The following is a 144,179-nucleotide window of genomic DNA, read 5'->3' on the forward strand; positions in this document are numbered from 1 at the left end:
AACACAATAGGAACATATCGAGTTAAATTTTTGAAAATTTTTAAGCTCCGTTAAAAAAATGAAGCTTACCAATCACATGACACATTTGAGCTGCCTCGGTATGTAATAATTCAAACAAATAGTAATAGTGGAAAATGAACTCGTCCAACTTGGCTATTATCTGATTCAACAGACACTGTCTATTCTTCTATGTGCAACATGGATCACCCATAGTCCACATCGCTTTGCATCGAAGACGCCATTTTTGCAGCAAATTTAATTTAACACTGAGAAAAATAATGCTGACTGACCTGTCATCAATTATAAAAGGCACCCAGCTTTATCATGAAATGAAAAAGTGGTATGATGTCATATTAAATAAGTTGTTCAAAATATGTTTATTTTTCTTCATCTCCTTGAAAATGACCATGGTGTAAACCACCAGACTGTCACATGAACTATGTGTATCAAAAGGTCTTCTCAAACTGAGTCTCATCTCCTCTCTGACTCACGACACCCACACTTGTTCTTCTTCAGTAATCTTGATGATATTTTCAAATTGTAAATGTGATTATGGTTCAATTAATTCTTTAACTGCTCATTTCTCTTAAGATAAATCTTTAAAGGCAGAATTATTTTATCTTTGGTACGGGGATTTGAACCCAAGGACACTTAACCTCTGAGCTACATCCTCAGCCTTTAAAAAAAATTATTTATTATTTTGAAACTGAGTCTCCTTAAGTTATGTAGGGCCTCACTCAAACTTTCGATATTCCTGCCTCATCCTCCTGAGCAGCTGGGATTACAGGAGTGTGCCATGACAACCAGCTAAATGCAAAATTTTAGAAACCAGATTCTCTTAGAGTACTAACTTTCCTAGGCTTCCTGTAGTACAAGATTTCATATCATAAAATAAAATACAAAATAAAATAAACTCTGCATTATTAATTTCATTTTTCCTCACTATCTCTTAAAATTTATTTGAGGAGATCTTTAAGAAAAGTCTGGGTGGTAGGTTTGGCTTCTGAACATGGCCACAGCAGAATTTTTCATCGCTGAGGTCCATTATTTGTGGTTACCTTGAAACTCTGTCAAGAGGTGGAGTCTTTTTCATCTCTTTTTAATCTTACCTGAATTCTTCCTTAATTTGCACAATAATTTGTGGCCAATGAAAGGTTATATCACCTCCAAGGCTGGCTTTAGAAGATGAGCAGCTTCTACTTTCAATAATTAGAATAAACTTAATTCTCAATCATTTTTACTGGGTGAAATTAAAGAATTTTGGGATGTGCCTAAACTGTGATATTTTGATACAAAATTGTTTGTAGAAAATACATGGCTGAAAAAGTTTTCCAAGAATTGTATTTTGCTGTTGCCAAAAAAATTAGCGTGACTATTACATGTGCTTCTGTGCTAGACATATGGGCATGTGGAGAATATTTTTTTTTTACTTGATAGTTATTTTCTGTTTTATTTAATTTGGCAGTAAGGTGAATTGATAGTGGATCAAACTACATTCCTGTTTTATTCTCTTCCTTGCTTGCTTACATAAAGCTTATAGATTTTGATTATTGAAATATTTTTGGAACAGAGATGTAACAAATGTACTCTGATATTGCCATTGATAGTGGGGCAAATACAGTAAATGGCAGAAGTAACTTAAGGATTGAGAGCTAAAGGGACTGTGCATACACCTCACTTTTACTGTTTATTTTCAAGGAAATTACAATTATAATACTGTGATGGGCCTTTCTTATGTCTCTTAGTTATGATGACTCAATGGGTTGCCCATTAAGAATGCATAGAAACTGGTCCTTGTGAGTAAGAGAAGAAGAATTGGAACATCTAGAACAGGGGAGAGAATGAGAGAGAAGGGAAGGCAAGCTTTGGCAAATATGTCCATCTGCTTGGAGTCCCAGAGGCCACAGAAAAGAGAAAAGGCTGAGGAGCAACACATAGTTATTCTTACAAAGTTAAATACACCTGACTTATGAAGCTCATCTCAAAGTATGAAGTATGGGGGGAAAATAAGGGTGTGGTGTACCGAGTAGAAAGCAGTTGTCAGCAGCAGCCTGGGATCTGTTCAGATGTCCTCTGATGCCAGTCTGTGTCCTCTAATGCCCTCCTCATCTATGGACCCAGGTCAAGCTATTGGAAGGATTAAACTGACTTCACAGGTATCTGTGTGCATCTTCTCTTACATTGTCTGCCAACATCTAAAGGGTAGCATGGTCATACTGTCGGTACCCAGTGAGATCTCCTTAGGTAACTAGTCAACGCCTGCCCAGAGCTCAGGGAAATCCTTGCCTTTTTAATGCTTCAGTCTCCTTAGCATTTCCCATCTGTCTGTCCTCACTCATAACCTTTTTTGGTCTGTCCTGTGGTTCTGAGCTCATGAGCTAGGATTTTGCAAAGAATCAGTAACCAAACATCCGTCTACATGTTCCCTCAGCACCTGGCCCCCTTGGAGGACTTCTCCCTGATCCAACTCTGGAGGGCATTTCCTGGTTCACTGCACAGTGTGATGAGAAGGGAATCATATTGAATAGCTTTTAAATTTGCTTCAAGTGTAATAAGGAAATGTGATTTTTCAGGAAATATAAATTTAGTATATTATGGAAAGGAAAATTTAAAAGTTAGATTAAAAATGTTTATTTTTAGGAATTATACTCCCAGGTCTTAATCTTGATCAAAAGAACCAGGTCAGCAATGTAATAATACATTTTTAAAATATTGATGTTAACTAATCTCATTCTAGATGCCAGTGGGAACATATTAAAGATGGAGTTACCAATTATATAACACATCAGTGCTCTTGGAAGGTTAGAATGTCCTTGGTACCTACTGAGATTAATCCTGATTGGTAACTGGAGAGAAATTCCACATAGATTAATAGTTCACATTACACCTGTCATGACTATCACCACAAGTATTACAGTTCAGAAACTCATCCAGTATAATTCTTATGCCATTTATCTCAAGAAAAACACAGTAATGGAGAATGACAGTTTCCCCCACTAAAGGTTGCTTAAATTGCTACCACATTCATCCATATTTTAGGTTTTTAAACATTATGAGCGGAAGGAAACTTAGAAGTCTTCAGTATTCTCATGTGTCCCCTGAATCATAACTATTTTGTGCATAGCATAAATAGACCATCTTCTCTTTAATTGTTTCAGCTCAAATAGACTTGAAAGTTTATCTTCAGCTTCTTTACTTTGTGGACCCCTAGAATTCTTAAGTGTATTTGCATGTACAACTTTTGTTACAAAACAATGTTTGCTTTATTCTTTTTGCTTTGTTCTTTTCCAAGGCAACGTGTTTCACATGTGGAAATGGCTGCGTTCACTTTGGCATTTGCTGATTAATCTGTATCTCATGAGTTTTTCACCAACCCAAGACGTACTTGGAGTTAGCATCCTGTTCAGGAGTGTGGCTTCCTCAATGTGGAAGCCATGTACGTCATTCACATAAGAGAGCAGTGCTTGCCAAGAGAAACAGCATCTTGCTAAGCAGATGGGATGGTAGGGCCTAGACTGGGCTGGCCATTAGTGACGTCAGCAATCATGTCATTTGGCCAATGGTCCATTCACCATTACTGCATAGACCAATATGGTTTTGCCTGTTTTGAATTCTTGGGGAATCTGATAATATTTCTCATCCTAAAATACCCATCTTAGATACTCAGATTGATGGGCGTTAAGCTTCTCTGTCTGGATGACTTATTAAATTTCTCAATATTTTTAGTTGCTCTATTGATATGTTCTGTCGACTTTTGATTAAAGAATGATCCCATATGTAGCTCGAAGATGGCGGCCAAGGGAGTCCAGCACACCAGTACGCTGCGCCACTGTGTGGGAGAAACACGAGGTGAAATGGCTGAAGGCTACCTTGGTGGGAATCCCCAGTGAAATTGAAGTGCTCCAGAATCTAGAGGTCAAAATTCCAGCGCGCGGGATTCGGCTGCAGGGGCTTGGTAGCGGGCGATTTCTCCTCACGGAGCGAAGCAGTACTTGGTCGGCGGACCGCCCCGTGGATGGAGTCTGGGACGCGCCCGAGTTAATTAGCCGCGAGGTAGCAGAGAGGGATTACAGCGAAGCGGATTCTGCAGGCTCCTGCCAGTGGCACACTAGCCGCGCTGAGTGCTGAATTCCAGCTTTGAAATACAGGAGAGAATCGGTCCAGTTCGTTTCCCGACACCGGTCGGAACACGCAGGAGAACTGCAGCCGCCATCATGGAGAGCTGACGCAATCATCCCTGTTTTCTACGATCTCAGCTCATTCAACTACAGAACAGGTGATTCCAGGCTGGTATTTGCCTGAGTCGCGCAGACAGATCGCTCAGGCTCGGGATTGGAAACTCTGAGGAGAATACTCTTCAGGCCTCACCCCTGGCAAGGCGGGCGCCGGGCTTTGAGAGGCCAGATTCTAGTTCCCCGGGTTGCTTTGGCCCAGGGCGGGAGATCCTTCTTGGCCCGGGGCTACGGAACCCGCGGCGACTGTGTCTTTGGCCCTGCCCCTGTCTGAGCGTACACTGAGCTGGGAGAGGTTGGAGCTGCCAGGCCCGGGCGGGGGCCGCCTGGGCCTGAGGCTGGGGTACCTCTGTGGAGCCTGCTCCGAGCAGAGTGTGGCAGGGATCGGAGAGGCTGGGTTCGTGGCTGCTTGAGCCCAGGGCCGCGGAGCCTGCGGGGACCGCGAGCTGAGGCCAGCCACAAGTGAAACTTGCGACGAGGGGCAGCGGGACTCTGTCTCCTGGAACAGTTTTGACCCGGAGCTGGAGAGCCCGCGGGAAGTGTGTCTTAGACTCTGCTCCCAGCGGAGTGTGCACCGAGCAGGGAGAGTCTGGTGCAGCCAGGCTTGGGCTCCCGGGACGGCACTGGCCTGGGATTGGGGAACCCGCGGCGGTTGCCCTGAGGAGCCTGCTCCTAGCAGAAAGTGGCGGGGATCTGAGAGACCGGCTCCTGGCTCCCGGTTGGGGATCCTACAGGGACTGCTTCTTGTTCCGGGTCCTGCTGGGTGCTGCGGGGGCCTGGAGGGCAGAGTGGAGCTGCCTCCTGTGCCCAGAGCAGGCTAAGGGTCCCGCCGGTGTGGTATCGCGACACCCCAACTGCAGCTGGGGCCAAGGAGAGTAGCCGCCCACGTCTGGAACAGGACCAGCGACCCGACGGCAGGGTAGCCAAGTCAACCCACTTGGAGTAGAGGCCGTGAAGAGCTGCCGTCTGACCCTGCAAGGTAGGCAGTCCTGCGTCCCACTGGCAGGACAGGCTCGGCAGCCGGCCAGTGTAGTGGACGAGTAGCATCGAGGCAGTCACGTCACACTGGTTGGAGTGGGGGTTGAACAGAGCCGCCGCCAGCATCCGGAAGGAGCCAGAGACCCGTTGGAGAGGCAGTTAGGTACCCCCACTGGGAGTGGGGGTTGAGCAGAACTGCAGCCCAGGCCCGCAGGGTGGGCAGATCTGAGACCCACCGGCGAATCAGGCTTGGAGGCCGACCAGCGTGGTAGACACGTCACATCAATTGGAGTAGGGGTGGAGAAGAGCTGCTGCCCACGTCCGGATCAGGACCAACGATCCGAAGGCGTGGTAGGAACGCCACCGCAATTGGAGTGGGGGCAGAGTAGAGCAGCCACCCGTGCCCACAGGGCGGGCAGACCTACGACCAACCAGCGTAGTATATAGATCACCCTGATTAGAGGAGGTTCACAGCCACTACCCGCCCTACAAGAGAGATATCCCAAATATACAAGAGCAACAAAAATAAACAGGGGGAAAAATTTCAAAAACACAACAGTTTCACGAAGCAGAAAGAAACGCAAGCAACATGAAAAGACAAGGAAAGAAAGGACCACAAGCAATGCAGGTCAACTCAACCCTAGAAGAGGTAATAGCTGCAACAGATGGAATGTCAGATAAAGAGTTCAGGATATACATGCTCCAGATGATCTGGACTCTCAAGGAAGACATGAGACAGCAAAATCAGACAATGAAAGATCACATTGACAAGGAACTACAGAAACAAATCCAGGAAGTAAAAGATCAATTTCACAGGGAGTTAGAAGTAATAAAGAACAAACAAATAGAAATCCTAGAAATGCAGGAAGCAATAAACCAACTTAAAACCTCAATTGACAATACTACCAGCAGAATAGATCACTTAGAAGATAGAACATCAGACAATGAAGACAAAGTATTTCAACTTGAGAAGAACATAGACAGTTCAGCAAGACTGCTAAGAAACCATGAGCAGAACATCCAAGAGATATGGGATAACATTAAAAGGCCAAACTTAAGAGTCATTGGGATACAGGAGTGCACAGAGCTCCAAACCAGAGGAATGAACAACCTATTCAATGAAATAATACGAGAAAACTTCCCAGACTTGAAGAATGAAACAGAATCCCATATCCTAGAAGCCTACAGGACGCCAAAAGTGCAAAATCATAAGAGATCCACACCTAGACACATTATAATGAAGATGCCCAACATACAGAATAAGGAGAGAATTTTAAAAGCTACAAGAGAAAGAAAGCAGATTACATTTAGGGGCAAACCAATCAGGATAACAGCTGATCTCTCAACACAGACTCTGAAAGCTAGAAGATCCTGGAATAACATATTTCAAACACTGAAAGAAAATGGGCTCCAACCAAGAATCGTGTATCCGGCGAAATTAAGCTTCAGGATGGAAGATGAAATTAAAACCTTTCACGATAAACAAAAGTTAAAAGAATTCGCAGCTAGAAAACCATCTCTTCAAAAAATCCTTGGCAAAACATTACAGGAAGAGGAAACTGAAAATAACATTGAAAACCATCAGTGGGAGGTAGGACAGTAAAGGGGGGAAAGTAACCAAAGAGGAAAACTAATCAGGTTTAGGAACATAAATAAACAAATATGACTGGAGGAACAAACCTAATCTCAATAATAACCCTAAATGTTAATGGCTTAAACTCACCAATTAAGAGACACAGGCTAGTCGAATGGATCACAAAACAAGATCCAACAATATGTTGCCTACAGGAGACGCATTTGATAGGAAAAGATATACATAGACTGAAGGTGAAAGGCTGGGAAAAATCATTCCACTCATATGGACTGCGGAAACAAGCAGGAGTGTCCATACTCATATCAAACAAAATAGATTTCAAGCCAAAATTAATCAAAAAGGATAAAGAGGGACACTGCATACTGCTCAAGGGAACCATACACCAACAAGACATAACAATCATAAATATATATGCCCCAAACAATGGTGCACCTACGTTCATCAAGCAAACTCTTCTCAAGTACAAGAGTCTAATAGACCACCATACAATAATCATGGGAGACTTCAACACACCTCTCTCACCACTGGACAGATCTTCCAAACAAAAGTTAAATAAGGAAACTATAGATCTCAATAAAACAATTAACAACCTAGACTTAATTGACATATATAGAATATACCACCCAACATCAAGTAGTTACACATTTTTCTCAGCAGCACATGGATCCTTCACAAAAATAGATCATATATTATGTCACAGGGCAACTCTTAGACAATATAAAGGAGTAGAAATAATACCATGCATCCTATCTGATCATAATGGAATGAAACTGAAAATCAACGATAAAAGAAGGAAGGAAAAATCATGCACCACGTGGAGAATGAACAATAGGTTACTGAATGACCAATGGGTCATAGAAGACATCAAGGAGGAAATTAAAAAATTCTTAGAGATAAATGAAAACACTGACACAACATATCGGAATCTATGGGACACATTGAAAGCAGTTTTAAGAGGAAAATTCATTGCTTGGAGTTCATTCCTTAAAAAAAGAAAAAACCAACAAATAAATGATCTCATACTTCATCTCAAAATCCTAGAAAAAGAAGAGCAAAATAACAGCAAAAGAAGTAGAAGGCAAGAAATAATTAAAATCAGAGCTGAAATTAATGAAATTGAAACAAAAGAAACAATTGAAAAAATTGACAAAACCAAAAGTTGGTTCTTTGAAAAAATAAATAAAATTGACAGACCCTTAGCCATGCTAACGAAGAGAAGAAGAGAGAGAACCCAAATTACTAGCATACGGGATGAAAAAGGCAATATCACAACAGACACTTCAGAAATACAGAAGATAATCAGAAATTACTTTGAATCCTTATACTCCAATAAAATAGAAGATAGTGAAGGCATCGATAAATTTCTTAAGTCATATGATCTGCCCAGATTGAGTCAGGAAGATATAGACAACCTAAACAGACCAATAACAATAGAGGAAATAGAAGAAACCATCAAAAGACTACCAACTAAGAAAAGCCCAGGACCGGATGGGTATACAGCAGAATTTTACAAAACCTTTAAAGAGGAACTAACACCAATACTTTTCAAGTTATTTCAGGAAATAGAAAAAGAGGGAGAACTTCCAAATACATTCTACGAGGCCAACATCACCCTGATTCCTAAACCAGACAAAGACACTTCAAAGAAAGAAAACTACAGACCAATATCTCTAATGAACCTAGATGCAAAAATCCTCAATAAAATTCTGGCGAATCGGATTCAAAAACATATCAAAAAAATTATACACCATGATCAAGTAGGATTCATCCCTGGGATGCAAGGCTGGTTCAATATACGGAAATCAATAAATGTTATTCATCACATCAATAGACTTAAAAATAAGAACCATATGATCATCTCGATAGATGCAGAAAAGGCATTCGACAAAGTACAGCATCCCTTTATGTTCAAAACTCTAGAAAAATTAGGGATAACAGGATCATTCCTCAACATTGTTAAAGCAATCTATGATAAGCCACAGGCCAGCATCATCCTGAATGGAGAAAAATTGAAGGCATTCCCTCTAAGATCTGGTACAAGACAGGGATGCCCTCTCTCACCACTTCTGTTCAACATAGTCCTCGAAACACTGGCCAGAGCAATTAGACAGACGAAAGAAATTAAAGGCATAAAAATAGGAAAAGAAGAACTTAAAGTATCACTATTTGCAGACGATATGATTCTATACCTAACAGACCCAAAAGGGTCTACAAAGAAACTATTAGAGTTAATAAATGAATTCAGCAAAGTGGCGGGATATAAAATCAACACGCATAAATCAAATGCATTCCTAAATATCAGCGACAAATCCTCTGAAACAGAAATGAGGACAACTACTCCATTCACAATATCCCCCCCAAAAATAAAATACCTGGGAATCAATCTAACAAAAGAGGTGAAAGACCTATACAATGAAAACTACAGAACCCTAAAAAGAGACATAGAAGAAGACCTCAGAAGATGGAAAAATATACCCTGCTCATGGATAGGCAGAACTAACATCATCAAAATGGCGATATTACCAAAAGTTCTCTATAAGTTCAATGCTATCCCAATCAAAATCCCAACAGCATTTCTTGTAGAAATAGATAAAACAATCAGGAAATTCATATGGAATAATAAAAGACCCAGAATAGCAAAAACAATGCTAAGCAGGAAGTGTGAATCAGGCGGTATAGCGATACCAGACTTCAAACTATACTACAGAGCAATAGTAACAAAAACAGCATGGTACTGGTACCAAAACAGGCGAGTGGACCAATGGTACAGAATAGAAGACACAGTAACCAATCCGCAAAACTACAACTATCTTATATTTGATAAAGGGGCTAAAAGCATGCAATGGAGGAAGGATAGCATCTTCAACAAATGGTGCTGGGAAAACTGGAAATCCATTTGCATCAAAATGAAACTGAATCCCTTTCTCTCGCCATGCACAAAAGTTAACTCAAAATGGATCAAGGAGCTCGATATTAAATCAGAGACAGGGCGTCTGATAGAAGAAAAAGTGGGCTATGATCTACATACTGTGGGGTCAGGCCCTAAATTCCTCAATAGGACACCCATAGCGCAAGAGTTAACAACCAGAATCAACAAATGGGACTTACTCAAACTAAGAAGTTTTCTCTCAACAAAAGAAACAATAAGAGAGATAAACAGGGAGCCTACATCCTGGGAACAAATCTTTACCCCACACACTTCAGATAGAGCCCTAATATCCAGAGTATACAAAGAACTCAAAAAATTAGATAACAAGATAACAAATAACCCAATCAACAAATGGGCCAAGGACCTGAACAGACACTTCTCAGAGGAGGACATACAATCAATCAACAAGTACATGAAAAAATGCTCAACATCGCTAGCAGTCAGAGAAATGCAAATCAAAACCACCCTAAGATACCATCTCACTCCAGTAAGATTGGCAGCCATTAAGAAATCCAACAACAACAAGTGCTGGCGAGGATGCGGGGAAATGGGTACACTTGTTCATTGTTGGTGGGACTGCAAAATGGTGCAGCCAATTTGGAAAGCAGTATGGAGATTTCTTGGAAAGTTGGGAATGGAACCACCATTTGACCCAGCTATTCCCCTCCTCGGTCTATTCCCTAAAGACCTAACAAGAGCATGCTACAGGGACACTGCTACATCGATGTTCATAGCAGCACAATTCACGATAGCAAGATTGTGGAACCAACCTAGAAGCCCTTCAATAGATGAATGGATTAAAAAAATGTGGCATTTATACACAATGGAGTATTACTCTGCAATAAGAAATGACAAAATCATAGAATTTGGAGGGAAATGGATGGCATTAGAGCAGATTATGCTAAGTGAAGCTAGCCAATCCTTAAAAAACAAATGTCAAATGTCTTCTTTGATATAAGGGGAGTAACCAAGGACAGGGTAGAGACGAAGAGCTGGAGAAGAAGAATAACATTAAACAGGGATGATAGGCGGGAGGGAAAGTGAGAGTTAAGGGAAATTGCATGGAACTGGAAGGTGAGCCTCAGGGTTATACACAATTACATATAAGAGGAAAGGAGGAGTAGGAGAAAAATTATATAAGTGGAAGAAACGATTTATAGTAGAGGGGATGGAGAGAGAGTAGGGGAGGGGAGGGGAGGGGAGGGGTGAGGGGACAGTGGAGAATGGGATAGACAGCAGAATACATCAGTCACTAGAAAAGCAATTTGTAAATCAATGGAAATGTAACTGATGTGACACAGCAATCTGTATACGGGGTAAAAATGGGAGTTCATAACCCACTTGAATCAATCTGTGAAATATGGTATAATAAGAACTATGTAATGTTTTGAACAACCAACAATAAAATAATTAAAAAAAAAAAAAAAAAAAGAATGATCCCATTTTACAATGTTACAATTCATTTTAAAAAATAATCTTCTGTTTCTGTTCCACATCATGATTCTTACTGTTTTGTTATGGTAGAATATCAAGTTTGAGCAAAGTAACTATCATCATCTTTGTTGGATGGCTCTATTACTAATTTAGTTTGATTTTGTGATTTTGTTTTATACATCTTTTAACACAGAAATAGAAATATCCTAACTTGCGATTTGGTATTTCTTGAACTTCTCACCAAGCCAGAAAAGGAACAGGAAAAAAAAAAAAAAATATATATATATATATATAATATTTTTGTCAACAGTAAGGTCAAATTTTTTATGGAGACTTGCATATTTTTTTATATAAACCAAAAGTAGATTTAAAATTTGACTTTCAAAGTTATCACTTTTGGGTAAAAAACAAAATATTAGATATTTACCTATTAGATTTTTTTCTTTACCACAAAGTAAATAAAAGTTATCAGGGGAGGATGAATGAGTTTGCAGGCTGAGGTTTAAGGAGATGAAGACGGTAAAGAACTGATTTAGGTCAATTTAAATGCTGTGTCCATGGTATGTGGTTATGAAAACAAACACACACAAAAAACAAAAATCACAAATATGAAGCCACACAACAAAGCCATTTCTGAAAGGCAGTAGTATTAAAATAAAAAATAAAATGAGTGAGTTACACGAGGAATCAGGGTGAGGATGTAATTCCCTCAACGAGGCCTGGAGGCACCAGTCCGTTCTGCTCTCCTGCTGCTCCTCACCAGGTGCCTGGAAACCATCCACAGATGCATGTCTCAGAGGAGGGGATATTGAGGACTTTCTTATCGAGAATGCTATGTCAAATCAATTTATTCTGTTTCAATATTCACTTATTTAAGTCTTGAATTACTAAGATAGATTCTGCTTTTGTGTTCTCATTAATATTTTGTTGTTTTGTTTGTTTGTTACTACAACAAATCTTGAGCATGTCAGTGAAGGGGGAAAAGACATTTTCAGGCCAGATCCAGACTGAACAGTTCACGGGACATGTGGAAGCAAATCTCACATAAATATTGAAAATAATCATATCACAACAAATGTGTATTCTCCAGGTGAGTTAATCTCTGTCCCTCTTACTAACCTGCACTCTAGTCTGACATGTTGATGACACATAGATAGAGAATGTGATGGACACATACAGAATGCCAATCCATTGTGCTTCCAAGCTACACATTTTATTATACTATGTAAATAACAGAACATCAATCTATGGATCTATCTAGAGAGAAAGTTAACCATAAGTTGGCTTTGGTTTCTAATCCACCTCAATATTCAGTTCATTTTGGACAATATAGTTAGTATTTATTTAGTGGTTAAGACATGCTAGACATCTTTGTAATAATGTAATTGCAAATAGTGTGTTCTTTCCTACAGGTGGAGGCTGATCCAGTTAGAGTTCTAAGGGCACTGGGAAGAACTAGGACCTGTTCCTTCTTTGCCTGGAAAACTCATTTCTCTATCTAGAATGGTCTAGAATGCACGACTCTTGTGGTGACTCAGAACATGTTATTCATGTTGTAAAACTCATTAGTAACTTCAGTTTCTCAGAAGAGAGAACTGGATGTATTCTACATGGCTAAGAAAATTCTTCCTGACATTGCCCCTGCCTAGCTCCCTCCTGTGCCAGTTCTATGTCAGTCTTCATTCCATTTCCCCTAGATCCTTGTGATTCCAGGGTTTGTCCTGCTTCCTTGTCTGTGTTCTTTGGGAAGAGCTCCCCCTTCTGTCTAGGAAGACCTCCCCCTGTCACCTTCTCCAGCCACTTGGCCAAATCATCTCCTACAGTATCATCAGCTATCAGATCATTGCAGGGGACTGCTTTGCCACCCTGCTGCCACCCAAGGTGGTCTTCTTCCATATTTTCCTGACACCTTGTTATTGTCTTTCACATGGTTTTGTAATCATTTTTCTATTCATTTACCTTTTAGTCTCTTAAATTTGGGGTGACAGGAGGATCATTTCTGCTTACTTCTCATCTTTGGCAGAGGTTGACACACTTAGTAGGTGCTTGATAGATGATTGTGTGGTTGACTCAGACAGAATTCCATAAATAAAAATAATACAGCTCAATTCCTTCTCAAAATTAGAATGGAAATGGGGAAAAAAGATAATAAGTCGATGTCAGAAGCCAAATAAGTCTTGCCTACTCGATTTTGTTCAGTTTGGTGACTTATATTTAGCTCTGTGTTACTGTGATGGGGCATTTCAGTTTGTTCTAACCATCCTGTTTCACTCTACTGATCTCTGTAGGGATATGTACTTAGTATTTGGGATGTCCAGCAAATGCAATGATTTAAATTTCAGTCATTCACAGGCTGCTCAGACTTCTGATTCGAAGTGGGAAAGCCCCTTCCAATTGAGCAGGATGGCAGAATTGAACTGATGCTCTCAATTCTGATTTGATTTGATTTCCTAGAGCAGAGAAGGAAAGATAATTATAGGAGCCAGAAAAGTATATCATGACAATAACACTTAATAACTGGCCCAAAGATACTGTTTTCTTTGGATGATTTCCACATGAGCAGGGGACAAAGGTCCTCCAGAGTACAGTTACCTTAGGCAGATGTAATATTTTTTCTCTTTGTTCATTCGAATACATCTGACACTTTTATGTTTCCTTGTAGTTACATATTCTAGTTTAATTTATAATGTACTATCTCTGTGAACAAAAGACCCATATACTATTATTTTCTTTTTTTCTCATTTGCCTATAACTAACTATTTCCTTCCAAAAGAAATTTCATCAAACTAATAATACATAGTAAGCATGGATTCTTCATATATGTTTCATGTTGTCCATGAAGTTACAATAATCAAGTGGTAAAACTACACAGGGGCAATGTTTCTTAAATGCCTTAAAGGGATTTAAACACTTAAAATAATAATCAGAATTATTAAATTTATCCTTAGCCTTTTGTACTTCACATTGTCTCCGTATCTCCAACATCTCAAAGACTTCAAAGATTTAGTTTTGAAAATTCTGCCTCCCCTTATGTTAAGTTCATAGGAATAGGATTTCTTTAGTCTGGAATGTATTTCTAATCTGCTTGATATCTTTAACAATGCTCTAGTCAAAGTAAGTCTACCTGATAATCTCAAGAGAAGAAAACAGAACAACTCATGTAAGCAAAAGCCGAGCAGAATGACTTTCTTTCTAAAAAACATAACAAATGTTCTAGAACATAGCTAATGTGTAATAAGAGATTTACTGAAATATGATACTGATATGGTCTATTCAATCTTTTAACATAGAAACAGAAATAACCTGGTACCTCCAGGCCTCATTGAGTGCAACTACATCCTCACCCCGATTCCTGGTGGGACATATTCATTTTATTTTCTATTTTAATATTGGGAAATGGCTTTGTTTGTGGCTTTCCTTTTGTGTTTTTGTTTTGCACATTTTTTTTTTCATAACCACACCATGGATACAGTATTTAATTTGAGCTAAATCAGGTTTTCAGCTTCATGTTACAGGTCCTTATACCTCAGATTGAAAACTCATTCATCTTCTCTGATAATTTACTTTGTGGTAAAAAGAATCTATTCAATATTCTCACATATTTGAACTAAAATTTTATGCATAATTTACAATAAAAATTATTGATGTCTCCATAGAATTGTTATTGTAATTACTTTCTTATTCTGCTGTGAATACAAGAATTTGAGCACTAATAACATCAATCTGAAGATGATACAGATGGTTTTAAAATTTTTGTATACATCATCTCATTATAAATAACATAAAAAGATTAAAAATTAAAAATAAATACTGTGTACTGATGCTTTCATCTCAGTTTCCTTATAATTTTTTAGTGATCAATCTATGTGACATAATGTCAAGTATGTTTTAAACATTTGCTAGTGTACACCTTAAAGTTTAAAATACAGAACAAAGAATCAAAAATAAATACTAAATAGTGTTAAATTATCCCACTCCCAATAATTATGTCAAAGTTACTCAATTCATTTAATCTTACCCTAGTCATAAAATCTTTGTGCTTTAACTTATTGGGTTAGGCCATTTATATTTAATGTGATTATTGATACTGCTAGATTAAGTTGTACCTTCTCCCTTCATGCTACAGTTTTCTGTTTGTATCATTTGTTTATTTTTTTTTGTCTTTATTCTGAATTTCCTGATCTTTAATGAAATTTTTTATTTCTCTTTTATTTTTGGCTTATTTTTAATATTTCCTAATAATAACATTTTATACTTCTTTTAAAAATGTATTTTAGATTTTTCTAGGGTTTATGGAATCCATTTTTATTTGTATTTATGCATATAATTTTATATAGCTTCTCCTGTGTAGAAGAAATATATAGCATTGTACACATTCCTTTCTCCATCATTTTTGCCTTCTACTTGTCTTATATTTGAGATTTATATATTCTATAATATAACATATAGTCTATGAAAGAAATAATACTTGGTACAAAATTTGCTTTAAAGAGCAGTTATTTTAGGAAAAAAAAACACTTTTTACCTTTATTTATCCCATTGTGAAGTTCTGTTTCTTTGAGGGAGGATGATTTCCTGATGCTTCAGCTCCTGGAAGGATTTCATGGAGGTTGTCTGGCAATGAATTCCCTCAGTTAAGTTTGTTCTACAAAAATTGACATTTTTCCTTTACTTTTGAAGCTTTAAATATTCAATTTAGTTTATTTTCAATGTTTATACAGAATTCTAGATAAGGAGTCTTATTTTTCTTGTAACACTTTAAATATTTTTGTTCTTTGACTTTGCTTCTGTGACTGCTAACACAGAGTTTGCTTTATTCTCAACCTTGGTTATAATAGACAATATGACTTTTTTATCTGACCACCTCAGTATTTCCTCTTGTCTTTGTTCATCAGCAGTTTGAATATCTCTTCTATTTGTAATTTTTATGTTGTTTTTATCTGTCTGATATTAACTTGTTGTTCCTTGTGATCCATGGGTTTGGGGTATGATATATGCCAATAATTTGTAAAGTTTTCAGTCATTACATTGCTTAATATTTTTCCATGATGTGCTCACATTTTTTCATTTACATATATATTGACAAATATATTAGAATGTTTGATATTGTACGACAACTCCGGAATTCTCTGTGATCCTTATTTAATGGTTTTTCTCCTTAAATTTCCATTTAGGTAATTTGTGCTTACTATCTTCTGGCTCATTGACTGTCTTCTAGACTGTTTTAGGTCTAACCATGAGCCAGCCAAAATGATTCTTTCCCTTTTAATGTTTTTTTATTTAACATTTCTACCTGATTATCCCTTACTTTCCATTTCTTAGTTGAAATCACCTTGTCACACTTGCATATTTTTGCCTTTTCCATTAGAGCCTATAACATTATTGGAGTAATTTGAAATTATGTTTTGACTGTGCCAATATCTATCATATGTAAATCTGGTATGAGTGATCATTTTATATTTACAGACTGTTTTTTTTCTTACACTATTTTTGTTATGTCTCAGATACTTTTGTTGATAGATTGACATGTTAAATAGAATTATAGATAGTGATACATGTTTAATCTTATTTTGTTTGTATTTTCCATGGGTAGCACTAAATATGCATTTATTTCTCCTGGTCCTTTGGTGTTGATCCATTCAGAATCTTGACTGGCTTTAAAGTAAGCCTGTTTGGATGTCCCTGTGTGTCAGTCATCTTTCAGTCACTATAGTACCTGAGATAATGAACTTACAAAGATAAGTTTCCTTTTGAGTCACGGTGTAGGTTCCGATTTATGATTTGTTGGCTATCCTGTTTATGAGCCTCTGGGGAGGTGTCATATCATGGTGATAGTGCATGGTACAGCAAAGCTGTTCACTTCATGACTGAGAAGCAAAAGAGAGAGTCAGAGGAAGAGGCTATATTCTACTATCTATCCCCTTCAAGGATATACCTGCAATGGCCTTAATGCTCCTCACCAAGCTCCTCTTGGTGGAGGTAGTACCACCTCCCAATATGGCTTCCTTAAACCAATTTAGAGAACACTTAGGTTAGAAACCATAGCACCCATCTTGGCCCTAAAATTTCCCCTTACTTGTCTCTTCAGCTCTTCCAGCTATTTCCAGTGACATTTTCTCCAGTGCATGTTAGTATTGGGATGGAGGGGAGACACAGTGTGCATGTCCTGATATTCTGAATAAGCTTCAGCTCCATCAGACATCAATAATGTGGGCTGGGGGTTGTCCTTCCCAGGTACCTTGCCTTCTTCCTCACACAGTGCTATGAATGTTTGTTACATAGGAAAGGAGATTGAGGTTGCAGATAGTCTTAAGGTTGCAATCAATTGACCTTGAGAAGGGAGATTAGCCTAGTGTAATGGAATGGACCAGATCTACTCACAAGGATCTCATAAGTGACTGAGGTTGGGAAGAAAGTCTGATCATTGATACCATATGATATGATACATGATATGTGACCGTGTCAGCTTTGAAAAAAGAGAAAAAGGAACATGGTCCAAGGAACATCATCATTGTAGAAATTGGAAAAATATGAGACAGATTGCTCCCTACAATTGACAGAAGGAATATAGTTCTGCTGTTCTCTTGATACAAGCTTAAAGAAACCAGTTTTAACTTTGAAGATCTAGAAGTATAATATGATGCATTACTGTTGTTTTTAATTTGAGAAATTTGTGGTGATTTGCTATAGCAGCAGTATGGAACTGATACACAATGCTGTTTAAAACAATCTGAATTAATAATTACTGATAATGATATTACCACTTTTGCTATTCATTGTGTGGATACATATATCCATGTGTGTGTGTGTGTGTGTACGTGTATGTGTGTATATATATATATATGTGTGTGTGTGTGTGTGTGTGTGTGTGTGTGTGTGTATTATTGTCCTATTTCCTCCCAGAGTCTAGGAAAGCAAAAATCAATGTTTATAGTCAATCATCATGATTTTCTATAATCTTTACTTATTGCTATTAATTTTCTCTTCCCAGTATTTATTGTAAGGATTAATCTTTTATTCTGCATAATGGTTTATATATTTATTATAACCATAAGAATATTTTAAGCCATCTGTGAAAGAAAAAGGAGAAAAAACTAAAACATAGTCCTATTCTAACTGATTATATATAGATAGTTTCTACACGGGAGGGAAGCAGAATCATCAGCCCTTTTCACATAGATTTAAATTCAAGTCAGTCAGATATTTAAATAAAGATAATTAAAAATGAGAAAATAAATAAAAATAAATGAGTTAATAAATATTTTCCAATTGTATCTTTCTTTGTTTACACTTATAGAAAGGGTCAATATCTTAAATTAGGGGTCAGATAAAATGAGCTCAACCATAAATGTTGGTTAAATTAATCAGTCACAGTTTATTATGTTACCTCTGGTGTTTAATTAGAGTTGTAGTCAGGGTAGAAAGAAAATATAAATAGGTCTTACTCAACAACTTCTTGGATTATCTTCTGTGTAAAGAATACTGAGTATAATATGTAGCCACCTACTAAGGTTTATAATGTTTAGAAAAAAAAATTTCCTTCAACCTACATAGAATTATTTTCAATTACTTAATGCCATATGTATACACACACATATATATATCATATAAATATATGTATAACATAATTTATAGTGAAAAGAATCTCAATCTTCTAAGTGCAGATGGGTGTCTACCTGGAACAGATGGGCCAAGTGTTGTACAGGCTGGTAGAAGATTTTGCTGTAAATCCTCAACCAATTCCTAAAGGCCAGTGTGGGCGAGGATAAGAAGGCCTCAGATCATAATAAGCAGGTGCACACTGCTCTGCAAGCTTTGAATCCAGGATGCCAGCAGGGTTTATAACTGAAAAGACTCTTGAAAAAAGTCCTCTTGTGAGGGAAACTGGAAGGGAAGGTATGTCAGTCATGCTTAATTTATAAGTTAGTTGTGTAATATATAATAGAAGCAAAACTATGCCATTTGTATTTAAAGAGTATCATTACACTGAGTATATATTTTTCAAAATATATATCTTTGCATGCATCTATTACTTTAGTGTGTGCACACACATGTGTGCATGTGTGTGTGTATGTGTTCTTAACTGCTTTTTAATAAACAAAATAAATGAAGGGCTTCACGTTTCTTTGTTTTAATTATGGATATGTCAAAGCAGAATACATCATTCATTTATTTAGATCCAGAACCCAACAAAATAGCTTGGTATACTGTAGGTGCTTAATAAAAGTTTCACAAAAAGACCTGGATACTGTGTCTTATCATCTGCCTGATGATATTGACTTCAATATGTTTAACAGTGAATGTGTCCAAACTCAATCCAAGTGGGTCTCTCTCCAGGACAAGCATCCTAATTCTGTTAATGAATCACCATAGGAAAAAGAATTTGTCACTATCCTCGCTGCCTCATTCTCCTCTTCAAACTCTCAAAACCTTCTAAGAAACCAAGTACCTTTCAGTCTCTTAGAAGGCTTACAGCACTGTATTTCTTACTGTGGGGGGAAATTGGAAAAAAAATAGAAGCTATTCTATGCTATTTCTAACATATGCATAGAACTATAATAATGAAGTCTTGAGACTTTAGCATAATCTGAAAATCATAGGGTCATATTAAACACCATGTCAGATTATTAGACTTTCAAATGTATTTGGGTCCTCATACAAAATATGACCTCACTTTGTCAATCATTCAGACAGATTATCTTTTTCACTGGCTTTTAGCCAAGAACTTCTGTGTATTACAGGGGACATTGAACTATGTCTACAGAAATATTTATTGTCCCAACTGATATTATCTCAACTCGTATTTATTGTCCCAATTAATATTGTTATTCTTTAGTGGGAAGCTACTAAATATCCTACAGTGTATATATTTAGACCTTTTACAACAAAGGCTTACCAGCCTAAAATATAATCCTACCACATTTGACAAGTGTTAAAATATCTGCATTACAATACAGCTTTCAAGCATATGTTTTATAACCATATCAACAAAAGAAAAGATTAAAAGAAAGTCTTCTGATGAACTCTTACGTCACTCAATTCCCATTGTCATACTTAATGCAAAGCCAGGTGCTATGATTTACCTAATAGCATAACTTTGTCAGCTTTTGAACTTCCACAAATTCATTCAAAATTTATAAGTCAGTGAGCCACTTGAATACCAGAGTGGCTGGTTTTCTGTGTTTTCTAAGCAGAAGCTGCTCTCAGCAGCATGTGGGAGGTGGGGTATTGTTCTTTTAAACAGTTGAGGTTCTGATGCATTTCATTTTGATCAGTGGCTCTGAAGCTCAGTGCTCAATCTCGGAGTCCATGCGCTTCCCAGGACATGGAAGGTGGAGTCATTGAGACTGCAGTACAAATGGACTCATTTCTGCTTTCTCATTAATTATTTCTTATGAGTAAGTAAAGTCGAGTTACATAATTCCATAATTAGGTTTGTATTAGTGCTTTGTTGTGAAGTCTTTTGATGTCTGAAGGGACTAACAATAACAACTCTATTAATTAAAAGAATACCGGTAAATTATTCATTCATCAGTCTGTAAGGCAATCTTTGGCAGTCTCTTGTTTTTCTTTGTAATGTGTCATTGTTATTTTCTGATCAGCTCTGCCATCTGAAAGCCTTTCATGGCATTTTCCGTGTGTGTAATATAATACAGTTTGAAGGAGCCTGAAATATTATATGCTTCTCCACTTTGGAAGACAAGAGGCAGAGTGAAGAGATCAGTGTCTTTGTCTGGATCATTTTGTTGTAGGTGTTAATTTGCCAAGGTATTTCTCCATTACTGCTCAGACCCAAGCATTGGGCTCTCTTATTGGATAATTATTTATGAAGAGATTTAAAGAAAATATATCATGGGAAATGTTTACTCAGTGTTCCATGTTTGATCTTTTGGGTACAATCTTTTTGCTAAAGCTGGAATCTATTTCCAATGACTACATATGAATGCAGCACACGTTCTGCGGCCTAACAGATGCCATCTGTAAAAGCATTTACTTTAAATTAGTGGAATAAGTAATCAAAAGGGCTTTGTACTTAATGCAAAACTTTTGGTGACTATTAAATGCTCATTAGAGGGTGTTTTTGCTGTATGACTGTCAAAATCAGCAGGACGCTTATGTTAGATTTCCTGAGTGGGTCAAGATTGAATATGATTTTACAACCTAAATAACATAAATGAATGCAGGTTATTTCAGCATCTCCAGATGTTTTTTAAACTCTTTGCCCCTAAATCCAAAACTTAATGCCATTTCAAATTCTTCAGTGGTATTTTACTGAAGACTTCAAAAATTAAATGTTTTGGCATGTTTCGATAAATAAGGAACATTTTTACACTACCAACATGTATAAATGAATATCATGATACAATCAATAGTGTTAAATATACTCCAACCCATATATTACGGAACTATATCCCCCTGGGGAATCAGATAAAATCAGCTTAACTATGCTAATTATTACAATAGCCAGTTATTTAAAAAATTTTATTATGATGGTTTATTTGGTAGATTGTATATATGTTACAGTTTGAATCTCTGGACACATGTGCTTATTATCACTTAATTTTAATTGAACATTCAATATCTGTCTTGTTAATTCTAGAGAGATGCATCTATTCCTTTCAGCATTGTTGTTTATGTAGAACCATGCCCAGGAATGATATGGTACAACTAAATGCTTAACTTCTGTCATGGTCTTACACTGAGGGAATTAAGTTTTAGATGTACTAACTAAAGTCTATAATTGGTCTTATTTTTAGAAAAAGATAATTTTGAAGGTCCGTCTGCATCAGAGAACTGGCAAAAAGTAACCCAAGAGTCCATAATGTCACACTTACAGGCCAAAATACACTAAAAATAGTTGGGCCAACGTTGAAGGTTAAATACAGAGAACTAAAGCAAATCAGGCTCTAGTTAAAAAAAAAAATATTCAACCAGTTTAGAAAGAAATACTATGAGTTGCATGATGCCATTTTTATTTATTTATTTTTTAATTGAGCATAAGCTGCTGCTCTACTTTCTTAGAAAATCCTTACCATGGCGTTTAATTGTTTTACTCCCTATGATGTGCAGAGTGAGAACTGCTTTTCTGATTCAAAACTCTAGTTTTCCACCAATGTGTCTCTGGTCTGGAGGGGCTGAAGGCTGATATGCTCTCCCCCTGGCAGTCCCCACTCTTCTCCAGGCCAGGATAAGCAGCCATTCCACAACTGGCTGTTGTCCTTATGACAGATCACAGCAGAAACGAAAATAATTTCAATCTTAATCTGACCTAGACTCATTTTTTGAGAGTTTCCCCAAGAGTAAAACATTTGGGGGGATACAGAATCTATAATAAAAAAATATATTGCCATTTTTGAGCTGGTGTGGGCTAGAGGGTAGCTATATCCACACAAGGAACCCAGGACAAAGGGATGAACCGTGTCCTGACTCAGTCAAACCACAATCATGTGTTGAAAGTGGAAGTAGATGTGTCACCATTCAATTATTCTTACTTATTATTTTTTTCAAGTGCCTGTTCAATAAATGCTACATTCTTTGGCTACAACACTTCAGAATGAAAGCAGTCTTCATCCTAAGCCCCTTAGAGTGTGTTGGTAAAGATGGGTTTGAGCATGTGGCATTATATGGCAGAGATATAATGAACTAAGCACTCTGCTGTGGGTGAGAGTAGGGTGCTCCCAAGAAATGGGGGGCTCAGGACCAACAAAAGACAAAGTCCCTTTGGAAAAGGTAACAGATCAACTGGTTCTAGAGGAGCACTGGCAGTAAAGCAATTTGGGAAAGGGGGAAAGAAGAGCTGTTCTCAAAGAAACCTAGAGCTAAAGACATGGAGGTGAGATTTTCACTGACAGCATGTCCCCAATATGCAAATGAAAATCATCTATGTGTTTCTGCGATTATCAAATAAACCATAAATTAGTAAATTGGATAAATTTTAGCCATGTTAATCCTAAGTAAATGGTATGGCAGAATTTCAACCAAATTATCTCAGTCACGTGATGAGTAGATTTTAGAATATCTCAACAAAACATTCTCAGTTTTCGTCTCAGTGAAGAACACATCTGTATTTAATCAGAGGAAATGGAAGGAAAGGCCGTATTAGAGTGACCCTTTGTTCCTGATACTATACAAACACGTAAAATCTTAGGAAATAAACACATGGGAACGAATGAAAACATTTTAAAATGATCATACTGTCTCAAATACTTCATGAGCAAATTGTGTTTTAGGGCCTCCTGATCTACGATGACAGTCATCAAAAGGTAGCAAACATTAACTTCTTGAAACTTTTTATAAAATATTCAATGAAAAACAATATAGTAAGATGAACTTATTCACTGGAGAAAGAACATGGCTTAGGAGTGCTCGTGTTTGTAGGTTTACAGCGTGTGCTTAACCTATTATTATAATGTTCACCCTTTCTTCTTCTTTTCTCCACATAGATAGAATTGACCTCTGCTTCCACAGGAGATTCTGGGGTTTGATGAAGTTTGGATTCTAGGCTCAGTGAACACGACATCACATACATCTCCCTCCCTTTGTCTCGGAGGCCAGTGAACCATCTCATTTCCTCCACTGAATCATTTAAAGGGAATGCAAATATTTTAACATAATCAGATGATGAACTGAAATTGTATTAGTAAATATTCTCCAGGTTTTTCCCATTGGAAGAAATAAGCTGAATTGATTCTTTCAGTTGAACAGCAAAGATATGTAGCTGTAGAATCTCTCATAAGATGAACCCTCATGAAACTCCGTTAGAGTGAGATAACTTCCTCCACTGTGAGCTTGCCTTCCCAGAAGACTCCAGGGGACAGCCCTGTGTCCCTAGGCCTCACATCCTTTCAAGGAAACCTGTTTTATGACCCTGAAGTCAGAGCCAGGCTCACTGCCACATGCGAACCCATTAGCCTTCAGGAAGCTCAGCACGCTTGTCCGGTGGGGAAAAGAGGCAGCAAGTGTTTTCATCCAGTGTCTACTCAGTTCCAATCCATAGCAGTCTGTGCACATCAACCCCTATATATGTTTGTTCGTTTCTTTCTTTCTTGTTCTGTAGGACCTGTCTTTCTTGTGCCAGCCCCATCTTTTGATCTAAAGTAGAGGATGATTTACATCTTATCTTCTTCCTGAGAATTTTGACATTTTGTTGCAACCTCCTGTCACATTCAAATATTGAGTGGATCTCTCTCTTGCGCCCTCTCTCTCATTGGTTTTTATCATCAGTGATACACTCAGGCGTCTGCCATTTCCACACCAGCAGCCCCACACAGATTGAAGATAAATCCAGGTGTGTGTCAGATATATGTCAGATACCGATAAATGTCAGCTTTCTCAGGCCCTCGGCCTCCAGCTTTGTGAAGCCAACAACCCCAGGCCTGGAGCCAGCAGCTCTGTGTCCGAGAAGTAGAGTTAGAAAGGACCACATTGGTTTTCAAATACTTTACAAAACAGATTTTGTGGAATATTTATCAATGGTTGGGAAAGACTTTTATCCAGTTCCTGGGCATCTCCCAAACCAGAAAGCCATGTCATATCATTTATACTTCCACATGCATTGCTTTTTTCCATTTCTCTTCTTGTCATCTTAGAGAAAGTAAAAATATTAATATTATTACATTTGACACTTGAATAAATATTTTAAAAATATTCTCTGGAACAAACTGAGAACTGTACCAAGAGCACTTCTTCATCCCCATTTGCAGTGGCTGTCTTGGGGATCAGCAGGGGCGTGGGTCGCATGCAAACCCAGCAGCATCCCTTATGGACCATGCTCGCTGGGAAGAAGGCTGTACAGACACACTGTGCATCCAGGCCTGTCTGACATATTTTCGGGCTGAATGAGCTGAGCATGCCGCCTCCAGGAGATCTGCTCAGGATATAAACCACCAGTTATAAAAATTGAGTTTCAAAACCAAATTAAAAATTTGGAAGAAATTGTACTGGACACCATGCACTTGACATTTTCCCAAACCTTAAATAGTTGAGAACCTACGTTAACATTTGAGTTTTTAAATTTTATCGAAGGAAATGTGTCAATGTTTCAAAAATTAGCATAACTAAACAAACCAATATTTTCTGAGGGATTAATGCATGATGCTGCAAAATCCTGAATGTATAAAGGATCCATTTGAAGTGCAAGATGGGTTTAATAGACCCATGGATTAAATAGAACAATGGATTTAATAAAAGAGTGGGGAGAGAAGTTTAGTGACAATGTTTCAGATTCTACTTTGCGACTAACCTTAAGACACTTCTCCTTAATGAGTTTGTGTGTAGCATCAAAGAAGAATATCAACAATTATCTGAAAAGACTATTAGGTGAATATTCTTTTTCTCCAACTTTATATCGGTGTGAGGCCATATTTCCTTAATGCACTTCACCCGGAACAACATATTGAAGAAGATTGAAAGCAGAAGCTGATACCAGAATCCAGCTGTCTTCTATTAAGCCAGACATTAAAGAGATTTGCAAAAATGTAAAAGAATGCCACTCTCTTGAATTCTTGTTGTTTTGAAAAAAAATACGTATTTTAAAATACTTAGTTTTGTTAACACGCAGTGAGTAGACTACCACTTTAAATGAATTAATATTTTTAAAATGTAGCAGATTTAATCTATGAAATAACATATACTGATAACTATAAAACATGAAAACAAAAATGCTCTTTGGAGTTTTCAGTCATATTTAAGAGCACAAAGATGTTCAGACATCAAAATTTCAACAACTTCTGTATATTTGTTTCCTGGTACTGCCCAAACCAAGTAGCAGAAACCAAGGTCAATTTTCACAATAGAGTTGGTTTGGGTTGTTGTGGTTGTTTTTTGTTTGTTTCCCATGACTCCAAGTTCAGAGCACTCATCTCAGGTGTTGGGAGGAGCCTGCTCTCATGGCAGACTCTGGGGAGAATCTGTCCCAGGACTTCTCCTGGCTGTTGGTGTTACATCCGTTGTTGCCCCTCTGCCTGGTGCTGCTTAAGCCCGGGCTCAGCCCCGGGTCCTCTCCGTGCGCCTGTCTGCAGGCCGCATTCTTCATGGTGCGTTTCTCCATGGCTGTGTCTCTTCTAGGGCATCTGGCCCCTTGGAGTCATGGCCACCTACTCCAGTGTGACTCCATCTTCGTTTCCATCTTTGTCACCTTTGCAAGGATCTTATAAGGTCACAATCACATGGACCCAGGAATTGGGACTTCTAGGGATCAAAGTATCTGTCAGGGGGTAAGGTTCAACCCAAGATGCCCGACTTCCTAGGGATCCAGCTGCCACTGTCACTTACTGATGATCACCCTTCTTTATCTTTCTTTGTTGTGGTTTGCTTGTGGACACATTGAGGTTATTTTGACTTGTTCATTTTCCCATGGCTTATTTGAAGTACTTCACACAGTTTAGAATCAATAAGTAGTTGTCAACTGAATCAACTAGTGATAAATTAATTATTTAATATATTGTAAGAGACACTGAACATTCCTTGTTTTTTTAAATCTTTTGAGATCCCATTAAAGGATGCTGGTTTTTCATTCATTGTCTAAAATAATTCCTTATCTGTTTTCCTTTGGAGGCAGTTTGGTATACAGAATGAGCTAGCATTTTAGTGATAGACTCACCTGCCTTATAATATGAATGAACCAGTCTCTAAAGTACACATCTTTGAAGAGACTTTTCCTATATATCCGTCATCCTGATTCTTATTCTACAAAAAAGAAAAAAAATAGGAGTACAAAAAATGCTTGCCTAGAGGAATTTGGTAAGTGCTGTTAGATGATATATGGGCTATGTGAGAAAATGAGAGAGTCTAATACAGATTTTCAAGTTTGTTTGCTCAGAAGAATCTATCCTGTATTTGATGAGCCTGGAGGGGAACCTAGGTGTCTGCATTTTAGAAGGTCATCACATGATGACTACATTTAGACACAGGTGAGGCAGCAGGTGCAACATGTTAGCAGTACCAACAATTAAATCTTGGTTACAAAGAGTTCTGGAACAGAACCCCTTTATTAACCTGTTTTGTCTGTCAGAACCTTTAATGCAAATCTCAAATAAAGCAAACACCTTGTTCAGGTCAAATTATATATAGCAATTTTTAACAATGTCTTGATAAGAAACATTTTAATTGCTGTCATTATTTTTGAAAAGGGAGTTTTCTGATAATGACTGAACCTGTGCTCTAATCTTCCCAGAGGAGGGCTGCTTCTTGACCAGAATGGGAACTGAAAACATCCCGTGTCTCTGGGCTGTGACATTAGTCTGCACATACAGCCTCCAAACCCTCCTTGGTAGAGATAGTATTCTCTTTGAATTTGAATTGTGGAATATTCTGCAGGTTATAAAAATATCTGGCATGGTGTTTGGTATATATTAGGTGCTGAACAATTACTAGCTTGTCTTCAATTCAATCCTGTTATAGAGGTAAAACAAAATGTGAAAAAAACTATTCTTTTATTTGTTCTAATTAGTTATACATGATAGTAGGATGCATTTTGACCCATTGTACACAATTTTGCATCCCTCTGGCCTTACTGCAGAGTCCCAACACTAGTGTAATCATACATGTATAGCAAGTAATAATGTAAAGGAAACATTTGTTTTGTATCATGGACTTGCTAAAGCATCCAGTGCAGACCTCTCTTTCATTTTTCATTTTCCTGGTACTCCCGGGTAACATTGGTGACTAGTGTGTCCGTCACATTTTGAGCTTTTTGGAGGTCATCAGAAGGATGCTAAAGCTGGACACTGAGGCCAATTATTTGTGACTTCAATTATTGTTCGGGAGAATCTGAACTCAGGGCTTGTGCAAATTTAAAATGTTGGCACATTTTGCAGTACTTTCTAGTGTCTTTGTCTACACATTTCAGGAACTGTTTCTGGTTTAAAAGTTCAAAACAGCCTAAAACTTCAAACAGCAGCATCGTTCTCTGGCTTTAATGGCAGCAGAATGGCACAGAACATCTGAGCTCATGCTGCATAATGACGTCCTTTGGCCCTTCCGCACAGGCCTGCTTGTCTCGTGCTCTTAAATAAAATGTGAGATCTTGGAATGTTCTTCTATCTGACAGGATAAAATTGAGGCCTTTCTGTAAGACGTAATGGGAGTTTAAAGGCAGACTGGACCCTGAAGCAAAGAACCACTTGCATTTTCGAATCACAACTGGTGAGCAATGGTGGTTTGATCACATGGCCATGCCTGTTACCTATAGTACCTGTGGGAATCCGGCTGTCCTTCGATGGCTCAGCTGCCTGGTCTTTTTAAAGTTGCCTGAGAGAGCGCTGCTATAAACTTACTTATTTATCCTATTTATTGGATGAGCCCATCACATAATGGTCTTTGGGTGCATTTACAAGGGCAATAAAAAAGGCTATACAATTCTCTCTTAGCAATTTCTTAGCGAACCCAGAGCTCAAAGTAGACACAAGTATATGCAATTCAGCTATTTCACTGTTCTTTAACAATCTTTACATTTTTATTTAGCTTTTTTTTTAGGGTTATCACATAATAAAATTGAAAAGGGGGAGTACATAATCCTAACTGAGATACTAAAGAAATAAAATTATGGAAAACAATTCACGCTCTTTTTCAAGGTTCCTGGAGGACAGCTCTGGGTTAGAGGTCCTGTCTTCACAAAGTTGCACATCCTGTGTGGAGAGGCTTTGATTGTGCGTTCTTCTTAGATTTCACTTCAGATTAACAAGCATGGCACACATGGTGCAGACCAGCAATGCTACATTGCACTGCATATGAGACATTCCTACAGAATTCTAGCAAAGTGGGTTAGTGGGGCTCTAAACAAGAAAAAGATGGAGCAATAGATGGGCATGTGCAAGCACATGTGGGGAGCAGGTCACACGCGTGGGCACAGGTGTCTAGCGTGCAAATCCTGACTGACAGCCTAGATAAAGATCTTAGACTTTGCTCAACAAATAGCTATTATTGTCTACATATGTAAAGTGCTGTCAAATATAACTAAGAATAAGGGATGGGTCATTCACTTACTAGTGCTTAGAATTTCTAATTCTCTGCTATGTTACTTTCAGTGAAGTGATCCACCACAGCAGGTGCTGATCTATGTCAAATGCAGATGAAATGGATAATAGTATTTGTTCAATGATGAAGGTAAATATGCTAATTGGATAAATAAGACCAATGCATGGGTCAATATATTCTAAGAAAGTTGCTAAAATAACAATAAACTATACTTAAATTTTCATGTAACTTCCGGTGAAGAATTTATTTCATATGATTCCATCATTTCAACAAATCTTCCTCCACCTGTTAAGATGTAATTTGCTTTGCTTGGTGCTGAGATTAACCCAGCGAACACAGAATGCTCTTTGCCCTCAAGGTGGTTAGTGCATTGTGGAGAAGATAACTGTAGTTCAGGATATAGAAGAAAGAAGGGAGTGCAGAAATGTGAACATGGGAACTCCCTCCTGGCCCTACTTGAGAATATTATAAAAAAGATCACTTGGCACAGTAGTGAGCAGATCAGAGGGGGCCACCTGACCATGCAGAGGAGGCTTGGGAGAGCCAGGAGACTGGAAAGATGGACCACAGTTAGGCTGTGGGCTTCTTCAGGAGTTCCTGTAGTCTGCTGGTATGATTTCTAACTTGAGTCTCCATAAGGAAGCAGTACAATGAGAAGTTATGCTGCAGTTTGGCTCTGGTACAAAGGTGGTTTGGGCTATAGAGAAACAGGGCTGGGGCTTCTGGGTAAGTGATATCACTGGACTGGCAGGAAAGAGAGGAAAGTTAGGAGGGGCACTACTGTGGTGTTGTCAGTGTGATTTTAAAAATACACGTGAAAGACACTATAAAGTTGGATTAACGTTTACCTGTAAATGGATATTGGAGCAAAAAAATAGGATAAGAGTCAGGGTAACGTAGATGACTTCAGCATGGTTGATACAGAAATTGGAGCAATTGGGCTGGGGATGTGGCTCAAGCGGTAGCGCGCTCGCCTGGCATGCGTGCGGCCCGGGTTCGGTCCTCAGCACCACATACCAACAAAGATGTTGTGTCCGCCGAGACCTAAAAAATAAATATTAAAAATTCTCTCTCACTCTCTCTTTAAAAAAAAAAAAAAAAGAAATTGGAGCAATTAATGGAAAAATTTAAAAAATGGAAGAAAGAACGAGCAGGCAGAAGTTCTGTGTTGAAACTGGGGATTGAAGTGATGGGGGTGGGGGGGGGCTTATTAGGGTGCATCCAGAAGGCAAAGGATACCTGGCACGGAAACTCAAAATGGTCTGGAGTAGAGATAAAATGTGTGCCTTACCAGAGGAGAATCATGACGTGAAGTCAGGAGACTGTGTAAGATTATCAGGTGAGAGAGGGTTAAGTGCAGGCATAGAGCACCCATACCTGGAGGTGGGAGATGACCAGGGAAGGACTGCCATAGAGGGTTCAGTGGAGAAGTCAAAGCTGCAAGAGGGAGATATAAAGGCCCCACGAGTTCCAGTTAGACATGGAACACAACACATTCTTCATTAGAAAATAGCCAATATGGGCTTTAATTCTCAATTTTAATAGGCGTGTGATTAGCATTCATTTACCCTCACACTTTGCTATCTTTTAATGTTTTTGTTAGTGCATTAAAGTTATAGATAATATCGGGGTTTATTTTGACATAGTCACTTATGTATGAAATATTATTTGCTCCAAATCAGTCCCCAGTATTTCCTCTTTCGTTCCCCTCCTCCCCCAACACACAACAATTTTTATAATGTGTTTTGTTTTCTTTAACCTAAAAATTGATGTTTAGAACCCTTTTTTACAAATATGCATTGAACAGTTTCATGTTACTGTTGAGGGGTGTTCACATCTCACCAAATTGCTGTCCTAAGTATGACTGCTCCTAAAGGGGATTAATTTCCCACATTGTAAGGATTTTCTTTTAAAGATAGTAGCATGATATATTCATCAACACAGGAGACCTGAAACCAAAATGCTACAGGAACTTGCAGGAGGGACGTTGGTTCTCTGTTCAGAATCACTGACGCCTCATTGAAAGAAGCACCTGAGATACCCGCTAAACGACAGGCCAGTCCGTTTCTCCCTTTTATGCTACTCTGTGTCTTAAGTTAGTCTAAGTTTAGGGCACACGTATACTGAACTAAATAACTTAATTTGAATATATATCACTTAGTTCTCAAAATACATTATTTTTTTACCACTTCAGTATACACACAAATACAGAAATAAATTTAGGGAATTAATTTTATTTACTGTAATTTCTATTTCCATTTCAAATATACTCCATTTGTCTCTCTGTACCTTTTCCCCCCAAGATTTAGATTTAAGACAGTGGTATCATCCCCCTATTTTGTACAAGGGTGTACAACACCAGTGAAGAAACATGGAAAGAAGGTAAAAATATTAAAAAAAGACAACGGTAGCATTTTACTATAATTACTTAACATTTTACTATTTTGCTTAACCTTTAAATATATTTGTAGACTATACTCACATTTGATCAAACCTCATTTTATTTATATATCTAAACATACATTTGTCATATATAACACATTCACTTATTTTATAGAACAAGACATTTTTTATGAACTGTTATAAATAAGTCTATTTATTTCTCTTTCAGAAAAATACAAAGATGTATTTCTTATTTTCTTCGGTTATAATTTTTATTTTTCCTTAGCATTTGAATTGCAATATACCTGAAATTCTTAGACATATTACTGTTTCCTTGAGAAAAAAAAAAAGAAAATCCCAGCACAGTACTTAATGCATCTAACCGCGTGGCCATTGTCTTCGGCATCAGAGGCTGTTCTCCAAGGTCGTTTTGTCATTCTCATGACCTCCCTATGACAATAGGTTACCTTGTTATTCCCAGTATCAATTGCCATGGCTTTGACTCCCTCTTGATAGTATGGAATCCAATTCCTCTTCCATTCAATGTCAGCAATAAAGGATTTATTCAGCAGCTGAAGATGGTGTCATTTGAAATGAGAAAGGAAGCCTTCTTTCATTCCAATTAGCAACGAGGGAGAGAGCTGGTCTCTTCCCCCTACTTCCCAGGCCTGAGCAGGACCAACACTGAAACTGAACCCTGTCACCTGCTTAGACTGTTGCAACTGCACATCATGGAGCAGGTAAAATGCATTTTCTGTGGAGGGGAATCCAGCCATCTCGGGCGAGTTGCTAACCTGCTCCCAGAGAGATGCAGGGTCATTCCTCTTTCCCTAGGAGGGAGGTTTTCCACTGGGCAAGTCACGAGGAGGGTCAGGACACACTGCCTGTCTGTGTAAACCAAAGGCGCCATGTTTCCAGCCACTGACTCCTTTGCTTTCCCTATGAGTATGACAGACACCAAGAAAATAAATTATGTTAGAAAATGAAGCTGTTGCTTGAATTGATATACCATAAATGAATGTGATTCTTCAGTAATCTTCATGATCTTACTTTTATGTACTCCATTCCCTGCCAATAATACATATTTATGTGGTGAAATTTTATACCTTGTCACTAATTTTTTCTTTTATATTTGATTGAGTTGCAAATAGATTAATTATAAGTATTTAATTTTTTCTTTCATATGTATACATACGTGTGTGTGTGTGTGTGTGTGTGACTTGTATTTATTTGTACACAGCTAAGTGGGGAGAAGTTCCCAAGAGCCCTGGACCAGCTGGCACCTGAACACCCCACAGATCATTGTCCATCTCTCAGTGTGTGGGACTGGCCAGTTCAGGTTTGCACCCAACCCTGCAGTCCTCACCGGCCGTTTCTGGCCCTCTCTTTCCCGTCTCTTTGGCAGCTGCTGGTTCCTCCAGAATCAAGTTTTGCTTTTTAAGCTCTTTAAAGACTTACATTTTACCTCTTAAAAAAAAAGTTACCATATGCTCCAAAAGGTAGTTTCTAAGCTCATATTAAGTACTCTAAAAGAGGAAAAGCAAGCTTATGAAATATTTGTGATACAAATAGAACTAATATACATACTCCAAACTTTGCCTACTATTTCTTTCTCTTTTTTTTGTATTTACATTTATTTGAATGAATGAGATTTCATGCTTCATTCACACTCTGGTTTAAAGTTATCTTGGAACAAGAAGATTTTGAGATGTGAGAAAAGAATATGTGGATTTTAGAGCTTACAAAGAGGTGGAAAGGAATGGTCAAGCACAATGGCATTGAGGTCTCAGAGGCATTTTTTCTGATAAATACATACAGAGAGGTGTTTAGTTACACAGCAAGCATAGAATGTGTAGATATTCAGGGAGAGGGCAGAGAATTGTTTGTTTATCTTTTTATTTTGAGGGACAAGAGACAACAGATTCAGATAGAAGTATAAATAAGCATCATGCATCTTCGATGATTAAAAACTTCTGAAACCTAAGAAAAAACTGTAACTTAGAATTTGTTCTTCAAGATACATGACCACTGGTCTTATCTCCAAGAAAACTATAAGAAAGATTTAATAGTAATTTTAATAATGTTACTTCAATTTGAATAGAAATTATGAAACATCGGTTTTAGTTTTCTCTGTAAACATATCATACCTACATTTTAGGCATGAGGAGGTACTACAAACAAGACCCAGTGATGCTCACCTGTAATCCCAGCTACTCAGGAGGAAGAGGTGGGAGGAGCACACGTTTGAGTCCAGTTTCAGCAATTTAGAGAGATCTTGTCTTAAAATAAAAAAATAAAAATAAAAAGGGCTGGGATGTAGGTCAGTGATAAAGCACCTCTGAATTCCATCTGTATTGCTGGGTGTGGAGATAAAGGAGGTCATGCATTCTGATCTCTTCTGCACCCTCCCTCGGCTTGCTAATGTTCTGAACACCAGTGGACTCGGTGAGCAGAGACCAGCCACAGAACATGCACATTGGTAGGTTGGTGAGGACCTGAGAAGCTGAAAATGAACTGAGCTGAACCAAATCAGAATCTGTTGAAGAAACCTGCACGGATTCCTTCTCTGCTTCCCTGACTGGGTGTAATAGTCCCTGCTGCCTGGATAGAATGATGTGGCCCTGGCCATAAGGTGCATGGGACATGCATGGTCCTCTGCAGCTTTTCTCTGGATGAGGCCACTAGGACCACCCGGGTGGGCTAAGGGGCTGTCTGGTGCATGAACAGTGCTGCTTCATTTTCTCTCTATAGTTCCAAGTACACCTGAAATATTCTAAATATTACATGAAGATCCATTAATCCATTTGTTCTTTCTTCACTCATTTCATCCACCATCATTTATTTTGTGCCTACTGTGTTAGGCACTGTGCTAGATGCGGAATGGAAATAAGAAAGGAGGCTTGCATGTTTCTTACCTCTATAAAGCTTTCAGACTTCTAGAAAATAAATAAAGGCAAAGTGAAAATTGTAGCAACTATTGTAATGATAATTACATATTATAACACATCCTGTGAGACAGAGACAGGCAACTTCAGTGTGCCACCTGAGCAGTGATCTTGGTCCCATGCTCAGAAGGGTCTGTGCTCAACTTAAAGTTCCCACTGTACCTTTTGGAAATTCTAAATTATTCTCCAACCATAGGTGCTATGTTTTCATTTTTTCACCAGCCTCTAAAATTACTTTGCATATTCAAAGATGCTACATTAATTATAAACATGGGGATACCTGTTTTAGATATAGTGATAAGGGAGGACAATCCAGAGAAGGTAATTCCAATTAGATTCTTCCTCTAAGTCCTAAATATAGATAAGATAGACTCCAGAGCCATCCCTCTACCTTTTACTGATCTACCTGTTGCTCTAGCTAAATCAATGAGGTTTAAAAGAATTAACAGATTAAGTAGTAGAAGAAGATTCACAATATATTTACAAACCAAATCCCTCCTAAAAGTGGACAAAGGATACAGAACAATAAAAAATAGGCCAATAAAATATGAAAAGATGGGATTCCAATAATCATTAATATAAAATTAATCATATGTGGGATAATTTATTTTACCAATCAAATTGGCAATTAAAATTTTAATTCCCCCATGTGCAGGTATAATTGCACAAATGGTGCTATTATCATGTACAATCAGAGAAATGAAAAGCTGTGCTCTATTTGTGTAAAAAATAAAAATCAGGTAAAAAATGTAATATCTATGGTCAGTATTCTTGTTTCAGGGAACATTAAGTTAATATGATCACATAGAGATGGAATTTACTGGAAAGAAATCAGAAACTTCGAAGTTGAGGAAGGGTGTTGGTCTCAAGTTAAACTTAAAAGAACAGTGCTCGAAACTCTGCTTGAGAACTGCTCTGTGCATCAAAGTATCATACACATTGATGACTCCTGTAGTAAAATAGGTTGTCTCTTCCTTTGCAGGTGCCACCTCAGGATCAGGAAATGCACGAGCATCTCGTCTTTGTCCAGTCATCTGGTGATGGACATCTAGGCTGTACCATAACATGCCTGGAGTGAATCGCATTGCTGTACACATTGGAAGAAGGAAATTCTGTCATTTGCAAGTAAATGGATGGAACTGGAGAATTAGACTCAGAAAGTTAAGGGTTGAATGTTTTCCCTCATATGAGGAAGCTAGAGATAAAAAAAAAGGAATAACATGAAAGGGAATCTTATGAAAATAGAAGGGAAATCAGTAGAGAAGGTAGGGAAGGAGGGAAAGGGGAAGACCTGGGGAATAAAATCTATAAGATTATGCTACACGCATTCTTGAATATACCACAATGCATCCGACCTTATGTATAATTATAATGCATCAATGAAAAACACATGTACATGTAAAGAAAGAGATGGTAGATCAGGAGAGTAGAGGAGGGGGAACAGGAAGGGGAGGGAAAGCAGGGAGGGAAGCAGAAGGACTGGGGAATGTATTGGTGCCAATCATGTTATGTTTATATGTGAATTTATCACAATGAACCCCACTAGTCCATGTAACTATAACACACTAACAAGAAGGAAAATAGAAATTTCTGGGTTGAATCTACATGTACAATGATGGGTGAATTAGCCTCCCTGTTCCTCAAATTTCTTCGTTATAAAATGGCATTAGTAATATCTTTCTTATATGAACATCTTCGTATGAAATGAAACAAGGTATATAAAACATAATGCAGTGTCTCAATCATCAGTTGAAAACTTCAACTACTTTTGGCTATTTTTTTGTGAATTGAAATTTTGTTCAATTCATTTGCCATTCACTTTTGGGCATAACCAAGTTTTTGTTAATAATGTGAAGGGTATACTTATAATAATTTATCTTTTTCCTGGCACTTGTGTTTTAAATGTTTACTCCCAGTTCGTTTTGTTTTCTTTTTCTTAATATTATGGAATTATAAAGTTTAACATATGTTTTCAAATCCACTTATGTTAATTTGATGTCCTTTTACTGTTTTTGAATTTAAAAACAAATTCTCATTGAAGAATCAAATTAATGTTCACACATGTGTGCCTTTTTATTGCTACTTCCCTTCTCTATTTAACCATTTAATCAAGCTAGGAATGTGTTATGATGACAAACATCTATGATGTCTTTAACAACAAAGAATATACAACCAAAAAAATCAGTATCCAGAAAAAAGATAAATGGAATCTTTTCCAAGTTCAAAATATACACTTATAAAAGAGACATAATTGAGCCACAGACTGGAAAAAAAAATGTTTGCAGCTTATTTGAAAAAGGACTTATGCTTTACTCAGCTTTTCCATTGCCCTCACCAAAAAACCTGACAAGAACAATTTTAAGGAGGGAAAGTTTATTTGGGGGCTTACAGTTTCAGAGGTCTCAGTTCATAATGGCCTATTTCATTCCTCAGGGCCCAGGGCAAGACAGAACATCATGATTGATTGATGGGTGTGGCGGAGGGAGGAGGCTCAAGACATCACACCAAGAAGCAGAAAGAGACTAAGCTCAGCTCATGAAATATATATCCCAAAGGCAATCCCTCCAGTGACCCAGGATCCTACCAGCCTACAGTCCTCACCCAGTTCATCCTATCAGGGGATTGAGGCACTGACTGGGGTAAGGCTCTCATAACCAATTCATTACACCTCCAAACCCTGCATTGTCTCACACCTCATATCTAAACTATAGCACCAAAGGAGGGAAAGGGGAAGACCTGGGGAATAAAATCTATAAGATTATGCTACACTCATAATTCCTACAAATCAACAATTAAAAGGAAAGTAACTCACACACACAAAAATAGACATAATATAGCCCAACTTCAGAAGAGTTAAGAGCTACTGGTTCACAGCAGTGTTGACCACAGCTCTGTTGACAATGGCCCGGAGTGAGGAAGGACCCCCGTGTTCAGCAACTCAGCAACAGGGGGATAGAGACAGATGGTGTAGGTGTGAAGCCGAAGGGGATTGGGTGCTGGCACAGGCTGGGTGCCCCTGACCCTTGCAGACAACGTGCCAGGTCACAGGCACTGGAGGGCCCATATTCTACAGATATGTTCATAGTAATCACCCAGGGTGGAAAGATCCATACAGACCCATACAGGGCCAGAGGTTAGGGGACATAGGGAATGCGGAAAGATCACTCAGTGTGTAAGGGTCGTTAATTTGGAGAAATAAAAAAAATGCTTGGAGACTTGAGAGGCACAGTGATTGCATAATACTCTTGAAGCACTGCTGAGAGCCACTGCCAAGTAGGAATGACACATGGCAATTTCTTTGTCAGCCTACCCAATGTTGCTTAGAGGAAGGACTCTCCATATTGGACCCAGGTCATTTGCAGCGACAGTGCACGTAAGGTGACCTTGCTCAAGGACCAGGGCGGATCAGGGTTTACGACTCTCCTGGGGTTTAGGGCGGTTCCAGGTTTAAGGTGTACCCTGCTGGGAATAGGGCGTATCCTGCTGCCTCAGCCTCGCCAGCTTCTTGAGTTCCCGTTGAGTTCTCACGGGATTCAGAGAGTATTTAGGATCCAGAACGTGCAATTTGGCCGAGAACGTGGATTTCCCCCAAATGTGTGTAGAGTGCCGGTGTGAGTTCGGGAATAAAGAATTGCTGTTTGAATCTACAAGGCTGTAAGTGGCTGGTGATTTTGTGCCCAGCCAGACTGCGGCAAAGCACCAAGGACCACTAAGTTGCTCATTTTAAAATGGTTCCTTATATGTTATGTGAATTTTACCTCAAAATTTATTTTAAAGATTGGATGGTCAGAAGACTTGTATACTTCACCAAACAAGATATATGGTATGTCCAATACACACATGAAAATAATCAACGTTATAAGTTATTATATATATACACACACACATAAAACATCACTAGAATACAAAAAGAAAAAACCTGATGCTTTCATTTTGCTAGAGAGTCAAATAGCTCAATCACCTTGAATAGCCAAAGCATGACCAATGTGTTCCATTTATTTATTTATTTTGGGTACATTCATTCCATTCCACTTCTGATCATGCACTAAGATCCCTGAGAACATGTGTTCCTGTGTTCAAAAGAATGACTTGATCAAGAAAGTTCATAGCAGCTGGATGTGCAAGAGCCTACAAAGAGAAATAATCCAACAATCCACCAATAGAAGAATGGGTAAAACCGGGAGGCAAAAGCCCTCTGGCTGATCTATACTCGCCATCAATCATCAATAAGGATGAAGATACTTGAGTACTGAGAGAGGATGGATAAATCCAATGAGATTATTTTAAGTGGGAGGAACAAGACACAGATAATAACACATTGATTTATCCCATTTACTTTAGGTTCATAAGATGATGGGACATGTCAATATCTTTCATTAGATCTTAGTTGCATGTGTATAAATAATTTCCAAAATTCATAAGACTGAACACTAAAATTTGCATATTTACTTTGTATTGATGGACAATGATATATTTTCTTTGTGTGATTTTTCATATTTAAAATAAAAACAACTTATTTTATGACATTTAAATGCTGTGGACAATCGGCCCTCACCCTTTCTCATTCTGGAACAGGTTTTTGTACCTCCAGTTTGAATACATATTTTACTGTTTTGTCTTTTAGAATTAGTATCATGCCTGTGTCCAACCTTATTTGGCATGCTAATAGGAATACACCTGCTGATCTGCCATCATATGACATAATTTCCTAAAGTGCCACCTGTGATACAACATATTGTACAGCTTCGATTTAAAAACTTTATGAATATTAAAAGCAAATGTTCCCGCTTCCTTGAGTGCATTGGCTTCATATTCTGCTCACCAAGCCTATCCCAGGTGTTGATTTAGAATTCAGTGGTACAAAACGATTATCTATCATTCTAAATTATCGCATATTCTTCTAATCCTCCGTGTATCTGAGACAGAAGCCTGGGAAACACGTTCTTTCCCATTGACCATGTAGCACATTTTGTCATTAGTGGCTGAAGCTGCGTCATTTGGAATTTCAATCTAAACAAAGATTCATAAGTGCGTCTCCCAGCAGCTGCCTTGTCAGGTTGTGAAAGGGAAAAATTAAACTCCTATATTTATTCCAAGCTCTTCTGTGATGGATCTCATAGGAGAGCTTCATTTTTATTTCCTGTTTATCAGAAATAAGCCTATGGAAGACACGGTATGTAAGTAATTATGTAAAGCCATCACACAGATGGTGGATCATAATAAGCGATTGTTGATAGGGATTTGGTCCTTTAACAAGCGCAGAGAAATGGCATCTGACTCTCCTTATTATTAATAATAATACCTAGTGCTCGTTAAATTTGGTGGAATTCCACTTTATCAGAAAAAAAGAGATCTGGCACTGATAATAACTGTTATTGAAAGGGGAAGAAACAACACAGGGTTTCATTTATTTTCTGTGCAGACAGAGGATGCTACCAGAGATAGAGAAAGAGACAGACAGTCAGACAGACAGGTAGACCTTATGAAACAACTGAAAAAGAGCAAAACTGCAGTTATAATGCAGCTTTTTCTGGATGCCATAAATCCCTTTTCATTAATCTTTTAGAATAGACCCCGCAGGAAGCAGAAAATGATTTCTCCAAATTGTTTACCTTTCAGCCTCTTTCAAACTGTTACTTGTAAAGTCCTAGAAGTATAAAGCCACTGGTTCAGATATTCATTCATGTATCTGTTCAGAAGTATTTGATGAGACTGGCTTCTTCCAGGCACTGTTGGGAAAGGCAGCTGTGAGTCAGAATAGCTGGTCTCTACCGTCAAACTGATTATTGGCCCTGAAAAGAGCATGATTATCCGGTCTATTAAGAATCTCTGGAATGAGATTAAATTCACCATTTATTCACCCAAAATGTATTCATTAAATGTTTAATTTTTTACAACCTAGAAAGAGGAGCTGGACTAAAATGGGAAAAATGCTACAACAAACTTCAATACAGGGAGATTTACACTGAAATTTTAAATTGCTTAAAATTTGAATGTAATAATGTAAGTAAAGTTCTGGCCAATCTATGGCTAAATGCCTGAAGCAAATGTCCCCAGACATTTCCAAATGTCCCCAGACATTTCCAAATGTCCCCCAAAAGGCCATATTGCCATCTGCTGAGAAGCATTAAGAGAAGAATTGAGGAAGAAGAGATGTAAAGACCTCAGAAACTGATAAAAACAAAAGTCTCATTAGATACAAAATTAATGTTAGTTACCATAAAAAGGATATAAATTACTCTTATTCTCACAACCATTAATACTGCACAATATCTACTAAGTATCTACTAAGTCTTTTCTTCTCCTATACGTCTTTGCTTGAATCATTCAAGAATTTGAAATAAAACCATATTCTTGAAACCATAAAATGAACAAGAATAGCTACTATCATTTCTTGTTACATATTTTGGGATAATGTTATTAACAACCAGATTAAAAAATAACAAAGTGATCAAGAAAGAATTTGCATCAACAGAATTCAAAATGAAAATAAAAATTGCTGGCAATTGAGATTTTAATATAAAATTTGGAAGAGTGTTACAACATGATTTTCTTTCGTTTTTTCTTTTGTCAAGAACCTCACTCTTTGTAGATTACAGATGTTAATCCAATAACTGAGAAAAGAAAAGAGTTTTCAAAGTAGGAATGAGGAAGAATCAATGCAACATCAATATGCTTTTTAATGTAACATCAGAATTATGTGTGACAGATGATATCAATGTTGACATTGCTGGCATTTGGTGTAAATAGGTTGGTATTTTTTGAGGTACTTTGTGCACAATAGGATGCTTAGAAGCTTCCCTGGACCCTGTCTTCTAAATGTCTGGAAAAAATGTCCTCAGGCATTCCCAAAGTCACTGAAAGGCAATATTGCCACCTGTTGTGAATCATTGAATTAAGGAAGTGATTAAGGAGAAGAAGATGTGTAGGCTTCTGAAAGTCTTTGAGAGATAGCTCACACAAAGGGAACTTTGCCCAACTGACTAGAATCTATAGCTAAGCATCACTAGTGACAAATAAAATAATATCTATAGTATTCTGAAGTGTGCAGATTAATACAAATGAAAAAAGACAGAAAAATATCAAGATGTGAAAATAAACAGCAAATATCAAAAAGTCAAGTGAGTAATTCTCTAAGTCAGTGACAATAGAGATCAGTATTCCTAATCTTTGTTTATTTCAACATCTGTTTAAATGTTGTAGTTTTGGATTACAAATATAAGTGAAGTTAGCAGATACTAATTTTGACTAACTATGCAATCATATTTTGACTTTATTTTTAAAAGATCAAAAATATGTATACTAAATAGCTTATCATCACTTTTCTCAATTATCCAAACAGTAATTAGCTTGAAAAACTAACCTTAATGAAACACCTGGTGTCTTTAAAAGATCTAAATAATTTACCTAGGATTTTATCAATAATTTGAACTCATTTCAGTACAGAAATTTGCTAACTTGTTAGGATTAATTTATGTTAAAACTGACTTTCACTGAAAAGTGTTTTTTGAGGTGGGTCAAGGAATAATGTGAAAGTCCTACTAAATTTTTAGTTTTAAAAATTCATTAAAATGGCACCCCCAACATTATTTATAATGTAAAGATTTCAAGACAATTTTCAAGAAAAAATTTCCTGACAGTCATTCCTACACCCATGTTGCCATTTGTCTGTGGTGGACTGGTGGCCAAGGCCAACCATTGGGAAGTTATATCCATGTGGCGGAGTGTGGAGACAGTGTGGACTGGAAGGTCTCCTTGGTTGAGTGCTGCTGAGCCAGGCCCTCCCTGGCCTCTGCTATTCTGCACCTGTGTGCACAATTGGTCTTCCTCTTCTTTCTTCCTCTTCCCTCTTCCTGATTTCTATTAAGCATCTCCAGGGGCCTCCTGGCCAACACTTCAACCATCAAGTCTTAAGTTAGGAAATGAGGGGAAAAAATAGCTTTCCATGGTTGCATTAAATTGAGAAATACAAGGTTTCATATTTAGAAAATGAGTTCCAAGGGGGAAAAAAATTGTGAGCTCTTTTTAGATGAGTACAAAACTAATAATCCATAGCTCAAACACATTAATGATTCAAAATATGTAAAGAACTTAGACAGGACATTTTCAGACATTGTGTAATAAGCATATGGAATGAATTGAGCAAAATGACCATCAAAGAAAATAAATGAATGAGCTTAAGAAGCAGACATTTGTACATGAGGAAAAGGATTAAAGCATACAAGGGCCAGTCAGTGTGTGGAACTGTGATAAAAGTGGACAGCCTCTTTGAACCACATGGTACTTTCAGCTCATCCATCTAAAATACAAAACTACACTTTTAATTAAAATATGCCTTCCAAAGTCCATGAATATTTCTTAAAATACTTAGAATTATGTTGGGTTTGGCCTAGGGCATAATTTACATGGGTAGTTTGAGTTCTTGGTTCATTAATGAAAAACATACTTGCCACTTGGGAAGGAAAATATAAAAAAAATTCTATCATGTCCATTAGATCCAGTAATAACTCCACTGTGAAACTCAGTGCATTCTAGAAAGAAGTTTGTGGGTTGGTTGATCATTACTGAAGAACACAGAAGTTGAACATTAGTGAATGCATGTAACCCCGCCACCCTCCGCTTCCTAAGGGGAGACAGGGTTACTTCTGGAAACTTGATTGGGGCCAGAGCTGTCTAGATTTCTTCCTTTGCTTGAGTTGGGCTTCCCTTAGCTCCATCCCCACAGGGCTGCTATAAGTAGGGATTTTTTTTTAAGTCTTTCTTGTCTTTTAGAATCTATTTCTTCTCCTCATCCCTACTTGTTACTGGCTGATGTATTGATGCTGAAGGAGGGATACTTCCATCGTTTGTTTACACCTAGTGTGTTTATCTTAATGGAGAAACTGTATAGTCTTTTTGTCTTCAACTATTTTAAAGATAAATAATAAAAGAACAGTTGTGTTGATTGATTTGTGACTATGGACAGCTTCAGAGGTTACACCAGGCACACTGTGTATTTTGACTCATTTTACAATACCCTGACAGATTATTTTTAATATTGCTATTAGGAGATGACTTGTTTCCCTGTCTTTAACCTACAGCACCTTAGAATATCATTTTATTTGAAAAAGTGTGTGTTTGCAGATGTAATTAGCTGACAAGGAGTTCATGCTGGAATCGGGTGGACCACTGGTGGTCCAACGTGACTGGTGTCCATATGGAGAGGGGCAATTGAAACACAGGCACACACAGGAAGAACGCCTTGAGAAGATGAGGGTAGAGAGGCAGGAAGTGTCTCTATACCCAAGGGCCACCAAAGGCCCCAGAAAGTCACTAGAAGTCATAGAGATGTATGGGACAGATTCTCCCTCATAGAAGGAACCAGTCCAGCTAATACCTGACTTCTGGTCTCCAAACTGGTGAGAAAACACTTTTTTTTTTAAGTAAGCCACAGAGTACTTGGTTATGGGAACTTGGTTATAGTAGCTTCAAGAAAACTAGTGTTTTAGTCATCTTTAGAGCTGCTATGACTAAAAGACCCAACCAAAACAACCACAAGGGAAGAAAAGTTTGTTTAGGGGCTAATGGTTTTAGAAGGCTCAGGCCATAGAAGACTGGTTTTATTTCCTTGGGCTCAAGGTGAGGCAGAACTCATGGTAGAAGAGTGTGGCAGAGGTAAGTGGCTCACATGATGATCAGAAAGCAGAGAGACACCACTTATCAGATACAAAATATGAACCCCAAAGACATGCCCCATTACCCACCTCCTCCAGCCACACCCTACCTATGGTTCATTCAGTTACTGCTCAGTTAACCTCCATCAGGGATTAATTTACTGATGGGTTTAAAAGCTCTCATAACCCAATCATTTCTCCTCTAAACTGCTTTGCTTTGTCTCACACATGAGCTTTTGGGGGACAACTCACATCTGAGCTGTAACAACTAGCAACAGCATTTTACAGCTGAAGACTGAAAGCTCTGGAAGCAACCACAGCCCAGGAAGGGAAGTGGGACCTTCCAATCCACACAGTCTCCTAAAACCTCATCTGAAAAATACAATTTCAGATCGGAGACTTTTTCTAATCTCTTTTTGTGTTCTGTGAAGAAAGGACACAAACTTATCAAAAAAATTTTTTTTCACAATTTTTAAATCTACCAGAAAAGAACAGAATAAACTTGATATATAGAAAAAAAATAATCTTCCTAAAAGCTGAGAAGTAATACAGAATCACTGTAGATGTTAAATAGTTCCATCTTGAAAAGTTATATTAACAAATTACCTACTAGATAAGGAAAGACCCTTAAGGGACATCTCAGATTGAGTGTCAGTGATAAGGGGGAAAAAAACATGTAGAAGAGGTAAGTGAGCTGAACATTTGAGATAGATAATCAGTCTGCACTTCATTAAGGGAGAGAAGTTACCTGGAAAGGGGTTTCATAAATGCAAACTGTAGGAAATTATCAAATAGATCAATTTTGAATGTTGAGAGTGATCAAATAGGAAGAGCTACGTCTGTAGAAATAATTTTTTAAATTTATACTGTTATTTTTAAATGATTCAATGTAATGTTTTGAAACATGCATACACTGTGTGATGTTTAAATCAGATTAAACATATCTATCTCCTCAAATATCATTTCCTCAAGGTGTAATAATATAAAATCCTTCCTTTTATCTCCCTGAAATGCATAAGATAGCTTATCAGAGTCTGTAGCCCCCTGTTCTCTCATAGCCCCTGAACTTCTCACTCCTCTCCACTATCTTAGCACCCATTGATCAATCTCTCTCCTTCACTCTTCCCCTCACTAGTCTCCCCATTTTCTGGTTGATATGGGCTAAAACTGAGAGAAGCCTTCGTCGCTCTTTCTGTAGCTCAGAAATTCTGCCTGTCTCTCCTCAGGATATTTGCTCAGTCCACAAATCACCATCAGCTCTTCTCTGTTCAAGAACACAAGACATAAACTTCCCTGTGTTATCAACTCCACAACAGTGCTTCTCACAATTTTACATCTCAGATATTTTTAATGCCCCTAAAAAAAGTGTTGAGAAACATTCCCAAAGATATTTATCTTATTTAGAAATCTGAACAAATTTTTTTAATATTTGTTTACAAATTAATTAAAAGTAACAACAATACAAATATAAGGTATTATTATCAATTTAATATCTTATGAAAAAGAACTACAAATTAGTGAGAAAGAAGGAATTGCAGGATGCCTTTGAAAATCCCTTTATTGTCCTGCATAATTGAGGCTAGCCACTTTTTCATGTCCGGTTTGCGTTCAATCTGTTGTAGTTATGTTCTTTCAAATGAAGTGTATAATGAAAATCTAGCTTCAAAAATATATGTAGTTAAAAATGAGATGAGTATTTTATTTGGTGTTCTGTACAGTCATGGCTAATCTTCCTTTAAATTACATAAAACCTAAGAAAAGGTGGATTCTTAAAGATTAGTGATGACTACAACTACATGTGCTGACATTTTATAAAATTTCTTTATGAACCCATTGTCCTAACCTCTTTGTGAATGGATGGATACTTTGCCATACCTGATCTTGTAATTATGCACTGGCTACTTGAAAGTATGAATTGATTCGTGCAGTCACATCTTCCAGAGATTAGCACATTTCATTATATGATGTAAGTCATTAACATTTGCCAATATCACCTCAGACCATAACAGAAGAATCAGTTCATACTGGGATGTTATCAAGCTCATGATGATGAAGACAAATTTTCTAAATCTGATCTTTGTTTCCAAGCTCAAATTCTACCATCAGTCTATCATACTGTAAGTTATTTTCATAAAAGTAACAGCCTAGCTTTGCTCACTGTGGAGAAATCATTGGCCTAGCAGTGAGCATGGTCTATCCGTTATTAATTCAGGAAAACTGAGAACGTGAAGAATTGCATTGAATATGTTAGCTAAGTTTAATAATCTGGAGGGGAAAGATTCACGGTGGGTCCATGGCCTTGAGTGGCCAGGAGTGACCTTTCCTCTTTCCCTGACACTTTTCTATAATTCCTAGCACTAAAGCTTGTTATTTTTATGAACATGCAGAAGCACAGCTCTGTCTCTAGCTGGAGTCCATTGCTTCAGGTACTGGCCATCAGGGGACATCCAGCATGTCCTCTGTGTGCACTCGAGTCCTCATTAGGGGTGGTAGGGCAGACTGTGAGCTGTGGGGAAGAGGAATGGAAGGAGACAGGAGGTAGGAGAGAGGCAGTGTGGAGGGGAGGCAGACGGGGATACAAGTGGATGGCATCTGTGTGGCGAGATGGATGGACTGCGAGGCAGTGGCTCAGATCCTGGGCTCAGATGTCTTCCTGCAGATCCACTGCTCACTGGAGGGCTGTTACAGGAAAGTGTCTCAGACTCTCAAAGTCATCTCGCTTTGGTTGTTTCTCAAATGGGATCAATAATACTAACTACTGCCAAGGATTATTGTCCGAATTAGGTGAAATGCATTAAGAAAACAGGACTCAGCCTTCTGCTTGGTACTATGCCATGTTCAGTAAAATTTAGTCATCACCACGATAAACGCCACCAAACATGTTAGAGACAGAACCTGCAGTGTTATTAAAGAAGACCCAATGCTGCCTTTCACTTATCATTCCCCTTCCAACCGGCACAGTGACCTCACCTCTGCCCACTCTAGGCCTGGGGCTGGACATCCTCTGTGTGTCTGGGCAGTAGCTTTCCTGTGTCCTGTTCGCTGGAGGCTTCCCTTGCCACCTGCATTATTTACTCTGGGGAGAAAACTATGAATTTGATAAATTAGTTTAGACAAAGTCAACATTAAATTGTAATTCTCTGGGATAAAATAGATTTTTCCATGGTCTAGACAACTCAGAAGGGGGGCGACCTGAAGAGGGGAGAGCTGTCAGGGGCATTTCACGAGAAGGCATTTTATTAGGCAGGAGAAGCTGATGAATGCCAAGGCCAGTCAGGAGCAGGGGAGGTGGAGGAGGGGTGCGCTCAGGAGAGGCCAGAGGATTGCTGTAATTTTGTTTATTCTCATATTCCCCAAACATATTTAACCACATTGTCCTCCATGGCTTGAATCAGCGATTGAGTATCATGTGTCAAGTGCTTCCAAGGTGGGCAGCGCTGGCTGAACTCCTTCACAGTAATTAATATGCTGTCACTTCTCATTTCTGCGCCTCCTTTTAAAGTCCCTCTCCAGTGCCCATTTCCGATGCCCGTGTTGTGCTGGTGGAGAGGCCAGCATGTCTCCTAAGCTCTCTCCATGTATGTGTATGAGCTTCCCTGCAGGCTCCACCCATCTTTTGTGCTCCTTCAACAGCCTGCTTCAGGTGCTCAGAACTTTTTTTTTTTTTTTCTATCAGTCCAGTTCAGATTGTCATCCTTTTTTTTTTCTTATCTTATTTTATGTTGTTTTTTTAGGACATCACTTTTGGCAGAATCTGCCATTAATACTTTCTGAATTCTAAAGCCTGTTGAAAGCCATTTTCACTCCTAGAAACCTTTAAATATATAGAAAAGACTTGCCCCAATCCTAGATCTAACCTAACTCGCATGCCCTTTTCCCACTATGAACAACATGATTTTATCTGACATGAAATTATGGGTAACATAAAACAAAAACCCTAAATTTGCATTTTGAAAGATAGCTTGTCAGTTTATTCAAAATCCCCTGAGTGTGTACTTGTGTACTCCTGAACCCTATATCTCCTGTTTCCTATAGACTGGGGGCTAATAAAAGATACATAGCATTGAGAGAATCAGTTGCCAGGATTGCTTCATTGTAACTTTCACATTTATGCTTCAACAGGTTTCAATACTTGCAGTAAGAATAGAGGGCCATGGAAGGTTTTAATTTACTATATATTATATATATAATATGTATCTAATATATATTATACGTTTTTTTGTATTTTAAAGTTGATACAATATCTGATATTTATCGTAAGGATACAGAAAGCACTGTATTCATTTTCAGCCAAATTAAAAATGAAAAAGAACAGTAGTAGTGAGACTCATGCATTCCAGTTCAGAATCTGTGTCCTAATGCATGTCATTGTTGCCTCAGGGTGTGGGCCGGTTTGCACAGCAAGGCTCTCAGTGAAGTGGGTATTTTGTGTTTGTCCATATGAGCCCTGATTAGGAAGATTCTGATCCTCAGCTACACAGCATCTCTCTCACTACCCAGTGGCTAGCTCCTGGCTGCTGTCAACTTCTGGTGAGTCACTATAAAATGTAATACAAATCAATACAATATTTTAGAAAAAATAATTTGAAAGAAACTTACAACTATTAGTTATAGGAAATAAAATTATTTTAGAAGTTATGCAATGACCCTAGTAGTTAATAATGTTCATTTTAAATAAATGAGGATTATATATTATTTTAACTTCCATGCTGATAAAATAATTTAAAAATGTTCCTTACTACATTTGATTGATAACACATTGAAATAATAAGTGTAAAGATGTAACACACTGGAGATATAAATTTATTTGAATCATTTGTACAAAATTATGCCCTGAAAAAATTGTATTATTATTATTATTCAAATAGAAAAATATATATCCATAGCACCTTTTATAAACAGATAATACAACTGAAAAGTTCATCAGCTTATGAAACTTGAATATTACTTTTGAACTGTACAGATGCTGGAGCAATATGACTTTATTTTAAGATAATTCTCTCTTACGTCTAAGGCTGTATCTTACGCCTTCTGTTTCAAGAACTTTTAACATGTAACGTAGATTTGTTTTGTTTTTCTTTGCTGTTGTATTTTCTTTTGATATCTAAAACAAAAATCAGTCATCATGGGCAATAAATTAGGAGATATCTTGTGTAAAAGAGTTATTTTTCCTTCTACATAAGGGTATACTATTCTTTTATAGAGTGTTTTTTTTTTAAATCATTTGCAAAAAAAAATCTAGATGTGATTGCTCATGCTTGTAGTCCCATGTGCTTGGGAGGTTGAGGCAGGGGAATCATTTGGTTACACAGGTTTGATAACAGCCTGGGCTGAATGTGAACACATATTGCTAAGTGTGTGTGTGTGTGTGTGTGTGTGTGTGTGTATGTGTGTAGGGAGAGAGAGAGAAAGGCTGAGAAGGTAAGTGCACTACAAGGGAAAATGATTGTGAAAATCATAATGCAATTATTTTATGCTGCTAGTTTAGAAAACAACACTCAGGGAAATCAGGACTATCAATGGACCCACAAATCTATAGTCTAAGTGGTCAATTATTACTTCTAATAAAACTAAGTTTTTCTATTATCATAAAACTCATTTTATTTCAACATCTTTTCCTCAAATCTAACACCAATAATATTTGATTTTTTGAAGACAAAAATATGTGTCTCTTAAGCTGGTCTACATTAGACACAATCAGGGTTAGATATGTGTCCTGCCATAACAGAATCAAGTGGGTGCCGCAGTCTGGCTGGGCACAAAATCAGGAGCCACTCAAGCAGGAACAAGCTTTATTTCCAAACCTCCCGCCAATGCCACCCATGAGGCCTTCTCCCGGGACACACTACACCAACAGGAAATCCCTCCTCCGGAAATCCCTCCTACCACACTTCCCCAACCAATGGGAACTCTCCCAGAGTCCCACAAGAGTTCCATGGACAACGGGCGTGTGCTTCATGGTTTACAGTCAATCTGTTGTGCAGAGTGCTCAGGGTGCAAGCACTACTTTGTTCAGGAACATATGCACTAAATGTTGACTGATCTTGGGGTCGCTTGTTCCTGTGGCCTCTCCTGGAAAGTCATATTCTGGCTGATGAATAACTGGATACACCACAATTCTGGGCCTCAGGGCACTGCCTACTTTTCCTGCAAGAGAATCTTATGTGGCCACTTGACCTACCTTCTCTTCCATCTCTCTTCTTCCCCTGATAACTCTATCTCTAGTAGTATTCCTTGGGTCTGTGTGCACAGTTATCTGGCCATACAGACTTCCATTCCCTGCCATTGTTCATATTACCTGTAATTTTTATGTCACCAGGATATTTTGACATTACCCCTCTGTGGCTTCAGTAAAGGGTCCTATTTTTCACTTACATTCATCAGGTTTTCAAGATGCCTGAATTTATTCTCAGGATGTCCAAGAATAAAGTAGGTATTATGACAACTCCAGATTAGTGAATTCAGACAATCAAATATGCAATAAGTGTCTTTAATCAAACACTCATCTTGATTTTCCTCAACTACATAGATGTGGTTCCCATCTTCAAATAGATGTGTAACTACAATTTCTAAACCCAGACTCTAGGATCACAACCCAACTGTTCACTGTTGATATCTAATAAGCATCTCATTTTTTTTTTTACTGATTTTGTTTTAAAAAAACAAATGACAGTGGAATGCATTACAATTCTTATTACACATATACAGCACACTTTTTCATATCTCTGGTTGTATATAAAGTATGTTGACACCAATTTGTGTCTTCATACATGTACTTTGGATAATGATATCCATCACACTCCACCATCCTTGCTAATCCCCTGCCCCCTCCCTTTTTCTCCCCCCCCTCTACCCAATCTAGAATCCATCTATTCCTCCCATGCTCCCCCTCCCCACCTCACTATGAGTCAGCCTTCTTCTATCAGAGAAAATATTCGGCATTTGTTTTTTTGGGGGGGATTGGTTAACTTCACTTAGCATTATCTTCTCCAATGCCATCCATTTACCTGCAAATGCCATGATTTTATTTTATATTATTGCTGAGTAAAATTCCATTGTGTATATATACTACATTTTTAAAAATTTATTCATCCACTGAAGGTCATCTAGGTTGGCTCCACAGTTTAGCTATTGTGAGTTGTGCTGCTATAAGCATTGATGTGGCTGTGTCCCTGTAGTATGATGTTTTTAAGTCTTTGGGGTTTAGACCATGGAGAGAGATAGCTGGGTTAAATGGTGGTTCCATTCCCAGTTTTCCAAGGAATCTCCATACTACTTTCCATATTGGCTGCACCAATTTGCAGTCCTACCAGCAACGTATAAGTGAGCCTTTTCCCCCACATTCTCACCAACACTTATTGTTGTTTGTCTTCATAATAGCTGCCATTCTGTATGGAGTGAGATGATAACTTAGGGTAGTTTTGATTTGCATTTCTCTAATTGCTAGACAAAGCATCTTAATTTTAAAACAATAAAAAATAACTCTGTATTTTCTCACACTTCAAAGTTGTGCCCCTCTCAGATCCACACAGTTCTGCAAGAGGAACCATCAGTTGCATAAATTAAAAATCAACATTTTTTTCTTCGCTGTTTTCTCATTTCCTCTCTGATACTCTCCATTTGCAGGTCAGAATTGTCAGACTGAAAGACAAAAATGTCAGCCGTCCCAGTAAAACACATGCCACAAGCATCACCTCCAGCTTCACCATCCCTGCCCCATCCTGGGCACTTCTGGTTGATCTTTCCTGAATTACTAAAGGAAACTCTAATCTGAACTTCAACTCCAGTTCTGACCCTGTTCTTTGGGCTTTCAATTTAGCAGTCAAATAAAACTTGCAAAATATTATGAGATTCTCATGTTGGAAATTTTGGGTGACTTTTCACCAGTCTCAAAAAAATTTAAAATTTCTTCCTCTCACTTGCTGAGCACTGCATGCTCTGAACCTGTATCATCATGACCTTCTGTATGGTATCCTAAATCCTAAATTGCAATGACTCCATCACTCCAAATGGTTGCTTAACTGGATTTTCTAAAGCTAACAAAGTACAATGAACATGGGTCGAATACAGCCTGACTCATGATTCTTCCTAGGAATATCCTAAGCTAGACACAGATCAGTGCCCTCCCATGACTTTCATCTGAGGAGATGGAAGAGGGCTGTGTTCAGTACCACCACCCACCGTCACCCACCATCTGGTGATCAGGTGATGCTGGACACTGGGAGGATTCTTCCTGTTTGATGGCTTCTGCTCAGGCATTGAAGTACATAAACACTCCAGAGCCCCATAACTGCAAAGCTCTCCAGGGAGAAGTCCTTCTGACCTTGTTCTGTGTTCATCCAATTATGGACTCTGTTAGACTGTTCAGGAAGATCATAGAAAACTAAAAACCACACATGGGACCACACACTTCTGGGAAACAGTTAGTCCTTCAGCTCAGACACAGGTTCAGATCATGTTAAAGGAAATACGTATCAGCAGCTCAGTGCTTTTGAATGTCTACTAGGGTGTAAGGGATGATTCCAACTACTCTGTGTACAATTACTGCAGATTCACACACACACACACACACACACACACACACACACAAATACAGCTTGTTGCCTGAATCATCATGTTCTATCAATATTAGCTATTAATGTTACAAAGGAATACGATTCAAAACAATCCAATGAGGTAAACACTTTGTTCCCATATTTTTCAGAGAGGAAATGAAAGCATAAAGGGTAAGATAATTTATTTTGTTTGTTAGGCAATTAGCAGATCCAGCCGAGCACTTAAGCAGAGGTATGGTGACTCCAGAGTCCAAGCCAAGGTCACCTCAAGTTAGCATTAATTTAAAACATGCCACTTTTCTTCACCTTGTAAAGATGCTTCTCTATCATGCTGATTGACTTTTATCTTCCTGTAAAAGTGAGATCACCCACTTCAAGCCACTGCTACTCAATCCAGGAACCTCGGACTTCCTCAGGTTTGGTCACTGAGTACTTGGACCAAACCATAGTGTGCTCAGTATTTGACAGAGGAATAAAAGGACTTGTTGCCAAATGGCATGTGTCTCACCAAAGACCAAAGGGGATGAGCCATGTTGGAGAAGGTGTGCAGTGTTTCCCAGGAAACACGGGTGGTTCAGTTTTAAACAGTTTCTATGATAATGTGAAAGAAAACTCATACAGACTTAATTATGTGTCAGGTATGATCTAGGAGGTCACATATTAACTCCTTAAATGTTCTAAACAACTCTCTGCAGGTAGGGACATATACTGAAGCTGAGACAGAGACACATTAAGAACTTGTCCAAGGTCATGGCTGGTAAATAGGGAGAGGAGACAAACCTGGGAAGCCCAGCTCCAAGTCCTGCTTTCACCATGCTGAGACTATTGCTTCTTTGGAGATTGATATCTCCTGTAGTGTAGGAAAGTCATATCCCCCAAAATAGATGACGAGTAGAAACTGGGCAGTTAGACAACATGGCAGTTAATATCACCAGGAATTTTAAACAGTGATTGACAAAGAGAGAAGGGCTTGCATCTCCCTGGAGTTTGTGGTGAGCACAGGGAATTTCTCACCTGGCAAGAATTAAAAGTCTCTGAATTTATAACAGATTATATTCATCCACACTCATTGATGCTCTCAAGATTTCCAAGGAGACAAACCCAGGCTGATTGTAAAATCTGAAACATACAGCCACATATTACATGTTACTTTCTTATACAGGTATCAAGAGAGACAGATTCTATTTAAAACACATTGGAGGAAGAAATTTTTGCTGGAGATGCATTTTATACACAATGCCTGGCAGGGAAGGAATGTACAGCATATGGTCATTTTCATTAATTCTGCTCTTAAATGATATATAGAGTCTGAAAACAGATATCACAGAACTGAATATATTCTACAGGATTCTTAAATATGAGATGAATGTTTAAAATACAATATTTTATTAAAAATAATTTCTTGGATATAACCCTCAAATTATGTATTTACTGGGATTTTTTTATATTCCCAGTAAAATATATATGAATTTAATAAATTCTTCAGAGGATGTTTCTTTTATTCTTAAAAACTAAACACAAAGATGCCGGAGAAAGGAAAAAAATGTTCCATATAAAAAAAAATTTTCCCACAGGAATTTAGCATATCTAGAGCAGAGGCAATCATAGGTAGAACTCAAATATGCCCACACAGCAGGTGCTACAGAATGTTTTGTTTGTAGTGAATATAACAGACTATATCATAAGAGTATGTCATTAGGAAGAAAGCAGAAAAATGATAATATGTCTCCTGGCTAAAATAATCACACATTTAGCAAATATGAATATTAAATAGATTTAATTATACAATCATATGCATATATATTTTCAATCACATATAGTATTCATATGTACAATGTATACATTTTTCATTTATATATAAAATTTGTAATTGGATAACAAATCACAGTGCATTATTTTAATTATATGGAACATAATTATAAAATTTTATAAGTGTATTTCCTATTTATATAATTAATAATATACCAAATGTTCAGTCACATATTTATATAAAACCACATGTCACATAGTCATCATGTGATAGAGACAGACAATACAGAACTTTAGGATTTTCCTACTATTGTATTGAACGTGAAACTCCCACCCAAATGCTGTGCTCACACTGAGGACCACAGTGAGTTCACCATCAGTTTGAACTTCCTCTCCACTGCCCTCTGCCTCACCTCCATCAAAGTTGTGAGATGTAGGGTACTTTGGGAGACATGGATGATGCTGTTATGGGGAGTTAAATCTCGAGCCACCAATGCCAGTGTTCCTGTGTGACTGCAAGTTGGTGCAGTGGGCAGAGATCTGGTTAGCTCTTCCTGGGAACTGCTCTTGGGAGTTTTCTCACAGTAGCCTTGCAAGGAGAGGAAGCCTCCACTCCCGTTCTCTCCATCCTCTCTATGGATGTAAACCCACATGCTCCATATTGTGAGTAAAATATCCACTGGATTAGTTTCTACCTATGTTACAATATAATGAGTATTTATAGTGACATCTAACACTGCCAATTGTGCGTTATCCAGGGGGAATTGTTCTCCCCAACAATTCTGCAGCCAATTTCCTGGTCTCTTTACCCCTCCAATTGCTTGAGGTAGCTTGTCTCCAAAGGTTCCGAGAGATCATTGATTGAGGTTGTTCTAGGCCATTTGTCTTCCACAAAAACACTACTTTGTGGTTCAAAATAAAATCATTAAGTTGAGCCCTATTGTAGTATGAGATACTTTCTACCTTGAATACAAGGTGACTTTCTCTCTGAGGGATGCTTTTGGGAGAACGCCAGTATATTTAATCATTTATGATGAAGTCTTCTATTAGGTTCTAAATAGGACTCCACAACACAGAGAAGCACTTGCAGTTGCCACCTTGAGCAAGTGGAGTTCTTGCTGTGGGGGCCTGTAGCCCACTCTCTGAGTCATCTGTCACTGTCACCCGCTCTGGGTAGGGCTTTCGAGAGCAGGGTGTGGTGTACATCAGAGGAAGGCCTTCTTTGCCCTCAGGGACCCAGCAGAAGAAACAATGACTCCACACATCATCATTAGCATGACAGTGGAATAGTGGGGTTCATTTTGACGTAATCCTACATGCATGGGATGCCATCTGCTCCATTACAATCCCCAGTTCTTCCTCTTTTCCTCCCCTTCTCCTTTCTGTCTTCCTTCTGCCTCTTCTCCCTTCTCTACCTTATGCCTTCTATTTGTTTACAGTTTTTAAATTGATGCTTTATTGATATATTTAAAATGCACTGTAGTATATTCATATATATGTGAATATATTTTTGCAAGAAGTGGATTTCATTCTGTAGTGGCTTCTTTTCCCATTTCTTCTCTCCCCCCACAACAGTGCCCTTCTTCTACCTCACTGATCTTTCTTCTGTTTTCATGGCATCTCCCTACCTTTCTCCCACCTGTTTGGGTCTAGCTCACCCATATGAGTAAAAACATTCAACCCACTTTCTGTGTCTGGCTCATTTCACTTAGCATTATATTTTCCAGTTCATCCATTTATCAGCAAATGTCATAATTTCATTATTATTCATGGCTGAGTAAAACTTCATTATGTATATATACCATATTTTCTGTATCCATTCATCTGCTGAAGGGCACCTGGGCTGATTCCATAACTTGGCTAGTTTAATTGCACTGTTATAAAGAGTAAAGTGGCTGCATCAACAATAACTTGCTGATTTTAGTTCTGTGGATAATTACTGAGGAGTGGGATAGCTGGATCATGTGGTGATTCCATTTCTAGTGTTTGGAAAAACCTCCATGTTACTTTCCATAGTGAATACACTAATTTGCAGTCACCAAAAATGTATGAGTATACCTCTGCTCCGCACACAATAATTGCCAAATAATGTCAATAATTGCCATTGTGATTGGAGTAAGATGAAATCTGAATGTAGTTTTGATTTCCAGTTTTTGTTTTCTAGGGATATTGAACACTTTTCTTACATAGATTTGTTGACCATTTTTATTTATTCTTTTTGAAGATTTTATATTTGATTCACAATTGGAAAATATAGCAAAAGATGCATTTGGCACTTGCCTAAACACATGCACAGCCTCTCAGTTGTCAGCATCCCTCACTAGAGTGGAACCATCAATGGCCTCTCATTGACACATGACCACCACCCAAATTTCATAATTCACATTAGAATTAACTCTGGGCGAGTATATTTAATGGGTTTTTGACGGGATGTATAATAATGGCATTATGGTTTGGCTAGGCATTGTCCTCCTAAGGCTCTTGTGTTGATGTAGGAATATTCAGAGGTGAAGTGATTGGGTTATGGGAGTTGTAACCTAATGTAATTATTCTAGTTTGAACGGACTGGCTGGATGGTAACTGTAAGCACCCTAGGCATGGAGGAAGGGTCATGCCCTGGAAGGGTGTCTCTCCTGTGGCACCTTCGCCTCCCTCTCAGTTTCCGGACTCCTCCATGAGCTGAGCCGCTTTCCTCCACTGGGCTCTTGCACCATGATGTGCTGCCTCACCTCAGCCCAGAGCAATGGAGTTGGCCACTTATGAAGTGAGACCTCTGAAGCCCTGAGCTCAACTAAAATTGTTCTCCTCTAACTTGTTCTTCACATGCATTTTGGTCACAGCAACACAGAGGTAAATACAGTTGGTCATAGCGTCAGCAATTTCTTACACAAACTGGGGTCAATAACAAAACTGAGAGCTGATTATGAAGAAAAGGAAAATTTATTCTTGGCCAGAGAATAAGGAGAAGGTGAGGGAAACAACCTTCAGATCATGCTCTCACCCAAGTGAAAGACTAGGGTCCTTTCAAGAGTAAAGGAGAAAAATTCAGATATTAGTTAAGGAGTAGGGGAATTATTCACATCTTCTTGGAGAGCAGACTGGGTCTATCCCAGAAAAAAGCAAATGTGAGATCCTTATGTGAAGCTGCTAGAATCAGGGTCAGAAGCACAGCAAACCAAGATGGCACTTGGCGATTTCATCAGGGCCAAGTATATGATGAGACAGTCCAGGTGATTAGCAGGTCCTCAGAGTGTTCTTTATGGCTGAAACCAAATCTTCCTGGTTCCATTCTGCCTTAGTTTCATAGCAGTAGCTGAAGTCCTACAAATCTGCACGGCTGGGTAGGTGTTCCTCTGGTCTAGAACAGAACACTGGTTAGCAAAGGGACTGCTAGTGTCAAACTTGAGGTTTGAGGGTGTGTCTGTTTGCCTGGTGACTCTCTCATGGAATATCTGTACTGCTCTCAATTCCTCCAGCTCCACCTGCTTACACCTATTTATCAGCCTTCCCCCAGGTTTTGGCAGCCACTGCTTTGTTTGTTTGTTTGTTTTTGTTTTGTTTGTATGTTTGTTTCTGTTTTTATCATCTCAATTGCTTTGTCTTTTTCAGAATATCATGTAGTTGGTATCATACAGTCTGTACCTTTTCAGATTGGATTCTTTCAAGTATTAATATGCACTTAAGCCTCATCCATATCTCCCCTCATTTGATAAATCATTTATTTTCAGCACTGAAAAATACTTTATTATCTGGATGTACCACAGTTTATTAGTTTTTTCACCTGCTGAAGGACATCTTGGTTGCTTCCAAGTTTGGGCAATGATGGATAAAGCTATTATAAAAATCAATGTGCAGGTTTTTGTGGATGTAAGTTTTCAAATGTGTTGTGTAGAGACTAAGGAGTTCAGTGCTTGGACCATATGGTAAAAGCATATTTAGTTTCATAAAAAAAACTGCCAAAGTGTCTTCCAAATGGCTATGGCAGAAATGAATGAGGGGGTTCGTGTTGCTCCACATTCTCATCACCATTTGGTGTTATCGGTGTTCTGAATTTTGCCCATTCTAATAGTTATGTGGCAATATATTATTTTTTAATTTGCATTTATCTTACAGAAAGTGATATGATGCATTGTTTCATATGCTTATCCACCAACTGTCTAACTTTGGTAAGGCATAATCACATTTGCCGGCTTATTGGGTTTTAGGATCTCTTTCCACATTGCATACGACATCTTTATCAGACTTTGTTTTCTTCAAATAATTTGTCAAGGTATTGGCTTGTCATCTTACTCCCTTGGCATTGTCCTAATGGAAGTTTTAATTTAACAAAGTCCAGCATTCAAAGTGGTTCCTTAACAATTAGTCTTTTATGAAACATGTTTTGTTTTGTTGTGGGGGGCATGCTGGGGACTGAACCCAGGGCCTTGTGCATGTGAGCAAGCACTCTATCAATTCAGCTACATCCCCAGCTCTGGAACATGCCTTTGTGTTTTATCTGAAAGCTCGTCACCATGCTAATGTTCATCTAGGTTTCTTCTATATTATCCTCCAGGAGTTTTACCACTTTACACTTAGGAATCTAATCATTTGTAGTGAAATTTGTGAAAGGTGAAAAGTCTGTGCATACATTTTTTTTTTTTTTTTTTGCATGTAGATGTCCAGTTGCTCCTATGCCACTTGTTGGAGTCTTTCTGTCCTCCACTGAATTGCCTTTGCTCCTGTGGGATGGTTTGGCTATGCTGATGTGAGGTTATTTCTGGGCTTTCTATTTTTTTCTATTTGTCTACTTTATGACCCATAATGCTCTGTCTTGATTCCTGTAGTTTTGTCACAAGCACTGAGGTTGAACAGTGTCAGAACTCCAACTTCATTCTTCTCACAGTTATGTTTTATGGAGCACTGAAGAAAAACATGTAAGATAAAACTTAATGAAGACTGAAATTTAACCTGGTGGAGAGTGAGGGAAATTGAAAAGATAACTGCAAACCATCTCAGGTAGAGATGGAGGCCCTGAATTAGGAAGCAATTTTGATTTGAGGATCTTAAAAAGGAACTGTGCACAAAAAGAGGAACCAAAGAACCAAAGAAAGAGGGTCATTTGACAGTGTTGGACAGGGCAGATGTGTTTTATTTATTTATTTTGTTTTTCTTCCTTCTTGTTTCTTTCTTTCTTTTTCTGAAAGGGGGTTCAACATGAGGAAAAAGGGAGAGGCAGAGATGAGACCAAAGGAAGGAGAAGGAAGGTGGAAGGTGTGTGCAGGAAGAAAAACCCAGGCACCAAAGGAGAGAGGCCTGAGGAGGGGCCACTGACCTTCTTCCACGAGGCAGAAGTCCCCCGCCCTCCTGCTTCCGTCTTGGCAAATGAATCATATTCATTTGGCTCCATCATGGTTCAGACACTTTGTGCAGTGACAAATCCTCTCCTCTACTTTTACTGACCAAAGCCACCACTGCTGGTGTGTCCTCGTGCCCCTGAGGAGAACTCCACTTCTTGCAAATCCCTCCCCCACCGCATCCCAACCTCCACATATGCAGGGCTCCCCTAAATTCTTCAGTTTGTCTATTTGGTTCATCCTCCACAAGGAAGAAAGACACATCTCTCTGAGTCCTTAGGGTAACTACTTAGTATTTCCAGCAACTTCTAAGATTTTTGGCAAAGAAGCACTTAAAGGAAATGTTTTCAATCCGGAGCTGCTAATAGGTCAGTAAACAGGATTTATTCAGCACAGCTGTATTCAAGGCCCTGAACTGTGGGCTGTAGGGAAATGCGGAATTCACCGATTGATGTGAATTCCTCATGAGAAAGACGATTTAAGAAAGCTTCAATTAAAATAGGATAAATAGGACAACTCAATCAGATGAAAGCAGTTTATCTATATGATTAAATTTCTAGGTGAAATGGGGGAGGAGAATTTGAGGGAGAATTTTGAACAGGGTTCTAAAATATTTCACAGGATCAAGTGGGTATTGCCTATTTTAAATCAGAGAAGAAGCAAATAAGGCACATATGGATGTATCCATAGTCAGGAAAGGAGCCTGAAGGGAGGAGCTAAGAGAAACAGGGAGATAGAGAGGGAGATGTGTATCTGCAATACATTGCAGAGGGAAACTGAGTACTTCCCAGGACACTGACAGACTTGAGTCCCATTCTACTTGCTATTTAATCTTTTGCACATTAGTTATTTATAAGTAAGATGTGCTAGTGATGGCTAACCTATGTTCTGATATTTTTAGAGGAATTGCCTTAGGATATTTGCTCAATAAGTGTCACTACTATTAATCATCTCTGACTTTTGTCTGGGGACTTCTACTTACATTCCCCTCACATCAATTAATATAGTGTTGCATTTGTCCTGATTGTCCCAGAAGTAAACAGCCTCTTGTTACTCCACTATGTAGCTTCTTCAATGGCATTTCATCACCAAGAATCTGAGAATGGTAGGTTATCCATAGCCTGTTGCAATGTTGCCCTTCCTGAACTTTCTATTCTCATTACACACTGCTTCTCCTTTTGTTCCTTGATCCAGATACTTTATGAATTAGGAGCACATGCTCAGTCAAAACGGGATCCTTCTGGAGTCCCAGCCTTTGTAGACTTGGAGACCTGTGTACATAATCCCCATTGTCATTGTGGCAAAATCCTGTTTGAATCTCCCTTCTTTAACCTAGCTTCTTTCACTACCATGTAGAGCAAAACACACACTCACTTTTGTGTGCACCGATTTCACTTTTTAGGTTAAAAATGAAATCTGTACTTAGCGAAATATTTGTTTACTTATTTGTCAATTCCATTATCCATTCTTTTTCATGATGTTGCAAATCTAAAATTCAATAAACAGTATTGTTATTTTTAGTATTTTGAAAGAGAAACTTTGGAATGCAGTTAACATCTAATCTTTATGGTTTAGATATCAGGTGTCCCCCAAAACTCATGTGTGAGAAAATGCAAAAAAAATTTAGAGGTCAAAGATTTAGGTTAGGAGAGCTTTAACCTAATCAGCAAATCAGTGCATTAATCCAATGAAAGGGTCTATAGCTGGGTGGTAACTGTAGGCAGGTATATTGTGGCTGGAGGATGTGGGTCACTGGAGCATTTCCTTGGGTTATATATTTTGTCCTTGGTGAGAGGAGTCTCCCCCTGCTTCCTGGTGCCATATCCTGGGCACTTTCCTCTACCATATCTTTTTGCCATGATGTTCTGTCATACCTCAGGCCCAGAGGAATAGAGTCTGATAACTATGGACTGAGACCTCGGAGACTGTGAGCACCTAATAAACTCTTGCTCTTCTGAAATTGTTCTTTACAGGTCTTTTTATGACAACAGCAAAAAACACTGACTAAGACACTAACAATGGCTGATAAAAGATTGAATCATTAAATAAATATAGGAATAAATGCTTAAAGTCTTCATAAAATAGAATTTCTTCCTATTTCATGCTATACCTCTGTTACCTTCAACGATGACATATACATATTGAGAGGTGCACAGAAATGCAATAGCTTAGTAGTGATATAACTGGGTAGTCAGTGTTCCATTAAATGCATGGCAATGGGTGTATATTTTCATATGAGGAAACTGGGAATAAACTATATTTGGTGAGGTAAGATCTTCATTAAAATACAAAATACGATAAATATGACCTGGGAAATAACAATAATTATTTAAATAACACACTCAAGAAAAGACAAATCCAGATTGGATGATACACACCATTTGGAGATTCCAAGATGGTTTCATTGGGGCACATCAGCAAAGGTACCCAGATTAATTTGGAGACAGTACAAATCGCAAGATTGTGGAAAATTGTTCAATCAAGCTGTATTTTTGTATAAAGCAAATCTTAGAATAATTGATTTGAAAATGAAGTAAAAATAAATAAAATAACTCAGATTGTCATGAGATTTTTTTTTCCTGTGATGAAAGAAGATAGCCGCAATATGAAGAAGTTGGCAAAAGTATTAAAACAGAAGCTCATCTGTAATGGATTTTATTCAGAGCTTCATTTCTTAAAATGTTGCCACAATTCAGGGTATCTTGATGCAGGAGACAGCTGGAATTGATAATAACGTTTCTCAAGGCTGTCATTAGTTCTGCAATATTAGCTTAAAATTAGTATGGAGGAGAATGCAAAGTTCATACAGATTTTTGGTTCAGTTCCTTACAGCATATAAAAGATGAAATGACATATTTTAATAAATGTCTAATTAAATCTCATTTTTGTGAACATTGATAAACTGCTTAAGTGTAATGTTAAAATAGCATTACAGGGCTGGGATTGTGGCTCAGCAGTAGAGCGCTTGCCTAGCACGGGCGGGACCCAGGTTTGATCCTCAGCACCACATAAAAATAAAGGCATTGTGTTGTGTCCATCCTCACCTAAAAAATAAATAAAAATTTTTAAAAATAGCATTACATGAGCAGTTCTACGTAGCTCCCAAAGCAATTCTTTATAGGAAAATGTGAACTAGATCCTTAATGTTTTAATACGCACAAGCTTAGTGACAGAGATTGATGATCAGCAAATATAAAGGAATAATATAAGTAAATAAAAGCTCAATATCCTCAAAGATGGAAAATATTTGAATTTTCAGATGCCAAATATAGAGTAATTATATATGAAAATATATTTAAAAATTACACAATTTTAAAGACTGATCATCTTATAGACATTATCAGGAGTAAAGAGATCAGAAAATACATGGCAGTATGTAATATTTAACATCTATGTGCATTTAAAGTGTATACATTTGAAAGTAAACAAAGTTTACCATTATAATAAACAGTTGAAGTGAAACAGAATTGGAAAATACAGTCAAATAAATAGCAAAATGAAGCCCTGAGAGATAAGGAGATGGGAATAAAAAAGAATCATGGAGATATAGAAAGGATAGAAAAAATAAGGTCTAACCAGTTAATTTACAGGGACAATAGAGAAAGAATAATGAAGAAAAGATAATATTTGAACATATAGTGGCTGAAAATGTTCCAGGCCTCATAAAAATTACAAATTTAAAGAGAGAAGAGGGAGGATGCATCTCAACAGACAAAAATCAATTCTTACCTCTTTTAGTGTGGACACAATGGAATCTACTACATCTAAAACCAAGAGCAGGACAAAGAAACACATTCCCTTAGGTGCTCTTCAGCAATGGCCTCCAACTTTTACACAGTGCAGGGAAAGACAGAAATAAACTAAAAACATAGGGAGTGGGAGGAGTAGACACAGATAATTTAGCGAAGCCCTGTAGAATACTCCTGGAAAATGTCAACAATAATATGACAATAGCCCAGTGCTCACATGGAAGATCAATATGAAGACCTGAATATTTTCAGTATGTCTATATACTACAACCAAGAATATTGAAACCTCATTTTAAAACACATTACATCAATTATACATCAATAAAACTGAAAATAAAAAGAAACAGCAGCAACACATTGTATACACTACCAAAATATAGAAGAAGCAACTTAGGTCTTACAAAGGCTATGCAAATCAGGAGAGAAAATGATAAAACTCTATATTAACATAAATATGTGACATAAATATGTGGAACAAATACTCTATTCTTGGATGGTACTTATCAATTCCCAATGATGTAAATTCTTCAAATTTGACCTAGACAATATAAGAACTTCAAGTATTAGCAGATTGTCAAGATAAATCTAAAATAAAAATACAAGTGAAAATAGTCTAGAAATCAAAAAAAAGAGAAGAGGATATATATAATATAAATAGCCAAAATTTAAAATAAAGCTATAGGAAATAAGAGTAATAAATTAATAAATTTTATACCTTCTGTTCAGTAAAAGACAATTGAAAAAGTGAATCCAAATCTAGGAGAAGATATTAGTAACACATAATTGACAAGTATCAGAATCCAAAATAATACATTAATAACTCAAAGAATCTTACCCAAGATAATTTTTTGTCAGAAGATTATGAACAGTACTCTCAGAAAATAGGAAACATGTAAGTCCTTATTCCTTATTACTTCATTCCTTATAACATTCCTTGTTTTAGAAATGGACATTACAATCACAACAAAACACAATTTTGTTCTTGTAAAATAACTACTACTAATAATAAATCAAATAATACAAAGTATCAGAATACAGTTCAGCAGGAACTCATATTTTTTTTTCTATTGGAACATAAATTTGCACAACCACTTCGGAAAGCAATTTGATATTTGCATGTTATACAGCCCAGAAAAATCTGAGCATAGTATGTTGTGAAGAAATATCTGCATGTGTATTTCAGGATCAGTCTGGGGTAGGGAGTTAAGACAGAGAACATTACTTCATTAGATAATAGATAAGACATTTTTTACTAATAAAATGTAAGATTTTACAATTATAAAAATGAATGGATTAATTTACCCATGAATTTAAAATTAAGTAAAACTTTAAAACATGTTTCTTAACCAGGCATTAACATGCGATAAAATTATTTAACACAACAAGGGAGGATTAGACACAAATGTTAAGATGGTGGACATTTATGAGTGACAGGTAAGAGGTGGGTAGCAGAGAAGGACCGAAAGATGTGCAAGTTATGAGCATATTCTGTTTTGGTGGGTGAAGAGACAGGTTTACAAGCAGCATTTACACATTGCTTTTCTTTATAAATTAAAACAGAATGTATCAGTTATGGTGTATGTTAAACATCACGTATTGACACATAATAAAAATATTAAGACTGTACATACAGGCATTAGGAAAGAATTTACTAAGACACAATCATATTTGCAAATGTTTTAACAACAAAACATTCCCAATTTTCTTCCCTGAAGTTATATAAACCTTACATAACTTACATAAAACTTTAATAAACTTATAAATAAGTCTGTTGCACAATCTGACAAAATTCTGTTAATTCAAATAAACATGCCAAACATCAAGGTAGAAATTAAACATACTGTGGTGCCTTCAGAACTTTGCAGGGAGCCGCAGTGCACTGGAGTCAATAATGTACTCAACTGAATGTTTAAAAGTTAATGTACTGTCCTGATATGGGCAATTCAAAATGGGCATAGGAATTGGATTTAAGCCAATGTCTTTTTCCACTTACAGTAGATCATTATTAACAACTGAAAAATGGATGTTTTTCTACAGTTCAAAAACTTCTTCTGCAGATGTTTTTATATGTAGCTGAACAACAATAACAAAAAGACTTGGATAGAGTATCCTTTAAAGAAATGATGGGCAAAAAAACATCAGATTTTCTAATATTTCTGTCTTCATGTCAGTAAAATATGTGATTCTGCTTGATTCAGTCTTTGAGATTCAATAAGATAATTTATATCCATTAAAATATTAAGAAAGCCTTGAGTATCATCACTTGAAAGATATCTTAGAAATCACTAAGCAATATGCAAAAATGAGATGAATTACCCATTAAATCTAATAATTTCCCAAGAAACAGATTTTGACAGAGTTCTGACTTCCAGAGAACCATATTATTACTTTGCCTAGTGTAACTGTCAAATGTGTGTAAAATCATGAGATAATTCACAATTTTCTTCCATATGCAGCTTTCACATTAGCTTATATTTTTAACTTGTATAATTTCTCATGTATTTTCTGTTTAAAAAAAAGCCAAAAACTTTCTCAGAGGAAAATAGTCTTATTAAAAAAGACATATCTATTACATTACTTTCTGATAGATATCTTTACTGATCCATCAAATATACAGAGAAAAGTGTATAACCATTTTAATAAATGGAATTTTAGTATAATATCAAATACACTAACACACTCACATTGTGACATGCCTAGCATTTAATGATTCTACCACCTATTTTCTACTTCATGGGTTCTTCATTTTGAACTATTGTGTCTTAAATGTTATGTTCATTATCCAGAATAGTCTAGCTAAAGAGAAATAAATATTTAATTGCTTAGCCATAAAAGTGAATCAAAATGTCACTTCATATGCATATATCCAGCCCAGGTTTCTCTAGCTTCATAGTATAAACAACAAATCTTCCATGTTGGCCCACTGAAGACATCTAATACTTCTTGTCCTCAAGTAATAAGGTGTTCCAGTTCATGGAGACCTACATAATCAATTTTTAAAGCAGCTTTTCTGAAAGGTTTCCATTTTTTTTTTCTAATCTGTACAGATATGCTTGTTACAAAAAAGACCACCCCAACAGTTAATTCCTTAAAATAATGATTATTTATTTTACCCTCAACTCTCCACTTGGTGTAGGGCTTGAATAGAATGGCCTATTTCTGGTCCATAAGGCATTAGCTGGGATGGCTTTATAGGGATTGGCGTTTCTTCTTCCAAGGTGGCTCCCTTACATGGCGGATTGGTACCAGCTGTGTGCTGGGGTCTCAGCAGAGGTTATTGCCAGAGGCCATCATTTTCCTCTTTGAAGGCCTCCACCTGGAGATATTTATGTTTCAATAAATTTTTCTTCAACCTCACAGTGGTTTTCTTTTCCAGGGGCATTGGCATGTGAACTGAATTTAATTTGTAGATATTCCTCAATAATTACTAATTATTTCTAAATTTTAAAATTGATTTGTTTCATGTTTAATTTTTCCATTTTTTTTCCTTTGTAAATTACATTGTATCACACTGAAGGGGGCTTTTAATGTAGCTATCATAATCTTGATGATGTTACTTCTTTCTTAGACTTTTATGATCCCTAAAAGTTCAGGTTTCATATCCTTTGGTCATTTTTCAATTTCTTTACTGAATTCATTTTTCCAGCTTTTTTCCCTAAATGAATTACTTTGCCATTCCCAGGAATTATCATTTTAAAAAATGTATTAAATGCAATAAATTTATGATGGTAGCACACACCAATGCATTCCACATGAACGTCTATCCTAATTGCTCAGAAGGTTAAGAGGAACCCTCTTGGAAATTAAATCAGAACTAAATTTACCTCACAATCTAGCAGACATTCATCAAGTTGCTTCTTAGAACATACTTGTATGTACCAATATCTATTTCTCCTTTTCTTTTTCGGACACACAGGTCTGCACTGACCATATTCCTAAGATAAGCAATCATGGCTGTGGTGGTGGGAAACCAAGATGGGCTCTCTGGTTACTTTCTTCATCCTTGCTGCAATTGCAATGGAGTAGTCTTGTGATAACTTTGGAGAAGCAAAATTAGAACAATCTGGATTACTGTGGCCATATGGAGAACAGCTACTTTGCAGTGTGGCCTGGGACTTAGCAAGCCTCTGTCAGTGGGAAGTCAACTGGCACTGTGTCCATGAGAATTTGGGTTTGTTGCTACTTCATTCTGGTTAAATCCCAGGTCAATAATTATATTCCTGTTTATTTTTTGGTGACTATGAGAATTTCAAGTGACTATAGAAATTTGAAACACCCTCTTATTCTCCTTTGTATTCATTGGTCTGGACAAAACATGAAAAGGTATCCATTAACAATAGAGAAAATGTAATAATTATGCACAATAGAGTTCTACTCAGTAAAAGAAGAATGAAGTCATGGCATTATGTAACTGGAGAACACCATGCTAAGTGAAATAAGCCAGACTCAGAAAGTCAAGGGTTGAAACTTTACCCTCATATGTAGTAGCTAGAGAGAAAAGAAGGGGGAATCAGAGGAGCAGAGATAGGATAACAATGATAAGAAAAGAAGGGAGAGAAATGAGAAAAGTTGGGGAATAAGGAGAATAAAATTACCAAATTATGCTATTTGTATGTATGAATATACCAACAATGTACACCATTTTAAATAAAATTATAATGTACCAAGGAAATACATACAGATAAGACACCAGAGTGGTGAAGAAAAGGGAACCCGGTGAGGGAGATGGGGAGGTCCAGGGACTGAATTTTTTTGTGCATATGTGAGCATGTGACAATGAGCCCACCATTATGTAAACCTATAATGCAGCAATAAAAATATAACATAACATGAGAAGGCATAGTCTCTGGAGATACGCTGTACATAACCTCTCCTATCGATGTTCTTGTCTAACTGAATGGTATTCCAAGTTGCCATGAATTCTTGTTATTAATCCTTAAATGTTAATTGTTTGCGTTTCTTCAAATTAGAGATTCTATTAAATATAGAAGGTATGTATGCTTGGGTGATGATGGAGAAGAGCACAATGATTCAAACTCCCTTGAAAGTCCATTCATAGTATTCCTGGCTGAGGTAGCCAAGTCACATATTTAATAATTGCTTTCACTGACATTGAGGGAAAATTGTTTTTTGTTTGTTTGTTTGTTTACCCTCTCCCTGCACAGTGATATATCCCTGCAGTTTGTTAATATACTTTAAATAACTCCTGCCTAACACTTTCTTATCATTTATTGATTTCCTTCATTTTGTTTATTATTATAATTTCGAATATGTGTGTTCTTTGGGAGAGATAGGGACTTTTTTAGTCAAAATGCAAGGATGTTAAATTGAGAATTTTACTACTCTCATTAACTTAAATTCTTACTAGACATTTAAATAGAGGCCAGAAACATCTACTAAAAATGTCTCCTACTTAAGTACATCAGTGCAATAAAAAACAGTGGATATTTAAATCTTCCAGTGAGTTCATTTTAATTTCCCACAAGTCTTCACAGTTGAGCAACTCATTTGAATATTTGGGAGCACCTAAAACGAAAATAAAAGAGTCATATATTTATATTTATATATGTATAGATGGATGGATAGAGATAAAATTATATATGGGCATAGCTATCAGCCCAGTGTATTCCCTAAGCAAGTGCTGAAGTTATATTAAATTTTCAGGGAAAGGCTACTCAATATTTTTTATATTACATTTTTAAATAAAATATGAAATATTTCCTATTGTGTAACACCAAGTGTACACCTTTATTTTGCATTGAAACTCATGCTCTGAAGGCTTTAATTTTCTGTTGATTGCACAGATAAATTTAGTTTTTGACTATTTCAGATATGGTGTTAAGAGACAGTCTTCATTATAAACTTTCAAATAGAGTCAACTTGTTTCCATAACTACTGGGTGACTCGATTTTGAGAAGTGTTCTTTCAGGTGCATGCATTTATATACACAGTTTGGTAGAAGATGAGGAATGAATCAAAGGTAGGGTCAATTTGTGATCATTGATCTGCACTCCTGGAAAATGGCTTTTTAAGACAAACATGTGATTGTTGTCATATGTGCCTGTCTACAATTCTTCCTATTATGCTCTTCAAAGAGTTTCCTAAGCAAGCATCCATGAGCTGCTTCTGAGATGGGATGCTTTGGGAAGAATTGGAGAATGGAGTAAAGAATAGCAGCACATTCCTGCTTCAGCTCCAGGACAGAGCACTTTGACATTTAATTATGTCGCCAATGAATGTGTCCCTGAGGGCAATTGTGAGGACGCACAATGGTCTTACCCTGAGTGGACTGGTCCTCCTTATTGATGTCCCTAAGGTCAGCAGCACTCATCAGTCAGGACTTGTGCTCTGCTTCAGTCTCCCATGCAACAAGCTCCTGTAGAGAGCATCCCTTAGGAATACTGGGATTTCTTTACTATTTGGGCACCAGGGATTCTCATTCAGGTAAAAACGAAAGACAAAGGGAACTGACAAGAAGTTCCCTCATATTAGATTGAGTCAAATTGCATTTCTGTTCACTTCTGACTTCTGGATGCCCGGAAATTTCCATATAACATTACCAATTGAAAACTAAATTACAAAGTGCCTTCATAATGCAACATTCTTTAATCAATAAAACTAAATACTGGTTTCACTTTATCATAGGATACTCGAAACATTGTATCACTAGCACTTTAACAGTGTTTCAAAAAGCAAATCACAGTAAATTTTTCATCTTCTTTGGCAACTTAATTATTTACATATGATAGAAAGATGACATGGTTGATGCCTACGCAAAGATTCAAGTACTGTAAGAATATGTACTGTATTTCATGCAGAGTTGACAGTGCTATTTTTAAAATGCTGTATTGTCCATAGTTGTATATTTGCATGGATCTGGCCTTCAATGTTTTACAAATGATCTTCCTTTTGAAATGTATAACTTTCCTAGACATTTGGGCTGATGGAGTTTTCCTATGAAAATGTCATTGCTGGAGTTAATTGATAGCTGTAACCTGCCATGGAAAAGCACATATGTTTTAATGGGAAAGGCTTATCTAGAGAAGGAGACTCAGTATCACAGTCAGAAAGCTATCAGGGGCCCTCACGTCACTGTCCTTTTTAAAATGAGGTCTTTAATGTTTCACATAGACACATACTCACACACACACACCAAACACTCATTCACATCATTATTCAGAGAGATATATATCATGCAAAATTGTTTGCAAGATCCTGGTCTTTTTACATTTAACATGTGGAAATGATATTATTTTTTCAGATTAATAGATGTTATTAAAAGAGTTATAAGTAAAAGATTTATGAAACTGCATTTCATTTGAACTTTGTACCAAATATACATAAGAAAGATTTCTGCAGAGCCCAATTGGTTGATCATTAAGAAATCTGGAGATTTGGAGAAAATGAGAATAAAAACAGAAACAGATACAAGAAGAAAAGCAAATAAAAAGTCTAAGTTCACCTTTGTCTGCAATTAAGTAATAAGATAGATTCAATGTTTTTTTTTTTTTTTTTTTTTTAGTGGGGATAAGCATGTTAAGAAATGTTTAAAAACGAATTGTGGGTGACATTTAGACTAACAGAAAATTTAAAAGAATCAAATTAATTGTCTTAATATTTCCATAAATTGGTAATGGTTAATTTTTTACAAATAGGCGTCTAATTGACATTTAATCAAGCATACATGAGTGTATGTTAAATATAAATTAATTACTGTAAGTTAAAAATACCATAATTTTATGGTGTGTAAACATGTGAGTACATTTTAGTTACCATTTAATTAAAGATTTCACAGATGGTAAATGTATGATTAACTAACATCTCACTACCTTTCTATGGAAAGCATTTTTGGGGTTAAATATAATGTAAAGTTAATTAGATATTATTTATATAATAATACTTAAAAAGTTGTTGGTGATTTAGCTCATCTATCTCATTTCTGAATTAACTTATCTTTACAGTAATATATGTGGAAATTAGAATGTGCATAAAGACTGCTTATAAATTCACAGTTACATGATTGTGATTTGATTACCCATCAATGCAACATCTTCATGGAAAATACAAAAAAAGGCTTGAGTTTTAAAATAGTATCTATTTATAAAATTATGTTAAATAAATAAATATGATTATACATAATACAGGAAACACTTTGGAAAATGTAAATTTCTATAAATATGTAGTGGGTACTAATTAACATACTGCATTTTGAATTACTACTTTTCCTTGACTTTGCCCTTTTCCACTCAGTGATTTTTGACTGATATTAACTTTGTGCCCCTATTTACCTCTTCCATTTCTCTTACATGTCCGGTAAGTGCCATGCATTCTATGTTAAAAAAAATAGAATATTGTTGTAAACTCACCTCAATTGGTGTGGTCATTGATGGTTATTCTGGTCCTTTAGCAAAGATCAGTAGTGTCCTGTAGGTGAAGTCACGGAGTTTCTACCAACACAAAATCAGTAGCTGGCAATACATTATAATGAAGGCTAAGTCCAGCTAAAATCTGCTACACTTACAAATGTTTATGAGCAAAACAGTAGGAAAACTGTCATTAGCACCTCCATTGTGAGTAGTGGCCCTTCATATGGGAGGAAGGCAAATTGCATGACAGGTTCAAAAGAAGCAGCTGTGTTCTAGTGAACACAGGATGCATCTAACTTCATTGAAGTCACAGTTGCTGTTGTGTTGTTAAATAACAACTGTTCCAGAAACCTCAAGGAATGTTTTCATTCTCAATAGTGTAAGAATTATAAAAGATTTGGGTTGCCCAGATATTTCCAGTCTATGTATATATCTGAAATTTTATGATTCATTTATAATTATATTTATAATTATATAATTATAATTCATTATAATTCATTTATATTTATATTATATCAATTTTCTATTGAAATGTCTATTCCTGATGAAGAAAGTTGAAGAACTTACAATAATACATTAATACATTTCTGGGATATACCTCTCTGATTGTAGTTTATAAATGAGTGCACTTCAAATATTAACACGCATACTTAGGATATATATTACCATAGATAACTGCATGTAAGTTTGAAGAATCATGTATCATGCTGAAGTATTTGAAACAAAGTTATAGAAAATACAGGAGACATAATATTATGTTTATATATGTGTGTGTATATACACACATATATATGTTTATATAAGTGTATATATATGTGCACACATATACATATATTTTGCCAATTAAATTTGCCATATATCTAAAATCACAACCTTAATTATTATGAAGTAATCAGTGTGAAGTTGTATAAGCAGTTTATAAATGTATGGAATAACGCCAGCTGAATTATGAAAAGGGACAAATTTGTAAACAACAGGAATAATTAAAGTACCAAAATTTAATTATATCTATGCTTATAGTCTCTCGATCACTTAAATTTTTCTACTAGTAATTGAAAATCAAATGCTGTTCTGTGCTTCACCTAAACCAAACATTATGGAAGTTACAGAAGGGGCTCAAAAACCTAAATCATACCCATGCTTAGATCAGGAGGCTAAACTTTCCTAAATGAATGTGTTATTGTGTGATTTTTAGAATCAGGATGCATAAATAATAAGATGCAAAAAAGATTAAAGTTAAGGAGTAAGCAATGGAGATCTACATTTAATTGAGTGATAAATTGCTTGATGTAAGGACAGAGTTCACAAAAAGAGAAATTATTAGTTAGAATGTCTTCATGGAGAAATTATTATGGGGATTATGAAGGGCCTCATAGCCAATTGTACATTTTAAGAGATACTGAGGACTTAGCTTCTTCATAGTGGAGATGCACAGAGGAAGCCTAGCTTCTCCTGGGGTTCCTAGAGTTAGGTATTGCTCTACAGTGAAAAGAAGGGAGTGATTTAACTCCTGTTCACTCCTCTCCCATGTGCCTTCCAGATGTCATGCTAAGACAAGACATACTTATATTTTCATTCCACAAATATGAAAGAGCACATGCATGCATCTATGTTATAGGTACCTCTATCGTTACAGATTTCAAACTAACCTTTAGAATTACTAAGAATTACTGAGAATTCCAAAGAGTTTTTGATTTTACAGGATACATCCATAGTATATATGGTATCAAACATTAAATTGACATTAATTGACAAAAATATTTTGAAAATATTTATTATTTATTAAAATAACAGTAAAAATACACTGCATGATAATGTAACATAGATCATTTAAAATAACTATAATTTTCAACACCAAAAAAAAAAAATCCTGTGAGCGGAAAGTGCATTGTTTTATACTTTGCAAGTCTTTTTAATAACTGGCTTGATAAAAGAAATCCTGTTCTCATATCAGCTTTTTCATTGCATACATCACATCTATTATTTTGATGAAAGTATTTGAAAATACCTGGCCTCACACAGCTGTGCAGCTGGAGAAATATTTCCAGATGATTGTGCACATTGTCTTTTATACCATGCTAACGTTTGGCAAATGGGTGTTTTTAGAGTTTGCTGTAATGTGTAATTTGAAACTTCATTAACAATTTTTTACATCTTTTTCATATGAAAAAATGCTGATCTTTCTTGTACTTTGAATAAATTTTTTACCCATCCATGATGTTATAGCCTTGTACATTGGTTATTTGGAAAATAAATGTTTCACAGATATATAATCTCCCAAACATGGATACAATTTACTTTTTTAATATAAAAGAAAATCCCATCCAGCCTCTTGGAAACTGTAAAAAAATTCCTGCAGATTTTAATACCCTGATAAGTCCAATGATGAGAAAGGCTTTATTATAAACTACTTTTAATCGAATGGATGCCTTGATAGTTTGCGGGGACTTTCCCAGTGTTCCCATATCCCACTTGAGAAGCATAGTCTTTGAGCACAAAATGGATACAGAAGAGAAATATGTGCCTGAAAACCCTTCTCACAATTTCTCCTTCTGCTAACACTCTCCCTGTTTTCAACCCATTACCACTACAATAGGATGGATGAGGGAAAAAATTAACATTCTTTTCCTGATGCCTAAAAAACTTGTTTTTTAAACTGTTTTTTTTTTCCTACAGAATAAGCCCCATCAGTCATGCAAATGTGTTGATACACTCGATATTTTTTCAAAGTAAGATTAGACTCTGACCAAAAGAGCATAGTATTCTCCAATTTCCAAAAGCTCAGATTTGCTAAACTCTGTGTGTTGGTATTTTTCAAGGAGTCCCAACAACCTAAAGAAATGATTGATACTACCCTTGGGACCAGAAACTGAAATACTTCCAGCAGATTCTCCTCTTCCTCCTCCTTTTTCTTTCTCCCCTTCTCCAGCAAATCCCACAGGTCAGGGATATAGAAGACAAGAGGGGCGTGATAGATATAAATCTAACAGCTGACCTGTTTCCCATATTTGCTGTTGTATCATTGTCACTATAATTATACACATTCAAGGTGTGCAATATGATGTTTTGATAGCCTTATACACTGCAAAATTATCACCACAATCCAATCAAATAACATATTCCTCCCCTCAATTGATTACCATTTGTGTGTGTTTGTGGAAGGGGTATGTATAGTGAGAGAACCTTGGAGACCTGTTCTCCTTGTGAATTTCAACACAGTGATATTAACATGTTCACCATGCTGTATATTAATCTTCACCAGGTCGGTGGCTTCTGAGTATATTTGAGTTGCCAATTTTCCACATCCTAATTATTCCTACATCCTCTTTGTTGTGCGAGGGCGGGGACTTCTTAAACTTTGGCAATGTGGCTTTTCCCCCCTTATTTTAACTACTGGAATAATGACCCATTCTATTCTAAAGTTCATGACCTAGGTTTTATTTTAGCTGTCAACTATACTTAGACATCACTGGGCACAAATAGAACAAAGAATCATAAATATATTTACAGCAAATAAACTGAAAAAACAAAATTATCATTCCTCTACAGGATGCCACATGGCTGGGTGACTTTGCCAAGCATTTTATTGACCCTTAGCTGTCAGATTTTATATGTGCTTTTTATGACTTTGCTTTTGAAATATTTTATATGAAAGCCATTGTGACACTTTCAATACTTCAGAAGCCAAAATAATTAAGTGTGTGTGCTCTTCACTTAAACAGTGAAGAATTTGCAGTTTTGCTTATGCCTATGAATATACACATTGTTGAATGCATGAGCAAGAGTGAAGCAATTGGAAAAGCAAAATTAGTTTACTGACATGTTGTTAGTGCTGAAATTGATTTACTACCCTCCAGACTTTCATAAATATAATTATCAGTGCATCAGATTCTGAGAACGGGATTATAAGGAAGGAGGCCTGAGAGAACTGTCTTCAACAAGTACTTCTGCAAGAATGAAGGACCTCTAGAGTAAAGAATTCAAATGCAAGACGGGGCATTATAGAGGAGTGCTAGGTGTCTGTTTTCAGAATCAAGGTAATGCCAAGATTCAAATAATAGAAAATCATTAAATAGTGTGTACTATAACCTATATCTGGGGTAACAGTGGTCTTGTGTTTCCATTGACGTGTATATGTCATGAGCTGCTTATAATAAAACATTGATTTCAGTTCATTGTGAGCTATATTTTGGCAGAAAATTTTCTCTTGCCTGTAGATTGGACTCTGAAATAACGAGAGATTCACAGAAGTTGCTTTGGCAGAAAATAGCAGACCTTCTTTCTTGTAGCGTCATCAGCTTCACCTAGAAAGGTCACAGGTCCAAGAGAGAAAAGAGCATCTTGGAGGACTCCATATTGGGGTACATATGAAGAACTCAGACTTTATTTAAAATCTGGTTCTGATGTGTGGTAGCCAGAGTCCCCCGCAGTTTACCCACTCACTGGGTAAAGCGTCTGACGCTGAGTAAATACTCAGTAAGTTTGCTCCTTTTTATTTCCTCCCATCTTGCATATATTTGCAATATTAATCTTTGAGTCACCTATTTTGAGCTCTACTCAGTATGACCTTATTCTTTCAGAAATCGTCATCGTCTTTGACAACCTAAAATCATTTTAATTATTACTGCCTGAATATACCATACTTTATTGAACCAAACCTGTGCTGAAGGATATCCAGGCTCGTCATGATTTCCCAAATTTTGTATATGGCTATAATGGACAAACTTTGGCACATTTTTTCATGCTACTTGTGACATTATTTTGATGGGAAATAGACTTGAACTTGTAACTTTTTGGCCATTGATTTGTTTAATTTTAAGTTTTGATTAATGTGGCAAAAACGCTCTAAATCTTTGAATTGTATATATCTTTCTCAATAGTGTATGATAATTTTTTCAGTACTTCATAAAGCTTCAGGATCATTTCCTCAAACTTTTGCCAATACTAATGTTTTGGGGGTCTTTTTAGTCATACATAACATGAAACATACTCATGAAAGCATGGAATATAACTGGCTCTAGTTCAATCCCCAGGACTTCCCCTTTCCCTCTGCTCTTCCCTCCCCCAATTCCTTTTCTCTACTGATATTTCCTCTATTTTTAATTTGAACTTACTTAATTTGTACTTTTATTATAGTTAGTGTCATGTGACTCTACATGATGACGATATTCACTGTGATGTATTCACATATGGACATGGGAAGGTTAGGTCAGATTATTCTGCTGTTATTCCCTTCTCCCTCCTCTTCATTCCCCTTCTTCAGATCCAATGAGCCTAGTGTATTTCACTTAGCTAGACAGCCTGCACTCCATTCATTTATAGCAAATGCCATAATTTCAGTCTTCTTTGTGGCTAATAATCCAGTGTGTGTGTGTGTGTGTGTGTGTGAGTGTGTGTGTGTGAAATCTTCTTTTCCCATTTATCTGTTGGAGGGCACCTAGGTTGGCTACGTAGCTTGACTATGGTTAATTGTGCTGCTATAAACATTGATATTGATGTGGCTGTGTCACTGTTCTATGCAGATTTTTAATCTTTTGTATATATATGGAGGAGTAAGATAGTTAGATAGGTCATATGGTGGTTCTATTCCTAGTTTTTTGAGAAACCTCCATACTGCTTTTCAGGGTGACTGTCATAATTTGTCGTCCCACTACCAATGTCTGAGTGTACATTTTCCCCCACATCCTCACCAACATTTATTATTATTTGTATTCTTGATTACTGCCATTCTGACTGCAGTTAGATAAAATATTCCTAGGGCTTTGTTTCTGATTTCCCTAATTGCTAAAGACATTAATCATTTTTCATAAGTTTATTTACTGATTGTATTTTTTATTTGAGAAATATCTGTTTAGTTCTTCTTCCTATTTATTAATTGGTCATTTGGTTTTGGGGTTATCAATACCCTGAAGAGCAGGTGGCAAAGGCAAAAACTCCCATTCTATAGGTTCTCTCTTCATGGTCTTAATTCTTTACTTTGCTGTGCAGAGACTTTTTAATCTGATGTAACACCATTTATTATTTTATTGGTTTTATTTCTTGCACTCTAGAAGTTTTGTTCAAGAATTTTTTTCCTGTGTCAACACATAGGAGCCAATACTGAATTTGGGAGGTAGATTACAGTAATATGAGAAGTTAATTCTTTAACTATTGGTTGGCTTAAAATTTTTTATATGATCATAATAATCAAATTTTAGGAAAATTTTTGCCATCATTTTCTGTGTGATACTGGGGATTGAACTCAGTAGTTCTCTCCCAATGAGCTACACCCCAGCCCTTTATTTATTTTGAGAAAGGGTGTTGCAAAGACTCTTCAGCTGGCCTCAACCTTACAACCATTCCACATCAGCCTTCTGCATCAAAGAGATGATAGGCATATCCTACAATGCCCAGTCCACAAAACTTTTCATATAGCGTCTATGTACTTTTTGAAAGTGACTTTGTAAGTATATATTGCATCTAGAAGTGTAAGTATAATGTTTTATTTTTTATTTTAAATAATGCTTGATTCATATATTAAATTTAAGTTTTTGAAAAAACAACCGTGGACATTCAAATTTGATTGTACCTCATTAATAGAAACTATAATTTTATTTTATATGGTTACAATTGTAAAGTACAGTTAAATTGTATTTTTTCTGTCTCTAATGTCTTTATTATGCATTTATTCATTAAATTATCTAGCCATTTGGAATTGTTTTGATATGAGAGATGTGAGAGACGCTTATCATTTTTTCAAATGTTCTATCTTTCTTACAGCATTTTTAATCATTTATGTTTTCTGTTCAAAATATTGTTTCTTCCATAATCTTAAGTCTGTTATAAATTTTGGAGTTTGCATTTAAATTTCTTACAGCAATTCTTAGTATGCTGCCTTATGAAAAAAAATTAAGAGAATTTTCCACATTTGTACTACAGTATTTATTTCTTCTTTCCACACTGTGCATATGGAGGGCATGCTACAATCCTGCTCAGCACTATGACTGGATAAAAGATATGAAAATTAGAAAAATAAGCATAATACACACTTATTCTATAAGAAAAATGCATGTTAGTAGATAACAATATCATAAACAATTCAAGGAAAATACAAATAAATGATGTTGAGTTTAAGAGTCAAAGATTCTATTTTTGGTGACATTAAGAAATGATTCATATGAACACATTTAATGTGCATTCAAAACTGTGGGTAGCAAAATGATAATTCAGAAAGAGGAGAAATTCTAAATGAAGAATATAGTATAAACGACTGAACAGCGAGAAAATGCCAGATATGTTCTTGGTAGCTAGATAAAAATAGATTGGATCTTATATTCAGAGGGATCACTGAGAGAGGAGGCTTGTGGGAAAGTCAGGACAAGGCTTTGAATCTTGCTATGACTGCCAGATTGAGTTCAAGTTTAATTAATTAATGAATGGGAAATCATGAAAAGTTTTTGACAAGAATGTTGATATGATCAGATTATTAATTAAAACCAGTGACAATTATGCAACAATTTGCAAGCTGGTATAGAATCTCAGGAAATCACAAGGAGGCATAAATCCTAGTCATATGATAATTTGAATTCTTGATGTTATCTACCATCTTTTTTTGAAATAGAAAAATAGCCCTGATTCTAAGTCAAATATATGTGTACAAAACAAATTATCAGTAAAAGTTAAAGTAAAAAGATTTGTCAATTTATCTTAAAGTTTGGGCATCCCCTTAGCGAAGCCCACTAGCTAAATGTCAATTTTGGAATGATTAATTCAAAGATAATAAAATTATCTAATGTACATTTTAAAACAAAGATAATATGGATATAACACCAACAGTAAGAATATTATCATTTGTAAAGGGTATCTTTATCAATAGTGCCAGACAATTGGCTAAATTTCGGTTAATATAATGACTTATAGTGAAACAAATACACATAAATTTTTAATACTGAGGGAATTTTAGTGCAAAAATTGTTGAACACTTCCTCCACCATACACATATATCAGGACTTGATAAACATTCTGCATGTGTCCTTTTTTGTGTATCAAAAATAGTATATACACTAGCAGTAAAGCATATAGCAGTTTATTTTCCCATTGTATGCAAATAACTTTATTATTAATTTAACAGAATCTTGTGTTATACCAACCAGTGAGGTGTGACTAAAAGATTTTGCTATATTTCCTTTGTATTTCAGATGGAATATGTTTATCATTAATTTGCCAGAGATATTGTGAGAAGTCTCTGTTTCAGCTATTAGGAGTATGACTATAAATGGTAACATTTAGACGTTCTGCCTTGTCTTCCTTAATGAAAATTAATTTTGGTTGAGGAACAAGCTACTTATAACTTGTTCTTAGAAAGTTTGATGGATTTGATGATTTTTTTTAATAAAAACAAATGCCTCTATGAATTCTTGCTCCTGTTTGACAGTGTTGAAGCAGACATCATACTGGTCATCTCTAGGTCAGTAAAAATCCATTTCACACACAGGAGATATTTGTGTAGAATCATGACATTTAGCCACTCAGATGTATCCCACCTTGTTCAAATGCATATTTCTTACATTGCACTTGCTCTGCTTTTTACTTTATGGTGATATGTAGTATTGATATAGTATTTTATCAATATATTATGTTTTAAAAAATGTATATAGTAAACTTTAAAAGAAGTTTTGAATATTTATTCATTTATTGAGATAAAACAGGCAAAAATAAGGAAAGTAAATATTTAAGAAAATTAAACAATACCATCCAGATTTTATTTTTTAAATAATATTAATCAAGTCAAACCACACTCTTGATTGATGGTTTATCAAGATGCACTGACTGGTGAGTCTCCTGTCACTCATGGGCTCCTTGTAGATACATCATTGGAATGTAACTAACTGCTCTGTGAAGCACAGAACTGACCTATTCCATCTTGCTGGATGAGCAAGGAGGATGCTATTTCATCACGTTTTCCCCTCAGAAACCACCAGTTCTCTCTGTGCTTTCAGAAACAGTGCTAGATTCTTACTCTTTCCAAAATGTATTATGAATGTATTAAAATATGTCTTATGTACCCAGGGCTGCAGCTTCCCAGATGATAGCAGCCAAACTAGGATCTTTCTCTGCAGTGTGGTATGCATACACTTTGCCTAAGGTTACAAGTAGCAGCTTGAAGTAGCTACCAAGGAAAGCCTGGTGATTCAAGGATCATGGCGCAGAATCACAATGACTTCAATAGTGAATACTCTGGCCCAGGTAAGGTAGAAACCATAGGCCCCCCGCAAAATAAAAATATTAGCCTGCAATTTTCCTTTATTGTCTGGCTATATGATAGACTATGGATAATAAGAAAGTCAAAGAAATAAGAGTGTAGAGTTAATACTGATCTTCTGATAAATTCACTAAAATTTTAACTCAAATCTTTTGCTGTTAGTAATTGCATGCTATAACAATCTTCTTTTAAATGCACAGTAATGCATTTTCTTTTACTTATGAGAGATTCATTTTACACAATTAACAGAATATCATTTTCTTTTCCTTTTGGAAAACTCATAAAAGGAAAATAAATATAAATAGTGAAAGAATATGTCAGTTACTGTCAGCCCTCCATATCCTTGGGTTCCACATCTGTGGATTCAACCAACCATGAATCAGAAATATTCAAAATAATTGCATCTGTATTGAATCTGTACAGATGGCTTTGTTTGTCATTATTCCCTAAATATCAATATAACAACTACTTAACAACATTGACATTGCATAAGATATTAGAAATAATCTAGAGATGATTTATAGTATGTAGAAGAATGTGTATTAGGTATATACAAACACTATATTATTTTACATAACTGACTTTTGCTATACAAACACTATATTATTTTACATAACTGACTTTTGCATCTGTGGATTTTGGCTTCCTTGGGGGAATTCCTGGAATGAATATCCATGGATACAGAGGGATGAATGTACTAAAATCAGGACTTATTCTCTTTGCAAATAGGTTACAATTAAGTGTAACTTCTCCAATTCCATAATTAAAGATTAAGGTACTATAGGCATTGAGGGAGCAAATAGGAAAAGTCCCTGCCTTTACTTGAAAGAAAGGCAACAGGGAGAAAAGAAAAAAGCCTGGGGACCAACTCATCATGCCAAGTGAAAGCCAAGAATCAAAGTGGATGGTCAGAAACATGCCTGATGCCTGATAGACAGAGTAGAACAGAATTCCAACAGCCACTAAGGAGCAGAGAGGAGCATCCTGGGAGGCAGTGCCAAGTCTGAGTGGGTGATTCCAGAAATGGAAAAGGCTAGAGAAAATTAAAGAAGGAAGATGGAGAGATGAGGGAACTGGGGAGTGGGAGAGAAACTTTCCCAATAGTCAGACGGGCAGTGTGGGCCAAGGTTTTCAGACAGTGCTGGGGGGGATTCAACCAAAGTTTTGCTAGTTCTTTTGCTCCAGTGTGGGAAGCTTCATCCTGTGACAGTTGAACTTGCATATGCTGATTGAAGGCTCCATCAGGGAAGGAAAGTTTGTGGGAAATGAGATGAAGATGATCTGCAAAAGGCTGAGCAAGTGCAGTCAGCTCTGAGGACAACTGAGAAGGAACAGGCACTAGGATCATTTGTAGCGCAGGTGGGAGGCCACGGTGGCTCCCTGCCAGATGACCAGCTTCACTGCTAAGTTCTGTGCTTGAATGGGGACATCATGGTGGGGACATCATGGTGAGAAGGAAGATAATGAATTTATATTCAGACACTTTTTTGCTCAAAGTCATGAGGCTGCCCCAGTCGGAACATCTGCAAGGCATTATTAGTGTGTGGAGAAGACTGGGAGGAGACAGAGGTGAAAATGTACATGCCCCCAAGTGAATGTGACGACCAAGGGTGATGGAGATTGTGAAAGCATTTTTATCATGCGCATATGACACAAAGAAGAATTGTGAAAGCCACTGGGGGTGAGGTATGAAAAGAAGCTAGCTAATGAGGCGGAAGACACTGTCAGCGGAGTCAGTGATCCGGCTGTGCAACAACGTGAGTGTGAGGGGTGGTTTGCACTGCTCGCCTTTCTCAACAACTGGGATAAAATAGTGAATAAATTAGCAGCTAAGGTGTCTGTGGGTTGGCATGGAGAAACCTCTAACTGTGAGAGAGTGCAGGGGAGGGGCTCACATAATCACTCTATATACCATCATTATTATTACTAGGATAAGATGTCGAAGCACAAAACATGGTCCACTGTTCTTAGAAACATTCATCATTTATACGATTTGCAAACATCTGGCAAATTCCTAATCACCCAACAAACGCAGTGGATTTTTCTCATACCTAAGGCCAAACAATAATGGATGGACCTTTGTTCCTGTTAGTCAAGGTCACTTCATGCCTCCCAACTAAGATCCAAATCGCTGCCTTGTGCTTTTTATCTAGGAATTGATAGCACATCTGATGTCTGATGCTATCTCCATCAATGCTCCAGTTGCTAAATGAGAGTTCTGACACTAAACTGAAGTGTTGATTCAGGGAGAGGCAGGGTGCCCACGAAGATCCCTGAGCATCTGAATAGGACTCATGGTAGACGGAGGAGGTGGTGCAATACAAGAAGAGCAAATGTCAGGGACTGTGAGAAGGCAACAAGACGGGGGCAGAGCGAGGAGGAGGAAGGTAGGACCTGAGGAGAGACCAACAGGGAGCTTGATGGCAGCAACTGCACCCTGAGCAGAGCTGCCTGGTGGGAGCTGAGCTGGCACAGCACCTTCACTCTTCAGACCTCTGATGGCCTCGCACACCATGAAGAGGAGTGAAGCCCCTTAGGTCAATTCTGCATCAATTCACAGCCCCACAGAGAGATGTAATGTGATGCTGGCTTTGTTCCTCCTTCATTAAACATTAGTGGACTTTTGAAATCAAGGAGTTTGTGTCCAACTACAATAAAACACCTTTTCATATTGCGTTATGTTAAGTCATCAGGTAGTTGATGATTGGGAAAGTTAAAATCCAGAAAAGATACTGTTTCTGGAAAAATAAGGAAGCAAAAAATATTTTAATTTTTTCTATTTCTCACATTATGACCTCATATTTCCTATCATAAGAAAGGCATTTCCAAAACTTTTGATTCAGACATAAACTATTAAGTTTTAACAAGTTACCAATACAGAATTTAGACATACAACTAAGATAAGGTGCACAAAATTGTTTTGATGCAAAGGCTATCCCAAGATAACCACCTAACATAATCATGTAGACTATAAGGGATTGAATATGCCTGGATATGATAACATTAATACCAACCCACGGTTCTTCACTCTGATCTCTTTGCGAACAACATCAATTCCTTTGCACAGACGTCATCCTGTCTCATAGAAAGCAGTTCTATTTCTTTCTTTTTTTTTTTGCTTATGCTCCCACCAAACAGCAGTCATTAATTTACTGATACCCTGTCTATCAGGCCCACATCATCTTGATTAGGGCTGTTATCCTAATCAAAAGGCTGATAATTAAGACTATCCATCTGTAGAGTTCTAAGTGCTGAGATGAGTTGCAGATCCTAATTAAGATTATTTAGGTGTTACTTAAATGCCATCATTTGATTCAGCTAATCATACCAGCAGGTACATTAGATTTGCATTAATGTTCTGCTGAAGCCAGCAGCTATTTAGGCAGATCAAAAATGTAGATTGCAGACACTATTTCAAATGTCTTTATTTGAAAGTGATACTGAGACAATACATTTAGATAAGCAGGATGTTAGAGCAGCTTAGGTTATTTCAATGTTTCTTAATTTGCTTTATGGTAATAAGTAGAGTATTTAAAATAAACAGCCTATTTATTGAATTTACTGTGTATCTTTCATCATCTTGCACCCTCTCTCACACATGGATATGCAGCCCAAAATAGTGATACATCTTTCCAGTGTTTTCCACTTTGTCAATTATTCTTATTGAGGCATATTACAATTTTTGCAAACCACATTTCATTAGTAGAAATGTTTGGGAACAATGAAGGATGTTTCAGATCCAAAATATCTCACATTATATTAAGAACAAATAAATAAAAAAATGTTTTAATAATCATATAAATAGCCAACCATCCTAATGCATTAATAATAAAATGATTATAGTAAAGTATAAATCATTAATGCCTTATTTTATATTATTTTTTTTCTTTGCTTAATGGAAAATACAGAATATATTTTTGATTGATTGCATAGGTACAATGGAATGAATTTTGTTCATAAGATCTTGGCTAAGTATCACTTCCAAGTTATTTCTCCCCATATTGTGAGGACAAATTCTACAACTGCCTCTGAGAGTAAGTACTGTGTTTCTTTCTCTTTTTTCTGAGAATGATTCACATAAAAAATATCTGGTCAATAATTTGAATTCTCTTTTTCTGGTGTACAGAGGCAATATACACACACTCAAGTTATATGCCCAGATGTTAATTTCTGAAATTCTTGTGTTAAAGTGTGTATGTGGGTGGGACTAGGAGAGAAGGCACAAGGCCGTAAAAGGAACAGGAAGCAAATTGAAGTCCAGAAGCTCTTGCTTCTGCTGTGTGCTAGGTATTCATGAAAAAGGGTAATATTGTGAACAGAATCACTTCTTGCTCAGGGGTATCCCTGTGTGAGTGTCTACATGATATAGTAAACTGATTATTTTGTGCTCTCTATCCCTATATTCATTGAGGTCTGATTGACAAAGTTATGTAAATTCAAGGTCCACAGAGATGATTTGAATACATTTTTATTATGAAAGGATTACTGTATTCAAGACAGTTTATACTTCCGTCCCTCACCTAACTACTGTTGTTTTGTGTTTTGTTTTGGGGTTTAGGATCTGCTTTCTTAGTGACTTTTGCATATCCAGCACAGTAGTGTTGACTAGAGTCACCATGCTCTCTTTGGAGACTTTTTCATCTTACAACTGCAAGTCTGAACCCTTCATTCACATCCCCCATGTCCCCCACACCCTAGCCCCCAGTACCCACCATTCTACTCTGATTTTATGACTCCAGCTTCTGCAGATTCCACAAGGTCATAGAGTGATGGTTTTGTGTCTGGCCTATTACACTTGGCATAATACCCTCATGTTTCATCCACACTGTTGTAAAAGGCAGGATTTCCTTTTTTATTGTGACCTAAAGATAGTCACATATATATGAATATTTTACAGACCTGTAGCTATACCTATTAATTAATTTATTTATTCACCAAGGGACACTTAGGTTTTCCCTAATAGGTGGGCTCTTGTAGATACACTGCACTGGACATGGATTGTGGACATTTTTTTTGACTATTTACTTCATTTATTTTAGATTTAGATATAAGTGGGAATAGTGGATTTATGATAATTCTATTTAATTTGAGAGAATTATTTCCATAATACCTGCTCCAATTTTCATTCCCCTTACTCATGATTGCTATCTTTTGATATTGAGGTACTAATGCCCTTTCACGTGAGAGGTGATATCTCATGGTGGTTTTGATTTGTATTTTCCTGGTAATTAGTTAAGGTATTCAAGATCTTTCCATGCACTTGTAGATCATTTGTTTGTCTTAGGGGAAATGTCTATTTTTATCCTTTACATAGATTTAATAAAATTGTTGTTATTATTTTGCTATTGAGTTGGATGACTTCCACATATATTTTTAATATTACTCTCTTTTCAGATACATGATTTGCAAATAATTTCTCCTATTCCATAAATCATTTTGTCGGTTATTCTGTTTAAAAGCAATTTAGTTTCACATAGTTCAACTCAGTTATTTTTGCTTCCATTGTGCAATAAATAAAATCTTTGCTAAGACCAGTATCATAGAGTACTTTCCCCATGTTTCCTTCAGAAATTTTATACTTCAGGGTCCTACATTTAAGTCTTTAATTCAGATTAAAATAATGTTATGGTTCAATTTCATTCATTTGCATGTAGATTCCAGTTTTTCCAGTATGGTTTATTTATTGAAAAGGCTAACTTTTCACCTGTGTATTCTTGGCACCTTTGTTAAATATATTAGATAATTGTATATCTGTGGGGATTTTTTATGGCTCTTGATTGTTTTCTATTGGTCTCTGTGTCTGTTTTTATGCTAGTACAATTCTCTTTTAATTACTATCACTTGTAACATAGTTTGAAATAAAAATGTGATGTTCCCAACTATCTACCTCAAGATTATTTTTGCTATTAGAAGTTTCCATAGTTCTATACATATTTTAGAATTATTTTTCTATTTCTGTGAAAAATGAGATTGGAATTTAGATGCAAATTGCATTGACTTTGTAGGTTGCTATGGGTAGTAAGAACATTTCAACATATCAATTCTTCCCAAACCTTAATACAGAATATCTCTTCATTTATGAACATCTTCTTAATTTTTTTAATCTCCATTTTATAGTTTTCAATGTATAGGTCTTTTACTTCTTTAAATAAATTTATTTCTTAATGTTATATATTTGATGCTAACACAAATGGAATCTTGTTGCTTTTTTAGATAGTTCATTGCTCATGAGTATAAATATAAATGATTTTTATATGTCCTTTTGTATCTTGTAATTTTACTACGTTATTTTATTGGTCATGATTTTGTTGTTGTTGGAGTCTTTAGGGCTACATATGCTTACATATGTAACTGCAAACAGAGACAGTTTTACATCTTCCTTTACAAATTGAAATATTTTATTTATTTATTTTCCCTAATTCCTGTGACTAGAGCTTTAAGAAGTAGGTTGAAAAGAAGGAGTAAGAGTAGGCACCCTTGTTTGTTCCTGATCTTAGAGAAAAGGCTTTGAGCATTTCGTCATTGAGTATGCTAGCTGTGAGCTTGCCATATGTAGGTGTTTTAGTCCATTTTTCCCTTTCTGTGACTAAAAGACCGGACAAGAACAATTAGAGGTGAAAAGGTTTATTTAGAGCTTACGTTTTCAGAGGTCTCAGTCCATAGGTAGTGGGCGCCTTTCCTTAGGGCTGGAGGTGAGGCAGGACATCATGGCAGAAGAGTGCGGTGGAGGGAAGCAGCTCCCATGATGATCAGAAACCAGAGAGACTCCATTCTCTAGATACAAATATATACCCCAAAGCGACGCCCCAATGTACGCCTCCTCCAGCCACATACGATCTGACTTCGATTACCACTCAGTCAATCCCTATCAGGGGATTAATTCATTAATTGGGTTGAGGCTGTCATAACCCAATCATTTCACCTCTGAATGTTCATTGTCCTACACATAAGCTTTTGGGGGACATCTAATATCTAAACCATAATAGTGGTTTTTATTGTGTCAAGTTGTATTTCTTTTATATCTAATTTGTTGTTTGCTTTTACCTTAAAACATTGTTGCGTTTTGTTCAGTGCTTTGTCTTTATCTGCTGAGAGATCATATGGCTGTTCATCCTTGATTCCACTGCCTAGCTGATTGATTTTCATATATTCAACTGCCCTTCATTCCAGAAATAAACCCTACTTTAATGTGGTATACCATTCCTCCTTTTACTTTTCTCTTGTATTATGTCTGCTGGTGTTTTGTTGAGAATGTTTGCATTAGTGTACAGAACTGAGTGGACTGTGTGTCTTCTCTTGAACTGAATCCAATGCCGGCAGGACTACCACTGAAAACACTTCTGCATCTCAGATCCTATGACCCCTGCAGCTGCATGCATGTGAGTGCACTAGTTCTGGTGACAAGTGGCCTAATTTCTCCACATGGAGGAGAAAGGGAGAACTTTTGTAACACACCTGTTTCAACCACCCAGAACTCCAGTATCCTTAGCTGCTACAGCCATCATGGACACTTGGACCACTATGGACCATCACAGTCTTTGCATTCTTTGTAGGCATTGACTTCTGCTGAGGTAGCTGACACAGCTGCTGTAGCTCACTAGAAACCAGAGGGGTGCTCCCTACCAGCTAGTCCCTGGAAGCCACTCGCAGGTGGACATCTTTTCGAATGTTTGCTGTTCAAAATCCTGCCTACAATGTACAGATGCCAAAGCAACATTAGAAACAAGAAAAGGCAAAGACAGACAGATATATATATATATATATATATATATATATATATATATATATATATATCTCACCATCAAGGAACATGGCAATTATTCAGAAAGTGTCCTTAAATGGAGATTCATGTATTTTCTGGGAAAAAAATCAAAATTATTAGTTTAAGGAAACTCAGTGAGGTGTGACTGTTTCCATCATAGGTATCTGGATTTCAAAGACACTGTGTTGTACCTCAATTCATTACTTTAAAAAAATATAACTGGCTTTGTTTTCCACCATTTACAAAGTAGACTTTAAAAATTATAAGATTTTTAAATCTTAGTCATAAATGTCAACCTGTACCCTGCACACTGTAATAAAACAATTATACCTAACTGGATATTGCAATGTCATTTTCTTCTGCCTTCAGGTAGAAAAGGTGTTATGTGGTAAACTTAAAGATATTGATTAAAAACCAAGAAGGACAGAAAGGAGAACCAAGCCACTGAGTAACTTGCATGTTGACTAATGTGTTGCTGAATAATTTAGAATTGAATATATTTGGAACTATTAAAACTTTGAGACTACTAATGACAGCACTCAACAATCTTATTTTCTTGGAAAGTGCCCAAGAATTCCTTATTTATGGCTCTTTTATTCTAATGTGACTAATTTATATTTTGCCTGAATGGCTTTCCTAAAATTGATTTACTTTTAGTGGAAGAATATGCTTTTATTTAAAGTTTTATTTGCACCACATATAAAATACTAATTACTTTAACTTACCCATAATGTTTCTTGGTATATGTCAATTTTAATCAATTTGTTGAATGCTATTTTACCTTGAGAAACTTGCTCAGAATTAAACATTGTGATTGAGATTGGGCACAAGTTCAGCCAGGTGTGGTGGCACACGCTGGCTACTTGGAAGACTGAGACAAGGAGATTGCAAGTTCAAGGCCAGTTTCAGGAACATAGAGAGACTCTATCTGAAAATAAAAAATAAAGTGGACTGAGAGTATAACTCAGTGGCAAATCACCCTGGGTTTGATTTCCAAAACCACATTAAAAAAAAATGAACACAAGTTCTAAATATAGACTTATACATAAAATACTGCAAAAACGTTGTGCATAAGATGACCATTTCTGAGTACCAATTGTATACTAGACATGCGACTTGTATTATTAGTTTTATTCTTCAATGCCCTGTAAACAAACGTGACCGACCTACCACCACAGCAGGGGTGTTGAGGATCTCCTGCTGACTCTTGCTGTCTGGGCACCAAGAAGACGATGTTTTTCCTCATGGGCAAAAGGAGAATAGTGACATCTGCTTTGCAGGGATGTTTGGAGACTTGAGGTTCTTGTTTTCATCCTTTTCTCCCCAAAGAAACCCCATCCTGTGCTGTACACCTCCTCATTTAGGGAGTATAGTTCATTCTTCCATGTCCCTGTTACACCGTTAGAGATGACTTCAGTGGTTCTTCTCCCTCCACTGCACAACCAATCCACCTACAAAGCCTGCTGGCTCTACTGTGATGGGCATCACACCCTTCCCCTTCTCACCCCCACTGAGGCCATCACCCAGAGTGCCACTGTGCTGAACATAATCTGCTGTGAACTGACTCCATATTTTCTCCCTTCTCTCTGACACCCCACCTCCCCTTGGCCTTTCCTAGATCTCCTCCCAAATGCACTGCTAGCTTCACGCCCTGCACGGGCCTTGTTGACCTGGCCACAGATCTCGTCCCTACAGACGCTTCTCCACAAGCTCCTTCCCAGGCTGGTGTCGGGCTGGTGTCTCCTGCGGATGTCCCAGTCCCTTCTCACTCTCCCTCAGCTCACTAGGGACTCCACGCCAGCTCAGGGCTCACTGCTCTCTCCAGGGCCTGCTCCTCTGTTTGCTCCTTATTAGTGCACCCTCTCCAGCTGCCACTCTCAGACACCTGCTCCTTCCCTCACCTGTCACATTTTCCTTCATAGCCCTTGACATCATCTGGTGTGATATGTATTTGATTATTTTAAAAATCTGTCTCTTCCCACTGAACATAAATCTCATGGTGTTAAGAACATAGTTCGTTTTTTGAGGACATTGAATCCTCCTTGAATAAAATAATCAGTAGAGTAGACAAAGTAGTTACTCGATTAGTATTTCACAAACAAATTACAGATAGCAGTAATAGGAATTTGGGCAGCCTAGTCAACCTTTTAAATACTTTTTTTTTCTTTTATTAGAAGTAAATACAACTTTTTAGTACATATTGCGTGCTCAATGGAAGATGCTCATTCTTATGGTCAATATTTTTATGTTGTTTTAGTCCTAAATCTATTATCATGTCATTTTTTTTTATTATAGATACCCCATAAAAGTGGGTGTTTCCAATTGTAGAAAATTTAAGTCCCATGTTGAGGTTATGATAGGCTATCTAGGTTCCAAGCACAAGTAAGGAAAGACACATCTAACACCCTGTTGACATGCACTATGTGGAGAAGCTTTCTAATGGATGATCCCACCTTAGTCAGAAAGTGCAGATCTGAAAGTGGTCAGTGACCAAGTTTGTGGGTGTGAAGGATTGATACTATGGAAGACTTGTGGGAATATTGTTCAGGTAGTCATATGTCTTAGGGAAGGATCATATGCTTCTGAAATTAAGATTAGACGATTTTATCAGAAGAGAGATATGCAAGAATAAAACGTTCTTAAGTATTGTCTTTTTTGTTAATGAAGGAAAATGCAGTACTAAAATAGTCAACAAGTTAATGAAGCAACTTGAAAGGAAACCCTGAGAGGAGAAGCTGGTTTTATTACAACTTATCAGAGAATATTTAAGGATGACAGGTTCAAAGCCTTATTGAACAAAGCCATTTTTTTTTATCATTGCATGTATCAGGTTGATTTGGAGAGATAGTTCTTTACACTGTACATACAACATGATATCCACACAAAGAGGGGCAGAGTGATGTCGTTTTTTCTTTATTTTGTTTTCATAGTCATTGACTACCAAAATAATGAGGCCAAAGCACTAAAATGATATCAGCAGAAATTGTTTTTGAGGTAAATGGATGATTATGATTGTGATGCTTATATGTCAGATATATGGTAGACATATTCTTATTTATAGTTTCCCCCAAACTTATGCAATTATCGTTTACTATAACACACACACACACACACACACACACACACACACACACACACACAGCTTGATGAATTTTAATGAACTGAACCTGGCTTCCTGAAACAGACTATCAATAGTATCCCAGCAGCACCCCTCTGACATACCCAAAGGAGATTGGTGTGTAAATAAGTAACTTAAAAAAAATAGACTGTGGGTTAGCCATTGTGTGGAAACAGGTGTCAGCTGGCTCTGGTGATCTGGGCCTCGAGAGCCACACTGTTCTCCGGAAGACTAGTTCTCTGATGAGGACCTGAAGTCGTTGCTGTAAGTTTACACACACTCAAATGTGTTTCCATAATCCTTCTAATTCCTATGAGATTTCAAGTATCCCTTGATAAATCCCCTTCAGTTTAAATTAGCTGGAGCTCATTCTATTTCCTGCCGTCCAGGGCCCCGAATGAAACAAAGATTAATCCTCTCCATGGACACTTTGAAACACCAAAATATATTGAAAGAGGTTCCCAAAGGAGTACAGACACAAAGAGAGCATGAAAGAATAATTTCAGCATGGAAAACTGTGAGGGGTGATGGTGGAACTCTGGTTTTTCTGGGGTAGCAAAGAAAAAAGTAATTTTCTCCCGATCATGGAGACTCATAATACAATTAAGTCAGCTTGTCCCACAGAGTGAGGCTGTTACGTAGAACACAAGTGGAAACTACCAGATGCAAAATCTGAGAATGTTACGCATAGGCGTTTCATTCCTGAGACATGGAAGCCAGAGTCAAGCTCCCAGAAACCATGACTTTTTCAGTTTTCTCAGAAAAAAAGTCTGTGGGGTCACCTGTACCTGCATTTGGTTGCCTGTCCTCCTTTGCAGTCAGAGAAAATGACATAAAAAGGCAAAGTGACTTTGATGGCAGTGTGACCAAAACTGGCAAGTCAGGGATTCTGCCTTCCTGGCCTATAGCAATGTTAGCGTTTCAGGAACACACCAGGCTCTAGCGCAGGCCATGCACCTGATCTAGTGTTCCCAGTGGGATGGTGCCCAGGCCCGGGCTCTGGGGAGAGTCCCAGCTTCTGTTCTCATCTTAAGGTGATGGCTTGAAGATTAGCAGGAAATGGGAAGAAAAGACAACTTAGGACTTTTAATTTTAAATGGGCTCACTTCAGAACATTTGTTCAGTCACAACAAGACAGATGCACACCATCAAGAAATTTTAACTATAATGAATGCATTGACTTGTAATTTTAAAAATATGACAGCACATACCCTTTATTATAGTAGATAATTCAACAAATGTAGGATTTTAAGTAGCTCAACACTCATCTTGCCGGGTCCAGAGTACCAGATGTGGACAGAGTTTCAAATATGTTGGTAGCATACAATTGCATAAAGTGGTGTCATATTAATTCTAAGGTGATATATTGCAATTACATGTAAAAAATAAAGATTCTGATATAAATAATTTATGAAAACTTTAAGTACTAGGATGACAAAATAATCAGACACTTAAGCAAAAACTAGAATTGTGCATGTGTTTTTTTTTCTACATAGGTTCAAACAATCCAAATTTATTTACATTGATATGGAAATGTATAAAATTTTGGAAAAAAATATTGTCTGCTACAGAGACTTTTCAGATAATCAAGATTGTTTTCTTAGCCTATGGACATTGGTTTCAAAAAGTATATTTCTTTTAATGTATTCATATTAACTTAAGATAGATAACCCAGAGTTTTCTGTCCTTGACCCCAGGAGCTCATTTTCAGGCATATTTCTCCCATTTTGTCCAAGTGTTTTCCTTTCTAATCACCTCCAGTTCATTAGCTAAGGCCCTTCATGCCGGCAGCAGTCCCTCCTGCCCCCCGCTATTTGCACTGGGAAACTAAATATTTGTGCGACTGCTTGCCTTTGCTCTTCCCTCCTCAGTTAGCACAGTGGAACCTCACTCAGACTCAGGCTTTGCCCCCAGCATGGAGGGAATTCCATCTCCTCTTGGAGGCTGGTATTGATTTCTTCTGTGACAGCATCGGTTCTGACCACTGGCCACCGTTCATTCGCTCACAGCCATTGGCAGGCACTCCTGCAAGAGGGTGCAATCCGGTTTGTGAATTTAAGGAATTATTCTGATGGTCAGAGATAGAGGAGAGCAAGTACTCACAGGTGTCCAATGTGCTCTGGCATGCACTAAATATCCTGACACACAGGATGAGGAAGCAGGGTGGGGAGCCAGGGTGACACACTGAAGTGGGGGGATCAGGGGAACGGTCAATGGTAAGTTGTAAAGAAGTAGAATGTGTGGGTTTCCCTTTGCTTTAACAGGTCAAGAAGTCATTGGCATATGATAAGTAGCACACACTTAAAATGTATAATTTCAAATATGTATTTGTGCTTATATGTATGAATTCATGAATTCGCCACCTTAATTAAGGTAATGAACATATCCGTTACCCTCCAAAGATGCCTCATGCCTTTTCAAAATTAACTCTTCCTTCCTTGCCCTGAAGCTCCCTCCCTCCTCTGCCTCCAGGGAGTGCTGATCTGCTGTGTCACTAGAGACTGCTTGAAAATGCTAGAAGTTTCTGTGAATGAAATCACACAAAGGGACCTCTTCTTTGAGGACGAGAACAAGTCTGGTATTTTTCACAAAATAGTAATTATTTTGAGATCCATCCACAACGCACGCAGCCCATGTCAGTGATCTATTCTCATTAATGAGCACTGGACCACATTGTGTGAATTTATTCATCTGTGATGATGGACACTTTGTTTCCAGTCTCTGGCTATTTTAAATAAAATTGCTATGAGGAAGTTTGGAGATAGAAAGTAAAAGTATTTGTTTGTTTGTTTTGTCTGTTTGGTTTGATTTTACTTTGTTTTAGTTCTGGGGATTAAACGCAGGATCTTTCACATACTAGGTGAATGTTCTACCACTGAGTTACATCCACAGCATAAGTATAGATCTTTGTAGGTATGTATATGCTTATCTTTTTTATTTCTCTAAAGTTATTTATGGAAGAATAGAAATATTTGATGATATAATAGTTTAAACCTTTCAGAAAATGCTAATATCTTTATATACTTAAAAAAATGTTTAACTTTTTAAAACTTTTGATTCACATCTGTTAGTTGTACAAGTTAATGGAATGTGGAGTGATGTTTCAATACATTCAAACAGTACTCACTTGTAATAGTAGACAATGTCTGATGGACCCAAGCCCTTGGTCTAATCTGCAGTTGACGAATGTTTCCCCAGTCTGAGCTTTTCCTCTGTATCCTCTCCATGTTGCCATTAGAACTTGAAAAGTTTTTATTTTGATGATGTTCTATCACTTGGTTATTTCATGGAATATAATCAGTGTCCTTCCTAAGGTTGCAAGGACTTTTCTCAGAGTTTCTTGTTCTAAAAGAAAATCTTCTAGATTTACAGTTTTAAGCTTTTGCATTTTCATCCATCATTCATTCCGAGTTCACCTGCGTATGAGACATGAGGTACGTATGAAAACAGTTCTTTTGTTTTTATTTTGCTAACAGATCTACAATTCATGGAAAAACCATGTATTTAGAAGTCTAGTTTTTCTCTAATTGCCTTTGCACCTTTGCTGAAAATCAGTTGCCCAACTCTTGTAGGTCTACATCTAAAGCCACTGTCCTGTTTAATTCTGTCATCACATAATGCCCACACTGTCTCTATTACTCTTACTTCACATGAGGCTTTGAAGTCAGGTAGTTTCCGTGGTTCAGCTTCATGCTTTAATCCAAACCTGTTTTGGCTACTCTAGACCCTTTCTACCTCTGTATCAACTTTACTCTATCAAAGTCCTGCTGGGAGTTCAATTTTACATGCAATGAATTTATATATCAATTTAATCCATATAGTTTGTCTGTTTTTCTTTCCATCTTGGCTAAAAGCAGAAAATATATCTCTGCTAAGAATAGCTCATTTTGATGGAGTCTTTGCAATCAAACTTGGTTATGAATGTAAATTATACTTTCCATTAACTGATGAGTTTGAATGTGACAACTTAATGGGAAAAAATGAAGAAAACTACAGGGGTAAAATGAATATCCATACATGGGGTTGAAAGACACCCATATTGAATGATTATCAGTATTGTGAAAATTTGTGGCAATTTGTTGAATTCTTATTTGAACACAAGGGATTGACTAAAGACAACATTTCCTTTTTCTTTCTTTCTTCTTTCTTCTTTCTTTCTTTCTTTCTTTCTTCTTTCTTTCTTTCTTTCTTAGTTGAAGGTGGACACACAATATCTTTATTTTATTTTTATGTGGTGTTCAGGATAGAACCCAGTGTCTGATGCATGCGAGGCAATCACTCTACCATTGAGCCACAACCCCAGCCCTTAACGTAATATTTTATATTGAATATTTCATTACAGTCTAAATTTAGTCCTCCTGGCTTAATATCCTGAAACTGCTCTCTTATAGTCTGTAATTCTCATGTTTTATTTAACTTCTATGAATCTCAGCTTCCTCAACTATGAAACTGAACTACTAATATAGTTTATAGCAAAGGACTATTGTTTAGCTAATGCAAAATATATGGAATGTATTAAGTATGCACAAAATGCTACAAAGAATACCAGGAATGTTGAGATGTTTGAATATTTTCAGTATGTATGGATAGAAGTCCCATGGGCGTTGACATGCTTCCTTGGCACTGCAGTCATTTATAAAGTGGGCCAGGGAGCAGAGGCAGAGGCTGGAAACCATGTCAGCAGGCAGTCTTCACACCTGGTGTTCCAGCAGGTTCCTAACAGGGTGACACTGCCATGCCTGACTATCCTTACTGCCTCTTTACCTTTCCCTCATTTCTCGGTCAGACATGATTGCTTTAAAGATTTTCTTGATATCCCAGACCTTAAGTATTTATGTGTGTTCTACTTCGGTCCAATTTTCATGGATTTTTCATCCTTGGTATTTATTGAGATGCTTCCCCTCCCCTCCCTCTCTCCCATTGTTCTCCTCCTCTTTCCTCTCTCTCTTACCTCCTCCTATGAATGGCACCTGGGATTGAACCCAGGGGTGCTTCAGCCCTGAGCTTCACTCCCAGTTCTCTTTACTTTGTATTTTGGGAAGGATCTTGCCAAGTTTGTAAGGCTGGCCTGGAACTCACCATCCCCCTGAGTTGACCTCCTGAGTTATCTCCTCCCGCTTCTTTAACAGACACAATTCGGGCAATCATAGCCCTTTAACATTCTCTGCTACTAATTGTAACATCAGTAATATTTCTTTTTTTAGGGTTTGATAAAAAAAATTCTTTAATAAATATAAGCTTACATATTGACACTTAAAACTTAACAAGAATAAAACTAAGTTAAAACAGGACAAAACAGATGACTGATATACATAATGGAATAGCACAGCTTTCTCAAAATAGTGGGTCTTAGCTTCATTGTAAGACTTCTATACAGCAAAAATTCAATTATCCAAATAATTCAAATTTTTGTGTAGAGACAAAAACAATTATCAAGAGATCACACTTACAATGTATGTTACAAACACTGGTATTTAGTGTTCCCACATTTATGTAGTTTCAAAATATGTCTATCTACCTACTATAAAACCATCAACTGTCCTAATATTTAAAATATCTTATGAATGCTATCCTTTACTTATTAGACCATTAAATTTTGTGTTGATATTGGCTCATCCTAATATAGTCCTTATACATCAAAATATAAACTTAACAAAGTACTACCTTGGAGCAACTAATATTTCTAATTTTGTAACTCTGTTACATATGTGATACAGAAATGAATACAAATTCTCTTCTAATATGGCCATGATTTCAAATAGATTTCTTTATATAGCATTTATTTACATTTACCAAATATGCATTATGGATTGACTTTTTCCCCAATTAAAAAAAATACTACTTTGCAACTTCCTTAATGAATGTGACTTAAGACATTTCTCAAAGATAGACTGTCTTTTTACTGTGGGATTTGTAGAAGTTGAGTATTTTTATGCTTGATAAAATGTAACTTCTATACAAGTTCTCACTCCTTCCTGTTTATCAAAAGTTAATTTTAATCTCAGCCTACATTGTGCTCCATTATCCTGCTTCTTTTTAACAATGCCATCTGCATTCTTTTTATCCAATGAACTTCAAACTGATAGTTCTATGAGGTTCAAGTTATGTTAACTTTTGAAGGTGATTTAGTTTTGTGTCTGGAAATTCAATGAAGGCACATAACTTCTCTGCAGAGAACAGACTGGCTACACATAGGAATTAATCTGATTTTAGTGTTCAAATACCTAAGATCCTTCAGAGGCATCAGTATCTTCTCTGTTGTTGCATCAATTGACTTTGCTTCTCATTGTTGGATATATTTTCTTGCTTATTTGCATGCATGGATGTTTTTATTTGATAGAAGAAATTTTGGATGGAAATATATTTGTATTGCCATAAATAATTTTGAGTGATGTTTTGGACCATACTTATTTTTCTTAGAGTGGATTTGATCCTTTCATATCTTAGTTTTAAGTGTTGTTAAGAAAGACCTCTGCAGTTTTCAGCCCAGGATTGTTTCCCTCTACCTAGAGGAACTGTTTTAAATATTTTCTAAATACTGTACTTGAATCACAAGGTTTTTATTGCAGACTGCTGGGAGCAGACACTGTTCTCACCTGGGGAAGAGTTCCAGAAATTATTCTTTCTAATATATTCTGGTTAGCTATTTATGCAACCTTGGCAACTTCTTCCCACATTTTCAAACATGAGACTCGGCTGAATATTCAACAGGAAATTGTCCTCAGATCTTTAGATCTTTAACTTTTGCAGCTTTATCTTCGTCAGTTTTTTCTCTGTGGGTCTAGCAGCCTCTCCACATTCCACCTCTGTGACTTCAAACCAGGGAAGCCACTGGGTCCACCTGGATTGTCAATTTCAATTCCATCATTAGGAAACGCTCTGTAGGCAGGACTATGTGTCTATTCTAGTGTTTAAATAATTTATTTCTTCTGGATCAAGGACTGCTGTTTTTCTGTCTGCTATCTAGTTTCCTGAAGACAGTTTTAATGTATTTTGTCCAGTTTTGTGGCATTATTGCTTCCTGTGGAAGAATAAATCTGGCCCATGACATTTCATCTTGACCAGAAGCAGAAATTCCAACCTCCTTTTACTACTTCTCATCAATAAAACGCCAATAGCTAAGATTAAAGTCCCTGACACACAATAGGATCTTTCTGAAAACCTGTTCCCTTCCATTTTTATGTTCCACAAACATTCATATTTAAAGAGCTCTTCTTAGCTACTTATTCGTGTGAATTATCTCTGGGTTGAACCGAGTTTCCAGATCATTAAGATCTAGCCCACACTGGGTCCCACTGGGACCTCCACACAGGCTTTCCTGGCCTCCCACTTGCTCACCTCCCCAGCTCACCGCCCCATGGCCTCACCTCTGCCACTTAGCCTTTCTTCCCACGGCTGTTGGCTCACCTCAGTCCTGGAGTCCTGAGCACGTGTGCTGTCTCTCCCCCTGTGCTCTCCCACATGGAGCCTCTTGTACCCCCACTACAAAATTCTCCAGAAATGTGGGTGTTATGGGGAAATGGCCACATTTGTGACGCCACCAAGAGGGTTAGACGTGCCACAGCAGTGTTCTTGCAGGGCCCACAGGTCCACACAGCTCCCCTCCCCCTGGCTTTCTCTTGTCCTCTCCATTGCCCACTCTCATTCACACTTCTTCCCAGATGGCCTCAGAAGTCTCATTTCTTCACCTGGAAAATTCATGGAAATGCAGGTTATATACCAGTTGTTGCAGGGCCTGGCTGGCAAACAGTATCCCTAAGGAGCTGTGCACCAGTGGTGCAGTGGATGCTCCACTGACCATGCTTAGAATAGCACAGCACTGGGACACACAGACCCTTTTCTCAGGAGGCAGCTGCCATAAAGTAGCGGGGTGGGGTGTGTTTTTGCACACATTTCACTCTAATGCAATCACATGGCTACTTTCTTAACTAGTGGATCAAAAAAAAGAAGAAGAAAGAGAAAGAGAGAGAAGCAACATGTTTATAACCCTTTTATTTTATTTGATGTGTCAGTTCTAAATCTTAAGAACAAAGTACTTATTCCCATGGAATTCTTCCAATCAAATCAGTCAATGGAATATGTAAAATATGAGGAAAACATTTCTCATATCATTTGCCAATATTTTTTCCTTACCTAAATGATTCTCTCTGATGAAATCATTTAGACTTTTTATAGAATGTTTTGAATATACTAAAACACTCAAAACCCATTAAATAAAAAATGAAGTTATAAGTGGCATAATATTTTATAATATTTTGAATAAGAATGGGGAATTTTGGAAAATCCTTACTTAAATATGTATATCCTTTCTGTAATTCGAGAACTAAGGAGATAACATGTTTGTGCATGGACATTACTTTGCATTCATGACCCTCTTTTCTACTGAAGTGGCTCTGGACACCATCCCACCTGCTGCAGGAGCATGGATCACCTGGCAAGAACTTTTACTTAGAGATGACACTAGGCAAAGCAGAGTCAGATTTTAGTCACAGAAAGTAAAGGCTTCTAAAGGAGCAGCCAGTCCCATCTAAATAATTAAAAACAATGAAAAATTATGGTCCATGACTAAATGAAAGAAAATTGAAATGAAGTCCTAATGATTCCCGAAGCACATGGCTACCAGCACTGAGATGCAGTGAGCTTGTAAATCCTTAGAGAGGGGCCTTCCCTTACTCCAGAGAGATCAGCTCATCCTCACTTTCCGCCTGCAAGGTGCTCTGGGACCAGTGCTGTGCCTCTTCCTGTAGAAACCTGGTTTGGGTGTCCAGGCCTGCTAAGAATAAATGCCACCTGCTCCCCCGGCCCAGCCTCTTTCCCAGAGTTCTCAGGGTAACTGTGGAAAGCCATTGACATAAAGCCAGGCATTGTCAATCCCTGTGAGAGCCACACAGTTACACACACACACACAAACACACACACCTTCCTGTGAAGATGCTTTGGGGAGTATATGTGAGGCCTCAACATAATTTTTTTTCAAAATTCTCTATGGATTCAACTTTGCTTCATGCTGAGAAGTGTTCTGCTGTTAACATATTTGTACTTAATTTACCTAAACAGATGGTGCAGACACACCCACCCTGATGCTAATACTTAAAAAAATGTGCAATAATTTTCTTTTCTTCCTTTCTTCCTTAATTTGGAACTTACATGTTTACATAGGCAGCATTGTCCCCAGGCTCCAAGCCATCCAGGTAACCTCACTATGGAGAGGTTGTCATAGGATGATCATTTAAGGAATGCACATAAAGAGTTAGGAAGATGCTGACTATGTGGTTCACCATACCCTTTTTAGGCTCCTGGTGTGCTGAATACATTGCACACTTGGGGTTATGCCAAAGTTAAACCCACATGACACATTGGTGCTTGCAAACACAGCTATGAAGGGCTCAGCTAAAATAGTTTATCTGCATTATAAAGTAATTTAAGATACAAACGAGAATGTGTACTACCCAGAGATAAAATATTCTTATAATTCCTTAAGTCACTAACATTTCATGTGTTATCAAACATTCTTGGTAAAAGTTCATGTTTATATTAGATATCATATTATAAATGCACACATATGCACAGGTCATGTGTGTATGCTGTGCCCCTGCAAAAGCACACCTGCATTTTCAGTGGCTACCATGCAGAATTAAGAAAGCCTTTCAGTGCCATTGAGACCACTAAAGAAATGGCTTTCCTCACCTGAACAACAGCCTGCTACCAATTCCTAAGAGGTGTGCATGTTCTTCCTGCTTCCCCAGGGGGGCTTGGCCTCTCCTTCATCTCCTTCGCTGTGCACTGACTTGAGTCACTTCTGCAAAGCTCAAAGTGACTTTGCAAACTGTCTTCTGCTGACCATGAGGGTGGAAAGAGAGCAAGCAAAAATTACCAGCTCTATTTCTTGCTTCTGTGATCATTTTCTCCTCCCCACATTCCTTTTCCTATAGAGTTTTCCCATTGAAGTTTGTTTCCAGGGCACAGGAAACTTTTGCTATTGGAGATTTTCACTTATCACTCTTCAGACTGTGTCCCTGTGTTCTTCACGTCATCGATTTTAAATTCCTCTGGCTCTGCCCACACCCCCACTTTGAGGAAATGTCTCTGCTCTATGTTCCAACTCCTGCTGTGATTAGGCTATTAGACCTGTTTGCAGGACCACTCAGACCTATAAATGACCTGGGACAGGGAATCCATAGACAGGTCAAATATGTACTGTGTGCACACTTGAAGGTAGCATGAGAAAAATAATATTTTGCATTAGAGAGAAAAGATACATTAGTATTGGGCCATACAGTATTGGGCCAACTGTATGGCAGCCCTGGGCAAAAGGAAACCCCTACCTCCCAACATATACTCTAACAAAATGCACATGAAACATACTTTCAAATGTAAAGAATGGAAGCAGACAATCTCTGAAATGAGATGTAAGTGGACACATGCTATTGGCATTAATGAGGCAGTGCAGGGAGTATAGGGAAAAGAGTAGTAAATTTGACTACCTTGCATGAGTTTCCTGTGCATTAAAAGGTATATCAAGCCAGGTGGAGTGGTGCACGCCTGTAATCCCAGCAGCTTGGGAGGCTGAGAGAGGAGAATCAAGAGTTCAAAGCCAGAATCAGCAACTGTGAGGCATTAAGCAACTCAGTGAGACCCTGTTTCTAAATAAAATAGAAAATAAGGCTGGGGATGTGACTCAGTGGCTGAGTGCCCCTGAGTTTAATCCCTAGTACCCCCAAAAAAGTATATCTATTGGCAAATGAACACTTGGAAGCATATAACTTAAGCATTAATACTATTTATTACGTAAACATCATATAATATGAAGAATTTGAATACATCAGTAGGAAAACGTGAAAAGGTTCTAACTGGTGCTAAGAAGTTAGGAAGCAAACACTCCATATCTAAAGGAGAACATGTAGGCAAATAAGAAAAAAAAGTAACTTAAAGCATTAATCTAATTCTATTTTACCTACAAATTGGGGGATTTAAATAGACTATACATTATTTAAAAGACTGGGCTAAATATTCCTTTCACAAAATATTGGATTTTAAGTTGGTTTTTTGTGGGAGGCAACCTGGAAAAATATATAAAAAGTTTTTAAAAAGCGTGTACATTTGAATCTACTTACTTCATTTTTGTACAACTGGGAGACATTTCAATCTAAATTAAATTTTTAAAGAATTTGCTATAAGGAAAAATTTTACATGTAGTAAATTTGTATATTACATGTAGTAAATTTACATGTAGCAAATATGTATATTGTTTAAAATATTTAAATGTTGAAAACAATTTACATGTTCAGTTATAAAGAATATATTCAATTATAGCACATAAAAAGGGATTCTGTATATGATTTATAATGTCTATGTAAGATATTTGTTAATATCTTGAGTAAAAAATAACTACCTACATATTAAGGACATAAACAAAATTCAAACAAAAAACATGGTATAAAACCCTATTTAAATATTTTGTGGATATTTATGAATCAAATAAAATTGTTAAAAAAGATGTCACATCTCTTTCTACATGTGATATAACTTTATATTACAGTAGGTAACTTTAAAATCAAACTTTTGTTTGATGGTGTTATTCTCCCTTTTATAAAACTTATTTGCTTATTCCTGGGAGGCCACTGGGTGACCATAAAATCATAAGATGAGGCCGGAAAATAATGTTGGATTTCTTATTTAATTGTTATTTATTTCTTATCTGGCTGTCTCTACTTTCACCCTTTCACCAGCCAGTGAAGGCATTCTGCAGAATTGACATTATCCTTTCTTTTCATACTCTCTCACTTTAGCATAATTTTAACTTACTTCATGAATATGGTCCTTATATAATTTTCTAATTTCCAAGAAAATAAAATGGGGATACTATTTCCAAATTATAGGACTGCTTAAGAAGAAAAGATAATGCATATGTCACTATGTGTCTGGCATTTGGCTGGACTCAGGAATTCAAAGCCAATTCATGAATCAACTAAGAATACTTTCCTTTGCTCCAGATAACAATATACTTGGGTTCTAGTAAGGAACAGTGTTTTGATTTTCTTCCCAGGCAGGGGGGCCACTGAACCTATGGGATTATGCAAATGCTTTCCTGCCCCTTTACTCATTACCAGCTACCATACTGTCATTTTCCTCTAAAAGACAATTCATGTTGGTCATCTTTGACATAGCAAATGATTTCCTGAAAGTGGGGATGACTGGGAAGTTATAGAAACTGGTTTGATTTTCCTTCCTCGTTTAAGACTATCTGTGTTCCTTTTCTTGGATGCCTCCCTTTCAGCTGAACGCATAGTAATTACCACGGCCCCTAAAGCCTCCCACATTTGCTGTAACAACAGTCAGCAACTGCGGGACATGGTAAGGAATTTAGCATTCTCTCATCCCACTAGATGCAGTGGAGGATGAAATGAAGTGGATTGCAAAGATGTAAGATTAATCAGTTTCACTAAGATTAATCAGTTTGGTTGTCAAAGTATCATGTGTTTTCTCCATTTTATTTGGAAATTAAAAAGAAAATAAAACACCTCGTGGTGTATAGAAACTGGTGATTATCCTTCCTAATCATTGCTAAGTAAAAGTTTTCCCTGCTACTTTTCTTTTAAATGACTTTATATGTGAGCCATCATGCCTGAGGAGGACATTGCAGAGTTTCTCAAGAACTAAACTCTGTCTCATGGGATTTTTTCCTAAATGCAAGGTTTGTTAGAAACTTGTACACACATATACACACATGCTCCTATTTCTGTAAATGACGGAGACATTATTACAGATGTGCTACAGGAAAAGTCTTTATAGGGTTTTATGGGTTTTCAAGCATAAATTTTAGAAAGGCAGAGAGGATGGGGGTGATGAAAAACTTGCAGGTCACGAGAACCTTCAAATTCTGCAGAATGTGGAAACCTGTAGAAAAGAGCCCCTATGCATTTTGGAGTTAGATTGTCAGATGTATTTTGTATCAGAGAACATTTGTTTTAAGCAGAGATAAGATTTGAGAGCTGCAATTAAACTTGCTCCTTTGTGCATTGTCTCTGGAATATGGGAGCTGATCTCCCAGGTCACTAGGACACATCCAAATCCTACATATGCTGCACAGGTCATTTTGCCAGAGCAGAGATGCTGCTTTGTTTATATGTAAGAAGACAAGAACACTCTGCCTTAGGTAGGTATTTATATCTTTGGTGAGCTAGAAATCATGCCATAAGCTTATCTAAGTCTCCCTTGCTGCACTTCAGTAGATTGATAACCAGATCTATTTAGTTTGTGATTTATGTGTATTCCATTTGATTCAAGGAAGTTAGAAAGGACTTATGACTGTTTATCATATGCTGAGAACCTCCTGGTATTCTGAATTTGGAATCAGAAAACATAAATCCATGCCCAGCTTCATTGTGAATTGCTAGATAGCACTGAGGAAGTTATTTCTCCTCTCTAGGCTTTAATTTCTCATCAATACTGGTAGAATCTATTTTAAGAAGTTGAGAGAATCAAATATAATTCATAAGAAAGACTTGGTAAGTTTGAAAAAGAAGATATCATTTATAAACGTTAGTCAATCCAATACAGTAAACATCTTCAGTCAACATGGTGCTTTGAATTATTCCTTTTTATTCTTTTTAATAATTTAAAATGTCATTATACAGTATTGCTTTGTTATGTTATACATGTTTCTGCAAAACTAATTTAACTCCCAGTTTATATAAAAATACATATTTCTGATTTCAAATGACAAAATTCTTTTAGCTTCTTCTCTATTAGTCCAAATGTCAATAAGGACTAAATCTAGTTGTTTTTTTTTTAAATCTATTTTTTAAAATAAAGATCTCTTCTATCCAACCTTCAATTTCATGTCTTGCTTTCTGTTTCCCCTTCCTTTACAGATTTGGGAAAGGAGGAACTGTGTGTCAAACACACCTAGGTTTGATTTGTAGCACTGCTAGTTACTGTCTGTGTGATCTTGGTTATATAATATAACCTTAAACCTTAATATTCTCACCTGTACAATGGGGATAATGAAACATAAGCCTCTCACAGTGATTATATTTAATTAAATTTTTCTTATAATAATAGCTTTCCCTATTCAATATCTTCAATGCTTTCTATTTTCACCAAATTACATTCAAAATTCTCATAAAAACTTCTTAGACCTTGACCCTCTCCCCATATAACTAATTTTTTTTATTCTTCTCCCATAGTTGTAGCCATCACTAGATGTTACTGTCTTGACACCAGAGGCACAGAACTTACCTCCCCAAATGCCTCTTAAATCAAGGGTAATTGTTTATTTGATTTCCTGGTCTCCAATAGAGGAGAGTAAAATTTACTGCATATACTACAGAGCATTTCTAAGCAAAGTGTGCCAATCATTGTTAATGAACATAGAAAGGGCCATGGCTACCTATTTCCTTGGTATCATTACTCTTGGGTGTAGGTTTTTGCTCTTTTACAACTACAAAACAAATCTTTCTTCATGTCTCCTCTGTCTCTCTAAATGAGAGTGGCTGATTCCAAGTGAAAAGATGGAACCTTTTTCCTTCTCTATACCCTCTCTTCCCAACAAGACTGCAGAATAAACAGAAAAATGTGTAATATACATTCACTTACGAAATTCATACTTGTAAAGCTCAGTTGCCAGACATTGGCCAAACCTTATTTCATGTCATTCTGTTCTTTAAAAATGTAAAGGTGTTTAAATTAGACCATCACCCATAACTATAAAATTATATGAAGAAAGGTATAACAGAAATGCTTCTCTACTACACAACAAGACTAATTCCAGTACATAAAATACAATAGTACAGCTTTTGATAATGCTACTGACTGAATTAGCATCAATATATTTCCTTTCGATGAATTATTTCCTAATTAATAACATGAAGACTGTCTATATTTAGGTGACTGGCTTGATTCTGCATTGCTTTCTAAACACAGAGAATTCTGAGCAGTGAGACCAGGCTGGGGAAATGACATGGCAGATATTTATGGAACTAGCCCATCCTGAAGGATTGCAAGGACTAAGTCGGGCTGCATTTGTGAAATGAGGGCACCTTCCTTGGAGCCCTCCATCCATTCATCCAAGGTCAAAGCAAGGACATAGAACAGAGTATGGACAGTTTAGAACAGAATTATTTACGACTTGTCGGGACCAAGACAGGTAGTGGATAAAAAGCTAGGCAGCCAGAGACGAACACTGATGAGAAAACAGGACAGATAAGGAGAAGAGGTATGGGAGCTTCAGAAAAGGGCAGAGGGGAGACCATCTATCCTGTGGAGCTCAGGACTCTGTAGAGAGTGCTAAGGGAATGTAGGGAGTGAGAATCTGGCTTGATAGGAATAGATAAAAAAAGCATTACCATCAGGGGGTCTGTGCCAATTAGCTTCTTCAGAACGGGCTTCTTCCTGTCACAGAAGAGCAGATAGGTCTCAATTTAATATAAGAAGGGTTTGAGATGAGTTGTGGCTAACTTGGGCCCCACAGTGAAAGTGGATGCTGTGAATGGGGAACTTGACTATCAGGAGCAAGAAGGCACAAGTTCAAGCTGCTTCTGTTTAGTTGAACACCAGAAGTATCAAAAGTGACTGGTGGAAGGTAAATCCAATCCCCAAGGCAAGTGCGCTCTGTCCTCTCACCCAGGACCAGCCCTGTTTTGAAGTCAATCTTTCTGAGTGAAATGTTTATCAATTTAATTCTATTGAGAAAGCTTAATGGTTTCTGTGTTTGTTTTGTTTCACTTTATTGTTTAATTCTCTTAGCAAGTTGCTTGTTCTTCAACTATGAATACAAAGAGCAAGAGCATTCTCAATTAAAGCATGTGCCTGCTCAGAAATAAGCCTGGGCCTCTGATGAACAAAAGGAATCTTGGGCTTTTAATGGGTTGTCAGTTTTTTGTTTTTTTTTTGTTTTTTTTTTTTTTTTTGTGGAGCAGTGCTATGAATTTAAATTATAAGGAGGGACAAATGGAGTCTCATCTCTTGAAAATTGCAAACAGCATGTCGGTCTAGGGAACATTGCCAACCTGATGTTATTTGGGGGTTTTATAAATGATCCGGAAAGAATACACAGGACAATTTCCTTGTCTGAAGAGGACATTAGCTTTGGGGAGTAAGAAATGACAGGGCAGTAGACACCAGGAGAAATATCTGACATAATTCAGCTGTGACTTTTATGTGCCCTGTTTTCCATGTTCTTTAACAGATAGTTTTTTTATCTTACTTTTTAAACTTGTGAATGTGAGTCCTCATTTTACAAATCCAAAAGCAAATCAATATTTGGTAGTTGTCCCATAATTGTATGATTACGTACCTTGTAGACATCCCATTATGACCCGGAGGTTCACACCACTTCTTGAAAAGAGGATGGATGTGCTGGTTGCTCCCTGACACACCTACCAGGCAGGAATATTATCACAACTTCTCAACATAAAGACATTTACTATGAAACAAATAATGCACAGAGAATGACTTACTTGTCTTTGTGAGAATAAAAAAAAAATTCCTAATCTCTTGGTGCTGAAATTAACTGATTTCAAATTTTATGCAAATCATTTAATCTACTTTTTATTACCTTTTTCTTTTAATGAAAAAAATACCTAACTATTAAATTAATTCCTTGATGATTGAAAAATCAAAGTGATTTTCAAATTATATCTCACGTATTCTCCTGAGGAAATAGAATCAGATTTTGAAAAGATCTTCGTTAATGATAACATAAGCATCACTCTAATATTAGATTTTCATAGCTATTTTTCCCACTTTATCATATTTTGGTTAATGAGTTACTTGTGATTTATGCTGTCTTAATTAGGTTTGTCCTCTCTTCTTAATTTATCTAAAAACTTAGGAATGTATAAAGTTATAATTAAAAATCTCCAAAGTAACCAAAGATAGTGCAGGTTGTGTTTGGCTAGATTGGATTAATAAAACCATGCATATAAGTATATAGCACATGTCCCCAGAACATCATTTTCTAAAGTTACTTAAAAATTTGTGGTAAACTTTGGTTACACTTTAAAGAAAAGTTATCATATATATTTCAATATGTTTCAGATATTTATGTCTAGTTCAATATTTGTTTTAGGAATAACCAACACTTATAAACTGTGCTTTCATGAATAATATCAGAGACTGGCTTTTAATCATTTTTGCACTTTTACTGAGAATTGTAGATATTTGCAAATCTTTAGGATTAAAATCATGGTGTTAAAAAGACCTTGAAGGTCCCTCCAGTCCAATTCTCCATCTGAACTTCAGATAACCCCCAAGCTGGGGGACAGACTAAGCAAGATGGATGATTTTGTTTCTCCAGACTTTCTTTGTACAAAAAAATTCTGATTGTTTGCAGTGTTCATAGCAACCGTCTTAGCAACTTTATTATGCAGTTTAACAGGAACAAATTGAAAATCAATTACACAATACTCATTTTGTACACAAGAATCTAAACTTCTAAAAATTTACATGATTTTGTGCTGTCACACATTTAGATGGAAGAACTAGAATTAGAATTTTATTCCCTATTGTACAATACTTCATGGGTAAAAGGTAGAAGGTAACAATAAAATGGCAGAAATGATCTCACTTTCCATTGTGCACAGTAAATGCAAGCTATTGCCTTAAAAGAAACATTTCAAAGAATTATTCTTAAGATTTTTTTCTTCAATGATCTCTTGAATATTTTTTTTTGGCATGTAAAGGAAAAATTATTTAGAATTATTCTAACTCGTTTCTTTTGACCACTTTACACCAGTAGAGAGTGATGGTCCTGGTCCCAAGAGGTGCACTGAACTTCTCTATTCTGTTTTTTCAGGTCCACTTTGTGCACCTGAAGTCAGCATTGAGTATTGCCAGTAATGAGGCAGAAGTACTGTCACAGCCAATCGACAGGAGAGGTAGCTGCCAAGCAGCTCATGATTTGCTGGAAAAATTCAATGACTCAAGTAAAAAGACAGGAGAACAGAAAGTCAACAAAACTCCTGAAACTTGAACTTATTGTGTCTGACCTTCAAATTCGGGTTCCCAAAACAGTAGGTGGCACACAATTATTCTTGTCAATAGAGATTCATCAAACACAGGGTGATACACTCAGGACAATAGTAATAGTTCTTTTCTTCCAATTCAAATGGTGTTGGTACCAGAAGAAAGAATTTACATTTATGATGCTATGTGTATACGCATGTATGTCTGTATAATGTGCATATGTGTACCCGCATGCATGTGTGTGTGTATCTCAAAGAAACATCATCATCAAGGTCTATCAGTGCCTGAAAGAAGGACAGGAGTCTTGGCTTCCTGTAGAATGACTTTGCCCTGACCTAATAGCTTGCTTTGCCACTGTTTGCAGGCCTCTTGGTTTTTGTTCAAATGAAGATAAATTTTAGTATTTCCCTTGTTTGCATTATCTGGTGTCACATTCCAGACTGTTAGCAGCTTTTCCACGTATAAATTATTGGGCTTTCACCTCACAGAATCTGGTGTGCTGCTATTTTAAGCATCCTCCGTCTCTTCCCAGCCTTCTCCTAGGTGGTATTAGAGTTGCAGACCCATTAGAGGGAGCTGGACTGCTGTGAGTGCCCAGCATTAGTGGGACATCCTTGCAACCAGATTGCAAAGAGCAGGCATATTTGATGAAGCATACTTAAATAAAAGGCTATTATATTTAATGGCCTCAAAAAGAGAAAAAAAAATGTATGGGAACTCATTTTTATATCATTGGAAGCCATATCCCCAAAGTAAGAACACCATCATTTATAGGGATTAAGGAAAATTATTATTTGACATTTTTCTGTTATAATAGCAGTAAAATTAGTTTCTTATTTATGTGATAAAACTACTAATGGATGGATAAATTAGTAACATTATAGGAATTATGCTCAATTAATTTTATGTTTCAAACTTTATCATGTAAGAAAATTGTTTCCAACCAGAAAACACAATGCAACTTAAGCCCTCTGTAAAATATATTTTACAAAATAACAATAGTATATCTGTTTCTTTTATGCTAAATGCCGAATAATTGATAATTTGAAATCATCAAGGAAAATATATAACATGCTATTTGCATGTACATATTTTTTAAAATAAAAAATGGTATATAATGAGATAGATAGATGGGATAAAATGTGCAAGCCTGTCAAATTAATTGCTATTTTTTTTTCAAAAATCATGTTGATTTTATCTATCAGTGAAGTCCAAGTGATAATTTCAAATAAACCACATTACTGTTTAGAACATAAATATCTCATTGTTTGTTCCTATGTCTAATTATTTTTCATTTAATGATGGTTCTTATGCCACACCCACATATATTTTTTTTTGTTTTTTTTTTTTGGGGGGGTTGTTTATTTTTTACTTTCATGACATCCTGATGACCTATGGCCAAGGATTGAGGTTCTTTGAGCCTTGAGCAAATGAGAAGCAAAAAGACCTTTTTGATCAAGAATTTATTTGTGCATTCTACATGTGGGAAAATTTTGAGATAACTTAGCTAGCATGTAGAAGAATCCCCTCCTTGAAGGTCAATGTGACCATTGTGTTTGAATTGCTGGCCATTCCTGAACTGGCAACCACTGGTGAGCATTGCCTGCTCATCCAGAGATGGCTATTTCTGACAAAGACCTTGACAGAAGTGAAAGAGGCTCAGAGAGTTAATGTGAATTTATTGCATTTAAATAGCTAGCAAGCAACAAGTCACCACTTAAATATAATTGAATTTCCCTTCCTTTTTTCTATCAAATGAAGAAATGTTGGACCCTTAAGTTCAATAACATAGTTTGATCCAATGTATATAATGATAAATAGATTATTTTTCAAAAGCACACATTTACCAAAGCTTTGATGTATTTTGTAGTGAATGGAGATTTGATATATGACTCAAGTAGTTATTAGTTTAATCTCTTTCAGTTGACATTAATACTAATTTTTTCTATTTCATAATCAAAATGTTCTGGAATATTCTTGATTACAACTTTCATAGCAAAAACTAGCCTTGCATAACATTTTTAAGACAAACTACATAATTATTTTAGTAGAGAAATGGATTCCTATCTAGAGGGTGATTCAAATAAATGGAAGGAAGGAAGAATTTGTAGAGGTCATTTTTAAAAAACACGTTAATAAAAAGCATTTGTAATTGTAATTTATTGCAATTTCCAGTGTATACATTCTTAAAGCAAAGATAGTTAACATTTACTTTGTGATAAGATCAACATTCCATTAATCATTTGCTTCTTCAACGTCTTGAAAGCTAGCAATTTTTATGTTTCCTATGCTTTACATTCTACCATTTTTCACTTATGTTACCTCTACATGAAAGAAAGATTTAAGTGTAAAAAAATGTCAAAAATAGGTTACCAAAATCATTATTATGTGGGAAACAATCTTGAGAGCAATTTGTAGTTGAGTAAAATAACAGAATATGAAGCATTATAAATTATTTTGTAAAACATGAAAAATCCACACAAAATATAACTGGCTGTAGCCTCCTGCTCATCTGCTCCCTATCTGAGGGGTGTCTGGCAGTGAGCCTCTTTATTCCTGGTCTTGCTTCTGCTGCTGCTGCTAGCTAGCCAGTCTCTAAGCAGAGTTGTAATTTTTTCCATAAAATCTATCTCTCTTCTCCCCTCACCTATAATAAGTCAAACACTATTACTCACAGAACTAGATGAGGGAAGGCTGGCTAAGCTAATGGTTTAGCATTGCAATCGTATGTGCTGAGAACATTATATTGAATTATGGAAAAAAGATTCCTCCACATGACTTTTCATGTTCTGTGTCTGTCAGCTTTATTCTTCTAAACAATGAGGGAACAATTGCAGTTATAGAAAATTGAACTGTTTACTGAGGACGAAAATGCAGAACACACATTTTTCAGAATGTATTCCATGTCCAAAGACCACAACTTCATTTCTCCCTGTTTTGAATAAACATTCTCATTAGTGGTGGGGCCAGAACCCAGACATGGCAAGGGAGATAGTCCAAACTCCCTTGCTCTTGGTTCTTCTCACTCCCTTCGTTTTCAGCATCTTTCCACAGTACCATTTCTTCCTGGTGACCCACAGTCTTTTGCATCTCTGTGTCTAAAATCCAAAATAAAAAAAAAAAAGAGGTAAGAGGGGTTTGCAGAGTGGTCTTGTTCTTAAAGTAAATAAATTGAGTAAATTCATGAAACAGATAAAATTATAAAAGTTACACTTGGTTCTCCTCCTTAGTCATTTGAAATGATCTCAGTAATTGCAAAGACTGGAAATAGCTGCTCCTTCGTTTACATCCATTTTTCCAGAGTAGTAGATATGGAAAGCTCCCATCTGTCCTTAAAACATAAAAGGAAGGAGGTCACTGATGCGTAAACCATGCTCACTAGGTTTATAACATTTTTACAAATGAGAAATCGAAACTAAATAGTGTTGACCAACATTTCCATCTACTGAGAACTAAGAGTCAGGTATCTTGCTTTACTTCCACACGTATGTGAATGAAGTATTTACTTAAAAAATATTTATAAGAGCCCACTCTTCATAAATAATGCTCTGCATGATCTGTCTGTTCTCATTCTGTTGATAGATCAATTTAAAGATTTATACAAAGCAAAATAGCTTGCCTCAGAGAGCTCATCTTCCAGAGAGAAAGCCAGCAATTATACACATACACAAGATGGAGAGTGATGTCAATGTTATGAAAAAGAAATGGAAACAAAAGTAAAACTTGAAGGAGAGTAATAGACCCTGGGTGGTGGAGATGAGTAGATGAGGATGGTCAGGAAAGGCCTCTTGGGCAGGAGACAATTGAGCCTCAGCTGAACAAAGGGAGGAGGTGGGTGGTGTGGCCATCCAGTGGAACAGTCTACCAGACGGGTGCAGGGTGGCCTCCACATCCAGGCAACAGCAGAGGTCTCTGCATCTGGCTTCAATTGAGCAAGGGAGAGTTTTAGATGGAGAAGCAATTAGGGATTTGGAAGAGAGGGTCTTGTAGGTGTTTGCAGAGCTGGGTGAGAGATTTAGCTTCCACTAGGGGTAAGATGGGAAAACACTGGAAATGTCCAAACTGGATCTCAGAGAAAGCTGGACAGACCAGGAGGTGAGAAAGGGCAGATGCACATCCATTTTATTACCTAGAACATACATGAAGCAAATCTGCTGTGTACTCATCAAAGACTCCGACACGCTCGTCTCACTGCAGCGCTAATTTTTCATGAGGAGGAAGGGATTGATTGTGGCTCACTGTTCACAATAGCCTTCTTGTTGGAAAGAAAATATGGATAGAATCCTAAATGAAGTCCCAGTTCAGATCTGAGAGCAGCTTGATGTAGGTTTTGTATCATGTCGAGTTGGGCAGAAAGCGGCTCTAGAAAATAAAGTACTAGTTAGAGAATAAAACTAGGACACAGACATTCTTGACTTTATCCTCTGCAGGGGTGGGGGGGCCACCCCACTCTTTTCAATAAGGCAGATACTGGTTTGCTCAGAGAAAGGGCCTGGAGCTGGAGAAGGCCCTTGGAGCCTCCGGTTCTCAGTCATTAATTGGCAGTGTCCACACAAGGGCCTAAGGACTAGCTGGGGTGTGGAGGTGCAGGAGTCTCCCCTTTCCTCACCCCCCACGTCTCCCACACATCACTTGGAGATGCTTCCCAATATGCTTACTAATCCTGGCTCAAAATTTCTCATTACCTGTTCCAAAAATTTTGACCATTTCTTTGTTCTCTCCCACTCTCCTGTTCTTTCACTTGGTTTCTCAGTCATGGCCTTGTCTGCCTCATTCCTCATGTGCATCCCCTTCTTTCAATTTCTCTCATCTGCTCCCAACAGACATTTCTTGCTTACCTGGCATTCTCTGTAGGGAGGTTTGGGTATCACTTTTTTTTTTTGAGAGAGAGAGAAAAAAAATTAATTCACCATGCATGTATACGGCTACTTTTGATTTTTATCCAGGATACCATGAGGAGTCCTCCCAACTCTTCTCTTTTGAGTATGGATTCCTTTCTTCCATTTCAAAATCTCAATTCCCAGTGACACATACCTCTGTATGCCTCTCAATACATGCACAGTGGTCTGTAAGTAGCAACTCCAAGCGTCATTTGGAAGACAGCCTCTTGCTAATCAGGAATGCCTGAACGGATTTTACCTGAGTCCAATATAAACTTCTATATTATAGGTTTCGTAGTTGGGGAAGGTTTGTCTGTTAGAGCAATTATTGTCTCCTTAAAGGATGCAATACCTAATGCTTTCGCCATACTCTGCTTGAAAGCTTGTAATATCGGCGAGTACTGTGAATAAATGACTTACTACTCTATAGCAGCCAGTATGATGACTTGAACATCGATAGATACATATTGAGATTTATGTGAGCGTTCAAATTCAAGGGAAAATTTCATACCATGTGATTATAGAAATGTGTTATTGTAAGTAGAAAAATTGAGGTATGAAGCCAGGTTGAAAGATGGATTTATTTCACAATTCAATATTAAGTATAGTAAACTTCAATTCCTTGGTGGGAAATTCCCTTGTGGAAACCTGAGACAGATAGTCTAGAGTGTTCTGCTGAAACTAGGAGAATCTATGATAAAGAATGTTGGAGTCGTCCGCAGACCGGTGGCTGTTCAGGGACTCCACATGTGTGTTCAGAGGTAAAGAACAAGAGACCAAGTGCAGAGAGAGATGTGAGTGGGCAGTGAAGGGAGAGGGCAAGGCAATGGCAAGAGCAAGGGAAACTGCTCAGGAATGAAGTGACAACTGAGGCAGGGGACTCAGTGACCGACCATTGAATCTAAAACAGAAGGGCTTTCTGTGCTCCCTGACTCAGAATGTGAGTGAAGTGGTCAGACAGGAAACCGCACGGGGGGGGGGGGCTCAAGGACACAGTAAGGGGCAATGACTCCAGGGGTGACTGTACCAGCTCCACCAGGACCCTCTGGTGGAAGTCCTGCCCATGTCATTCTACAACTGGTGGCCTGCATGCTTCTGCAGTGCTGAGGGGCCTCTTTAGGTCTCTTTGTTTCAATCTGGGCTTTCTCCTCATTCCTTCACCACAACGAGTTGGACAAGTCTGAGGAAATAGGTCGAGAGCTGGCAATCCTCAGGACCGGCAGGCAGCTGGGGATCCATGGGAGGCTGGGCAAAACAGAAGACACCAGCCGGGAGTGGTGGTGCACATCTGCCGTCTCAGAAGCTCAGGAGGCTGAGGCAGGAGGATGGCAAGTTCAAAGCCAGCCTCAGCAACTTAGTGAGGTCCTAAGCAACTCAGTGAGACCCTATCTCAAAATTTAAAGAATAAATAAATATATAAATAAACAAAAGGGATGGGGATGTGCCTCAGTGGTTAAACACACCTGGTTTCAATCCCTGGCATCAAAATAAAACCCCGGAAAACAGAAGATGCCAGAAGATTTTCTTCAGAAATTGGTGGTAAGAAATACCCAAAGGTAAGACACGAACTGCAATGCCATGTCTCCAGTCGTGTATGCAGAGGCCCGTAGTCCATGTGTAGGCCCAGGCTGTAAGACACCAGTGCCTAGGCGAGAGAGCAGGACGTCAGCAGAGGCAGAGAGAAGAGAAGCAAGAGGCAAGCAGAGGGCCTAGAGCAAGATGGCGACAGTGTATGGAGACGCTGCGGCCAGTGGCCCAGAGAGAGGCAATGGTTTTGAAAAAGCCTCGTATCCTGAGAGATTCCCCCCTCTGGTTCTTACTCCTAAATTGACCTCAGCCGGTGGACTTGTGTGATTTTGTTTTGTTTTATCCAAAAACAACTTGACAAAAGAACCACAAGTCTTCTTAGTGTTCATCTAGCTGTGCCAAAGCCAGGTGGCCCCATCGTTGGTACTCCTGAAGGGTTGAGAGTATACGGTCAGGGGAGAGGCATAAACATGTGAGGCGAGGAGCTTTGGTTGAGTGAGATAAGTGCCTTCTGAACCAGTCAGTTCCTCCCCTTCGCCCCTGGTGAGTCACTGCGCCTTTCATGCAGGGCAAGCAGCCACGTCTGAAATCGGCCTGAGCAGGATATGATTCCTTTCCACATGGGCCCCTGTGTCCTCTCCAGAGAGAGAAAATGATCTCTTTTGGTCATAGGATGTGAGGACACCATATGATTCCTCAGGGGAGTGAGGGCCAAGTCTGCACTTAGCTCTGGAGCAATCAATAATGGAGCACCCTGATCACAGAGGAGAGATCAGAGCTGAGAACCCCTGGGCCCTCACAGATCTAGAGCCCAAACAGTATGGCAACAGGCCAGTTCTTAGTCTATCCGTTTGGGCAGGGTAATAAAAAATTTTAGTTATACCATCTTATCCACATTAAGGAAGTGGCAGAAAATGTCTGCAAGCTGATTTTAAATGCTACCACCTTCTGTTGGAGGAGTGGATCAAGTGTCATTTGCCACTTTGCATTACGCAATAATCATATAACAATGCACATGGCCTCAACAGAGCCCCCAGTTATGATAAAATAAAATGGCAAAAATACTTACATAATTTTGAATTAAAATTAATTGCAGAAATTCTTTTCCCACTGGGTTATTTTTCTGGAGTAGTAAACAGCTTCCTGCTAACCTGTGATCAATTTTGTGAAGCTCTCCTAAAAAGCAGAGTTAATGATTTAGTAAGAGTCTTCTTTTCTGTAAAAGGACTTTACCCTGCCTTTGAAGTGTCCACACCTGAGATACCCTGAACATTCATATCCATCCCGCACCAGATTGGAGATGGCCAGTGGCAGCAGGTCTGATAGTGCTCTGAGGGCTTCAGCAGGTGCTGTGCCAACACACGGGGCCTGATACGTGGAAGGGAAAAGGAGAAATAAAGCTGGTTGGAAGTCCAGAGTGTCCTGACTTGGAGGTGTGATTGGTTCATTCTTAAGCACGATTCTCTGTATTATCTTCAATTTTGTTCTTCTGTTTCAGCAGCTATGGCAGAATTATCTTCCTATCACTAGTCACAATTAATGCACATTTGGACATTTAACTACTTTCTTTTCCAGGATGGCATGAGTACCTGCTATAATGGTTAATAAATAAAAGTAGTGTTTTGAAAGTCCTCTTCAATTATGGAATTATGGAGTTGTATTTTGTTTGTTTGTTACAAATTGTTTAATCCTTTAATTATATTGTAAATAATAATGATTCTCCACTGATAACATCTGGCACATGTGTAAGAAGCATTTTAGTTACCATAAAATACTACTTCTAGGAAAAAGACTCCTGAATATATTTTTGTATTAGAAACTGTCATTCATTGACCATCTTTCTGTAACCCATCCTTAAATATAGTTCTCCTTCAATAAAAATAAGTTTTTTTGTATATATATATACATATATATTATAGAGCTAACATAAATATGTTGCACAAAGTATTTTGATCATTAAACACTATTACTTATATATTACCATATTTTCCTACTTTTGTGTAAGATTAAAGTAATAATCTGAGCAGCTATGAATTTGTGATGCTTGCCAGGAATCATAGGTTTTACATATGGTTTCTTATTTAAGTAATAACAGAAGTGATTTTTTTCACCTATGGAACTGAGACTAGAAGACAGTAAGAAACAGCATTTCCGCATACTGCAGTCAGGACCCTCCAGTTCTGCTGTGTACTGTCTGACCTGCTCTTTGCCTCAGGAAGCTGCCTCCGTGGTTGGTTTCAATCCAGTTTCTTTGCTTCTACCTTCTGCATGGGTTCAGTTCAGAGACCAACAATCATCATCAGATTGTGGCTGAGAAACTCCAGGGCATTCGTGAGTGGGGGCTTCCTCCCCAGGCTGCACCTCTGCTTGACTGCATTCCCTTTGCAGAGGTCAGCATTCTCCCATAGCCTCTGGTCCTCCTGGTCTGCAAGCACTCCATCTCCTTGCCCCTTTAGATATAAGAACTAACACCTTCGCTGCTCTGTGACACCAGGGTCCTTGTACCCATGGTTGTCTAACATAAGCCAACTAGCAACATTATAAATTCACATTTTATTAACTTCTGTTAAATCCCATCCTGAGAGTACAAGGTTTGAAGTTGTCACCAGGATTGGCTCCAGAAAATAGAACTGAGTAGAATTTGGGTTTCAAGTTACTTAAGTTTTTACTAGGGCATGATGATATATGGTATGTGGAGGCTTTGTGTGTGTTTGTGGTGGGGAGTGGAGAGGAAGTGACCATCCTTTGGTCTCTCTGGTTAGAATAGTAAGGAAAGAGATACAGAAAGAAGAACCCACCAAAACACTCAGATGTGTACCCAGCTCAAGTGTAGGGGGGAATCTCAGAGCCAACAGGAAAGTTTTAAAGATGGCCTTAAGTTTCTGTACCTTCAGGGCAGATGTGGCTGAAAATCAAGCATTGCTCCCAATTCTAATTGTCAGAGTTGCTGCTCTGACAAACATGACCCTGTAGGATTCTTTTCCCAAAGTAAGGGAACTAACAAGGGCAGGAGTGTGCTGAGCCATAGGATTGGGCTACCTCAGAAGACAGCATCAAGCTGAGTACTGCTGCACCTGGGTCACCCTGAGTGGTCCTCACCTGCTCTCCAAATTCCTCCCGGCTCAGGGAAGGAACCACCCTTCTCACCCTGAAACCCTGGCAGTAGCTCTACATGGAGCAGAAGCCTCTTCTCCCAAACCCACTGCAGGATCAGACTCTAACAGAGCCCAGCAAGAGAAGGGAAATGACTCATGTGGGAGAAAAGAATCTTTACAACAAAAACATGGCAGAATATTTTCAATATGAATTGAAAGGAATCTGAAGGACATACTGGAGTACATTCTGAGCATGTTAGATCAGGAAGCACAAAAGCTAGGTAAATGCATTCACAATGAACACGAATTCAGTTTATCAGCTCATATAGCCCAGGGCTGTTCTGATAGATCATTGGTTAGCTAACTGGTTTATCTCAGTCTATGAGGCTGAATTGCAAGAGCTGCTGTGGCAAACTTGTATCAGAGGTCAGTCTGTGAACCAAATCAAGCCAGACAGCTTGTTTGTAAATACCTTGTTATTGGAAAACAGATACAAGTTTTTATATTTGCTTTTGCACTATGATGGCAATCATGTATTTGCAAAAGGGACCAGACATTCCACAAAACCTAAAGTGCTTACTATCTTCTACTTCATAGGAAATGCTTTCTGGCTCCTTCACAAAGGGGAAAAAAAAAAGACTTTAACTACAAGAAATGCTTTAATCAATTTTGAACAAGCCACTGGGACTCCCTCTCATGCCTTGACCACATACATCCCTATGCGGACAGACACCAGGGCGTGGGGAAGTGCAGTGATGTTCCTCAGCCGACGGACATTTGGATCATGTTGTAGTCCAAGCAGACTTCAAGGGTCATCAAGTCCTTCAAGTAAAAGGTGCAGTACTATAAATGCAAAAAGGCATCGCAGACAAAGTAATAAAAACAATTGTGAAAAGTGGAGTCTTCCAGAAAGCTGTTAAATGCCAGTAACATCACAAAATTAAATAAATAAATAATCAATTAATTAGCTTTGTAATTTTTTCTTTACGATTTTTCCCTATAAGGAGTGATGGTTTTTAGTTGAGTTTTTATGGTTTTCCTCAGGCCTCTTTTCATAACAGTGATTCCACAGTGGTGGAGGCCACAGAGTAACACTCAACTACCAGGTCACATGGGCCCAGTCACTGTGGTAAGTGTCAAAGACCTATGGTGGTGGCAGATTCATGACAAATTTCAAGAAATGAAGTAGATGAGTGGTTTCTTCTAGGTATTGTTTGACTTACACAATTGGAAAAGTTCAAGCGGTTGTTTTGAAATTTAGTTGATTTGTATTAATGTTTGGGTTCCCTCAAAATTTGTATGTGAAAATTTATATTTTAACATGAAAATTTGCTCCTGGGACAGAGGCTTGGTCTTCCGCATGTTGGTGTGAGGCAGTGAACCCTTGGGAGGTGGAACCGGTGGGAGGAGTTAGGTCCTTGTGGGGATGTCCTGGGAAGGGACGGGGAAGCCTTCATGAGACTAAGAACGGTCAAACGCCTGCGTCACTCTCCTGCACACTATTTGTCATTATGATCTCTACCTCTGGCACTTGCTCCTACATGAGGTCCTCACAAGAGACAAACTGTGCTTGTACCATGCCCTTGAATCTCTAGAATGACAAGCTAAATAAATCTCTCCTGTACAACACTAGCCTGCCTCAGGTATTTAGGTCCAGTAGTAAAAATCAGATGAATACAATGTGATGGTATTTAGATGTAGGCCTAGGTCTTGAGAGTAGAACCCTCACGATATAAAAAGAGGAAAGATATGATTCTCATTCTCCCTTTCTGTCTCCCTCCCCCCTCTCTCTTTCTCCATGTAAGGATTCAAGGAGAAGAAATATATCTGAAACCAGAAAAAAAGCCCTCAGCAGACATCAGATCTATTGACATCTTGATCTTAGACTATCTGGCTTCCCAGAGCAGTGAGAAATAAGTACTGCTGTTTAAGCCACCCACTGCATGGTATTTTGTTATAGCAGCTCACGGATACACTGACCTGTGTCAATTCACAGACTTGTTGCTCCTTGATTGGCAGGAGGTCAGGTCCCTTGAGGGAGAACTTATCACAGTCCATTTTTGTGTCTGAGAATATCCCTTCAAATCTTACTATAAAGGTACTGTAGCCATTTACCCAAATGATTAGATTTTTTAAGGGGCAATATGTACAGTTTATAAGTTTGTGATTTCTGCTGAGTTTGCTCATATGCTGAGATTCCACCAAGACCCCCATTGCTTAGGGCAGAAACTTTTGGAGGTCAAGTGACAAATACAATCCTGGCCCAACTCTGTCTCAGAGGGATTAACTGAACCACAAGTCCATCCTGTAGTTATTGCCCCCAATCTAGACTACAGAGTGAGGGAGGGTACACTTGGTGACATACAGATCTCCACATTAGCTGCTGTATTATTTCTGATATGGGCTCTGTTAGGGAAGGTAAGGTGGAAGTCCTGAAACTCTTTTCACACCTTCCCCCTGTGGTAGCAAGCTGAACCATGGCATCACAAGGGCAGGAAGGAATTTGGTGTCTCCATCAGAGCCCCCAGGGATTCAGGGGCTTTCTGAATATGTCTCTATAGGACTTGGCTGAATATCCAGTTGAGATGGCCAGAGAGCACTGCAGAATGAATAAGGACACGTGAAAACACACTTGGGTGGTGATATTATCCCAGGTGTGATTGCAGGTGTATTATCTCTACTCAATCAGATAAAGACATCCTTTGGCTGCTACATGACAAGAGGGTATGGACTGAGCACTATGCTTTGTTTTGAACTCCCTCCAACAAAGTGAACCATATCATCATCCCTCATGAGATGGGGACAACAGTTGAAGTTCTTTTTTTATACGTCAAATTATAGTGAATTCTCCTTCCGAGTTCAACGTGTAGAGTTCAGGTACCTCAATCACCTTAATAGCACATAAAGCTATTGATGATACTATGCCAATTGGGGCTAGTGAGCCAGGATGCAGGAAACCTGTGAGCACATGACAGGAGAAGGACCTAAATCCCATGAAAATCCAGGGATGTGACAAATTGGGAAAGGTCCTAGCAGTTCATTGATCTGGGAAATTTAAGACTATAATGAAGAGCAATTTCCTGTACCCTGCACAGCCTTCCATAAACAAGGAGGAACTTTTTAGTAGATTGTTTCTGACCCATTGACCACAATATGCTAGGGTGATACATTTATGTCAGACCCAGACCACAACTCCACAGAAGTTCCAGTATATAGCTCAAACTTTCATGATTCTTGGCTTTAATAATCAAAAGTGTGAATGTCAGATAGGGCAGCTCTTTAAGGTCTCTGAAATTTTCCAGTACAAGAATTGTAGCACTGGTCCTTCTCCATGCCAATCGTCCTTCATTTCAAAATCAAAACCTGAGACTGCACAGCTGACCCCATGGCCCATGCAGCCCAGTGACTGTGCATCTGGACTGCCCTCTGTGAGCTGGTGTTGTATGATCTGCAAACCCCACATGTGAATGTGCACAGCAGCATTTTATTGTTAGAAGGAAATGACGTATATAATGCTGGGACTGTGCAGGTCCAGAGGAACCTAGGGCAAACTTGAATTTGTGATTACATTTGTCCACTACAGAAAATTGGCTTTTAAATACTCCCTAAATGCAACTGGGCAAAGCAGCTGCATGTGATTTTCAATTATCTGAACCAATTTTGAATAGCCAACAGAGAATAAAAGCAACCCTTAGTAGTATTAATCTTTCAAATAACCTACTCATGGCGACAGTGTTAACTTTGAGGATGGATTCTCATCACTGAGAAGTGTTTTTCTCCTATTAACCTAAAGAATATACATCATGTTCCTATTTTACCCTTAGAAATCAAATTCCAATAATATTCTGATAGAGCTACATTGTTTTTTTAAACTTTTATGATGTTATTTATAGTGTTTGATTTGTAACTTTTTTTGTCTCTTAATGTTTTTATAACACCTGATTTACTAGATAAGCATTTTATTTTCACAAATAAGACTTTAATAATATGTAATATCATGCAAGTTTGTTGTTAAAGCCATCAAATACTGCTTGATACAATTAATTGCATCATTTTTAATAAATAAGCACATTCAAGCATGCATGCATATTCTTGGAATAGCATTTTGATGCTTTGGGGATATATATATATATATATATATATATATATATCAGAATATATATATTCTGATCTATTCAGAGACTTCTTTCTTTAATGGCCTGAATATTTTGGAAGGTTTTTGAAAACAGTTTCCTCACATTGGTCACCAACTATAATTTTGTTGTTTTTCCTGGAGTCAGGTGACTTTTAGTATTCTTATCAGATCTACAGTCACTGATCTTCCTACACTCAAAGTCATCCTGAGTTTCACACCTGCTGCATCTTTGAATTTCAGCGACAAAAGTGTGATTCATCTTCTTGTTTGCTCAGTCTTGTGGCACCCACGGGGGAGAGAAGGCTTTCTTTTAATGAGCTTGCCCCGATCTTGCCAGGAATTAGCACACTTCCAAAGAAAAGGCAAAAATGCCAGTCCAGGCAAGACTCAGAGGAAGTAGAGGGCTTAAGGAAATCCTCAGCATGAGCCTTCCTTCTAGGTTGCATTTCAGGGATGGGCGCATAGTGGGTTATTATAGGGAACATTACACATTCCTAGGCGCATAGTGGGTTATTATAGGGAATATTACGCATTCCTAGGTACCGCTTCAGACTTTCTGAGTATCAATAGGTATGTTAGACATGTTGAAAAGAAAGAAGTAATGAAGGGTATCCAGAAAGGCTAAAAGAAAAAACAGCGTTCATTTAGACATTGTTTTTCCCAACAATGGCATTTTCTGTTTACTCTTACCATTATATTTACCAGGCATGTTCCTAATAGACTCTTAACAGCTGGCAGAAAGCAACACAGTCTCATGGTCTCTGTGAGCCTGAATGTAGACATCTGTTATGAATAAAACTCTTCTAAAGCATCCTGCCTGATGAGATCATCAATCTCTCTCTGATTTTCCTAAGCAATCTCTTATTATCACAGTTACCCAGGGATGTTTCTGAAACATGTCCCCTTACCTCCTCTACTCCGACAATCACTGAAGTGAATCACACCCCAATCTGAATTTCTTGAAGCAATTCAAAATAATGTGTAAGGGATGGAAGTATTTCTCTCTCACTTGTATGGGTAAAGATTACTCCTAGAATGTTCATGTGTCATTTCAATTTTATTTCATTTGCACTTGGAATTGCAAAACGACTACTTTCTTTTCCATACATAATTGTTAGAGTTTAGATCTGAGATGTCCTCCAAAGACTCACATGTTAAAGGCTTGGCCCTCAATGCAGCAATGTTCAGTGGTGGGGTTCTGGGGTGCGATTGGATCATGAGAGTCTAACCTCATTGATGGATGCATCTATTGATTGTTCATAATTGAATGGACTATTGGGAGGTGGCAGGCTCTGGAGGAGGTGGAACCAGGTTGGCAGAAGTAGATCTGTAGATCTAGGGGTGCCTGTGAAGGGTTTATCTTATTCTTGGCTCTTGATCTTTCTTTCTATTTCTGTCCCTGTCCCCTACCAATCCATACCCCCACACTCCCTGGCCACCATGAGGTGAGAGGTGAGCATCTCCGTACTGTACTGCCATGTCCTACCTGCCAGGATATTCTGCTTCATTACAGGTCAGACACCATGGAACCATGGGCTGGAACCTCTGAAATAGTGAACCCAAATAAATCTTCCTCTCTTTAAGCTGTTTACCTTGAATATTTTGTCATACCAACAAAAAGCTGAAGAACAAAATGATCAAGAGCAATAGTTTAGACTGCAATTCTAGCTTTTCTACATCACTGCTTTATCTGATTATATATCTATGAATTTTATATTCTATTACTATAGCACCTCCTCTCTTATTTCTCTCTCACTGGGATTTCTAGGATGCTTGTGATACTTTCTAACAGATCTTTCAATTATAATCCTGAAAGTTTCAGAAAGTTAAGGGAGATGCTTCTTGATTCCACCTGCTTACTTCCGCTCTGGGATGACACTGGGAATGCCCAGGGTCACTGCCTATTCAATAGTGCTCGAGTTAGCAGGGCACTGGGTGGTTGTGCCTTCATCTTTCCCACCTCAGACTTGTGGGGAAATGATGATCTGCAATCACTAACAGTTATTAACTACCGAGGTCTTATCAGGTAAGGTAACAAACACACTTGCAAGTGGACCAGATTTTATTTTAAGCAGTTGTGCTTCAAATCATAAATTTATGCAGCACACCAAAGTCCTCATTTCGCTTTTTGTCTCTGTTGACTCTGCTCAGTTTCCCACTTGTGTTAATCTACTTTTTAGGGAAGGCCAGAGGTGGACAAATTAGCCTTGCAAATCCTTGTCTCTTGAGTAATTTTTCAATAATTTTGGAAAGTACCTTATTCTAATGTATCTTTTTATGATGTGTGCCTCCTTCTTTCTTGATCATTATACTAATACTGTTTGGTTTGTTTTCTTATCATCCTTCTGAGGTAAAGGTCATGGAAGAATTAGAAAGTTTCTTTTGGTTTTGTCTTAGAGAACAAATATAGTTCAATACCAAACTATATTGTTTATTTTTATGTTTTTCATTGTCTATGCATTTTGTTTGTTTGATTTCATGCTCTTTATTCATAGGTTAAGTTTATTTAATTTTGAATTATTAGAATACACCTAATTTGTTATTAATAATTGCTTAATATAATTATCATTATTCAAGAATTTTATGTTACAAATTTTATTTAGATGCAATTGTAAGAAAATTTTAATTCAAAGAATTCTTTACCCATCACAGAAAAAATGTGAGCTTTTTGTCATATTTGTGAAAGAGACATTATATCACTGGGGACTGGGGTCTCACCCACAATGCAGCCTAACCCCAGTTATTTCAACTCATTACCTGAAATTGAGCAAGTATATCATTTAAACAGAGAAACCCTTAGTCATCTCACATAAAAGAGGAATGATGATATCTAATTGACAAGTTGCTATGAGGATTAATTTTATTGGCATACAGACAGATATGATCCTTTCTATATGCACAGATTGATTTCTAGCAGGCCAACACTCCCAATGAGAGCTAGAAAGTATGGGAGAGAGACTGGAAAGAACTCTTTGAAGGCACCTGAGAGTTACCAAGGTTGTTAGGACTACAGGAACCGAATCTTGAAGAGCAAGGACCCTCCAGGTCCTGATTCGACATTCTTTTCCATGACACCCCCCATCCACACATGGCACCAGCTGATAGGCCAACACAAGCCCAGAGCAGCTTGGGCAGGGAAAGCAATGTATGCAGTCCCCTTAGAAGGATTCCTTATGCAAATTGGAGAGTACAGACCAAAGTCAGAAGTGCCTTCCCTTTTATGTGGCTAGTGAGAGCTTAATTTTCTTTTGTAAATCAAAAGATATCATTGATTAAGTAAGTTGAGGAAAATCTATGCAGACATGCACTGAGTAAGTATGAAGCATTTTGTAACACTATATTTATTTGCATGTTTTTCAGATTCTAGTTTTTATATTTATGCTTAGAAGAGGAATATTCATTAGGAACTTGATGAGAAGAGTTCCTCTGTAGTCCTTACCCTTCTGTCACCACTTATGGCCTTTCCCCAGGGCAAACAGGGTGGAGTTGGAATACCACAAGTGGCTGGAGTTCTCTGGTTCAAAAGGCAGATGAGTCCTCAGGAATGCCCAGCATATTTGAGAAAGAAGATGAGACTAAGTCAAACTATCTCAAACCATACGGTAATAGTCTACACAGACTATCCTAGATGGAACAGAGCAAACAGTAATGTCCTAAATTTTCAAAGACTATAGTAGCAACTTTTAAAAAAGCTCATGGCATAAAGTAAAAAAAAAAATAATATGTATTGATGTGTAAACAGTTCCACAAAAATATTTAAGGTTTAAGAAAGTTTTATGATGTCACATTTAAAGCTGTCATACATAGAGTAAACCTCTCTAAAGTCATGAATCAAGTTATCTATCAGTGGTTACCACAGCACGGAAAGATTCAGAGGACCTTAGTATCCTTCACATTTACTCAGTTCCCTGTCATTTACTAAACATGAATTACAACAAAAACTAAATGTCAGAAGATCCTAACATGCATGTCCATCAGCATTTATGCTGGTGCTTTCTCAACTGTTTAGAAAACACTGTGGGTAGGAGCTCTGCTTGTTTTTGTTTTTGTGTTGCTCTTGCTTTCACTTGGACATAGATTGATCGCCCTTGTCCTAAAGGCTCTCTGTTGCCGAATCCATCAGATATTAATCAGCCACCTCAAAGTGCATTTCAAAGGTGAGTCTGGAATATCAGATCAATGAAGATTGAGTGCCTGTTAGATGCCACTAGCTGCCCCGGGTACTATCGCTGACATCACATATCTCCCACTCAGATGACCTTGTGAATCAGCATGACTCCCTATAAGTGCCAGCAGCATAAACTTAGAACACCTTGCTCAACAAACATCTTGTTTCTACTAAGAGCATCAACTGAAGAATAGACTGCTATCTCAATTTTACTACCGAAGAAACCGAGTCTTGACGTGTTCACATAAGTCACACACAGCCATTCAGGGATTCAGTGGTATAATCAGCATCAAACACAAATTCTGCACATTTGAGACAGTTTGCTCCTCCCTAGGACACTTGCTCAGCTCATGGAGAGGACTATGGCTTTAAAATATTAAATTATTTTTCCAAGAGCACTTAGCTGATAAGAGTTAAAATAGGAATTTCAGTAGATGTCTTTTGAGTCTTTGCAGCACAGCTCTGTTTGTATGCTGGGATGTGTCTGTCTACCTATCTACCTACCTACCAATCCACCTGTCATCTTGCATGTGCCATCTGTTTAATAATATGCCCTAAATCCCATGCACTCCGTGGTATTGCCTTTACAATCCACCATAGCATGACAACAGTTTGTAGAAGCTCCTAAATAAAATCTCTGCCAGTCACAAATAGTTTCTTGGGGAGGTGGTTTGTCAGTAGTCCTGGTTCTTCTCTTCTTGTGGGGTTTGGGACGATCATCCACCCCCACTCTCTTGAGGTTAGATATAATTGTGCAACATGAGAATTCATCTTTTGAAGCAGAAACTTTGCAGAGCTGAAGAACCATTGTTCATGCCCTTCTCCTCTGATCCTTTTCCTGGGCATCTTGACCTAGGTGAAAGGTAAGATGGCCAAACTTCAGCCACCTTAGTTCTCTGAACACATTCCTAGCTAACTTTCAAATGACTTGAAGCCTGAATAATCAATAAATGATTCTATTTGAAGCCAATGCAAGCTTGAGATACCCTTTATTTAGCATAAATACCTGGGTCAATTCTTACTACTTATTCTTAATTAACAAGATCAATGATTTGATGAAATGCTCAAGATACACTTCTGCCTTTTCACCCAGTATATACTTATTGAATACCTATTACATGACCAGCTATAATATGCTAGGAGCTATGTGTATTGTGGTGGGTAAAATTCAGAAGAGCTGTTCTCATTAGACTTACCTGGCAAATGACTAACTCTTCTATTTCTCAGGAACTCATAGAACATGATAGGATCTGCAGCTTCCCCCAAATAAATAAAGTGATAAAAATCTTGTTTTTTTTTTCTTTTTTGAAACACAGTGGAAGCAAGTTTAGTATTTGTGTTTGAATGTCCCACTCTTGTCTTCCAGCCCAATCAGACTATTTAAATGTTTATTAAATAATTAGTTTTGAATATCTTCACAATTTTTTGGCCAATCATCAAAATATATGTTTAAGTTGAGGATTCTCTTAATTCCATTCAGAATTTCCTCATTGGGTCTGTAATTCACTTCAATAGCATTGTATGTGGTTTGGGGTAAAACCAATAGAAAAACTTGGAGCCATAGATGGACATTTGTAATTTTACATTGTTTCCTACTGAAATAATATCCTTTGCATTTTTTTCACTTATTAGTGTTTTCCTAAAATTTATTGATTTAATGTGAAATACTTCAGTACTTTGACTCTACAAATACAATACCTCAGAAAAAAATGAAAGAAATAAACATGTTCATCAAGAGTTGGATTTATAATTTGTGGTATATTTATACAAAGCAAAACTATAGAGTGATGTGAATTAAGGAGCTGCTGATACTATAACAACATAAACAGTTCTCATAAAACTAATGCAGAATAAAATGGGACTCTATATAACATATTATTCAGTTTTTGTAAATTTGAACAATAGTGAAGGCAAATTTCATACAATATGATAAAACTATTAGCTAATATTAAAGTCATATTAACATAATAATATGTGAAGAGAATAATGATTATCACTAAAGGGAGCAGACTTTGGTTTTAGAAGCTCAGTATTCTATTTTTGATTACTTTATTCTTTATTGGGTTGAGTCACTCTGTAATCACCCACCGAGGTGTGCCATGAGTTGAGGAGTTTAGTGACTATGTGATATTCCATTATGAGAAGCAAACTATTTTCTTATGTTTTACATGTGAGTATTCTTCACTGGTTTCTCTAGACTTCCTTCTGTGGTTCTTGTTTGTCTAAAATATAGTCATCATTTTCCCTTTGGTGAGTCACTCAATGTTGAATTCTCTCCAATCACTGTGCAATGAATCTCTGAATTCAAATTAATTTTGAGGTTGAGATTTTTTTAATGAATTTATTGGTTTGTTTGAATGCATGGAAAATGTGATGCCATTTTCTTTTAACATTCATATGCATTCCTGCCATTGAACCTTCAGTTGTTAGATTTTGTAACTCTGGGAAGTTTGCACTGTTTTGTTTTGCCATATGCTTAGATGTGGGTTTCCTTATTTTTAAAATCCTGGTATTCATGTGGCTTCTTGATTCTATAAATTGATCTCTTTAATAACACTTGGAAAGTTGTGCCATTGTCTCCTGAGCATTTTCTTTGGCCCCTTTCTCTCTTTGCTCTTCCTAGAACACCAGACCCATCCCTGCAGGAGGGCTCTTTCTGAATATCCTCCACGTCTCACAGGATTGTCTCTCGGCTTCATCCTGTGTGGTTTCTTCTCACCTCGCCTCCTATTATGTCTTCTCCAGTTGTTCTTATTATGCAATTGATTTTATAATTTGGATTGAAGTTTTAATTGCATATCCTGGAAGTATTAGAAATACATTCCAGCACTGCTAAGTTTTTCAGTTTTGTACTTCTATTCTGAGTTGAATTACTCTGGACATTTTAGAGATGTGTCAGAAAAATCCCATGCAAACAACCATAGGCTGTTTCCAGGTCTCGTGTCTCCATTGGTGATCACCTATGTGTCATTCCTTAATGCCACATCATATTCACTATGTCTTCACCCACCACAAAAAAAAATACCTTTGTCCCTTTGAAAGGATCATGAAACTCTGGCAGCAGGGATATCACTGAGCTCTGAGCTAGATGTGATGATGCTCATGCTAGTACTCAATCCTCTGAGGACTATAGGTTTTACTTTCTGCTTCATTTAACTAAGGTGTGCAGAAATTCAATATTGGGTAATCTGCATAGTCTAATATGATTTCTTCTTGTTTCAGAATTTGAAGGACAGGAGTATATTTGCGTGAGGGTGTCCTCTTCTTACTAGAACAATGTTCTTTATTTCCTTTGGTAGTTCTCTGTCTTTCACTCTTAGGGACTAAGGCCTATTACCATCATCTGTGAGAACTTGTTGGATCCTATCCAATGCATGTGCATTTGACCACCGTCTTGGTGGGTGCTCTCCAGTGTGATTTGCTGAGGCACTCTGAGTCATACCCCTGCTAACCACAAACTGGCACAGTTAGCTAATCATCCTTATTCTCAATGTTATTGTAATTTGTTTGAAAGGAAGATGTGTTTATATTGTTTTACTGGCTTTATTGAGAGCTAATCTATATACCATACAATTCTCTCATTTTAAAGTGCACAATATGATGATTTTTACTATAGTCCCATGATTATGCAATCATTGCCCAAATCTAATTTTAGAACATTTTATACCCCATTAAAGAAACTCTGCACACATTAACAGTCAATCATCATTCCTCCTCCCAGCCACTCCATTCTTTCCCAGTCCTAAGCGACCACCACAGTTGCATTACCTGTCATTAGGAAAATGACACATATGTTGTGAATTCTAAGTCTGTGTTTGCTTTAAAATACAAGAAGGACTATCCAGTAAGTTTCTCTGGCTTCCCTGGAAAAGCAACACAAATGGGTACTTTTAAATAGCAGAAATTTCATGTCTTTTAGTACTGGAGGCTAGAAGTTCAAAGTCAGCTTGGTGGCCCTGGTCTTGCTAACAGCTTTTCGTGCTTTTTAATTTGCAATTGAAGGACTAGTCCCTGCCTTTCTGTTCACCTCATTTTTCTGTCTTCAGAGAAACCTACTCTAACCAGGACACTAGTCACAGCTGATTAGCACTGTTGTGGCCTGACCTCCTTTTAACTAATTACATGTACAACACCTCATTTCCAAATAAGGGCATATTCTGAGATATTAGGGACTAGGACTTTTGGTGCGTGTGTATATATGTATACATATATACACATATATATATACACACACAAACACACAAACATTTTAAATATATTTTATATATTTATTCAAATATATATCTTTGCTATAGATCTATAGCATATATCTCTAATATATATTTTGTTTTGGGAGGACATTTTCAACCATAGCATAGATGATAAATGGTCAATAACATTTTTCTTTCTTTGCAAAGGCTTTTATCTTGAGCATGCTGATAATAAGTAATATTATTGTTTTTACTTCTCTCAATGGAAATTCCATCACAACACATGTGTTTTTACAGTGATTCTATGAACCACTCAAAGTAAATTATTCCTAGTGTAAATTGTTACATTGGTTATAAATTATAGGATTGCAGATTGGTTCAATTTTTTAAAATTTTCTAAATAATAATCTGTAATTTCTCTCTCTCCAGTAGAATTACAAGTAAGAGATTTCACCCGCCATATTCCACACAACCATTTTTTTCAAAGAGGTAATGCTCTTAGTTCAAATCACTTAAATTAGAGCTGCATTAATAATAAAAAAAGTATTGGAATTTAGTGTCATATTTTGTATCTTTTACCTTTCCACATAGAACTTTCTTTCAAAGTCCTTAAATAACTTTTAACTCAAGAATAATTCTAATATCTAAAGAATTATTTATTACCCATGATTTCAAAACAGAATCTTTAATCAACCAAAGATAAAATAATTTTCTTTGGAACTGGAGCACAAATTGATTTGTAAACTACACAATGGCACCAGTCAGATATCAAGTCAAGGCTGATATGAGAATCCATCAGGAGTTAGGGGCAGAAGGAGAAAATTCACCAGGTAAGCAGTAAGTGGCAGGGAAAGAGTCTGTGGGGAGTGTGAGAGTCGCCAGAGATAGAAACCACAGCTCTGAGGGAGGAAGATGACCAAGAACGTTTGCAGACCAAGGGAAAAAACAAAATTGGAATCCAGAGAAAAGAGTAGATTCTTTAGGTCTATATTTATTATGTGTTTACATAACTAAAATCAATTATAGCCAATTTATGGGCAACCTCAGAGTCTGGGTCTCTAAGAAAGAAGCTTGAAAGAAGTTTCAAGTTCTTATCTAAGTATTCCATTAATCTCATGATACTTAATTTAAACTACAAAAGAAACTTTTATCTGACTCAAAGTAGAAATGCCAAATAAATCACAACTAGATCTACTGGATATTTTGTAATTTTCTTTCTATAATTAGTTTTTTTGATTTATAAGATGTTTTTTTTTTCAAGAAATATGAAAACTTAAGTTTAATGTTTTTGATGACCTGGTTCTTTCAAATATTTCTTTTGCATATTAACCTCTTTTTCCCTTCATATCTAATCTAACCTTAAAGAGGAAAGCCACTAGTGGAAAACCTCTGTTCTGCAATATAGGTGATAAAGATGCTTTGAAGATGGATTTTGGTTAGGAGGCATTACATTCTTGTTTTCAATTTGAACTGTCATATTTTGAAATTTATCAAATATTTTTCTCTTTGAAATTATAATAGAAATTTTGTCTAAGTGCTTAAAGTTCTATATAGAACGTTGAGAGTCTTTCTTCATCATCCCAGAGGTGAATGAAGACTGGTTTTTTAATTGGTATGTTATTTCTTAAAATATTGAATGCTTATATTTTCCTTATGGCTATGAAACTGTTCTTGATCATCTGGGGATACACTTGTGAATACCACATGGTTACTTCCTTCAAAAATTCTTACAGACTACTAGCTTAATAAAGTAGAGATGTGAACAAATGTACCGAGATCCTGAAAATAGGCTGTGGGTGAGGAACATTATATAGACTTTGCTGTTTTTATAAGTTCAGATTACTTACAAACCTCATACACAGATTCTTCTCTCCAAGAGCTTGACTTTTTGTAATTTGACCTGGATATTTAAGAGAAAAAGTATAGCAAAGAAGAGCTCGCTGAGTGTTTGTATAAGTGGATTAATGAACTTAATATAGGAACAAAGTAAAGAAGATTTAGGTATCAATTGAAAAAAAAAGCATTCTTCCTGGATTTAAAAGCTTTTTGAAAGTTTCATTTGTTTGTTTTCTTTGTAAGTAGAAGATAAGATTTATAAGGGCTTAAATTTATTTTCCATCTCTAATTTTTAGATCTACTTTTCTTATGTCAATATGAGAAAAATTAAAACTCATCTAACTTTTTTTAAGTCTGTAAACATAAGAGTTCTTTCCAGTCATTAAATTTCAAGCTTTTTAAAAGCACAAAGTATGCTTCATAAAAAGATAATATTCCTTGGAAAGAGAATCTTGCTCAGAAATGACTCTTTTTTTCATGTGTTTTGCTTTTTTTTTTCTCTCTCTCTCTCTCTCTGTTTTTTTTTTTCTTTTTGAACATAGGAGACTGGAAGTTAGTAATAGAGATTTTAATAATGGAAAACAAAAGATAAGAAGGGCTAAGAGGTTTACGTTATCCTGTATCTGAAAGTCCTCTAATGTTAGCCTAACACTAAAACAAGCTCCCTTGAGCTGGAGGGGCTGAAGTCAGTGTGGACTCCCTGCTTCATGTACTGCTGCCAAGACAATTCCACTCAACAACAAGAACACGCCTACCAATGCCCAGCTCAAAATCTGCAGGAAAGAAAATCCTGCATATAGAACAGGAAAAAGCTGAAGAAGGTCCTACATGCATAGGAAATAAAGGCATAGATATTATTTGAAAGGGTGAGAAGTATAAGGAATAAATTCAAATCACCAAAATTTGTTTAATATGACAATTGCACATAGCATCATTTAGACCTGGGCTTGATGATTCCTTTCCATTTTTATATTACAGAAAGAAAATAATTATCATATGACATCACTGCATATAACATTTTCAATAATACTTGCATATAAAATAAACATTTACAAAATACATGATAGCCTTCCAATTAAATTGTATCACTGAACCAAAGCAGCTTCAAGGTACCACCTAGCCCCACTGTGAAATTGTAGTTGACTGACACAAGTTTAATACTTAATCCCTACTTTTTTGTGTTTGAACATATAATTCAAGTAAATATAATTAGGTCAATTCCAAGGTACAATAATTAAATATTGATATAAATGCTTCCTCTGCAGTGAATATCAAGGAAACAATTTTTAACATGGAGAATGGAAGACTGCTGTTGAACAGCAATTACTAAATACTCATGTGAATGTGCTTGAAACACTAATGTGCATGTTTGGTTTTGCTTCTAGCCTCAATGCATAAAACTATTTTTAACTTCAATTAAAATTGTATAGGTGGCATGAATCCAGAGAAGAACAGCTGTCCCTGTTAACAATCGATTGTGCAGAAGATAGATATAGATAAGAATTATTGTCATGATTCTAAATTCATCATCATTAAGAAACTTGGAAATAAGCAAATTTCATATGTTCTAAAGTATTAAAGTAAGTCTTCATACAAAAAAAAGTATTTTTATGCATTTATAAAATAATTAATAGTTGACAATATATTAGATATTATTTGAAGAACATAAGATTGTTTTGAAGCTTTTATAATAATTTATATTGTAATTATCATTAATTTGCATAAGCAAGTACCCATTTGTGAATAAAATTGCTGGATTTCTATGAGAAAATGTAGATGAGCATAGCTCATGTAATATAGAGATCTTGGCTGCTATCAATTGTTGTCACGGTCTTCAGTATTAAATCATATGTAGAAATAAGTACAATCTGCCTCTCAGGAGAAGTGAAACCGATCTCCTCACAGCTATTATCTAGCAGTTATTGGTTTTCTACATCAATGCAATGACATAATTTATTACATGATGAATTTTCTAACCTGCAATCCATCTTAAACCACTATATATGTAGAAACTGAAAAATAATACAATTTTAAGTCAATAAAGTTAACTTTTAACACTGAAAAATGTTTCTATTTTTTATTACTATCACAGACATATCTTAATAATCTGAGTAGAATATTTCTAATGTCATAGTCTCAGGACTTCCCTTGAAAAAAGTGAAGTAGGTGCTGGACAGACCTTCATCCGATTCCTAGCTTTGTGTCTATAACTTCGATTTTAATGTCTAATATGTCATTATAGCATATTACAATCCAAGTAAGCTATTTCATTTTCAAGCCTGGAAATTGCTGATTGTGTTTGTTAAAAGAGAAGATCGATAGAGGAACAAAGCACAGTACCTGATTCGAGGGAAGTCAAAATTTTAGGGGAAAAAAAATCATACCCCGTTACTGGAATTTTGAAAATCATTTTTTTTACATTCTAGTGCTAAATGATAATCTCCAACTTTTACAATATCCTTTTTTTCCACTGACAGCATCAGTCATTTCTTCAAGCAGTTTTGCTATCTATGAGAAAAATGGTATTAGAAACCAAGATATGATAGACTATTTGCTACTGAGATGTCAATTCTTTAAGACCTTTCAATTGACACAACTCATTATAAACACATTTTGAAACTATTTCTCTCTATATCCCTTCATATACATAGGCAAAGCATGAATGAAATATGGTTTCTCTAACAGTAACATATTATAATATGTATCATTTGAGCGTACTTCCTTGCTTATCTGCAAACCCCAACAAAAAAGAGCCTGACTCTTTTCATCATTTATTTATTTTATTTACTTATTTGTTCATCTTCTGTTTATTCATTTGCTTAATTCATTTATTTTCTTAATTTATTTATTTAATGTTCAATTTAAATTATTTATTTATTAATTTTGCACTTAATTTTTCATTTACTTATTAATTATTCATTCTTTATTTGACCTCAGTTTTACTTAAATGTTCAACTTCATTTACTTAATTTTTCAGCCATCACAAACATGCACAGCAGTACTGGATGGGTCAGCACGGTTCCTACAATGAGTCTCACTGCATGTGGCACCTACATCCTATTGGTTCCGTTCCTCTGAAGAATCATAATGCAATATACAACTTTATCAACTAGGCTGCTTTTTTCAGTCTCTTTGGTCTTCAGTCTTTAAAACGCCACTGTTTTGAAAAGTTACTTTGATCATGAACTCACCACCATTTTCTCCAGATGCTTCATACATTTATTTACTTACAATGTGGTTAGATATTCTTGCCATTTCTTCCATTGTTCTTTGACCTCTTAAGTGTTTTAATTTAAAAAAAAACCCTATATTAAATTTCACCTCTGTGTTTTAAAGTTCTGCTTATTGAAAAATGTAAACCATCATATATTGACCATTAAAGTAGCTCATAGGATACTTTCAATGCCTTGAAAGTCCCTCCTACTTTACTTAATCATCCTCATCCCTCAGTCCAATCCTCTCGCTGCTGCTGGTTACTGATTATTTTACTGTCTTTCCAGCTTTGGTCTTCCTAGTAGCTGTACTATTGTACAGTTCCACCTGAAAATACTGAGAGGTCCTATCACTCCAAGTCCTCAACATTTGCTTTTGAAATTTGTTTGGATTTTACCCATTTGGATAGTTGTGTGGTAGAATCCTATTGTGATTTTAATTTTCAAATTCTTGAATATGAATAATGCTGTGAAACTTTTCATTTCCTTATTATTCAGTTGGGATATTGTCTTTAATGAAATATTTCTTCAGATTCATTGTTTAATTATTTAATGTTTTCTTATTTTTCTTTGTATATGTTGGACACAACCATGAATAGGTATATAGATTATAAATATTGTCTCCCAGCTTCTATCATGTCTTGTTTATCTTTATTTTAATGTTTTAAAATTATATATTTATTTTAAAATAATATTTCAATTGATATATAATAATTATACCCATTTTGGAGATATAATGTGTTATATAGAAATGTAGAGCTATAGATATTATATATATTATATATAAGATATACTTATATACATACATAAAAAATATTTGGGCAATACACACACACTCTCTCTCTACACACACACACACACACACATATGTAGAGAGAGATAGCTATATAATATATATAAATATATAGTATGTATGAATATACAGTATAGATATAATATATAGTTTATATAGATATACACTATAGGTATCTATAGTATACACTATGTATATTTGTCTCTCTCTCTCTCTCTCTCTATATATATATATATATAAAATATTGACCAGACATTTACTTTAATTTTTTGTTTGTGGAAGAAATGTGGTTTTCAATCTTTAAAGTGTATCTTCTGCACAGCAGGCTTTTTCTTATGAGGATAAGTTCTATCTCTCACTTCTACTGTAATAGATCATGCTATAGGTATTTTATCTGATAATTACTATCAAATCCCAGGTCATGTGCAGTATTATACTTTTTCATAGATCTGTGATATACTTTAATTTCTTTTTGGGGCAATTTGAAAGATCTAAGCCCAGGTCTTTTACTGTTTCTTTTTTTTTTTTTTTTCACTTGGTCATCCAAATGCTGTAGCACCTTCTCAAAAACGCAATGCTTTCTCCATTGAATTTCCTTTGTGCCTTTTTTATACATCAGCTGAATACACTTGCTTCAGTCTATTACTGAGATCCCTGTTTTTTTATTGATTCTTTTGTCTATTCTATCAACAGCATCAGGCTGTCTTCATTCTGGAGCTTTAGATTAAATCATGTTTAGATAGTGTCATTCCTTTCGTTTTGCTTCTCTCCTTTAATACTGTGTTGGATATTTCAGGTTTTTCCCTCTCTATATACACATCAGAATTAGTGTGATAGAGAGATCTACAGGATCTGGGATTTGGTGATAATCACTAAATACACCTAAAGAGTAATCCATAAAAGTAAAGGTGATGTTAGACCTTATCATAATTTAAAAATCTGCTCTGCAAAAAATTCTCTTTAATGGTTGAAAAAAAGCTGTGCATCACAAAAAAATGGTAAATGTTTCAGGTTATAGACATGAAAATTTGGTCAATCCAGAATGTACACATGTTAATAGCTTGCTGGAATTTATATGGGATTTATAATATATCTGTGAAACAGATATGAAAAACTTAGTTCCTTAATATTTAGACTTTCTTTCTAATTAATCTATTGGTCAAAACAAATCTCCAAAAATATTTTTGAAACAAATGAAAATCAAAGGACAATTCATCAAATTCTGTAGGATGCATCAAAAATCAATGCTCAGCAGCAAATACTTAAACTTTAATGCATATATTAGAAGAGAGAAAGATTCAGTAATTTAATTTTCTATCTTAGGCAACAAGAAAAAGAACAATTAAAGCAAAAGTAAACAGAAAAATAAAATAAAATAAATATAGCAACACCCAATGCAATTGAAACAGAGGATCAACAAAACAAAAACTCATTCTTCAAAATGAACAAAAAATTGTGTCTTTAGCCAAACAAAGTTAATTGACAAAGACTCAAATTATTAATAGAGGAACTGAAAGAGGAGTTATTGTAAATCCCATGAGCATTAAAAGGAGCATATGGGAACACCATGAGCTATGCCATGTCCACAGATTTTATAATGCAGATGAAATGAGCCAATGTCTTGAAAGACACACTTCAGCAAATTCACAAAAAAAATAAATGGAAAACATTAAGAGACACATTTATTAAATAAATTGAATCAATAGTTGATAACTTCCCAAACCAGCAAGTCCCAGCTCTGGATAGATTAGATGGTAAATTCTATCAAACAAATTCTACTAAATCTATCATTGCTTTCAGAAAATCGAAGTATAGGTATACCTGCTACCTCATTCTATGTAATCAGCATTACTCTAATATGAAAACCAGACAAAGGCATTAGAAGAAAAATAAACTAACCAATGTATTTTGTGAATATTAATTCATAAGTCATCAGAAAATTTTTAAGAGATCCAACCCAACAATGTTTGAAAGAGTTATGCACAACAACCAAGTGAAATTTGTCCTAGACATGCAAAGCTTGTCAACATTCAAAAATCATAATAATCCATCCCATTAACAGGCTCAAATAGAAAAATTGTATGATCATAATAGTAAATGCAGAAAATGCATGTGACAAAATAAGATATTCATTCATAATCATTATATAATCATGTCATCTGTGAAAAAATAGTTTCATTTCATCCATCTTATCTTATAAGTGTTATTTTCGTTTTCTTGTTTTGTTACACCAGGCAGAAATTGTAATGCAACACTGAATAACAATGGGAGAAGGCATCTTTGCCTTGGTCTTGGTATCAGGGAGACAGTGTCCAGTTTACCACCCGTAAGTAGGGTAATAGCTGCAGGCTTCTGCTGGGGTTCATGATTAGGTTGAGGAAGTCTCTCTTACTCCTAGTTTGCTGGGGAATGTTTTTGTTTTGTTTTGTTTTGTTTTTATTGTGTTTTATTTTATTTTTTGAATATATGACAGCAGAATGCATTACAATTCTTATTACACATGTAAAGCACAATTTTTCATTTCTTTGCATATAAAGAATGTTCCTGTCAATTCATGTTTTTATACATGTACTTTGTTTTTTTGCATTACAAATTTATTACACATATATGCCACAATTTTTCATATCTCTGTTTGTATATAAAGTATGTTGACACCCAATTTGTGTCTTCATACATGTACTTTGGATAATGATGTCCATCACATTCCACCATCCTTGCTAATCCCCTGCTTCCTCCCATTCCCTCCTTCCCCTCTTCCCTAACTAGAATTTATCTATTCCTCCCACACTCTCCCTCCCTACCCCACTACGAGTCAGCCTTCTTGTATCACAGAAAACATTCGGCATTTGTTTTTTGGGGGATTGGCTAACCTCACTTAGCATTATCTTCTCCAATGTCATCCATTTACCTGAAAATGCCATGATTTTATTCTATTTTATTGCTGAGTAAAATTCCATTGTGTATATATGCCACATTTTTTTTTATCCATTCATCTACTGAGGGGCATCTAGGTTGGCTCCACAATTTAGCTATTGTGAATTGTGCTGCTATAAACATTGATATGGCTGTGTCCCTGTAGTATGCTGTTCTTAAATCCTTTGGTTATAGTCTGAGGAGAGGGACAGCTGGGTCAAATGGTGATCCCATTCCCAATTTTCCAAGAAATCTCCATACTGCTTTCCATATTGGCTGCACCAATTTGCAGTCCCACCAGCAGTGTAGGAGTATACTTTTTTCCCCCACATCCTTGCCAACACTTATTGTTGTTTGTCTTCATAATAGCTGCCATTCTGACAGGAGTGAGATGATATCTTAGAGTAGTTTTGATTTGCATTTCTCTAAAATATTATCCATAATGGTGGAGTGATGTGTCAATTCAGTCACTTGGTTGACATATTTCAATTTCCTACAATGTACTTACTTTCCTATCCCTTTTGTCTTCCCTAAAAACTCTTTCTTTCCTTATAATCTCCCACTACTTTTCCAAACCTGGTTGATGAGATGGTAAATTATGGGGTGGGGGAAGCACTTTGTAGCTGTGTGAATAAGCCCAGTGTTAGTGGTTCTGTGTGCCCTGGCTGTGAGCTCTCTCTCCTACCATCCTTCTCTCCCTTAGGTGATGCCGAAGTCTACAGTGTGCTCTGATGCGTGATTCCCTATTCCTAGTGTTTTAGGCAGCCTTTTCTTCACTGTGACTAAAATACTGACCAGAACAACTGTAGAGTAGGAAGTGTTTATTTGAGGGCTCACAGTAACAGAGGACTTCTTAGTTCATGAAAGCCGGCTCCATTCTTCAGGGCTTGAGGTGAGGCAGAACAACATGGCAGCTAGTATGGCAGAGGGAAGAGGCTCACATGATGCTCAGTATGCAAAGAAAGAGACTCCACTTGCCGATACAAATATATACCCCAAGTAATATATCATCCCTGGTAGTAGGTAGGTGCTTGCTAGGTAGAGAGCTCTCTGGGCTTGTTTCTAAATAGGGTTTTCTCTCTCCATCCATTGAAAACATAGGTATTTTCTTGCCTCTTTATGAAAAATTTGGTTGAGTTCTAGGACAAAAAGTCTATGAAAGTATAGTTCCTCTGCTAAGCATTTGCCCTGGACTTTGTTCCTCTCCTGCTGCTTCATACTCCCCAACAGGTCATCCAGCCATTATGCAAGCTTTCTCACCAGCTGCGCTCTTGGGATCTCTAGTGTAGGTAAACTGATCTCAGTCACAATCTATGCTCCTGTCTCTGCAGATTTGGAGTTGGTGGTTGGTCCTGAAAACTTGCTCAAAATAAAGTAATTGATTTTCAGGATTTTAAAAAATTATTATTTTATTTTTCCAGTATATTTCTTATTATAAGGATGAAATCAACAAATTTTAATCTCCTTACTTGTTGGAGCTGAATCTGGAAGATAGGTAGGCTTTAAAAATACTCACTTGTCGATTTATTTACATCATCAATGCTAATAAAGGAACAAACAGACATATTTGAATTTTAGATTTGTAGAAAGCTCAGAACTGAAGTTTCAACACAGTTTTCTTTTCTTTCTCTTTTTGTTTTCCTTCTGAAGTCAGTGCTGAGTTCCCAGCTGCCTTTCTAAGGGAGGCAGGATTAAAAAGCCCTCTTCTTGGTATTTACAAAGGGCAACAGCAGTGCAGCACAGAGATCTGAAAAAGGAGAATTTAACAAAATAAATCAGGCACTACATTCCCACCACTGAACTCATCAGAGAATGTGAAATATCTTAGTACACAAAAACACATTTCATCAGAAAGAGCTCCCTAAAATAACAGAAGGGGTCTAAAGTGCACTATAATCTTAAATAATAGTTAACTTCTGCTGACATTCAAGTGCCGTTCAGCTACAAGTTGTATGTATAAATTTCTAATTGTAAACATGTTATCCTTAGATTATTAATACTATTAAAATACACTAATAGTCTCATTTCATTTTTTTCTGAAATAGAGTAAACATAGCATTGATTCATTTAGAAAAATGTAAATTACAGGCCTGAAAGTTATTGATTATCCAGTTGGTGTTCTGTTTCAGCAGTGAAGCACAGGTTCATGTGAATCCATTTCAGTTTTCTAAGCTTTTCATCAAAACTCAAGATGGAGCATTGTGTGATCTGTGAATAGCTTGCATTTTTCCCAAATTTCTGGTATTCTTTGCTTTGTAACAAAACTTTCATTATAGAGATTAGGAGGAAGATACTATAGAATTGACGCTTCACAAAGAATGAAAAGCAAAGTCTAAAATAGGCTTCAGCATCACATTTTTCTACAGAATGTTGAAGCAAAAGAAAAAAAAAAAAAGAAAACAGTCATAGTCAATTCCTGTTGGCAGGAAATTCACCTGTGGAGAGAGGGTGTGATGTGGATATGCTACCCTGGAAGGAATTGATATTTACTAAAAAAAAAGCATCACTTGCAAACATTCATTTGTTTAACAGAATTCAGAGATGTTTCTGGTGTCCTTTTCTTTTTATGGACCAGGAAGCTAGGGCTTAGTGACGGAATCTCTGTGATTTCTTTCTCTGTGTATTGCTTTTCCTCCAGATATGAAAATCATTTGTTTTAAAAATGAGCATCTAATCAGAATCTGGTTCCAGTTCAAATATGGAATCCAGCATTCCTGTCCCCACCTGTAAAACAATAGGTTACTTTCCACTGATATGTTGTGTTTGTCAGAAAAACTTGAGTTCTCTAGCCATGCGTTTGGCCTTGGGCACCCAACTGATCACGTTTTATTAAAAATCAAATATAAAATAAGTGAATGACTCAAGTCCACCTTAATTTTCTATGTCCAGATAAAGCAGACACAAGTAACCTTTATGAAAGTAATTACTATAGAAAGTTTGTGGTTTTTCTTTACACTATTTCTTTAAACAATGGGAAAAAATGATCGACATCTTTGAGTGCTTAGAGTATTTCCTCAAAGAAGCACCTAAATTTGTCCCAGTAAATATTTTCTATAGTGGTGGCATTTGACTTGAATGTGCATTTAAATATCTTGGGGCTCTCATTTAAAGGAAGGCTGGTTCTATACATCTGGGAAGATGCCTTTAATTCTGCATTTTTAATAAGCTCCAAGATGCTGCTGATGCTGCCAGTCCATGGACCACACTACGATAGCACGGTTCTATTGGCTGAAATCTATTGACTTAAAAGATGCCATAAGAAACACCTGGTCCCTAACTAAGCTTTACTAAGTGGGTACATTTTTAGAGATTAATTTATGATTATAGAATTGGTTTTCAGTACATTTCCTAGGCATGGTCATTCCAGGGATATCACTTGTTTGCAGTGGCTGTGTCAATGCTCTGAGCGAAGTGGCTGAGCAGTTGAGGCAGGAGCACATCAATTTGCTTCCAGAAGCTGTGGGTGA

Source organism: Spermophilus citellus (genome assembly GCF_964194105.1).
Source record: "Spermophilus citellus genome assembly, chromosome: 1".
NCBI classification, from domain to species: Eukaryota; Metazoa; Chordata; class Mammalia; order Rodentia; family Sciuridae; genus Spermophilus; species Spermophilus citellus.